The sequence below is a fragment of the Brachycentrus maculatus genome, unplaced genomic scaffold (genome assembly GCF_059751285.1).
Source record: "Brachycentrus maculatus isolate JH-2025_06_01 unplaced genomic scaffold, ASM5975128v1 h1tg000229l, whole genome shotgun sequence".
NCBI classification, from domain to species: Eukaryota; Metazoa; Arthropoda; class Insecta; order Trichoptera; family Brachycentridae; genus Brachycentrus; species Brachycentrus maculatus.
The window spans coordinates 282,617-396,000 of NW_028280980.1; the positions used below are offsets into that span (position 1 = coordinate 282,617).

Consider the following 113,384-nt stretch of genomic DNA (forward strand, 5'->3'; position numbering starts at 1 on the left):
ACACATTGATAAGGCTATAACCGAGTGTTAGAGCTACTAAAAGTCAAAACGCTATGTAAAAGCTAGTAATACAGTAGCCATGATACTAGTCGAATGAAGCATATTAAATCTGTTTACGTGTAGCAACAACATCAATCTTTAACGTATCAACATTGATGAACTTTGTTCTGGCAAACAATATTTTGAATTTTTATTAATATTAAATTAATATTTTTTTAATTTTTAATTTTTATTTTTTGGATTGCCTAACTCTTATCTTATTAATATGTTTTATTAACATTTTGGTTATATCTTCTTTAAAAAAAGTATATATCTCATGTTTCCTTTAAATAATACAAGAAATTTTGTTTTACGGCCCGGAAAGGAATCTGATTTCTAAAATCTGGCCTGGCTGCTGAAAATGTTGGCCACCCATGCTCTATACTATGGAGGTGGAATGACCCAATTCAAACACCTTTATCTATCCACATATTTTTTAAACTCTTCTATAACATTACATATTTTACATGTTTGAACATTTGGCTTTTAGATTTTAGATATATAGTTGGCTTAATATAAACTAAACAGTATATTGGTAGTCATTGCATTCGGTGCCTTTACATTCCCGAAGATGTTGCAATATATTCTGATACTTGAACTTGATAGCCGGCATCAGTCCATTGATGATGTTCGTAAGTTGGTATGGATCTTCAACGAGATCATATGCCTCTTCAAACTCCTAAAAAATGCAAAAATACATGCAAAAGTCATTCAGAAAATACACATTTTACCAAGCATTTTAATTAGAGTTCTTTGTCCACAGAAAACATATTTCTTTTTTTAAAACCCATACCTGTACCCAGATGGTGAATAGGACACTGGATTATATTGATGCAGTATTAACTTAATGGATAGTTAAAGACAAAGCAGTCATGCATTCTACATTTTAATTTTTTTTTAAATAATTTTCTTTTTTCGTAAAATACTACCTCAAAGCCATTTCACTGTGATATTATATTTGTATTATGTTGTTTATTTCTATTATAAGAAAAAGGAGCGGAATATGTTTGATACAGATGACGTAAGTGAACATATTAAACAATATTATCTACAAAATAATTAAAATAAATATTTTCAAATTATACATTATATTATTTTAAAAGGGTTTAATATTTTTATAAGTGACAATAAGTCATGTATAAATCAGAAACTAATCTAAAGAAAGAAAAATTGTTTTTATTATTGATAAAATTCTTAATGAATAATATTGACATCATATGAGCAAATATTAATAAATTACAAATATGTATTAATAAAACACATACAAACATATACATGTATGTACATTATAAACATAGACTTGGGCCTTTTTTAGATAGAGGCTGTTATTGAAAGAGATACATTAACATTGATAACTATAAATTTGTCAATACCGACTTGGCCCCTTTCATAAATAATTGATTCATATACGTGGATACAATAGTGGGCACTTTACAGCCACTTGACACATTTATGCAAAATAAACTTTAACAATGGCTTTCTTTGTCTCCAAAAGAATATCAACCTTGTCAACATTACCGCACACATTTGTGGGGCTGGTGTACGTAATTCCAAACAAAGCTATGATAGAAAATGGGTTGAAATAATCATTAAATATAATTTGGTAATAAAAATATATTAATAATAAAAAGAAAGAAAATTGCGGTTCAAATTGATGTATTCATGTAATTTAAAAAATATCTCACAAGTAGCTATAGAATGTGGCAAAAAAAAATCTGGTTACTAAGACAAAAAAAAACAAAAAATTACTTGCATGGAAAACCAAACCAAAGTGGCAAATTCCACTTTTAATTTTGTAAATTTGAATTTTTCAAATTGAAAATTATTGGAAACATTTTTTACGCATATCCAGAAGCACTACAATTTCAAAAATATTTAAATAAAATAGTGTTAAATGGTTTTGTTTTTCAATTTCCAGATTTTGATAAAAAATAACATTGATTAATGTGTGTTGAGATTGGTTTGGGCATGTGAATCGAATGAGTGAAGAAAGAATAGCAAAACAAATTTATTAGGCGAATGTGGTTGGTATTGGAAGCAAAGGAAGACCGAGGAAAACTTAGCATGATTAAGTATTCCAAATACTTGAATTAGTTTTAGAATAAAAAAAAGTCTTTTAGCCGTGTTTGGAAATAGGCCTCACATTTATTTCATTTTACAAGGCTATCTGAGTGCCGCCGGCCGGTATCAGGTTTTCTCTCTTTGCTTTGGTTTGTGTGAACTGAGGTGTGTAAGACTTACCTTTGTGTCGTTGAATGCGCAATAAACAAAATCTATTGAAGGATGAAGGTGGCGCACACAGCCGTATGTGTTATTTTTAGCGTCCTGGCACTTGCAAAAGAAATCTGGGAGGCAACCCTGCAAATGAAAAAATCATTATTTACAGAAAACCACAATAATTTTTCAAGGAATGCTCAAGAAAGAATAGTGTCAACATTCATTTTGATTGAAACTGAATAGAATATACAGCCTATGCGATTAAAATACAGTAAAACATGCCTTAACTAGATCCCCTATATATTGGAAATCTGGACAAATGGAAAATAATAATCTTCAGAACAGGATTATGTATTTCATTTGAACAATAATACTCAAAACTGGAAAAACACCCGTATTTGCTTCCATTAAAATGTGAAAATATAATCTTTTTCGTAGGGAAACGTTTGTCTTTGCGTAAAAAACGTAACTAAGATGGATTATTTCTGGATGAAGTTAATGGACGGGAACTTAAAATACGCAATTTTAGAGAAGCACACTGTTGTGGATGTTCTTCAGGAATTTGAAGCTCACAAGAATTTTTCAGAACTCCAGAGTGGTTAAAGGATACAAAGGAGATTAAACAACGTTCTCTTGTGAAGATGTGAAGATAATGCACTTTGAAATACATGTAGGGACAAAGAAACTAGGAGAGAAGACCAATTATTTTACTTTTGTTGAATTTTGTTGAAATACAGTAATTAAAAAAAAAAATATTATTTGTTTATTTCATAGATACATACATTTTTTTTTACTTTATGTATTACGGCTCTTTAAGCATGGCCTGTGTTGAGCCGAAATACTTGCATGTTAATACAATTTTTTTTTTTATTATTATTATTCTTTTTAATTATTAGATTATATACATTGAATACAATAGATACAATAAAAATTTACAGTATAAAGGTTTTACAATAAAATAATTACACCTGGACTTTAATTGAATCACTTTCTACCTTGTCCCTTCCAACGAGAAGCAACCATCGACGGACACTGTTCTTAAAGACATGATCACTCCTGGAAATCTTAATGGTTTCGGGCAGCAAATCAAATATCTTTGGCGCAAGGAATGAAAAGGTTTTTTGCGCAAAACTTGTTTTAACGGATGGGCCAACGTAGTTTATATTCAATGCTAAGTAATACAATAATTATAAACCTATTAATTTATTTACAGACTTTTATTTTAAATTATTCCTTCATTGTAATCCAAAACTATATTTTATTTTTTAATTTTGATATCTCAACATAGATGAACGAATATGAAAGTCTGGGTGTTCCCGTATATGGGGTTCATTCTATATTCTCCTTTGACTGTGTTGAGATGTCAAAATGTAAAAATAACTCCTGAGTGACAAAGTGATTTGTGACCGATGAAGGATTTGGACACACCCGAAAATTATGAAATCATTTTCTTTACATTATTTTACTAAAATACACTTCCCAAACCCGAAACTCGTAAAAACTGAACAAAGTACTGGAAAGATTATGTTTCATTCAAGGCAGGTTTTACTGTACAAGCTTTTCAGTTTTTATTTTGATACGCCTCATCTAAAGATGGATGACAAACCTTCATCTGGGACCTTGACATATCAGGGATATTTTAAACATATTAAAAATAGCTTTAGAATTCTTGATAGCACGAAACATTATCGTAATCAACATATAAAATTTACTCACAAACAAGTTGTGATCACTTCCCCACGGACAATCAACTGATTCGGATGAACCTTCCCCATTATATTCAATCAGCATCTGTCGATCATACGCATCATTCGAGGAGACATTGTTAGTTTCCATCATAATTGATAAGTTAGAATTCAGGAAGTCGGAGAATAAAGGAATGGGGGCCCCGTTCATATCTGGAGGAGGTTCTAATCCAGCCATCATGAGAATTGTGGGAGCCAAGTCGACGTTTATCACCGGATGAGGTAGGATGACTCCGGGAATGATATCCGGACCTCGTATTATCAATGGCACTCTTATGTCAGTCTCGTATGGCTGCCTTTTGTCAAAGGGTTGGGAAAATTGACCTGGAAAATTAAATAACGATTAAATATTAAGGTCCAATATACGATAATCATAACATTCTCTCAACCCAGGTAACATTTGACGTAATTGTTCTTTTTTTCTTAAAACACAGTTATTGTGTAAAACTATTTTTAAAAAATTATGTATTTTTTTCAATATATATTCTAAAAAAAGTCAAATTTCAATAAATGTATATTTAAAAAAAAATTGCGCAGAGAAACGTTTAGCACTCAGTGCGGCCGAACGCACTGAGGGCTTGACGTTTCTCTGCGCTCAGAGGATCAGATCCCTATCTTCACACGAAATAGATATAAATAAAGACTAAAAATATGCAAGTGAATGAAAAGATCGTATTATTTACCGATGTGGTATCCATTATCTGAGGTCACGATTATATAAGTGTCATCTAGAAGATTAGCAGCTTCCAATTTCTTGACAACTTCTTCAATCATTTCATCGACTGACAACAAGGTTTGCCAACGCGCCCGATATATCTCATCAAGTTTCACGAGCGTAGAGTTTGGCATCGGAGCAGGCTCCATTTGCATAATCCAATGTTTGTCCTTTAATTTATAAAACAGGATATTTAGGTCATAAATGTCCATAATTTATATAGGTAAGGATATGTCCTGTAATATATATAACCGCAGATTTATATAACATTTACATTTATATAAACTTTCTTTTTAAATGTCACTTGTTGATGTATTATCAAAAATTCATTTTAAATTTGAGATAAAAAATAATAAAGCGTCAATAATAATAATACGCCAAAGATCATGAGCACTTCTCACTGATATGAATTTCAAATTACACAGCAGCATCCATCAACAGAAAAAAACAGCATTCAGCGACTCATAAAAAACGGCATTTACTTTGTGGAATAACAATGATTTAAATATAAAAATAAAGACAACTTTTTTGAGTTTATTAATGTAAAAATGACTAGTTATGAGAATTACAGATGTTCTCATTGACAGGTGAAAATACAAATTGCTATAGAAGATCTGTTTATAGTACGCTACAGTTTTTACTCATGCAAAATTATCTAAAAGCACAAAATGTTAATTTGATTTGTTTCTTAAATTATCATTTATTTTGTAAAATTTCATAATCTTTTATAATATTATGTATTTGTTTTTATTTTTATTTTTTGTGACAGTTGTTCTGCCTTGCATTATCAAACTGTGTGAAAAAAAAAACATGTATTAAATAAAGTATATATAAAACAGATTTATAAAATTGGCAATAAAGCTAGATTCTTAGTTTCTTAGATTCTTAGTTATTACAATGTCATACTATGTAGTTTTTTTCTAAAAATTATTGTAATTTTTTAATACAGTATAATTATTTCATATTTGACATAAAAGTTGTAATAATTTTCTCTATGAAAAAATTTACTGACCACAAAAATCTAAATTTGAGTTTAAAAACATACTTTTCCAACTGGAATGTTGAAATTAGGCGTGTGCAGTGCGCCAATGTCACTGAAGGCATTTTCATGTCTCGGGGCCGGTCGGAAGGGGGCATGAGGAGCAGGCGGAGCCAGGAACATCATGAAGGGCTTGGCACTGTTCGCTTCATCTTCAATGAAATCCAAAGCCATATCTTTCTGAAAAAAGTAGTCACCTGAAGATCGCAAAATGCTGAATGTCAATCATTTCAATTGTTATAAATCTACAGTGAAATCCGGGTAAAAAAAATTGTACTGTCAATTACGTGTAATCCACCGATTGCTTTGAAATTTTGACACAACATTGGATTCAAATATACGAGTGTTTTCATTTAAATACATACTTGCAACTGGTATTTTTTACCTGTGACAGGCGAAAACATTTTTTTTTACCGCATAAACAGCACCATCTGATGAATGTAACAGCATCACATGCAATACTAAACATTGCTCATGGTGGACAGTTTGCTTCTAGACAGATGCTGTCACTTTTAATTTTTATTGTCAATTTTTAATGTTTCCCATTGCATTGTTGTTTCATTTTTTATATTCATATTACATTACGGCATTGTGAAATTATGAAGAGATAAGTTTCTTTTTAATTTAATTAGACTGAACCACAGTAACGCATGGTCGGGTACAACTAGTTATTGAATATAATGATAAAAAATATATATTATTATGATAAGTTCTTCTTCTCCGTCTCTTTCCTCATTACTAAGGGTTGCGACCCTCGTGGAAGCTAAATATGATAGGTTAAACACTTACAATTACATCGGTGAGATATTCTGTGTTATTGTATTCAAATGGTACACCATTATGGGACAAGGTGAAGTTATAGTACTTGGAATTTCCCACAAGTCCCCTCCACACATCCCAACCAATCGGTACATGCTCCGGTCCCCCAGCCACTGCTTTTCCATACTGAAAAGTTACCAACGTATTCATATATGTCAGTCGATAAAGCATAGCAGATCTACTGCAAGGCAAAAAGATTTAGGGCTAAAATTGCCAAGGGGTTAGTTTGATTCTGCCAAACCAAACAAATGAACTGTCCTAACCTAAAGAGAAGTGATTTATTATTAATTTTTATTTCCATTCATTGTGATTTGAGTCTACGAGATAAAATAAGGAACACCAGGATAAGAGAAATATGCGAGATCCAAGACGGAAGACAACGAAGATAATGGTATGCGCATGCGAAGAGAATCTAACCATCCAGACTCCCCCACATTGCACTGCACGGTCACCCCAAAGTAGAAGCCTCCCACCAAAGAGATGGATTGACAGCTGGGAATCAACATCGCAGGAGACTTATCCCTTTTAAAAACAGGCCATAAGGCTTACACCAAGTAGAAGAGATTTAGCATAAATAAGCTACTGCCTCTAAAGATTTCCACCTCTTCCTGGTAATTCCGGAAAATCTTTAGAGAATGCCTACATCCAGCAGTAGATAGACAGCTAAAGAGAAGATGAAGGGACTGTCAACTATCTAGTAGCCTCATTTAAATGTGTAATGTATTAAATAATGTGGAGATTATATCTCTTGAAGGAAGGTACATGATGCCTATTCTTGTGTGACTGCATGCAGGATATGTAAAAAATTGTCATATTCTTTTGTCTCAGGGTGTTATGGACTTCAAAGTATCATTAAAGGTCTTCGTAAACTGTATTTTTTAGATACCTATTGAATATTTCATTGACTTCTTACCTCATTCAAATATTTCCCCGCGTAGAATGTTCTATATCCATTATCTTGCAAAATGGCAGCAAAGGTTTTGGGCTCATGAAACATCTGCCATTTCAAGTTGCTGCAACCGCCGGCCAGGGTGTTATTGACGGTCTCGTGATTATGAGGATACAGACCGGTGAGTATGGATGACCGACTTGGGCAGCATATCGGTGTAGCGACAAACTATAAAAAAATTACCTTTCCTTTATACATCTGCCTAACCACACTGCTCACTCCTTTCAACGTCATAAATCAAAAAACTTGATTTTTCAGAAGATCGTTTTTAAAGTGTAAAAAGGTAATACAATGTATTAAAAATAAACATCAAGCCACTTATTGAACTTTTTACTGTGCAACAGATCTTTATAGGTAACACCTGAATGTTTTTTCTCCATTTGAAAAATATTAAGTATATTAAAAAAAATAATTAAACAATACCTTTTTTTCAAAATGCAAAAACAACACTTTCTGCCCTGTAGCGGGTAAATATTAAGTTAAAAATATGCCGCTTTTGCTGGGATATAGTGCATTTTCTGGGCATTCCGAAAACATGTACAACTGAAAATTGACAATTTTTGATTTATGACGTTCTTGAAAGGAGTGAGCGATATGTCTAATTAGGATTCTTTTGCTCTGCGCCGGTAGGACTGATTCAGATCATTTCGCTTGTTGCCGGCGGTTTTTCGAGGAAGATTATAAATCGTTAAGTTTTATTGATCTTATTACTTAAACATTCCCGGGCAGACCACCAAAAAGATGGGTCAATAGCTGGAAATCGACATTGCAGGAGGCTAATCCCTCTTAAAAACAAGCCACAAGGCCTACAACAAGATGAAGAAGGCTTAAACAGAACACAAGTGATACTGGCTTCGGTAGCTTTGAGCACTACACCGAAGCAGTGTTACCAACATTTGCCAGATAGTTTTTGCGGGTTGGCGTCACTGGACAGCACAGTGTTGTAAATAATAATACTGCCTAGCAAATTACGCGTAATATTTTTAAATGACATAACATCAGTACCACAACGTACCGAAGTAGGCTGGTTGGTACTAATATTACATGATTTAACCTAAAAATATTTTTCTTATTACAATTAACCTGTTTTATTTGATACATAAAAAAATACAATAAAATGAGTGTCAATATAACGGGCTACGCTTAAATACAATCTAAAAAATGACTTAAAAAATATCATCCATCCTTTGATACTTACAGAATTGATAAATGTTGCTCCATTTTTTCCGATCAAATCTTGCGTTCTCCTCATAGGAGTCTGTAAGGTACACAATAGTAATATGTATTTCTTTTTTGTGAGAACATAAATTTTTATTTTAAAAAAATACATAAAATTTGTCATTTATTATATCTACTGTTATATAAATAGTGTACTGCACTCATGTGCAAATTTTCCTCAGATAGATTTCATAGTTCGATTTATAATTTGAAGAATTAGTAATGGACCGGAAATATCTACATTTTATACATAAGATGTATAGTTGTGGTTTACTACGATACCATTAAAACACTCAAAATATTTCTTTTCTAAAATTTGGATATCAATGGTCACATTAAACAGTTTAAAGGTCAGAAATTGCTTACTATGCCGCCCAGTACAGAATCCTGATCGTCCGTCAATACCAAAATGATGTTGGGATTTTTCTTGTAGGAACTGTCCCCTTCAGAGAAGTGAACCAGAGAATAAAACAAAAAGAGGCACAAATACTTTGTAAACAACTTCATTTCCATTTTGTTATGTACATAAATAATATTTCTACATATAGATCTTAGCTAACAGTTCAGCGTTAATGCGGAATAAACTTTTCACTTTTGAATTATTGAGGAACATTGGGCATCAGTTCCAGGCCGGTACATTCACTGGCTATTGCGATTCCAAGAGCGAAAAATCCGAAGCTCTTTATTAGTGACCTGAAAAAAGAAACAAACAAAAATCAAGCGTCATTTATTTTAAATAATCTTTATTCAATTGAATGATAAAATAAAAGGTCAGAGGACAAAGTGAGATTGACAACTTATCAATTACCATTTGAAGGGGTCGTTATACATGTCCAAAACAAACGGAACTAAGCCACCCTGGGAAGAAGGCATTTTTATTGAGTTTTTTTTTGTCAATGTGGAACCCCGGGAAGGATCCGTCGCACAATAGCAACAAATGGAGAAAACAAGATCCGCTAAACAGCAAACCGAAAACCAGATCGAAAATTGAACATGGTCGAATTTTCATAGATGTCGTGAGTACATTTTTTTCTATGCACCGAAAACATGCGGTCGATTCGTTATATCATGAACAATCATTATATAATATATACAAATATAGCTCTTATAAAAAGAAGCATAAAGCCTAATTTAGCAATTTGAATAAAAATTTATTACTGACTTTTATATTTTTTTACTCGCAATATTTCTGTGTTCTGTGTTTTGAATGTCAAGTTAAAACGTCATTTTCATGTCGGTTATACAAAATAGTTAATCTTTGATATCGGTCAAAAGCTAAAATATGCGCACTTAAAAGTTATTAATCGAAATGAAGCACAATGAAATCATTTTCGAAGCTATATTAAATATTTAAATCCGATACAAATAACTAAAATACTTAACGATAAACACCTACTAAGGAATAAATTATGAGCTATGCGAATTATTTATACTATCTAAATGGAACAGGAATTATTATTGTTTATTGCAATATACAATCAATCGACGATAATTAAATCCACAAGCGGCATCAACACTATTGATATAATTTAACATTACTGATTATAAACATAAGAGTTCTCCATTGACTTTATTATAAAATGGATATACTATTTCCCGCCGATCAAACCTCGCCTGAAAGTCGTACATATCAAAAAGAAATATCACACATGATGCATGGCTTTGGTGACAGTCCAAACCCCTCTCCTCAAACAGTATCCCTCGTAGAGTCTATAGTTCTACAACAAATGCGAGGTATTTTACACGAAGCTCTAAAAAACGCCGAACGGAGAGGTCATAAATGCGTTTATCCAGAAGACATAATATTTCTCATGAGAAACAATAAAATAAAGCTACAACGGATGCTGCTCTTCATGAAATCAAAATATCTCACCAAAAACAAGTCCAAGCTTTTGGGAGATACTTTCATTCCGAACATTCTTTTGGAAGAAGACAGCGAATCGAATATAAAGAAGAAAAAGAAGACCTTCTGCGAAATAGTCGAATTCTTAGACGACACAGGTGAACTGTCGAAATGTTTGAATTATGACGTTATTAAACACCAACGCAACGTGCGAGCCAATAATTTATCTCAGGGACTGAGTATTGAAAAATATGAGGCATACCACAAAGCGCGTTGCACATCTTTTGGCTTTTCACAATGTAAATTATCTGCTCACAATAAATTAAAACTGTGGCTGTGTCCCATGAACGATATAAACATCGCTTTTCAGTCATTTGATCTATTGTCGTATTTAGCTTACGAAACTGTCGCCCAAATTGTAGATTTGGCTTTCATCGTAAGGCAAGATGGCAGAGGGCTGATGAATGATCCTTTTGCTCGTCTCGAGGGTGGTAATTTCTGCAATCCTGCGAGCTTGGGTAATTCTTTATTTGTCAAGTCAGGACAGGAAGGAGTGACTCCTATCACGGTTGCCGAAGTTCGGGAAGCAATGAGAAGATTTTCCACCCCGAGAATAGGAACCATTGGCCTGTTTTCCAGAAACATTAAAAACGAAATTCCTATGAAGTTTTTAGCCATGTAAAATATGATCTCTAATGGTGGAGACTGACCGGAGCATTTCGTCGTAACGTAACACGTTACGATGCGAGTATTCAGGCAGTCACTACACCGAGCCGAGCGCTCCATACATAGTTTCGGATGCTCGATGATGCTCACCGCGAGCGATGTTACGACGTTATGTTATGACGAAATGCTCCGGTCAGTCTCCACCTTAAAGGTGTTAATATATAGGTTTCTGTATATATTGTGTATTTTGACTAATTTAAGTATTATAAAAATTTTGTCAATTGTTTTTATTAAAAAAATCAAATAAAAAATTTCCATTCAATCTTGTGTCTAATTTTACTTTTTCCTCTGACCTTACTTAATTCACACCCCAATGGTGCATAGGGCAGTGCATCAAATCAACACAATTATAGTTGATTATTAATTATGCAAAGGGAATGTGATCATTCTTGTGCTTCAGGTACCAGTCCGGGGCAATATAAAATAAATATAGTGCTAAATCTCATTGTCGGCCTCTGTAGTATAATTGTCAGCACGCTCGGCTACGATACTGGAGTCCCAGGTTCGATTCCCAGGAGGGGGAGTCAAATAAATATAAGTGATTTTTCACTCTAATATTTATTTAATATTACCCTGGAATTGTACCTGAAACAGAGGGCTGATCACCTTTCCTTCATGTGTTAACTATCAAGATAGCACTGCGTTTATATGATGCAGTGCCCTATGCACCATCGGGTGTGGGTAAGGGTTTGAGGAAGAAGAAATCTCATATTTAAAGCATAACTCATGATTTTTTATTTTTGAAATAAATCATTTTTACCCTTCAAATATTTGTTTCATTATTTAATCCTTAATTTCAGCAAACCTTGTTACACTTCACAATATTAAAAAATAACTTTTTAGAGACTAGTTCTGCCGTCGAGTGACTTATTACTTTTTCTATTACGTATTATATATATATATATATTTTTAAAAATTTATTTATTTAATTTGCTTCATGGTTAAATAAGTTTTTATACATTTAAATTTAATTCATGCGTTATTGGGGTCTATCCTCCGCATATTTTTGGGAAAAGGTGGTATAATTTTTTTTAGTTACATTGAAATAATTAAATTAAATCAAAATACCTGCAGAGGAAGAAGGCCAAGTATATAGTATTTATAATCTTAAGTTTTTAATGAATCTACTTAGTTGCTACAAATTCATTATTTTCACAAATCCAAAAACAATTTATTTTGACAAAATAATTTCTCAATTCATTGCAATAATACATGAATATATAATTCTTAGCCACAGATACTGGGAATTATTATTTATCATATTTCACCACGATAAAGATTGTAAGTAGCTGATAACTGATAGATAATGCACAAAAATAGAGTTTTACTCATCATTATATTTTTTCTCATGCAATGTTTTTTGTTGCATAATAAACTGATATAGTTTTCAATTTAGTTCACAGTAAAAAAATATTTGGGTACTAAAGATTTTTTATTTACGTTTTACTTCATAAATAAATTTTTATTGTTTTTAGTAATTTTAAACAAGGAATGGGAGGACTAGGCTGCGATAAAACGGTGCTCGCTTCATAGATCTTTGAATTGTATGTGCATTTCACAACATACGTGAAATATTTTAGGAGATTTGCACATATTTCTCAATACTGATTTTAAAAATTGCACCACATTTAAACATGTTATGAAATATAATGTAAAAGCTTACCCTTTTCTCTCTGAATTGAATTAATCATGATTCTAAATTATACAACAGAGACATTATGTCGATGTAGAATACCTACATATAAAAATGGTGTCTAAGGACGTTAAAAGAATCTGTAGACAGATATTTAATTGAAAATTTGTACAAATTTAATGTTCAACTATATTAAGTAATATTCTGGCTCAACAGTATCTTCTTGCATATCGACCTCTTACATGTCCGTCAACGTGCTTTTAACAGGCCATTGTTTCTGGCATAAAGGTATAGATAGACATGCTACTAATAAAGTATGTTTATGATCTTGCTTTCTAAATGTATACATTTGAGATAAGCATACTCGTTTTAAATATTTTTTTTAAAGGGCGCTCAAAGCACATCCGTGCACGTGCGAAATCACTACTTGTCAATTTTTCTGCATACTTGAAATGAGCATGCTTATGTCTAGTAAATTACATACACACACTTTTTAATACTAATTGCTTAAAAATGGCATGCCTTTGTGTTAATAATGAGCATGTTTATCTGTACCTTAACCTGTATGTGCATGATTACTAGCTTTATTGTTTATTATAAATATATTTTTATGTATATAACAAAAAGCGATGAAATGGTATTCAATATATATATTTTTTTTCATAATTCATTAAAAGTGATTGCATGTGTTTCAAATAACGATAATCAAGTTAAAAATAATAATTATAAATTATTGAAAGGGAAAAATAATTAAAAGATTGCGAGTTCAGACACATTAGTTTAATATAATATATTTTCATTCACAATAAATAATAACACAAGTTTTGTTATTCATGCACGCATGTAAAAAAAGACATAAAACATATTCAACAAATCAGAGCATATCATAAAGTTTAAAAGTTCGTAACAAATGTGGTGTATTTGATACACAAAATAAATAAACTATATTATAACTGATGGGTCTTCTTGGAATCAATGAGAAATGGAGATGTATTTTACGAGCGTTTGAAAATATCAATAATTGTACCCCAAATTATTTTATTCTGCTGATTGAGGATCGATTTCTACTAATTTAACTTTATCATTTTCTACTTTTAAATTTTTCATCTTGTACAAGGTCTTTGTAAACTTCTTGGAAACTCTTTCGGGGGCTTCGGATAGTCCATTAACAACACAAAACTCGGTTAAAACTTTTTTCTGCAATTTTTTGAGAGTAATGTCTTTTTTCTTTGACTCTACTACTGATGTAATTTTATTTATCCAATCAAAGTCTTTAACGCCATCCTTATTTTTCTTGTTGGTTTCTCCAGTATCACTGACTCGGCTTTCTGGTGTTTCCTTGGAAATGCCATTAACTTCAGGAACGATGGCTCCTGCGGCTTTGTTTGGTTTAACTTTTTTCTTTCCACTAGGCTTTTCGTCCTCATCTTCACTCGTAATCATCTTATGTCCCGCTTCTCTGAATTCCGCTTCGTACTTTTCACGTTTTCTCTTTTCCTTTTTTTCTTTCTTACTCAGAGACTTTTCGTCTGGTTTGTTTTCATCCATTTCTTTCAGTACACTTCCGTTTTCTGTTGATTTACTCTTCTTTTCTTCTGGAATTAAATTATTTGATACTTCGTCTACTGTCATGGGTTCGCTTTCATCTTTTTTGTCATCATCATTCTCCACAGCTACCTTATTATCAGACCTGCTGAGATTTTTCAACAAATCAAGTTTAGCGGAGAGCAACTCCCACGCCCGTTCCGTGTCCTTGAGTGAAACTCTATGGTCCATGCTTTTAACGAAGTTCATAAATTTGGCCTGTTTTCTGGGGGTATTTGGTTGCTGCGCCACTCTTTCAAGGAGATTTCTTAATGATCCAGAGAGGTTAGTATTTTCATCTAAAACGGACTGTACAATTTCTATCCAGGCATTTTGTTTTTTCTCTCCCTTATTTTGGTTTGGTTTTGCAACAAATCCTTTTCCTCCGTACCTTTCTGCTTCAGTGATACACTTCGTATGAGCTTTGAATTCATCGCCTCTGCAACAAGAAAAATAAATTAATGTCAGAAAAATTAACACATTGTTCGTGGAAAATGCTTAAAAGCGTCTTTTAAAAACTGTTGGTAGAGAGCAGAAGACACTTATAATTGTCCTATTTGCTTACTTTTGGTAGAGGGCAAGAGATAACAAAAAACATTGTACAGATGGGAATTGGGTTTGCGGTTACTTGTGATAAGTATACTGAGGGTCGGGCGGCAGACTGAGAATAATTAGGGTCAGGGTTGAAGAAATAACCGCCCGACAACCATGTGTTAATAACATCATTACTTTTTAAACACACTGCCGATTACCTTACATGTGAGTTGATAGATAGATCTTAAAAAACACACACATATAAAATCATTAAAAATATACATTTGTTTTAAACATCCACTTTTAACTCTTACTTGCACCAAATGGTGCATAGGGCAGCATCAATTTGTAACAATAATATTAAATTTGAATAATTACCTGAAGTCTTTTAGACAATCCATGCAGCAGACATCAGGGAAGCGATTACGGCATTTAGTTTCGTAATGTTTCTCCACTTTTGGTTTTTGGACAGATTCACCGCAGTGGGCACAAGTAAAAACAACCATGATCTAGAATTGATAAGAGAAAACACATTTATTTGTAAATAATAATAAAAATCTTTACAAAAATGCATGGGAGCACATTTATTCAAGCGTCCTAAAATTAGAATTATTTTTAGGAGAAATCCAATTTAAATCTGGCAACACAATAAATTTGCGAATGCTTCATATGCACCAATTTAGTTTTCTTTTTTTTTATAACTAAATATTCATCATGATTCATTATTGCAATATAATATTAATTATGATGGAAAACGTTTAACATAAAAACACTTATTTTAAATAATAAATATAAATTAAAAAAATGGGCAGTAGAAACTTAATTGTTTTGTATTAAGTCTGTTCATAAATTCACTCACAGCGTGTTTTTTGGTTATTTTGGGTGAAAATCATATTTCAAATTTATAAAATTTGTTGAAATGTAAAAAAGAAATTCTTGATTTATTAGATTGTATGGAAAAATCATACTGCAGGTGAACAAAAGACTAACATTATTTTGTAAAGAATGTTTTGAAAATTTCATTGATTTGTAAGAATTAAAAGTGGACATGACATCTGCAGAAACATTCTTTCACTAGAAAAAAATATATATTTATATAAATTGTTTTAATTAATTCCAGAGATAAAATGCAAAGATTGTGCAACTTATAAATATTGCAACATGTGGTGCAATAGCTTGGTAAACATAAACATTTGATCTGTATATGAATAGGCTAATTAATATGTTTGCTTTAAATGAATTATGCCGGTACATTTATATTTTTTATTGTGTTTTAGAAAAATAATCAATTTAATTTATATTTACAACTATTTAAAATGACTAAAATAAACCGGCAAACGTAAAGCAGATAGTAAATATTACAACATGTGGTGCAATAGTTTTGTAAACTTGTTCTGTTTGAATCTGTTAAATGTGAATACGCTAATTTGCTTTTAGTTTGATGTTAAATATTGAAAGGTATTACATTTAAGGGTTAAGACACTTCGGTTATAAATTTAATTAAATGCAAGATGTGTTTTTGACTCGAGATCGTGTATTGAATTGGAAGGGTTTCAAACACTAACACATATAAAAAATGAAAAAGAGCCAACAATTCTGGTATACATCTGATTAAAATTTACTAATATAACTAAAATATATTTTGAAAAGTTTTGAACTAGATTCAAAAATCCAATTTATTCGAGCATGTTTAATTCTTAGGTTAAGATTGAAGTTACTGAAAAAATATGATTGATATATAAATAAAAATTATTACGAATCTTAAAATTCATACTCACTTATAATTATTCTTCAAGTATTTATGCTTTAAAAAATATGAACTGCTTACGAGGATTTTAGAACGAAAATTAACCCGACGTACGAAAATGGATGTATTTATACGTCAAACGCACACGAAAAAGACCATAGCACAGACTAACTATTTTATATAAAGACCGCCAACTACCTCGATTTTTTATGGCTGGAAGTGATATTCGCCAGCGGCCGGAAGTGACGTAAACGGCTAGAAGTACTAAGCTCCCGGCTGGGCGTGACTTCGCCGCGGCTGAATGTCAAATCCACCCGCCGAAATATTTATCATTCATTTTTCACGTTAAATGGTATTTATATTGAAATTTGTTGTTTAACATATTTTCAAAATTATAATATTAATATTACAAAGAAGATATTTCAATATCTAAATTTATTTATTTCAGTGTAAACAAAAATAGAAAGGTCACGGCTAAAACGCGACATTTATAAAAAGAGTTCAGGCGATCAATAATGGTTACTCAACTCAGCCTTACAATGGTAAATGGTAATGGTAACTTTTTTGAAATTATTATCTCAAACTATGTATAAATATAAGGCTTTTCAACAAAAACAAAAACGTTAGAATTTTCAAATTACTATATTATATTTAAAATTCTAGAAAATACAATATTTTAATAGATTTATATTATCCACTGACACTTCGTGATGGAATTGCATTATTAATTTATTATTAGATTAAAACCAATATTTTTAGCTTTTCCACTTTTTTATTTGACCAGCGACCGGGTTCCGTCGTTACCGACATCACCAGTCTGATGATGTCGGTAACGACGGAACCCGGTCGCTGGTCAAATAAAAAAGTGGAAAAGCTAAAAATATTGGTCTAAATCTAATAATAAATTACAATATTTTAAAAGGGCGGAAGGAGTGCCCACCACTTTCTGAAGTTATGTTTCTTAACGGGGGTGCCAGCGCCCCTTTGTGGGCGTTTTGGAAGTCTGGCTAGGCGTTTTTAAATTTTTTGCATTTGGAGGGTGCTGCAGAAGTTCAAGGGAGCGTTGTGTTAAGTAAGAAAAACTACACTTTCATTGGCAAAATTTAACTTTAACTTTGGCATAATACTCAATATTATGAAGTTCTTCATAGACGGATTTCTATTTTTCTATCGATAATTGTCTATAACCATAGTCTGTCTATATTTATTTGAAATATTTGAACAACTTGTTGGTATCTCGTATTTTTCATTCCCGTTTTGGTGTTTTTGTTAGTGATTAGTGTGTCTCGTCATTTTCTGGTCGTTTTTTGAACAATCTGACGTTTACGAGTCGACCCCCCCTGGACCATAGATAAGATAAAATAGAACGAATTCCGTTAATAAACGTTCGTCGAACGATCAGTGTTGCCCCAATAATGAAAAGTTAACGCAACTGACTAGTTGGTACCTAACGAAAATAATTTTGAACTAACATTTCCCAAATATCGCTAATATTTGGTATAAAATTGTTATTTTTTATACAACAACTTTTTTGATGCAACTCTTCGTCTTACACAAAAGGGTGGTGGGATGTGTCATGTTCAAAAACAGGAACAAATTTTGATCTCGGATCTGCGACAATTACTTTTCAACGGTGCTCAAATGCTCAATATGCCCAAACAGAAATATCTCACCCTGCTTTTATTGTGATAATTCAAGCCATCGTCAATTCAAAAACTTTTTTGATTATGTACCCTTTTTCTCATATTTTTTGTGGTTTTTGTATGAGTTAAAATTTAATTTCCTTTAGAGATCTCTACATTAACTTGTACGAGCTCGGGTATGCAACCTACATATGTTATTGCTTACGAGACAAATGGGAAAATAGTTTCCCATTTGTCTCGTATAGTACCTACAACATCACTTCCAATTTCGTCTTCTATATAACAAAAATGTCCTTCACCCTGCACTCCTTCACTGGCGTCATCTGTATAAATTATATTCCACTCTTAGGACAATCACCCTTCTTTTGTGTAATATCAAAGATCGGGAAACATTGCCATGTTATGATGCGATGCCCCATGTACCATTTGAGTTCGGATAAAGACTAAAACAACGAAACTAAAAAGTTTATGAATAGTACTTTGGCAGTATTGTATACTAAAATTTCGTTGAAAACTCGGACACCAAAGTTAATCCATTAAATAAATAATATTCTAATAAATATTTTGAATCACTAGAAATCAAACAGTGTTAAATATAAAATAAACAAAATTGATTTCTTGAATATATAAAATATTTATTTACATAAAAATATGGCTTTATACAAACTAAAATATGGACATATCTCTTCCTTGCCACATAATATTAAATGTTACAGTCTTTTCCAAACTTTTCTACATATTTAAATCAATTTCAGTTTTTTTTAAATAATAAGTACGAAATTTCTTGTAAAAATAATCAATTTAATTAGTAATTTGGCAATTTTTTAGCTTTGTATAATACATTATGTACATATTTGAGTGTGGCGTCGAGACATTAGTCGTCAAACTAATTTGACACCTTCCGATTGAATTCCTTTTTATATTCTTGAATATTTTTCGCTGAATCCTGAAAATAAAAAATAACGTATTTAAATTATTATTCAATGAAGAGGAAAGTTTTTCCTTAAAATTTAACCCTAATATTTTCTCGTAAATATCATTATTATTATAAAGATTTTTACGTTTTTCATTTAAATACAAAATATTTTATTGGAATCAGTTAGAATTAGTATTGCGTAGGTTAAAATATATATTACATTTACATATGAGTTTATGTGTGTGTGCGTGTGTGAATTCGATAGAGTTTGATAAATTTCTCGACTAAGATAACAAGTTGCTTTTTATCTCAATCGAAATTAATTAATTTCGATGTATATATTTACATAAAATTAATCCATATTGTTGTAATCATTTGCTCAATGTTTTAGGATCTACATAATATAGATGATAGATAATCTCTCATGTAGACGATAATAATGACATTTAAAAAACATCGTTTGTTAAGTTGCTACAACATGTAACTGGCCGATGAATGATTTAATTGTGTTGTATGATCAATAGATGGCGTTGCTAGTCCGAATCACTACATAATCTAGAAATATTCGAGAAATAATCACTACGCCCCGAACGCTAGGTTATTTAATGATTTGTTATCAAATGGGTGATTACAATTAATATACAATACATATTGAAATTGTAACTTTTCTCACCCTTAAAGCTTCCTTCATTTCTAGATTATACAGCCTTCTCAAGCCCTTGATGTTCCTCCCGAGGATTCGCATGAATTCTGCCCTGGATATCTTAGGAGGACCTTCTGTAGTAGTGGTCGAGTTATCTGTTATTGGCGCCTTGATTGTAGATGGCTGAAATAAATAAATTCGAGCATCTATATTGAAAAAAGTAAATTCGTATTCTGGACCATATCCGCACCCAAATGGTCTGCAGTGAAGCATCTATTGCATTCTGGGTGTTTACAGGGTTTATGACCTGTCGTAGGCTGTGATTAAGTGATCTCGAGGCTGTGATTAAAATTTATTTCTGTATTGTTTGTATGTAATGTAACATTCACCATTCTACCCATGATTGACATAGGTATACTATTCTAATTTTCGGAACTCATACATATGTTTATCTTAAATATTACTATATTACCATATTGTCATATCCTTTTTTATTTCATTTCTTTTAATTGTTACTACTCTTATTTTTACAACCAGATTTCTATTCTTAATATATGTATTTAACCAGCAACTTTATTTGTTTCTGTAAGTTTGTTGTGTTCTCATCTAATTGATGAAAAACATTCAAACAATTTGTATTGCACTCTATTTCATTTCTTGTAATGTGTTTTTCATTGTTTGTGAACCATAAATAAATAAAAAATCTTACGACGCTTCATGTGCGAGTTCGTGGTAGTATCTATGGTTGATTTGAGTCTTTATTTAGTAGAGACCCTTTTAAAGATATGCAAGATTCTTACCGAATTATTTTATTTATTGTGAGACGCCTGAAAACATGATTTTTATTTTTTATGACGCTTATAATTTTACCAGTTATTTTTACGTATGAATCATATGTGTCGCCTACTTTCAAAATCCGCCAGATCCAATTTTATAAGATTTTAAAATAAAAACTTTATCGGAATGCCAATTGTGGGTTTTATTGTTTAAAATATTTATACACTTGAAAACCCTGCTAAAAATTCTTAAAAACAGCGTTGTATTTCAAATTCCGCTATATTCATGGAACTTGCCTTCTGACCCATATCGGCCAATCAGAGAGCGGGGCTAGGTCAAAAATTAATATGACGTCATTATCGGTTTGTGTCTTGTATTTTTATATACTGAAAAAAATCGAAAAAATATTAAAATTCTCCATTTCATAATATTTTATCTAAAGATAGACAACTCTTTTAAACATAAATGTTACCCGGAGAATTTTTGATTTTTTGAAAAATCGACTTACATGGATCTGGCGGATTTCGAAAGTAGGCGACACATATTATATATGAGTTTCAAAAAATGAACAGTGTGGTTCGTGTGATATTCAAACATTTTAAAATATCCGCAAAATAGTTGTAAAAATAAGGTTTAAATATTTTTATTTTAAACGGTACCCCCGATTAATGAAAATACCCCATTGTGACTTTTTAGTTATTACCGTAACGAGTAAAAAGGTAGAATTTTTCAAACGTACTTACTCAATATTTTGTGAATATACCTATTTGCAGTCGATGCATTGAATGTACTCACATTTAAAATTGATTATGAAAATAAATTTATTGTGTGTTTAATGAATTTTGTTTTAATACTCGCCTGAGGACCATCGGCAAACTGACCGCTAAAGAGCTCGTTTAATTGAGAATATGCACTTTTAGTATCGTTGGCTTGCTGAAAATATAAACATGATATTTATTTTATTATGTATGAAACCTTTCTTAAATTTACATTATTTTACTTTTTAAAGAAAAATACTTATTTAAGTAAAACGTTATTTTTACTGGCTTTTTTTACCATACGCCATACGAAAAGTGATGTAAGTTCGGAACTTATGCGAATAATCTTGTTTAGTTTACATTCTTAGATGGCCTACGTCAAGATGAGGAAGAAGAACAACTTTACTTTCTGCGGGGTTAGCTTATTTTTTAGTTAATTGATCCCGTACTTGATACCAAACATTTAAAAAACATGAAGCTTTTAAGAAAATGTTACAAATAATCTTCAAAGCCTACCCATACACGCAAGTTTTCCGCCCGCATTTTCGGTTTACGATTTCCTCTATCGGAATTCCGAATGCATGAATCTCTAACAAAAAGTTCGAGTAAGTACCTTACCTGGTCATTTCTCAATGGTAAATATTTCGCGTTCGAAATATTTGTAAAAATTCGTAATTTGAAAGCAGGAAGCGAAATAAGAAGGCGATGGCGGACAAATTGCGTCTACTGGCTACATTAAATTTCATATTTAAATAATAACAAAACACTTACCTCGAATACAAGTTGGAATATTGTTCCGAAGAACCCTTTGGGTCTAGGGGTTGGTTTCGGACGACTGGACAATTGTCTCGATAATCTATCCTTCTCAATGACGTCATCAGCTAATTGTAACTGAAAAATATAATCATAGTATGTACCTACATCAAGTGGAGTTATACAGTAAACTTATGGGTTTGTCATAAACCTTTGAAAAAAATGTTTGGAAGACCATTATAATAGTCATTTTTAACAATAAAAGTGATAATTTACAAAGTATAATTTACATTTGAAGCACTAGCTTTGTGATTTTCCATTAAGTATTAATCAGTCTTGATAAAGAAGCGGTTAGCTTCGAAACCGGTAGACATTATAATTAAGTTATAATAAAATATGTATAGTGCTTTTAAAACAAAGTAACATTTTAATTATAAAATTTAAAAAGTGTTCAAAACGATAAAAAAGATTATTATAAATTATACTTTCTTTATATTGTCAGTCATAATTTAAAAAATACAACTATACTTGTAAAAGTTTATCCTACAGGATAAAATATACCGTATTTGAAGAAGTGATGGCTCTCTTTTGTGTCGTCTGCCCAGATACTATTACCGAAATTATCACCAGAAACAGGCACCATCGTATTCCTGCAGACATTTTCTGAAAAATAAAAATAATTTACCTTCATTCACCTAAGAATAATTATCAGTAGAAATAATTTATTTCTCTTTTTTTCAAACCTTGAGTTAAAGTATAAGGTTTATAACGTATATTTACATAATGTTATATAAAATAATGTAAAAAATGTATAAGAACGTAACATATAGTATATATATTTATATATATATATATATATATATATATATATATATATATATATATATATATATATATATATATATGTAATAAAATACCTAGGTACCTACCTATACATTTTATTAAGTACTTACAAAAAGTACCTACATAAAACAGTTCTACCACCAGATGCCGCATGCGTCGCTCAGGAGAAAACAAAAGACTTACGAAAATATTATTAACTGTCAGAATCAGATAGATAGATAGATAGATAGATATAAAAATTATTATAAAGATAAATTAAGAATAAACTTTAATTACAAAGCAACACATTGTTTATTTTATTATTATACACCCACTTTACATATTATTTACACTTAATTTTCAAAAGGAAAATATTACCACGTTATAAAACGACAATTTCGTTAATTGGAAATGGATTATGAAACATTAGATGTATTAAAACAATTACTACAATATGTTCGGAGTGAGAGAGAAAAATTAGAAGATGATCAAAGAAAACGATTAGAAGATAATCAAAGAAGACGTGGAAATTTAAGAACTAGTGATAAAATTAAAAATAAAAATCATGTGAAAAAAATTTCTACAAAATATAAAATAAAATATACTCCAGAAAAGAAGAATTTCGAAGCAGATTGTGTGAGCAGGAATCCAGTAATAGAATCGAAGGAAAATGCAAATGAACAATTAAAAGTTGTAAATTTGGTTAAATTAGAAGATATTTTAAAAGATCAGAATAAAAATGAAGACATACAAATAACACAGAAACAGTGCTTGAAAAATGAAAATAAAAATAAAGTAGAAAAAACTTCTACGAAAGATAAAATAAAATATACTCCAGGAAAGAAGAATTTAGAAGTAGATTGTCTAAGCAGGAATCCAGTATTAAAATCGAATGAAAATGCAGATGAACAATTAAAAGTTGTAAATTTGGTTAAATTAGAAGATATTTTAAAAGATCAGAATAAAAATGAAGACATACAAATAACACAGAAACAGTGCTTGAAAAATGAAAATAAAAATAAAGTAGAAAAAACTTCTACGAAAGATGAAATAAAATATACTCCAGGAAAGAAAAATTTAGAAGTAGATTGTCTAAGCCGGAACCCAGTTTTAGAATCGAATAAAAATGCAGATGAACAATTAAAAGTTGTTATATTAGAAGATACTTTAAGAGATCTGAATAAAAATGAAGGAATTCAAAAGAAAAAAACAAATGGATTGAGAAAAACTGTGTCTACTTTAAAAGGGTCAAGAAGAAAAAAAAAATACAAAAAAAAGAAAGAAAAAAAAGAACGGAAAAAAAAGAAAAAAAAAAGAAAGAAAGAAAAAAAAACAAGAAAGAAAAAAAGAAAGAAAAAAAAAGAAGGACAAAAGATAGGAGGAAAAAATAAAAAAAAACTTTATCATATCACTAAACTTATACCAGTCCCTTCACTACAAGAAGATGATCCGGAGGACGAGTGAAAATTTTACTATGAATTTTCATCCCCAAGGGGGGAGATGTAATAAAATACCTAGGTACCTACCTATACATTTTATTAAGTACTTACAAAAAGTACCTACATAAAACAGTTCTACCACCAGATGCCGCATGCGTCGCTCAGGAGAAAACAAAAGACTTACGAAAATATTATTAACTGTCAGAATCAGATAGATAGATAGATAGATAGATATAAAAATTATTATAAAGATAAATTAAGAATAAACTTTAATTACAAAGCAACACATTGTTTATTTTATTATTATACACCCACTTTACATATTATTTACACTTAATTTTCAAAAGGAAAATATTACCACGTTATATATATATATATATATATATATATATATATATATAAATATATATATATATATATATATATATATATATATATATATATATTTCTATATATAAATATATATATATATATATATATATATATATATATATATATATATATATATATATATATATATATATTTCTATATATAAATATATATATATATATATATATATATATATATATATATATATATATATATATATATATATATATATATATATATATATACAAATAAGAAACATCTCTTACCCCTCTTCATCCTTCAACATCCTAACACAACTACTCTAAATTTTTTTTTTGATACTGAATACTTCGAAACACGTGTTGTTGTTTTTTAGAATATAAGTATATGGAAAAAAATAAAAAATCTTTTCAATAACTCTTTTCTTTACAAAACCATATAATAATTTCTTATTATCACATATGTAAATTAAAACTTATTATTTAATCCAAAAACGGTGTCTTAAAAATAAAACAATTACGTTAAATGTTACCTGGGTTTAGAGAAAATTAAGTTTCGACTTAACGAGTAGTGGGCCTTAAGTATTTAAAATACTTGATTATGTCAAGTTCTGTTAATATAATAATAATTACGTGTTAATCGGTGCCTATAGATTTTGATTGGTATAAGCAAGGCTTTTTTTGTCACAATTAATGTAGCCACAATTAAAAACAAAAAAAATTAAAAACATTTGTCTCTAGGCATACTTTAATTTATTATATTTTATAATGAAAAATTTCAAAGCAGGGGATATTAATGTTAGCGATGTAATACAAATTTCCGTTATGTTAAAATTCCTTTTAGTTATATAATTCTCTAAGCGTCATAAAAATTATATAAACCATGGTGAATTTGTAGTTATGAATACATTCGTTTAAAAACGATGTTCAAACCAAATATTTACTCAACAATTATTTTGTTTGTGAAAAAATATTTTTTAACGATTTAAATTAATGTTAAATACAATAAAATGACAAAACAAAAATAATTCGTCTTTTTTTCTCTGAAGAACTAAATAACTCACAATATTTTTAAGTGTGTCTAAATAATTGTTCACAAATCGAGTTTTCTCCACTAAGGAGTTATTTTTTACAAAATATATGTAAAAAATAGCCCCTTATTGGAAATTAGGGGTTATTTTTAAATAATTTGTTCATGTTTTGACATCTCAACATAGTTGATGAAGACTATGGAAGTCTGGGTATTTACAGGGCTTACGACCTATCAAAGGCTGGTTAAGTGATCACTTTACACGTGTGTAGCTATGTTGAGATGTAAAAATGTAAAAAAGTGGACAAACTGAGATTTAGAATAACATGGATTTGGGCACACCAAAAAATACTACTATCATTCTCTGAACTGAAAATTTAACATACAGAAGTCACTCTTGTATATCTTGATAATGGTTTGTCAAGCGTTTATTTTAAACTAGATTTAGTTAGCCACGCGTTGCGGTGACTCAGTCTGGTTAAATGTAAAAGAAAGAAATATATAATGCAAGCCTTTCGAATGTGTTAAATATTGAAAAGCCCTGTAAATACCCAGGCTTTCATATTCTTCTACATGTATGTTGAGATATAAAAAAAGCAAAACAATCTTCTCTGTCCTTAGTTTTCAATGACGATATTTAATTAAATAATGAATTTTCTACGTCTTAAGTTCCCTTGAGCCGTCGTAATGTATTTCAACATCCACATTGACATTGTAAATGAAGCATGCAATATTCAACAAGCCGGTCACCTTCCATAGACTTCCATGTAATCACTTTCTTTCACCATAATTAATGAACCTTATAGCTCTATAAACATATTATAATTAATAGCGCACATAATTCTAGTATAGCTTTAAAGAGAGACAAGTATTTTTTATCCGACAAGACAAATTTGATTTAGATGAAAATTCTACGCAACAAATAACTACCATTCGGAGATAATCCGTCTTAGGCTTGGTTGAGTGACTAGCCGTAAGCCCTTTAAATGACCAGACTTCCATATTCTTCTTCATATATGTTTAGATGTCAAATTTTCAAAAATTAACTCCTTTGGAGATAATCCAGATTTGTGAACAAGTATTTGGGCACTCAAAATGTTGGAAATAAAATAACTGGTCGCGTAGAGAACCTGAACATATTGTAAATTAGGCAATCGCCATGGATCTTCCTTGAAAGCCATCTAGAGGAAGACCTAAAAAATCATGGAAGCTACAGAAAGATAATGTGATTCAAAGGCATGGCCCTTGAGATAAAAGGGCCTACAACCGAGGAGGAGTGCTCATCCTAAGAGTACAAATACGATAAGTTAGGATGGAGCAAGGAAGAAATAATTATAAGCAGTTTAAAATTTTAAATCATGTTTTCAGGCATTTCTCAGTGTGCGTGTAAAAATAAACCAGGGTTCAGAGCTTGCATATGATAGGACCTACAACCCGAGGACGAAGAGAGCTAATCCAAACAGTCTACAAAAACGATAACTCAAAAATGTGATTCTTTATAGTTTTTTAGTATTTTTTGAAAAATTTTTGACATACAAAATAACGTAAAAAAAATTACATAAAATTCCTTGTTACATAATTTTTCATGGGTCATAAAAATTATATAAACCATGGTGAATTTGTATTTATGAATACTTTCGTTGAAAAACGATGTTTTAGCCAAATATTCATTCAACTCAAACACAAACAAAATAAATTTTTTCCTATTTTTTTTTACATATTAATAAAGATGAATAAGAACACGGAATTCTGGGTATTTACAGGCCTGACGACCGTTATAGGCTTGGTTAAATGATTGGTCGTAATTCCATGAAGTGCTCAGTTTTCTTCATCTTTGTTGAGATGTCAGTACCTATATTAAAATAATCCGGGGTTCGGATTTTGCATACATCCAAAGAGGCTCTGCTAAATAAAAAGCTTTCTCTATCGAAATCAAAATTCGACAATTTTCAGTTGTGCATGTTTTCGGAATGTCTAGAAAATGTACTATATCCCAGCAAAAGTAGCATATTTTTTATATAATATTTACCCGCTACAGGGTAGAAAGTATTGTTTTTGCATCTTGAAGAAAATATATCGTTTATTTTTTTTTAAATAAACTTAATATTTTTCAAATGTAGAAAAAAACCTTCAGGTTTAACCTAAAAAGATCTGTTGTACAGTAAAATTTAATAAAAATTTTAATTTTTAAAACATTTGATTATATTCTTAAACTTTAAAAACGATCTCCCTTGAAATCAAGTTTTTTGATTTATGACGTTGTTGAAAGGAGTGAGCGATATCTGCATATAGGCGAGTCCCAAAAATTTGAGATGTCAAAAATGTGATTCTACGAGTATATAGTTTTTTAGTATTTTTAAAAAATCATATGTTTATTACGTCAGCATTCCCGCCTTTTTGTCAGCGCTCTCACTTTTAGCTCGCCGCTGCGCATAACGGTTGCGCATTGCGGTTGTGGTTGGTATTCCGACGGTCGTTAAGTGACGTAACGTTATGTCGTTATTCGTTAATCGTTACTTCATCGCCGTAAGGTAAGGCTGTGCGCGGAGTTACCTCAGAGCGGGCTGTCACAGAATTTACCCGGAAGATCAGCTTACCCAATCGATACTCATCGTTCAATACCCAATCATGCTCATGGGTGTATTGCATTCATCCGTTCGCAATGTTTATTTATTTATTTATTTTATATTTTTAATTATAATCACCTTATATTATAACCCTTTGTCCACTTGGACAAATACAATGCTTCAAATAATGTTTAAAACGACTAAAGCAACACCATACCGATTTTAACAAAGAAATTCATAATCATAATACATGAGGATATAACAAAATACACGTGGAGCCGATAAACACTACTAAATTTGGAGTAAGGTTCTTAAAATATATTGCCTATACCCAAATTTACCAGCTGCCTGTATATATAAAATAGAACCCATTCGGCTATGTATATATAAAATGGAACCCATTCGGGGATCCAAAATAAATGATTTGAAAAAATACTTTATTGAAAGATATAAGTAGTATTTAGTCATATTTTGTTATTTTGTTTTTACATTATCTTTTTTGTATTTTCTCATTTTTTATATTTTCTCATTTTTATATTTTCTCATTTGTTTATTTTAAATATGCTTCGTACCTTGTGTTTTTCTCATTTATTTATTTTAAATATGATTTTTATGGCCATTTATTATACCTGTTTATTGTTTTTATATTTTACCATGTATTAATTTTGGTTATTTTTAAAAATCTTTTTTCTAAACTTATTATTTGTGTTCTACTCTTGTTTACCTTAATCTCATGTCCCAAAATGAGAAATATAAATTACTCATCGGGAATATTATATATATATATATATATATATATATATATATATATATATATATATATATATATATATATATATATATATATATATATATATATATATATATATATATATATATATATATATATATATATATATATATATATATATATATATATATATATATATATATATATATATATATATATATATATATATATATATATATATATATATATATATATATATATATATATATATATATATGACTTATGTAATATATTTTGAAAAATAAATAAAAAAAAAAAAATTATCCTATTAAGCACTTGTTAAGGAAAGGGTTATTTCTTCTTCTTCTAATATGAGTAGACAGGAGTGCGAAACGTCGAAGAACTGTTTCGGCCTGCCCAAAATAGGATTAAATTCTCACAAGCGACAGTCAACTTCGGAGGACCCAATGCGTCACGTAAAGAAGAAGAAGGATGTAACAAATGCTTATTTAATAATTTTAACGATTTTTTTTCATTGGAATAAAAATTATTGTATTACTTTTTGACATCTCATCAAGAAGAATATGGAAGTCTGGGCATTTTCGGGGCTGACGACAGTTATAGGCTGATTTAAGTGATCACTTTTTACACAGTGTAACATTCACCAACTCTACCCATTATTGACAACCACACTACTCAAATTTTTGGAAGTTCTATATGTATGAACCAATTCAAAAACATTGTTATTGAATCACTAGAACTTACTAGAGACGTCTATTGGTGAGATGAAAAGAAGCTTTTTATTGAGCAGAAACTCTTATATCAGTGTGTGAGGTCCGAATCCTGGATTATAATCACATACAAGAGAAACGCCAGAAAACATCATTTTCATTTTTCTTATTTAAGCTTATAATTTGAAGAAGATAATTTATTTACAACATTTTGAGATTTTAAAATTGTCGATTTTTGATTTTTGATTTACAACATTTTGAGATTTTACAAATGTTGTAAATATTTTTATTTTGACTTCATTTTACAACAGGCATAATAAAATAATTTTTCTCACAATAAAACACAAATTATCACAAATTAGATGCTAACGTTTTTAAATACTCGGAAACTTTTATTATTTATTTACATTTGGCTTCTTTTTAGTGACACTTTGTTATTTAACTGTCGATTCTAGATTCCATATCACTGGATATAATACAACAACAAATATAAATTGATGGTTTGATCATATAAAATGTTGCCATTTAATATTACGTCATTTAGAAATAAAATGTTTTGAAACTAAGTGAAATATTGATAATAAGAGAACTCTGTTTCATAAGATGTTTGAAAAACAAAATTAGCATCTTTATTTTATATAAATAGGATTGGTTGACATATTGAAGTGTTTGTTAAAATTATATAAGTATATATATATATATATATATATATATATATATATATATATATATATATATATATATATATATATATATATATATATATACTTATATAATTTTAACAAACACTTCAATATGTCAACCAATCCTATTTATATAATATATATATATATATATATATATATATATATATATATATATATATATATATATATATATATATACAATATATATATATATATATATATATATATATATATATATATATATATATATTTATACATACATTTCATTAATTGATTCGGTAATATCGGTCACTTCGTGGTAATATCTGTTAATTTTTAAATGAAATTTTACTTCATAAATATCACTATTTCTGTATTGTTACGCGTGAAATGTATCGAAACAAGTGTTGCAAAAAAAAAACGTTTAAGAAAAAGTGGTATTTACAAAGTAAAATTTAAACTAAAAATGGATAAATATTACCACAAAGCCGAATCGATTGTAATAATAGACGTAAAATTAAATTATCCTATCGGAAATCAAACTTACTAAACATACTATTGTCGGGTTGTGGTCCCGTGGTTAGTATCGCGGACTCCTAAGTCAGAGTTTCTCGGTTCAAACCCACTCCGCCACAATTTGATACCTATTTCTAATAACGAGTCACTTGGGTTCACAAGTATGAAATTGAAATATTTTTGTGAATAATGCAAACACAAATATTTATATTTTTTTATAAAAAAAATACACTTCTTATATAATTATACATTAAACGAATATAAATTAAAATAAAAAAAATAGTAGGGTATTTAAAAATGAAATGCAAAATATATTACATTTGAAATAATATTCTTTCGGTAGTCTTTTGAAGTCGTATCAAAATATAAGCGTTGATGTTAAAAAGTTTCAAGTGGGTAGTATTTTCATGAAATTTCAAGTACTTCATTATTGTGATTTGATGCCGCCTTGACTCTATTGCAAGTATGAATAGATACATGACTACATATACATTATAACATACGCAATATGAGTAAATAAATACATTCCGAAGAGGCTGTTCACAGAAGCATGCGAAATGCGATATTTGAAGAACCCACTTATCCTGCAATAATTCTTGGTATGTTTTATGTAAGCGAGGCTACATTTAACATATATCCATTACTTTTAAAGATTAAAAATATCGAAAAGATGTTAAGTATATCCATAATCAAATTGGAATATTCTCTCATTCATTCCACTCATTTTGAAACTTTAATTTTACTTGATATATCAACTATGAAATACCGCATTGGAAAATGATATTGAGTTTATCAAAATATGTGTCACAATAGATTTGAATAATAAATTGTTTTGATCAAGTAAACGAAAAATTTAAAAAGCCTAAATCATCTTATATATTTTTTATTTAAGTTCTACTTGTTAAATACCACTTTTTTTTCAAAGAGAAATATTGGTGTTTTTATTATTTACACCAATAATTTAAATTTCATTCTATTTCTGTGAGCCTAAGCGGCTCATTATTAGAAATAGGTATCAAATTGTGGTAGAGTGGTTTCGAACCGAGAAACTCTGAATCAAGAGTCTGAGTGTTTGAAAATGCGGAATGCATTGATACGCGTGTCACAATATATTTTAAGAAATATTGGTTTTTACCAAGTAAAAAAAAATAAAAATGGATAGATATTACCATAAAGTAAATACCGAATAAATTAATGATTTTTTTTTAATTTTGTTATGTATTTAAATTCATGCGTTTTTTTAAATAAAAGTTTTGTTAATATCCGATGGTTATAATTTAAATTTTACTTAATAAAATATAAACTAAGCCATCTAATTATATTTTTATTATATTTCGTATTCGGCAAAGGAAAACACATTGAAAAAGAAGAACAACGTATTATTATATCCGGAAACTGAGAACAGATATTAACAAATAATTTAGTTTTGCTTCATGCTATATATTACTGAGCGTATTTTTTATAGCTGTACGTATGCGTGTAGGCATTTTATGTAAATCTTATAAACATACTTCTTACTTCCGGTAGTATTTGCAAATAAATTCTTCCGTGCTAAAATCGTTAATATTATACATTATATCATGATTCATAATATGTAGACTGACTTTGGAAACTTCCCCCTTAAGGTAACTTGAATTAACATAAACATCACTAATTTATTAACAGATCGATTTTACGACTAGAAATTTATATTTTATGGTGAATGAAATGTCGGAATACATATAAGAAAACTGGAATTAGCGAAAGTGAAAACAAGAAAAACTTGCCAAAGAAACGCATTATCCTGTACATTTAAACAGATTATATAAATTCATCATACTAATATGTTATTTCCTTAGGTACTTATTTAAAAATTTATATTAAGAAATCGGACAAAAAATGCGTGTATGAAAATTGTTTTTTCAGCAAATTCTAGATTGATTTGAAAAAATTCCAAACTATAGGACTTGTGTATATATCTTATAATTCACACATTCTTTCATTTGAGAGTTCTCGGTAGCATCTATGGTTGAGTTTAAAAATATATAATACTATTTATTTAGCTGAGACCATAATGAAACGTATTAAAGATTCGACTAGAATTATTTTACATACTAGGAGACTCTTTAAAACAAAATTAAATTTTTGTATGCAGCTTTAATTGACCTTGAATTACATATATCGTTAACTCCTTTCAAGAATGTCATAAATCAAAAAACTTCATTTTTCAGGAGAACGTTTTTAAAGTTTAAAAATATAATACAATGTATTAAAAATAAATATCAAACCATTTATTGAACTTTTAACTGTGCAGCAGATCTTTTTAGATAAAACCTGAAGGTTTTTTCTCCGTTTGAAAAATATTTAGTATATTTAAAAAAATAATTAAACAATACCTTTTCTTCAAAATGCAAAAACAACATTTTCTGCTCTATAGCGGGTAAATATTAAGTTAAAAATATGCCTCTTTTGCTGGGATATAGTACATTTTCTGGGCATTCCGAAAACATGCACAACTGAAAATCGTCGATTTTTTATTTATGACGTTGTTGAAAGGAGTGAGCAATATATGTAATTTTTATTCGTAAAATTTTGAGTGTGTCAAAATCCTTGTTAACGACTTTGGGCATCTTCACTTAAGAGTTATTAATGCGAAAAAAGATATGTCTATTAAAAAAAAAACTGTACAACACTTTAGGTGTGTCTAAACCCTTTTTCACAAATCTGGGTCTCTCAACCAATGATAAACTCATATATAGTTCCAAAAATTTGAGTACGGTGGTTGTCAATAATGGGTAGAATGTAGCTTAATCTAGCTCATGACAGGTCGTAAGTCCTGTAAATACCCAGACTTTTAAAATCTTCTTCATCAATGTTGAAATGTCAAAATGTAATACGCTTTTTTAATTTTTTTTAAATTAATGTTTTAATTAAAGATGGTAAGATTTTACTACAAAGTGACTGCCGAATCAATAAATGCAAATATTGAAGCCAGTACGGTTAAAAAAGGCAAAATATATAGGAAGTTGAAGACCAAATATAGAGTTGTGTGTTTACATATTTACTAATATTTACTTCAATCCGTCGTGTTTAGAAAAAGTGGTATTTACTAAGTAAAACTTTAATTTAAAATGGATAGATTTTACCGCAAAGCGACTGCCGAATCAATTAATGAAACATTTTTATTTTACCTACATAGGCTAACTATTATAACACTCATCATTCATCGTTCATCGTTCACTTAGTGTAATATCATTTTAAAAAACACTACTTAGTAACTACCGGTTTCAGAATAATCATTCCATCATCAGGTCAAATGTAGATTAAATTGAAATTGTTAAGGTCTGACATTTATACAAATATTAAATTTTGAAAGAGAGAAAGAAGACATATGATTCACAACGGGAATATTTTTAAAAGTGAACCTGTGGTTTAATTTAATTGGTTATTTACTATGGGTAAGTCTTTATTAATTGCCTTACTTAATAAACAAAATATAACTATTTTTTGTATATTTTTTTTTATGTATTAATTTATTTTGTATTCAAAGATTTAATTATTTTTGTAACAGCTGCGGGTCGCGCAAACATTTCGCAAAAAAAATAATTTGGGATGCTCCTATTTTACATACAAGATCACGCTTGAAGATCAATACTTACCAATAGATACTGTCAGTATTTCAGATACTCCAATCAAACCTATTCCTAGTTCATTTTCTTCGCATTCCACGTACAAACAGCAATGAATTAAACTCGTTTTCCACCATTGACATTGGCAGAGTCATATCGAAAGTTGATTGAACATTTTCTTTTCCACTTTTCACTAAACACTATGCGAACCAGTGAACTCGTTAAAAATTAACCCTATTACGACGAGCGACCAGCAAACTGGACGATAGCATACTGGAAACTATGCTTAACCGAAATATGTACGCATAGTGTCTTGTTCAAGGCAGAAAGTTGGGATGGTAAAATGATATTACGGTGGAGAAAGTGGTGATGTATTTATATTGAATTTATGTGATACAAATTTGTATGTTAATCCTTTTTGACGAGGTGTCGGTTCACTTTCTTTTTGCCGAAATGATATAACTTGCCAGAAGTTAACGAATAACAGGTGGTTATACTATTATGATTTCGTAATCATTCCCTACCAATTGCATTATATTCTTTTATAGTCTGTCCGTTACGCAAAAAAAATATTCTACATTTTTTATTTATTTCTCGAATGTTTATTTTTAGTGTAACCTGCCGCTTTTCTGCAGGGATAGAAAGAGAAAATAGAACGCCACACCTCCCTGTGTTTGCAAACATTTTACGCCTGTTCCATATTAATGTATCGATTATATCGCGATTGTTGCGTGGTATGATCGATAATCCTGAAATTATCCGGAGCATTGGTCTGTATGTTCCCGACAGTTACCTAAGACAGCGACGACATAGATTGTTTCACATTTCTATAAACAGGACCAACCTGCCGATGGTTATGCCTGTAGGAAGAGCTACCGCTATGTTAAACGATATCACACTGGATATTGATCTGTTCCATGTGTCTGAAGGAGTATTCCGAAGCGGGATTCTTCTACATATTTAACATGAGTCTTCTTGATATCTTTTTAATTTACGTTTTTGATGTATACGCCTTAAATATTTGTTTGGAATGAATGTATTAATTTTTTGAATAAATTGAAATTGAAATTGAAAATCTCTTCATACATACTCTCCAATTATTCCAACATCTGACCTGACTACTTTGGAATACTTGATCTTGTCAAGTTTTCCTCAGTTTTCATATGCTTCAATTCACAACAACATTTGCCTCATAAATTTGTTTTACTCTTCTTTTCTCAATCATTCACTCCGCATGTCCGAACCATCTCAACACACCCTTTTAACATTTATCAAGAATACTTTTCTCAGCTTTGCCTTTAGTTATTTCACCATTCGAACATTATGTATTCCTCGGCCTTTCTATGCTCCTATTTTATTTGAAAGACTGATAAACTATTATTGTAATATAATGAGGTCAGTGCAAACAAAATATTAAAAAAAAAAAACACATTGCTTTAAGTTTTATACTGACATTTCTTGGTGGAACTGCATTTTATATGATAAAAACAGTAAAGCTTTTTCAATTTTTATTTTATTTGACCATTAACTGAATCTCGCTCTTCATTACCGTCATCATCAAACCATAATGTTGGTATGGAAAAAAAAAACTAGTAACCGTTTACGTAAAATAAAAGTGGCAAAAGTTATATACTACATACATAGTAATTGTTTTATTGCACAAAAAAATATTGCGTTTTTTTAGGATTCTTGAAAAATTATCTGTTCTTGAGATAATCTAACCTCGGTTACCGATAACATTCCTCTATCTTTAAGTAACCATTCACAGCATACACAGCCTTCGTTTAAGTTTACTTAAGTTTATTGAATCAACGTTGATTTATGCAATACAGACAAGCAAAAAAGGAAATTCAGACTATCCAAGGTTTTTAGCAGAAAAATTGTAGTAAAAAATTGTCATTTTATTAATATTTAAATTAATCTATTACAAGACTATTTTATTATTTTGCAATACCGGTCATTAACTCCTGTATAAATAATTTGTCATATTTTATTTCTCAACTCCATATGTTATACAAGTAGAATTTCCTTATTTCTTTATGAATTATTATTATTCTAAGTGATTGAATTAAAATATCAATATGTTAGAATCTAAGGAAGTGAATTCTAAGGTTAACGATTTATTAACAACATTTTTTTTACTCTTTGATAATTATACATTTTTAAGATGAAATTTAATTTATCATTGTTATAAAAATAAAAATAAAACAACAAAAATTAAACGTATGAATTTTAAACTAGAATTTATGGATTGAATGAAACAAAAACCTCTCCAACATTTTACAGGAAAAAATGTGTAAGTTTTTTTGAGATGTTACTAAAATACTATGGAAACAATTGTTTTTAATAAAATCTTTACTTTTTATATGACACACCCACATTTTTTATTAGTTTTGAATCGAATGAGTGAAGAAGGAAAAAAACAAATTTATGAGGCGAATACTTTATATGCGAATAATAATGACATATGTATATTTAAGATTCTCATTACGAGGAGATGCATGAATAGGGAAGAGGCAAGATTGTTTTACAAAGACAGATTTGTGTGAAGTTCTATTTTCTCTGGGTGATGGTAAGTTGGCGTTTTTTTAGTATATAAACGAACATTCACTATGGCATTTTAATTTAATTAAAATAAATTCTAGTTGATCCTGTCAACTTGACAGCCAAGTGCCTATATCATGGTAATAACATATTTGTACTGTACATATAAGTACTGTACATAAGTATACGTGCAACTGAAAATAAACAATTGAAAATAAACTCCTGTAATTGGAGATAATCCAGATTTTATGAATAAGCATTTGGACACACTCAAAATGTTGTAAATAAATTGTCTGGTCAAATTATAAGCTAAAATAATAAAAATGAAAATGGTATTTTCTGACGTTTCTCATGTGTGTGATTATAATCCAGGATTCGGACCTATCATACTAATATAAGAGTTTCTGCTTAATAAAAAGCTTCTTTACATCTCACCAATAGATGTCTCTAGTGAATTTCTAGTGATTCAAGAACAAGGTTTCTAAATTGGTTCATATAAACAGAACTTTCAAGAATTTGAGTAGTGTGGTTGTTAATAATGGGTAGAATTGGTGGATGTTATACGTGTGTAAAGTGATCACTTAAACCAGCCTATGACGGTCGTCAGCCCCGTAAATGCCCAGACTTCCATATTCTTCTTCATCTTTGATGATATGTCAAAAAATAATATGAAAATAAACATTTAAAAAAATAGTTTTTCATTAAAAAAGTGGTTATAACAAAGTTATTTAATTTTATAAAGTTTATAAAATGTGCCAGAAAGTATGTGCGGAAAACATTCAAGAAATAATAATATTTATTTACGTTTTTGGTAAAGCGTTTTATTTTATGCTATATTTCTACTGATGATAGACTAACAAGGACGTATAACATATTGGAATCACGTAATATACTAACAAACCGTGAGCTTTTGACCTCATCCCTGCCCTGGCGTTGTATTATTACGGGACTACAATTTTATTTTTTTATTTATATTTTTATTTTATTTTTTATTTATTGGCAAACCAACAGAATATTTCGACAAAAATAGCATAATATGATAAAATTTAAAAAATAACAATTCCAATTATAGGTTTCCACCTAAGTAATCTAAAAATAAAACAATTTAAATAATTTAAATAAACTGCCATAAAAGTATAACTATATAGAACATTTCTTTATCAACTGGTCAAATAAACATGAACAATATTCCATTTAAACGTATTTAACGAAACATTATTCATGTCTATTTCACTAAGCATTTCATTGCACATATCGCAGGCTCGATTTAAAAATTAATTTTGGTAGGACTTGGTGTGCATTTTAGGGTTTTTGTTTGATTGCAAAATATTAAAACGTTTAAATAATGAGATATACAGATACACTAGGTTTATTTTTATTTTTCCGAGACCAATTCAAGATGGTTTAATATCAAGGACCGAAAATAATAGTTCATCGACTCCAAATTTCAATCCAAGTCTTCAGCGCCTAAACATATTTCGATATCGCGAAATTCACATACACATATTTTTTGTTTTTGTTGAGAAACGATGAAAAATATTTTAGTGTCTAACTTCGCGAAGTAAGTTCATTTAAGTATTTTAAAAGAAATCGTTTTTTTCCAATTACAGTTGTTTTTAATAATGAATATATTTTACGTAACACAGAAACACATCAAACAAAACCTAACACACCCCTTTTGGTCTATATACCTTTGATTATTTTGCAAAATTGCTGTACAACCTGGTTCCACTATCCATGGAGTCATTAAAAAGATAAGCAAGTATAAATGAGCTTTTTATAAATGGTCAATGGAGGTGTGTAAACCTGAAATAGATCGCATCATTCGGCCATGTCGTATTCGATAGCATGTCGTAAAAAAATTCTTACATATAGTTTTATAAATAAGTGTTGTAAAATGTGCCCTCCGCACGGGAAAACTCAATGACGGTACATCATTGAAATTTTTATTAAGTGTATGATGAAAGATAATAAAAAAAAATGTTTTTATGAAATTGAATCAGTTTCAAAAAAGAATTTCTGAAACGGTTTCAGGTTGCTCTCTTACTCGCTCGTTGGCGTCGGAAAATTCTCGGACCTTTATAACGTTAATTATTTCAAATATACGAATTTAATTCTTGCATTTTATAAATTAAAAAATCAATTTTAATTGACTTTTTCAATTTTTTGTTTAATGTTTTTAATCTTACCATTTTTCAACCAGATTTTTCGGCTTCTAAATCCAAATAATGAATATAAAACATATCATTTTTTTATCATTTTAACGATCTACAAGTTAAACTCACTATTATGCTATAAATTAAATTTAAAACAAGCAATTAAAATGTTTTATGGGTCTTTTTAATGTAAACTACTTACTTATATTTGTTTTTTATGTATATAAGACCACTGAGAACACTGTTCCTTCGAATAGATTTTTTTAAACACTGTTTCGAAATTGTCCGTTGATATTGATGTGTCCACTTATTCACTTTAAAAACAACAATGCTCGCAAATAACTTTCAATTTCTGTTCCATTTACGAACGTAATACTATTTCGATGGTGCTATCGTGCGCGCTCTTTTTGCACTGACACCTACTGTGGCGCATGCGCTGTGAAGCTAGGCACAAACAAGATGTCGGTCAAGGTCGTACATTAACATATATTTCTGTAGCAATTCCCTCTAATGGATGTTATTTTTTCTTAAGAAATGGCGGGTCAAGTTCTGTTTAAAATGACAACTATTTGCTTACAAAGCTTATACAGAGTGTATGCAACACATTGATTATAAATGTGTCATTTTCTTGTCATATATACCGACATGCTAATTAAGTTTTTATGTAATAAATGCGTTTTTATGAACATTTTGGCTGTCAAAGTACAAGGTAAACCGCGTTGATGAAGTATTGCAACATGTTTTATAGTTTTTACAAATATTAATAGTTTTGCATTTAACCAATCATTCACGCTTTTTTAAGTGGATTGAAATCTTTTTAAACAAATATTGGTATAAATCCTGGAAAGCTGTTGTCATGTATTTTATTTATTTAATTTTCATGTACAGAAAAGAAATGAGAACATTGGCGGGCTAATTGCTAAAAAGCAATATTTTCCAAACAACCAAACAGAAAAGTGATATTGGTCAAAACGTTTGATACCTAAGATAGCTGTTTGCAATCAGAAGGTACAAATTGATGATAATAAGGGAGGTAAAGGAGAAGTGAAGTTTAGGAAAGGAGTTAGAGGGAAAAAGAAAAGAATGAGATTTGATGGACAGATGATAGATAGTAATGTCTCCGACGTTTCTTAAATGTTATTAAAGACGGTGCATTTTTTACAAGGAGAGGTAATTCATTCCATAGTCTAGCCGCTTGGACAGAGAAGGAATTACTGAAGAATTATTAAAATATCACAAAAGAGATATAACTCATTGAAATGAGAACATTGAACATTAACATTATTAATTAAATCAGACACTCGATAATTCACCCTACGGATGAGATGTCAATATGAAAGTTCAATAGTTGCCAGAGTGGTGAACGTTACATAAGTTTAATGATCGCTTAAGCCAGCCAAATGCCAATCGTAAGGCCTGGGACGGTCAGACTTCCATCTTCTTTCGTATAAAAAAGAACGATAAATGTTTCACATCAAGAGAATATTGAAGTTTGCATTTGCAGCGCTAACGACCTGTCATTGGCTGGCTATATTTTAAAGTACAATGCAGTATTTGTGTACGAATATAAAGATTAAAACATTGGTCTGAAATAAGTAATAATATAAGACTCTCCTTAATATTTATCGTTTTATTTGTGTAATACCACTTGTATAAAACTTATTCCTGACTACCGGTTTTGGAATAGTCATTGCATTACCAGGTCATTAAATAAAATTATTACGGTTTGAGCTTTCGCTCACTCCTTTCAACAACATCATATATAAAAAAAAACTTGATTTTTCAGGAGATTGTTTTTAAAGTTTAAAATAATAATAAAATGTATTAAAAATAAATATCAAGCCACATATTGAATTTTTTACTGTGCAACAGATATTTTTAGGTAAAACCTGAAGGTTTTTTCTCCATTTGAAAAATATTTAGTATATTTAAAAAATACTTAAACAATACCTTTTCTTCAAAGTGCAAAAACAACACTTTCTGCCCTGTAGCGGGTAAATATTAAGTTAAAAATATGCCGTTTTTGCTAAGATATAGTACAATTTCTCGGAATGCCGAAAACATACACAACTGAAAATTGACGAAAAATTGTCTCGCTGCAGCGTTTAACACTAATTGGTAGACCTGTGTGCGTACTTTTATATTACTATAATCGACTCTTGATACAACAAACGCATTTATCAATTGACAGGCTTCATCAACTGGTAAGAACACGGTGTCGTGTTATCAATTATGGTAAATTCTGTCTACAATATTTTGAGTGTGACCAAATACTTGTTCACAAAATCTGGATTATCTCCAATTACAGGAGTTATTTTCACATTATTTTTGACATCTCATCAAAGATGAAGCAGAATATATAAGTCTGGGCATTTACGGGGCTGACGACCGTCATAGGCTGGTTTAAGTATCACTTTACAAACGTGTAACATTCACCAATACTACCCTTTATTGACAACCACACTACTCAAATTCTTGGAATATAGGTATATATTATTATTAGGGTCAGGAGTCGTAATAATCGTCGGGTATGTATGAGGAGATGCATGAATGTAGAAGAGGCAAAGAATGTTTGCAAAGACAGAGTGATGTGGCGTTCGATTCTCTCTGCCTACCCCTGCGGGGAAGCGGCGTGATGGTTAGTTAGTTAGTTAGTTTATTATTAGAGGTAAATTGCGCCATAAAATAGTCTGAGTAGTGTAATGACTCCGGGTAAAGTAAACAATTTTTTACCTGTTTAAAAAAGTATTTCAACGTTCAAAAATCAATGTCATTATGATAACAGATACGTGTACGTTTATTGTGTTTTTTAAGATAAAAAAGTGAATTTTTAAGTATTAAAATGATTTAATAATTTATTAAAGTTCATCGGCCGACGTACGGTTTATTGAAATGAGACCGTTCGTTACACAATCACATCCCACATGAAGCTATTATAAACGAGTTTACAGTTTCCGGATTTTTTATTATAAGTGATCTTACATATTTTACCAACACAGCGGTATATTGTATTTCAAAATATTTGTCAATACCAAATAATGGAGAAAATATAAACTGTTTTAAATTTAACACTTAATATCAGTTTTAAAAATACAGGATAAAAGTGAAATACAAAGCTTTTAATATAAGTCCCAAATATAGAATCCATTTATAAAAAAAAAAACAATTTCCCAAATACTAAAGGGTGACAACTATTTAAATTTAACAAAAAATTTATCATCGAGATTCTCAAACGATTTTGCTACTCCAAAATGCAGCACCAAGCAATTTCAGCAAAACTTCAAATATTTGGCAATCAAACATTTCAATAAACTCCCTAAAGAATTTAAAAAAAAAGATAATATAAAAACACTTAAGAAAACAATTAAAGCTCTATACATTTAAATCTTGAAAAAATATACAAAAAAATAACTATATAACATTAAACCACGAGTGTAAGTCCCTCTCCAAGCACAAGAGCACAGTCTCTTTTATGGAGAGGCACAGCGAATCGAAATATAAAAGTTCTCCATATGTATAAATAATTCAAATGTATTTTGTTATAAATAAAAATGTTAATATATTAAATGAATAAAAAAAAATATATCTATATATATATATATATATATATATATATATATATATATATATATATATATATATATATATATATATATATATATATATATATATATATATATATATATATATGTATATATATATATATATATATATATATATATATATAACAACGGATAATTCATATCTAATAATCAATATCTAATCATATTTAATAAATTTAAAAAATGTTTATATGAAATGTCTATTAAACAAATAAAATTATTTAAAATTAAAATATCAATTCAGGATTTCTCTCCTAAAAAATATATGTGAAGCAATTCTGAATTAATCTTATTTATGTTCAATTAAGAAAAAGGTATATTATTTACAAATTCTTTACTGCGGATAGCGACATCAGCCAAAACTCCACATCTATAAAAATTACAACTTGCATTAAAAAAATCCAAAGGAATGTATGTTTGTATGTGTATACTACATATAAACGTTTTTCAAAAATACTGTTTTTCAAAAATAATGTTACACAAATGAATAAAGTGATCACTTAAGCCAGCTAAAATTCAGACCATAAACTCTTGAGTGCTCAGAATTCCATTTATTTTCGTATAAAAAATCATAGATTCTTCGTCTCAAGTTGCGACACCTATAATTATATATTGAATTTAAAATCATTAAATTTAATAATTGTTTAAAGATTCATCCTTACCAATGTAATGACGTGCAAAAATTGTATTTTTGAGGTTTATTTAATGTATTTTGGGAAGGATTATTAAAAAAATCTGGGAAATTATAACTGGGAAGGATTTTTTAAAAGAAAATATGATATCGCTCACTCCTTTCAAGAACGTCATTAATCAAAAAACTTGATTTTTCAGGAGAACGTTTTTAAAGTTTAAAAATAGAATACATTAAAAATAAATATCAAGCCACTTATTATACCTTTTACTGTGCAACAGATCTTTTAAGGTAAAACCTGACGGTTTTTCTCCATTTGAAAAATATTTAGTATATTTAAAAAAATTATTAAACAATTCCTTTTCTTCAAAATACAAAAACAATACTTTTTGCCCTGTGGCGGGTAAATATTATGATAAAAATATGCCGCTTTTGTTGGGATATAGTACATTTTCTGGGCATTCCGAAAACATGCATAACTGAAACTTGACAAATTTTGATTTATGACGTTCTTGAAAGGAGTGAGCGATATTCGACATTGCAGCACTCGAACGAACGAAAAATAAAACATTTTGTTAACTGTCTGGAAACTGTGATGCAAGTTTGCTACGTTGCTGTATAATTTTTTTTAAATTCATTGAGTTTATTTATTTTTTTAATATTGACAGAATTGTGTATATTTGAAAAACAAACGTAATGAACCCCGTTTTAAAAATGATTTTGATCGTTTTTGATAATGTGGTATTTTTCAGTATTGATACCGTATTTTGAAATTTACGTATTTTTTGTTCAAAAAAGACACCTACAGAAAAAAATCATTTTTAAAGACTTTCACTCAATAGTTTTTTTTATGATATTGGATAAATTCAATGAAAGTAAAATAGCCTACAAAAATATAGCCTTCTGGAAAAAGTAAAGAGTTATTTCTACAGATGTCGCTAAAACATTTAATTCAATATGAATTTACATTTTTTACTGGAATACCATAATACTTGCGGGTTTTATTATCATTTGATAAAATATTTGTTTAAAGCTTGAAAAAGTGGAATTGTGGATATTAATTTGAGTTTTGTTGCTATAAACAAACATGGTGAAGTTTCTTACAATCGATGGAAAGAAAATGTGGGTGACAATTCGCTCACTCCTTTCAAGAACGTCATAAATCAAAAATCCTCAATTTTGAGTTGTGCATGTTTTCGGAATGCCCAGAAAATGTACTATATCCCAGAAAAAGCGGCATATTTTTAACTTAATATTTACCCACTCCAGGGCAGAAAGTGATGTTTTTGCATTTTGAAGAAAAGGTTCAACTTTTTTTTTTTAAATATACTAATTATTTTTTAAATGGAGAATAAACCCTCCGGTTTTTCCTAAAAAGATCTGTTTGACAGTAAAAAGTTCAATAAGTGGCTTAATATTTATTTTTAAAACATTGTTTTATATTTTTTAACTTTAAAAACGTTTTCCTGAAATATCAAGTTTTTTGATTTATGACGTTCTGAAAAGGAGTGAGCGAATTGTTTAAAAGCTTACAAATTAATTTTTAACATAAAAATATACTGTGACTAGATTTAAACTCACAAAATTCTCAACAGATGGAAGTTTTTATCTGTCTGTCCCAACTGAAAACGACAACATATGTAAAGATACTCTATATAAACAAGTTCCGAGACTGCAGGTAATAGTGATGTTGAATTATGGACAGAATTGTAAACATTACACAGTTCATGATGCCAGGTCGTAAGCCCTGTCATTACCCAGACTTATATACTCCATCAGAATGAAAACGTGCTTTGTCTTTGTTGAGATGTAATATACATACTTTTTTTTACTGATTTTTCGATTCTTAAAACCGTTATCATTTGTTTACCTGACATTTTGTAATATTTTTGATTCTAGTATATTTTATTAAAAATAAAATATTGCAATTTAAAAAAAATATTTTATTAGATTTTTACTTATGGTAAAAGTCTTCTTCTTCTCTTCTTCTTGATGTAGGCCTTGTGCCCTGTTTTCAAGAGGGATTAGCCTCCTGCGATGTCGATTCCCAGCTGTCTATCCATATCTTTGGTGGTTTGGTGGTCTACCTTGGGATTAGCCGCACAGTGCAATATGGGGGAGTCGGGATGGTTCCATTCTCCTAACATGCGCATACCATTGTCCATGGCAAAATTTGTATTTTTAATTGACACATCTTGTTTGCATTCTATTTTAATAATATTGTATATATTTTTTTAAAATATATGTAATAATAACAATAATAAATTTGGATAACTTATATAGCGCCATTTTCGTAAAAAAATACCTCAAGGGTACTACTGTGATTAAATATTATATAAATTAATGAAAAATTAAGCTTAAATAAAATAAAACCTCTTTGGCTACTTATACATCTTCTTCAAACCCTTATTTTTACCCAATGGTGCATAGAGCACTATCGTATCGACGAAGTATTATCCTGATAGTTAAAATTTCAGTGATCAGTTCCGTGCTTCTTATAACAGTCCAGGGTAATATAAAATAATTATGAGAATGAAAATCACTTGTATTTATTTTTAAATTCCAGGGTATCGAACCAGGGGTCTCCAGCACAGTATCCATTACCCCACGGAGACAGACTTAATTTTCAATTAAATTGAATTCATTGACGCTTTCGCCAATTATTCAACATCTTCAGATTGAAGATTTTTTTTACTAACCTTGGTACATAATAGGTACCTTCCCTAAATATTCAATAATTTTAAATGAAACATTTTGAGTATTTTGTATAAAAATTCTTTATTTTACAATCGTTCATATTATTTTACTTCATATTTAAAAATACATACACAGTTAAAATCCTTTGAAAAATGTTCGATTATAAACATGTATGCTTTTTTATGCTTATTGATGAAAAAAAACACCAATAGTTAAAAAATGTTATTATTGAAATATACATACAATATAAACTGTACAATGTTTTTTTCAAAGCAAATATCTTTGAAACTTCTCAACTCATTCATTTATTAGAGGAGATGAAAATAAATAAGCCTTAAAGCAACCTAGTACATAAGCACATATTATTAAGCTAAACACATTTATTACTTATAGCTAATTCCAATACTATATTATTAAATAGAAAAAACATGAAAAAAATAATAGTAGGTGTTCTTATATACAACTGTCATAAAACTAAACAAATATTTTCGTTAGTGTCAGTGTTAGAGCTATATTTATATGTTTATTTTATAGTGGAAGATTCTACTATAAAATAAACATATAAATATAGCTCTTATTTGTAGTGTTTCTTGCATAATACTCGTATGTACAAATAACTGTTTATGGTTTGTGGGGTGGGGTATTTTCAAATATTATTTGAGCAAATGACATGATGGAAAATACACCATAATGTAAAAAATAATATGGCGATATTTCAATCCTCAAAATATATTTTATGTGTGCGAAAACAATTTAATTTGAACCATTCATTAACAATATAAAAGTAAAACTATGTTTAAATTTCTGTAACATTTTTGATGCATTCAACATTGATATACTTATTATATTTTATTTATTTATTTATTTAATCTTCATGTACAGAACAGTAGATTGGCGGGCTGGCATTATACAATGAGTATGAACATGTCACAAAATATTTGGATTTACCGAGATAAACAAATAATAAGTATGTCTGGTCCATATGGATTTCCTCCAATGGAATATACGTAAAATTGGTGAAAATATATAATGTACTATTTAAAATTACTGATTTTAATTTCGATAAATAAGAAAATGTCAGCATTTATTTTTATCTTGACATGATAAAACTGAGAGAATGAAAAATAATTGCTTATAATAAACCAATGTAGCAAAAACCTGAAAATATACAATGTTTTATTTTAATACACATTCACGAAAAAATATCACCGTTTATTAATACCACATACCCACAAAAGACAAATTATACATCGATATAATTTAATATCATATAAATATTTTTATTGAAATGCAAAAGTATCGACGGTTATTCTTGAGAAAAGGTTTCCTACTTTTTTTTTGATATCGTAAAGTTTATAATAAATTTCATGAATTGATTCTGCAGTCATTTTTAAATGATAATATCAATTAATTTTAAATTAAAATTTCACATGGTAAATACCACTATTTCTTTAAATCTATTGTTGCATGTGTTTTGATGCACTCCGTATCATTTTATTCATAAAAGGCTTGAAAATGATGCAGAATACCACCGAAATACGCGTCATAATAGAAATATTGATATTTACCTGATGATTTTTACTTTTTATGTAATATATAATTATGTGATTTGATACGTCTCATATCTGATTGTTCTCAATACGGGACCTTCCAATGAGAAAACATTCTTATGAATTATGGGCGATTTTACATACATTTGTATTGAAGTAAGATAAAATAAAAATTGCTGACTTATTTGGAAATTAATTCAAATAGTGGATGGCACATTCCTATTTTTTAATATATAAAAAGTCATGGGTTGTCTTGATGTAAGAATAACCGTCTTTTGATAATTGTTTAAATATTAATGTTGTTTCATCATCTTCTGATCTCGTTTGACAAAAGAGTGGTAGAAGGGGAGGATGTTGTGGTGGTAGTAGGTGCTTTTGTAGTTGTGATGGGATCCAACCCCTTTATCTCAAACGCACCCTTGAACAACGGCCTGAAGAGGCGAAGGAAGGTCTGGTACCTCACCGCTGAATTCTGGAAAATAAAAAATAAAACACTTAAATGAATGTTTTTTTTTCAAACCCTCATCCGCACCAGGTGGGCACTGCATCATATAAATGCAGTGTTATATTGATCGTTAACACATGAAGTAAAGGTGATGAGCGGTCCGCTTAAGGTACCAGTCCAGGGCAATATTGAATGAATATTAGAGTGAAAAAGTCACTTTTATTTATTTGAGCTTCTCTGGGAATCGAACCCGGGGCCTCCAGTACAGTAGCGTGCTGACCATTACGGAAGCGGATTTTTTTTTTAATGCATAAAAATACTATGAGACTGGAACATTTTGGCATTTTTTTCTACCTTTACCCTAAGCTACTATCTTGTATATAACACTTCTACTCTTTTAACCTTGTGTAATTTAAAAAAAAACTAAATTTAACTAATATTTTCTAATCGAATTTATATGATGTGATAAATAAAAAATGGCGCTAATTACTTATCTTTGAGTTAAAATTTAAATACTATAAAAAAATGTAAAATACAAATTTATGACTCCCTGTCTAGACACGAAAACAATATTAATTATTTGTGTATTTACCTACACGCACACACGCAAAAAAACCATTGAAATCTAAAAAAGTACAAAATATTAAGAAGAGGTATGTAAAAAAATTATCACACACATTTGGACTAATTAGATACAAATGTTTCTTGTTTTCGTTTGATTAGGTGAGAAAATAATAGTTGAACGAAGAAAAACAGTACCTGAATAACGCTGCCGACGATCTTAGTACCTACTCTTAATTAGTGAAATACTGTGGGTGGGGCCAAACAGTACCTGAATAACGCTGCCGACGATCTTAGTACTCTTAATTAGTGAAATACTGTGGGTGGGGCAAACAGTACCTGAATAACGCTGCCGACGATCTTAGTACTCTTGATTAGTGTAATAGGGAGGGGCCAAACAGTAGGTACCTGAATAACGCTGCCGACGATCTTAGTACTCTTGATTAGCAGGGATACGGAGGGGCCAAACAGATTGCCCGGGAAGTCTAAGGACACCTTGTTGCGGTCGAACACGGGGATATCCTCTGTCGTTGTTGAAGGTTTCGGGCGCAAAGTCGGGCGCGGCTTCGGACTCTGGCTCTCCGAGGTCAAGGGTGACTTTTGTTTGCTCGACCCCTGAAAAAGAAATAAAACAAACGTTTAGTTATAAACATATTTGACATCTCAACATAGAATGAGAAGAAAATTTAACTCTTGGCATTTATAGGGCATACGGCTGTCATAGGCTTGGTTTTTCCCCCCCTTTTTTTGCACCCTGCTCGTAAATACAAGGTCATGTCACCGGTAAGGCATTCTTACACATTTACTGTAATGCTTTCAAATATACGTTTTGTGGATTGGTTAAGTGATCACTTTACACACGTGTTACATTAATTTTATCCATATGCTGAAATCACAATAATATCAAATAATCCATAGCGATTGCTGTTGAAAGACGGTTGAAAATGACAATTTTAAACATAATATATTGCCGGCTTAGGTCAGATGCACACGTGCGTTTAATCACTGCAAAACTAAATAATTTTTATCTCGGAATATGTAGAATAAATTCGGTCATTCAACGTACATTTGTACCAAATAGGGTACTGCATCTGCTATTTGACTGAATATGTGATGAGACACAAAAAATTATAATAATTAATATAGTATTTTTAAACGCGTGTGTCCATTAAGCATTAAGGGTAAATATGAGGATTCACGTAATTGGTTACCGTACATGAGTTCCGTGTTTAATTCTCTGGAAGGGTTAATATTGATATAAAATAATTGTGTCCCGAGACCTCCAGAACGGTAGATAAACGCTCTGACTACAATATGGAGTCGAACTAGTGCGAATTTGATTTATAGGGATATCAAAATAAATATTAGTGATTTTTTACTCTAATTATTATTTATTTATAAATTGCCCTGGATTAGCGCAGGGCTGATCACCTTTCCGTCATGTATTTAAGGATTAATATGACACTGTTTCTTTACGATGCAGTGCCTTTTGCACCATTGAGAACAGATATGGTTTAGAAGAATAAGAATTAAACACTTAGATATGTTATTTCATAAATTGATTCAGCAGTAACTTTGTGGCTATATCTATCAATTTTGAATTAAAATTTTATTTAGTAAATACCACTATTTCTTTAAATATATTATGATAAAAGTTTCGATGCATTCCGCATCAAACGGTGCTTGAAAATGATGCGAAATACATCGAAACACGTATTACAATAGATTTTGAGAAATGGTAGTATTTTTCAAGTAAAACTTAAAGTCTTTTATCTCGATTTTATCTCGAAACCTAATTGCGTTACCTTTGTGGTGCATTTTATTTTATAAATAGATCTGAGCATTGAGGGTTAAATCAGTAGACAATTAGACAAGAGAGAAAGTTTAAAAAATATATGTGTATTTGAAACGCGTGAATTACCACTGCGAAATCAAGCAAAGCACTTCTTTGTGTGTAACATGTTAAAATGTAATTATTAGCGTCATGTGTGAAATTGTATGAATGTAGGAAATGTTTATCAATCTAGTCGAGAGTAATGTAATGCAAGTGCAAAAATAATGCATTCATAATATGCTGTTAGTGGGAACTCTTTCATGTAATATAATTGAAAATATAACGCACTGAGTATATTATTATTATGTATATCAAAAACAATAAAAATATATTTATTCAACCATTAACGAATAATTTTTTAATTTTTAATTTTACTTAAGAAATAATTGCCATTTTGAAATTAGGGTTACACAACACGTTATTGACATTTTAAATTTATGTTTTGATTGGTGAATAACACGTAACCCATATTACTTTTACGCATGATACACATACTAATACACAAATTAAAACTGGATAGGGAAATAGAAGCAGAGGAAGACTGAAGAAAACTTGGCACAATCAGGTTTGTCAAATACTTGAAAGCGGCCGGGTGAGGAGTCGTAATAATCGTCAGGTATGTATGAGGAGATGCATGAATGTAGAAGAGGAAAAAAAATGTTTGCAAAGGCAGAGTGGTGTGGCGTTCGATTCTCTCTGCCTACCCCTGCGGGGAAGCAGCGTGATGGTTAGTTAGTTATTTAGTTAGATATTACCATAAAGTGAGTGCCGAATCAATAAATGAAGTTTTTGACAGTTTAATATGCTGTAAAAATCCGGGTTTAAACTGTTTTAATGAGGACGATGGTTATGTTTGTCATAAGAGCTACCGTTATTCGAAACAATAACGCTTTGGATATTGATCTGTTCCATGTCTTCAAAGGTGTTTTTCAAAGTCGGATGCATCTATTAATTTGACAATAATTTATCTCTATATATCTAAAATATATTTGGAATTGCAATAATATGTACGCTCTGAATTTAAATTAAATAAGAAATGTAAAAAATCATCAGATCAAGTTTTTTTAATAAAATAAATATACATAAAAAATAAAAATAATAACTTTTCTCTATTTTCATTTTACACCGTTAATAATTGGAAGACTGTTAATAATTAGTCATGAGACCCTACAATTTAAACATCGATTTTTCGTACTGCTGCAATTTTAGTAAAAGTATTGTATTACGTATTTATTTTTGCATAGACACGAATTCATACTTTATGTCTAAAACATAGATTAATGTTTTGTTACATGGTTCGAGCGGTGACCCGGAAAGCTGCATGAAGCTTTGTTTGAAATAATCACATTGCATAATTTATTATTAAAGACGATACTGGAGGCCCGATTCTTAACAACTCTGCATAATAATGACCAAAACCCAGAGCCGGAGTGAGAGATCCCATTTTTAATATATCCATGTTTTATTATAATACATTATAGAATAATTTTAATGAAAAAATGAGCTCAAACCTAAAAACTCAAAAACAGGTAATAATTTTACTCTTTCAATGATTATTTGCTTTTAGAAATTTTAAGAAGTAAAAATCGTAAAATGCAGGTTACATAAACTGTGAATTGATAATTTACAATATGGCATGGACTAAAGCCTTTCAACATGATCATATTCCCACTGATAAAAAATGTAAAAAAACCTAAATAAAAAAAATTAAACACATCCTACCCCCTTCATTCCATTTCATCCTTCAACGTCCCGAGGATACGACTCCAAAATGTACACTTAGCTTTACATACAGTATTGTAGATGATGCAGAATGCATCGAAACACGTGACACAAAAGATTTTTTTAAAAGTGGTATTCACCAAGTGAAATTTAAATTAAAAAATATTATTTTGACTTACGTAAATTCTTAATTCTAACTGTCTGTTAAATCTAACCTAAAACTGTAAAATGATTTTTAAGTTTTAAATTTTCTTATTTTTGGGCATCTGATTTTATCTATTTCAAAAACACTATGTTTGTCAATACGATACGATATATATGGGAAAGATTTAATTCCGAAAAAAAGTTTATTTAGATTTAAGCATTTTTTTAAAACATTGCCTGTAAATTGCGAAACATCTGTCTTCAAATTATGTTGTATAGGTAAGAAATTATGTCATATTATTAAATATACACGTAACTCCCTATTTACACGGTATTTACCGTATTTATATCACGTGAAAACATTAAAAAACGTGTAAAAAATATCCTAAATAAAAATGTGGTTTCCTTGCATCAAAATTAATTCAATGTGTCAAAAAGTAAAATAAACTTTTCTTCTTATTTTGCATTAATTTTACTTTAAAAACGCGTTTGAATGAAGTGTTAAATAAATTATTCATCTAGCCCGCTGTCGCATACCTCTGTATTGAAATACGAAGGATATAGACAATTCCAAAATATTGCTACGTATTGCTAAATAGAAGTTCGATTTTTTTTACACCATATTATTTCAACATCGTGTATAAAACAACATTTTGAGTTTGTCCAAATACTAAATGTAAGAGTTTCTGCTTAATAAAAAGCTTCTTTACATCTCACCAATAGATGTCTCTAGTGAAGTTTTAGTGATTCATGAACAAGGTTTCTAAATTGGTTCATATATATAGAACTTCCAAGAATTTGAGTAGTGTGGTTGTCAATAATGGGTAGAATTGGTGAATGTTACACGTGTGTAAAGTGATCACTCAAACCAGCCTATGACGGTCGTAAGCCCCGTAAATGCCCAGACTTCCATATTCTTCTTCATCTTTGATGAGATGTCAAAAAATAATAAAAAAAAAAATAAAAAATAAAAATAATAATAATAATGTGTATAAAACACATGATTTTACACAAAAAGAGACAACAATTATTACTTGTAAAAAATAATGTCCCAAATTTGTTTTAATACTATACTTTAAACAATTGCGCTTCCAATTCTGGTTCAGTGTACAATTGTTTTAACGCATCTATCTTCGTTTTCAAACAAAATAATTGAGGTCTTGTGCCTATTGTCGTTTGGAATAATTACTGACGCTGAATATTCAGCGAGTGTCAGTTGAATTCCTTGAAAACTTTTCTGTCATTATTTAAATTACACTATTAAGACTTTATGATACTGGTTATGTAACATTCTAGCAGATGGACATCTACCCGTAGTTGAATACCATTATTTGATATTACACGTACAATTACTTGCGTACATTTATAACAATGGAATTATGATTTCTGACCAAATACGAAACTATTGTACAAAACCACACAGTTTTCGATGAATGTTTGCACATTTCGCTCACTCCTTTCAAGAACGTCATAAATCAAAAAACTTGATTTTTCAGGAGAACGTTTTTTAAGTTTAAGAATATAATACAATTTATTAAAAATAAATATCAAGCCACAACTTATTGAACTTTTTACAGTGCAACAGATCTTTTTAGGTTAAACCTGAAGGTTTTTTCTCCATTTGAAAAATAACAAGTTTATTTAAAAAAATAATTAAACAGTAACTTTTCTTCAAAATGCAAAAAACAACACTTTCTGCCCTGTAGCGGGTAAATATTAATTAAAAATATCCCGCTTTTGCTGGGATATAGTACGTTTTCTGGGCATTCCGAAAACATGCACAGCTGAAAATTGACGATTTTTGATTTATGACGTTCTTGAAAGGAGTGAGCGATTTAGTATTTGGTAAGTACTAGAGTTTACAAAAATTATATTAATATAAAAAATAAAAATAAAACAATGCAAAAATATATATGATATTATTTTTTGACATCTCAACAAAGATAAGTAATCATGGATATCTGGGCATTCACGAGGCTTACGTCATAGGCTGATTTAAGTGATCACTTTACACACGTGTAACATTCACTAATTCTACCCATGATTGACAACCACACTACTCGAATTCTCGGAAGCTCTATTTATATATGATCCAATTTTGAAAGATTGTATAAGAATCACTAGAATTTTCAGTAGTGACATCTATTGGTGAGACGAAGAAGCTTTTTATTGAGCAGAAAATATTTAGACGGAGTTGGCAAAATAATGATGAAAGTCTCTTAGACGAATGTGTGGCAAAATGATGTGTGAATGATGAAATAATGTCCGAGTGGTGAAATAAGGACATAATGCAAGGCTAAGATATTTCTTATGCCATTCTAGTTGGTACAGGAAGGACTGATTACTCTGTCTTCATGCAATTAACATTTGGTATGATGCAGTGCCCCATGCACCATGGATCACTTCAACTAGATTATGATAGGTCAAAAACAGTGTTAAAGGATAGGCTTCTTTATTCCTTCTGCACATGGACTTCTTTACTATGTTAAGATACCAGTTCTAATAAAATAAATTAATAAAATAAGAAATCTCAATTCAGTTCAAATTATAGTGAAATATTGAATTTCATCCAAATGACTTTCTCTTAAATTATTAATTAAGTACCTACTTTAAATGAACATCAGTCTTTAAAAATAAAAAAAAAACACCGGCGTTCTAGAAATAGATTTATAGTGTATTGAGTAATGAATAAATCGAACATATCAATCAAGTCCCTAGATTTTGGTCAAGGCTCAATCAACAGTTACTTAATGGAAACCAAAGATATTTAATTGAGTTTCAGACACTAGTTAACCTTCAAGATCCGGTAAAATATTATAAAATGCATTTTGTGCCTATTTATACCGGTTTATTGACCGAAAACTGTCGTTTTAAATTATAATATATTAGCACAAGTACTATCATCTACTTACATATCTCTCAAGAAAAAAAATAACGAAGAATAAATTAATTTAACTTTTTTTCTGAAATTTATGTTTTTTTTTTTTTTACAAAAGTGAGTGTTTGTTTAATGTTTTGTTTCATTAGTGAAAGAGTGTATTTTATTTTTGTTATATTTTACTTATTTCTAGTTTTCTATTTTTTTATAGAATTTCACTTTTTTCTGAAAATTAAGTTTTTATTTTACAAAAATTATTTTTTGTTAAATGTTTTGTTTCATTAGTGAAAGAGTGTTTTTTGTTTTATTTTTATTTTGTGTTTTACTTTTTTCAATTTTTTTAAAGAATGTCATTTAATATAATCAGTATTTATTATAAACACCATAATTTCAAAAACACTTTTTTTTAAACTAACCAATCATCACGGCTTTTCCCCGCAGGAGTACGCAAAGATAATAGAATGCCACACCAATCGGTCTTTACACACAATCTTCGCCTCTCCCAGATTCATGCATCTTCTCATATATACACCCCGAGTATTCCGACCTCTGACCTGACCAGTTTCGAGTATTTGAAATATTTAACTATACCAAGTTCTCCTCTTAATTAAGCTAAATTAATTAATTTTGATAAACATGTACCTATATACAAAATTTTCCAAATTCAATTTCGATATTAAATTTACTACTTTATAACGGGGTAGATGTCTAACGATTCGTATTTGTATAGCTGAAATATTTGGCTATTGATATGTAAGTCAATAAATAAATAATTCCAATGAAAACTAAATAATAACCCTCTTCCAATCTACAAGACCACAAATAAGATACAAAGAACACTCTTCGGGTGTTTAAAAAAATAAGACAACACCATAAAAGCAAAGAATTAACAAAATCTAAAAGGCGTGCTAATTTCCAGGATCTACAAAGTATAAATTTTTCTAATGTAGAACAAATCATACTTACCATTAAAATAATAGTATACAGGAACCAATCATTTCCGTTTATTCTTACCTCCAGAGAATTCATAAATAAATAAGGGTATTTTTATACATTTTCACAAAGAAACAAATAATAATGAAAACAATATTTATATTTTATTCGACAGTTAAGGCCGGAAAAGGTTTTTCACGCATTCTGCGTATATATTTGTCCATTTTCCTGTTAAGAGTATTTCTAGAAACATAATTTTATTTTTGAATTAGGTTTGATTTTAGAAGGATAGCAAATGTATTATTTTTGGCAAATATCTCAGTAAACTTTTAACTAACGAATTAAATATTAAATTGTTTATTGATTTTCCATCAATTTTGAATAGCATAAACCTTCGGGATAGTATGACGATTTAAATAAAATGTTAAAACACTTAAGTATATTTTTATGCATTTATCGATGTAAACATGACTACATTTTTAAATTTTGTTTTGATAGTTCTTGCTAGAACTTCATTTTATAAATTAAAATAACAACTGTTTATTTTTCCACATATACCTACGTAGAAAAAAATATTAAAAATTTGTTATAAAATTGTATGAACACGACTAGTTTCGAGAACATTTGTAGTTATCGAAACTACTCATGTTTGTATTAATAAACTCAAAAAAATAGTTTTATATAATTGTTTCATTTTTACATTTGAATTATATATTATTCATAAATTTAGACCAAAAAAGATAAATGTAAATACATAACCGTGAATCAATCCATCAATTAAAGTTCTTGAATTGTTTAAGTATCAATAACTTTTAAATAAAAAAAATACACTTTGAAAAGTAGTATCCTAATTAAATCAATACCATCACATATCTCTATGTTTTTAATTTTTTAAATTGCTATGTAAATAATGCTCTTTATGATTTGTTTCTTTGCTGTTTTCCAAATAAAATAAATAAGCAGGTACTAAAACAACTAAAACGCGTTAAAAAAAATAATTTATTTCAGTCACTTGCAGAAAAATATAATACAAAACAACAAACGAGTACATTTTTAGAAGTCACCAGGAATAAAGAATATAGTACAAGAGATATAACATATACCAAAAGCTTATTTCATACTCAGCTTTGTAAAAATGAATATCCAAAAGTGAGCAATTTTTTGGGTACCTTGTACCACCAGTGCACGATATATAACAAAACTTACTTTTATAATTTGAGCATTAAAATAAATATTTACATGAGCCGGTGTTACAATATAACTTTTCAAAATACAGTATTCTACAAGGTGTATTGTATTGTAAAATATATAAATTTATATTGATCTAAGAACATAAAGTTGTATTGTTCATACATACAACAAAACAACTTCATGGACTTATTTTATACCATATATAAAATTATGTATTGTACAAAATAAATACCAAACAAAAGATGATAAGTGCATTTCAAATAAAAAATCTAAGTACTTACTTACTTGGAGGTGGCCATGTAAAATTTAAAGAAGAATTGTGTAAAAACATAAATAAATTTAATATTTACATTGTAATTCAAGAAAAAATATTTATTTTTAGATTAAAGTCAATATTGGGGACTAAAAATCAATAATAAATATTTTAGATCTTAATACAAACTGATTTATTTAAATGTATGGTATTAATTGACTTCAATCTATTAATAAAAATTTATAAAATGAATTATGGTAACTAATGGGGACTACGCATTTTATGCCAACATTTTATACAAAAAAAAACAATATTAAAAAACTACTTAAAAATTTGCTAAAAGTTACGTGAAGCAATAAAAAAATATATTTATTTACAAAATATGACAGAATTTAGAGAACGTCAGAAAGAGAATCACAAATATGTCCATTTTGTTTAAAGTGTGTTTAAATCATGGAATGGATTGATAATTAAAAATACATAAATTTCTTCATTTTTATTTATGGCACTAATAAATATTCACGACAATACTATGCTTCGTAAAAGAAGCATCTGATTGACTATATTAATATAACTATTTAAAACTACGTGATTTTAAAATAATTTAAATATATTGTATATTTTCAAAAATCTATATCTTAATTTTTTATTTGTAAATTGCTGCAAATTTTTATTTAATTATTTACTTAAAATGTTTTAAAAATCTGTTTTTTTTTAAACATTTATTATGTAAAATAGAAGAAATTATTGAGGAATGTAATTTCATTAAATGCAGAAAAATATATGAATTTATGAACACTTAACGCTATGCTTATGAAATTGTTAATGATTATAATTAAACGTACATGTCTTTAATTTTGTAACAGCAGTCGAAAATTCTTAATCTAATTCTCATCACAAATTTTAAAATGTAATGATAAGAATTACGTGAATGAGTGCATTGCGTATCACGATGTAATACTGACCTGCGGAGTATTTGTAATTCTCTTTGTGATGCTATAATCGAAAGGAACAAGGATTTTTACCTTGGATATTGAAACTGATGAAAAGAACAGCGTATTAGAATTACAATGTAGCATGTGAATTTCAATGTATAGGTCTGAGAGAATGGAGCGATTGTATTTGTACGATTTCAATTAATTTTATTACAAAATTACTATTCGACTAGTTGATTTAGAGCAAGATCTTACTCGTGTTACTATTAAAAAATGAACTCGATTGTAATCTGTTTTTCCTAGTGAAAACTAGTGCTAGAGAAAACTAAACTTTTTTAAAAGTAACTTTGTTATATGATAATAGAACATTCTCCATATCATTCATAGTTGTATAATACCACTTTACTTCATGACTATCGGTTTCTGAGTTACCATGAATCAAGATATCCATACCATACCAAGACCAAACGTGATATCAGCTCATAAGCAGCCTTATCAAGTACAGTGCCCACTATAAAATGTATAAATGTGACTGGAATAGAAAATAAAATATGGTGGCACATACTTAGAATGATATATTTTTGACATATTTTCGAAACGGGTTGGGTTTTCTTCTGTAGTGAGTATTACGCAAAACCCAAATTCAAGTGTGTAAAAAAAAATATTGTGAAATCTAGTTGTCACTTGATAATATGAGGTTTTTAATGAAATCTAGTTAAAATGGTGAAAATTAAAATTTCCATTCGTTAGAACAGATCAATACTATTAGTTACACGTGATAAAGGTATATTTTATCACGTGTACCTTAATCATATTTTTTTATTGATATAACCTACACAAATAATTCCGAATGCTACAATTTCATCAAATAATAAAACAAAGAAACGAAACAAATTCTGACAGAAGAAGAGAAACATTAGCATATTCAAAAAATGAATACTCAACAACTCGATCAGTTCCAATACCCAAGAACAACCAAAGAAAACTTAGTTGTCATCGTCTTTATCCTTGTCATCGTCATCATCATCATCGTCGTCATCATCGCCGAACGTGTCATTACTGTCCGAAATTGTAACACTACCACTTCCGCCGGCTGATCCGGAGCTGGATCCCGAGAGACTGGTGAAGATCCTCAGCAGGCTCCCGAGCCCACTGCCACCGGAACTGCCTGAAGAGCTATCTGATGATGAACTGGATCCGCCGCTGAACTTGCCCAGGGTGGACGTGAGGAAGTTCAGCTTGGGTCCGATCAGTTGGAGCTTAGGGCCGATGATAGAGGTGAAGGCGCTGCCCAGACCACCCACTCCTGACGATGGAGCCTCTATTCCGTACTGTTTGTTCTTTGCTATGTTTTGCTGATCCAGTTGGCTGATGAACCGAGTCTTGGTGTCGATCAGGGAGTTGATTTTCTACATTGCAAAAGATCCTGTGTTAAAGGGGTGGAAAGGATGCGTGCATACTGGATTCAAATCAATTCACTAAATACAATGTTGTCCGCCTCCATACTGTAATGGTCAGCACGCTCGGCTAACGTAATAGGTATCAATTTGTGGTACAGTAGGCTTGAACTGAGAAACTCTGTCTCTAGAGTCCACGAGACTAACCAAGGGACCACAACCCGGGTTCGATTCCCAAGAGGGGGGGGGGTCGAATAATTATAAGTGATTTTTCACTCTAATATTTACTCAATAACACCCCGGAGTGGTACTTGAAGCGGAGGGCTGATCACCTTTCTCCATGTGTTAACGATCAATATAACACAGCGTTTATATGATGCAATGCCCTATCCACCATCGGGTATGGATAAGGGTTTGAAAAAGAAATACAATATTACCCCACCCAAGTATCCACTATGTTTTCTGATCCTAATTCTACGATTGCGGTCAAAATCTCTTAAATGATAAAACTAAACGCATTTAATCTATGATTTTATTTCATTTTAACATTTTAACACAGATATAGAACAATATAGATGTCTGGGTGTTAAAAAGCTTATGACCTGTCATAAACCCTGTAAATACTCAGACTTTCATATTCTTCATCTATGTTGAGATGTCAAAATGTAAATATAACTCCAAAGTATTTGGACATATTCAAAATGTACAAAATATGTAAAAAAAATATTGTAAATAAAAACAAGACTTGACACTGGGAGAAAAATCCTTTCACTAAGTGATGCCAAATAAAATAAAATATAAAATATATATTTATTTATTTCCGATTTATTTCCCATGTTGGAAGGCAAAAAATAATGATAATAACTTGTACTGGTGTAGAATAAAAATGTATTTTTTACCTATTTAATATTTCAGATGAAAAACATATTTTGTTAATTAAAAACACGTTTTTATATAATTATGTCGAACCGAGAACTCTAGAAATCTATGTAGAATTCACATTTGACAATATCGTGACCACACTCAAATTAAAGAATGATAAAATTAGTAAAATCATTTTATTTATACAACTATTTACAACTATTTATTTATTTATTTTATTTTAGTTAAATGCGCTTTGATATTTCACATTCGAGTATATCAGAAATAAACTTAAATTTACAGTATAGTATGGCATACTTTGGTATTGATGAATTGTAGTTATCTTAGCTTTCTTTAAATGTAATAATTATTTTGCAAATGTTTAATATACATATCGTAAAAGTGACAACAAATAAAGGAGATATGCAAATAAATATTTTAAATAAAATAAAGATGAAAATGATAGTAAAATATGATAATGAAAGATGCAAGGAAACACTTTATATGTAATTAGTTTGTAATTAATTAATCTTGTACATTAACAATATATTGATGAAAACATTTCTCTTGTACAATATTCTAAATATGGTTTCCTCAAAAATGATTAACGTTATTTTATACGTTTTAAACATAGGTTTGATCATGATTAAATCGTATAACCGATCTCGTATAACGTCATTAATTTGTATTACTCGTATGACTAAATTTAAAGTAGGATATTTTAAAAATAAAAGAATTTTACTGATAAATATTTACCCCAAATACGAAGCCAAGGATTGCGTTTTTAACGCCCCATTTTCCTTGTGCTGCTCCTTCAAGTGCCCTTTTATCTCTATCTTCCTCATTCGCTTCAGGATTTTCCTGAAAAAAATAACAGTCATATTTAATCCTTGCTTTTTCAATAGACTTTTCCATTTGTTTTTGTTTTTTTTTTTTAACTAACATAAATTGTATACATTTATTTAAATCACAATTTTTAACATATTTAAAAAAATTATTTGGCACCCACCAAGCCACTTTGTGTGTTTTGTCGGTGAAGTTCTTTTTTAAAACATTTATTATTGTTTTTAACCATGTTAACCTAATATATATATACGCAAAAAAGAGAGAAAAATTAAGAATACTTATACACAATTTATAATGTTCATAAAATTAACTCTTGATCATGTACCCATTCCTTTATTTTATGTTAATAAATTTTTATATATTTTTTTTCTTTATTTTATGTAAGTATAAACTATACATATATATTTGTACTTGAACATAAATTATCATTTAAAATGTTGTTATATCTAAATCGTTTCACTAAAAATATGGCACTGCAAATTCGTTTAACTCTGTACTAATCTATAAAAATTGCTCAGGATTATTTTTAATTTCATTAATTGATTCGGCAGTCATTTTGTAGTAAAATCTATTGTGATACGTATTTTGATGCATTCTGCACCATTTCAAACACTTTATCTGCAGAATGCTTCGAATTACGTGTCACAATAGACTTTTAGAAACAGTGTTATTTACTAAGTAAGAATTTAATTTAAAATGTATAGATATTACTACAAAATGACTGCCGAATCTATTAATAAAAATATTAGTCAGAAATAATATTTTCTTGGATAAAAACACCAATTATTTACAATTATAACAAAAGAAAAAGTCAAATTGAAGTTTCTTGAACTTACTAAAATATAAAGATGTGCAGTTAAAGAAATTATTTTTATTTTAAATTTCTACTTATGCCTCGGTTAACTCATTATATGTAACGAAACAGTGCCACGTTTATTATTTTTTTAACACATCGCTCACTCCTTTCAAGAACGTCATAAATCAAAAATCGACAATTTTCAGTTAAGCATGTTTTCGGAATGCCCAGAAAATGTACTTTATCCTAGCAAAAGAGCATATTTTTAATTTAATATTTACCCGCTATAGGGCAGGAAGTGTTGTTTTTGCATTTTGAAGAAAAGGTTTTGTTTAATTATTTTTTTTAATGTACTTAATATTTTTCAAATGGAAAAAAAAACCTTCAGGTTTTACCTCAAAATATTTGTTGCACAGTAAAAAGTTTAGTAAGTAGCTTGATATTTATTTTTAATACATTGCATTATATTTTTAAACATTAAAAACGTCCTCCTGAAAAATCAAGTTTTTTGATTTATGACGTTCTTGAAAGGAGTGAGCGACGTGTATAACAGAGTGAAAGTAAGTTATTACATTTATGAATGAGGGTACATTTCAGGGGTTGATGATAGATAAAAACACATTTTTGACATTTAAATTGTTCATTACAAACTCACATATTACCATGATCTCTGAATATCGGCATAGGTAGGTAATGACTTATTTTCTTCACAATATTTTTGTGTGTGTCCAAATTCATATTCACATGGATACACCCAAAAATATTGAAAATAAAATAATCTGGTCCAGTTGTGCGCTGCATCAAAATGGAAAAAAATGTTTTCAGGCGTCTTCCAGTTTGTAAAATAATCCGGTTAGGATCTTGCATATAGAATGCGAATGTGTGGCAAAACGATGTTTGATAGATGTTCGAATGATGAAATAAGGAAAGAATGCAAGGCTGAGATAAGCATCATCGATAAAATTAAGAAAGTGTGTGTTGAGATGGTTTGGAAATGTGGAACGTGTGAGTGAGGAATGAAAGGTCAAACAAATTTATAAGGCGAATGTAGTTGGAAAGAGAAGCAGAGGAAGATCGAGGAAAACTTGGCACAATCAAAGATGTCGGATACTTGAAAGTGGCCGGGTCAGGAGTCGTAATAATCGTTGGGTATGTATGAGGAGATGCATGAATGTGGAAGAGGCGAAGAATGTTTGCAAAGACAGAGTGGTGTGGTGTTCGATTCTCTCTGCCTACTCCTGCAGAGAAGCGACGTGATGGTTAGTTAGTTAGTTAGTTAGGATCTTGCATATATCTATATAAGAATAAATGGGTCTTTGCTAAATAAAAGCTTTCTCAAACCAGCCATAAATGGCTCCCGTGAACTCAAACACAAAGTGTTATGAGATTCATGACATATACTAGTATATGTATGTATGAGTTCCAAAAATCACCCAGAATTCAATATTCTTCTTCATCTAGTTTGAGATGGTGGTAGTAGTAGTAGTAGTAGCATTTGATACGTAAAAAAATCAATGCGATTTTTGTGATACCTGTGAAAACCAGTTATACCGACAAAATTTTCCCTAATTAATGATATAAAGTAATACTTAAACTTTTCGCTCACTCCTTTCAATAACGTCATAAATCAAAAATCGTCAATTTTGGTTGTGCATGTTTTCGGAATGCCCAAAAAATGTACTTAATCCCAGTAAAAACGGTATATTTTAAACTTAATATTTACCCGCTACAGGGCAGAATGTGTTGTTTTTGCATTTTGAAGAAAATGTATTGTTTAAGTATTTTTTTAAATATCCTAAATATTTTTCAAATGGAGAAAAAACCTTCAGGTTTTACCTAAAAAGATCTGTTGCACAGTAATAAGTTCAATAAGTGGCTTGATATTTTTTTTTTAATACATTGTATAATATTTTCTCCTGAAAACTCAAGTTTTTTTATTTATGACGTTCTTGAAAGGAGTGGGCGTTTTGTTCGATGCATAAAGTTGTCAATAATATTTTTCTAGCAATGTAAGTAACACAAGGTTAACGTACGGTAAGTTATTTTGTAATCAGAATACTACAAAAAAATATATATATTTTTGAAATATCATATTGGAATTTCATTATCATTTACGAAACTTCAGATTGAATTTTGATTCAATTTTAATTATTTACACCTTAATATGAGTGAATTGAAAAAAAAATACAAAAGGTAATCGTAAACCATTAAAAACTTGGACAGTTAAAAATCCACTTGCTATTTTCTATCTTACAATCTTATTATTTTATCTACCTGTCCATACACATGCATGTATGTATGTATATGTGTGTGTATAAAATAAGTTGTGTATGTATGAAAATTGTTATTTAGGTACATAAAAGAAAAAATAAAATAAATGAGAAACGAGAAAATATTTTAACAACTAAATATTGATACCGTATTTGATCTTTTATATTGACATCTCAGCATATATGAAGAAGAATACGGAAGTCAAGGTATTTACATAGCTTATGACCTTTCATAGGCTGGTAACTTTGAGTGATAACTTTATACAACACGTGTATAAAGTTACACGTGCAAGTACATTTACCATTATAACCGTGATTGTTAACCATACTGCTCGAATTTTTGGAACTCTATTTCACAAATGTCCGCCTCCGTAGTGTTATGGTCAGCACGCTCCGCTACCGTTCTGGAGGTCCCGGGTTCGATTCCCAAGGGGGTAAAATAAATACAAGTGATTTTTTCACTGTAATATTTATTCAATATTACCATGGACTGGTACCTGAAGCGGAGGGCTGATCACCTTTCCTTCATGTGTAAACGATCAAGATAACACTGCGTTTGTATGACACAGTGCCCTATGCACCATTGGGTGCGGATAAGGGTTTTATTATTATTATTATTACTTCATAAATTTTATCCTCTTTGGGCCCTTTACCGTACATATCTAGATTTTCATATTCTTCATCCATGTTGAGATGTTGAAATGTAAAAATAACTCCTAAGTGGTGAAACCTAGATTTGTGAACAAGAATTTGGACACACACAAAATGTTATAGCCGTGTTAACATTAATTAACTTAAAAAGGTCGTTTCATAAATACAAGTGTTAGATTTTCATATTTGAATTATCATGTTATTTGTAAAACATAAAATTGATGCAAAATCCATTATTAATATAAATTTGAATAATTTACCAGATTCAATAAAATTTTATTAGCCGTATTTCTTTCTTGAATCTGAGAAAAAGATATTAACACATTTTGGACGATTGTTTTTTACACATGCGGACCACTGGTAACGGGATTTGATAATTGTTTACATATATTTAAGACCTTAACAAAGAGATTGGTACATAATATTCATATAAAAACATTAAATAATTCTTTCTTTTTTTACTTTGAAATTAGGCCGGCGCAGAAGGTCAAAATACACTTCGCGTCGCAAAGCATCAATCTACCGAACGGGTATAAATACCTTTCCCGTCCTTAATGTGTATTAATATTACATACTCACTTCGTACTATTACCAAATTTCGATGTATGCACATGTTATATTTTTAAATTGATGTAATTTCACACACGTTTGTACCATTTATCCGCAAGTTTACACTCCTGAACGATGTAATAGTATGTATTGGCCATTAAATATAACTTTCACCGAACGAGACTACTTTCATACAACACTTAAAGGTTACTGAACTGCTACGTATAACTAAGTGATATAATAACCATCGAATATTCACTAACACTCTTCTACTTACTTCTGGCAAACTAGCTATCCATCACGCCGCTTTCCGCAGGGGTAGGCAGAGAAAATAGAACGTCACACCTCCCTGTCTTAGCAATCTTTACCTCTTCCACATTAATGCATTTCCTCATATATACCCGCTAATTATTCCGACTCCTGACCTGACCAAAAAATCGGATTCATGTAGACTATTTAAAAAAACATAACTAAAAAATGCTAATTATTTAATTTTTGTAACTTTTCTACAATATCATTAAAGAAAACACTTGTTTGTTAGTTTCAGAAGCTAAGCTTTTATCTTCAGATCTTAAAACATAATAAATAATTAACTGTTTTATAAATAAGGCATAAATACTTAAATTCTAATGATAATTTCATAAATAATATATTGTTTCAAAATTCTTCACCTTTGCTTTCCATTTTTCCTTTATTTTCATACTCCACCCTCTTGACTAATCCCCCCTTCCCCTAACTTACCCCTCTCCTTATTAATAGAACAGTTAATTATTTATTATGTTTTAGTTTACATTTAGTCCTAATGATGGAAGCTTAGCTTCTGAAACAAGTCGTTATAAAATAAACTAAAGTGGTAAAAAAACAACTGTTTTCTTTAATAATCATGTTCTACCACAAAGTAAATCCTGAAACAATAAATAAAAATTCTACAATATTATAATATTCTAATATGAAAGAATTAAACGTGATATTCAATACGACTTCAAAACGGGAGAAAGACTCGACCGTTATATGGTAAAAAAAAAACAATTTGTTTGAGTGACTTTTCAAAAAATACAATGTATTACAATTAAGCATCTATTTTTTGCTACTTTTCTATAATATTATCCACTTATGGACGAATATTAACATGAAATCGGCAGTGTAAAGGCAAAGGGTTATATCGGTCTCAGACCAAATTTTACAGGAGAGCAAAAACAAACTCGTGAAATTAAAAAACTCATTTGTTTTATGTATTTTTATATGTACATATCTTAATAAAACTAAATAAGTATTGCAACTTCAGCTATATCCTTTTGCCAGATTATGGAATACACTTTTTAGACATTTTGTGGAACTTAGAAAATGAAAAATTTGACAGATATACCCCTTTGCCTTTACACTACCGAATGTAAAATCTATAATAAATACTACACAAAATAAGAGATCGTCTCAATGATATCGTAAAATCATAATATACTCGATGCAAGTACATAAGTACCTATTTAAAAATTGCGAAGTAAAATATTGGCATAATTTTTTTTACTTCTCCATTATATTATCCATATATGCACGACCGTTAACATTTAACGTGATATCTACTGCATTACGGGAGATGAAATCAACGAAAATATTGTGAAATACTCAATGCAAGTTTGCAATCAGTTCTTAAAACACTTTAATCAATAAATTCTCATCTTAAATATCGCGTTGATCACCATCACTTGCAAATATTTCCAATTATTTAGATTGACCTACTAACTGGACGTGCAGCACTTCGTTTTTGAACCCACGAACAATACCGATAGACGTCTTGATAAATGTTTACTTCACTGTCGTAATATCACATGACTATAAATAAAATGATTAAAGAATTTGATTTTTAAAATTTATTTAGATTCTTACTTTATAACCTGTATTCAGAAATTCCGTTAATATTTGACCTTGGAACGATTTTTTTATAAATAATAGTTTATACCAATCCTCACCTCCGTATCCTACTTTCATCTAGTTAAAACTATCATTCATCTTGTAAATTACCATCCCTCTGAAGCCCATATACTTGAAATAAAATTCAGGGCACACAGATTTTGTAAAACTTCAAAATTTCCAACCACAAATGGAAATTCGGGTACGGTTAACTCATACATTTTTTTAAACTTTCTCTTTATTTTCGTTCGTTTGAGAAATGTCAGCATGACGCCCCAATACATATAATTTTTTTAGATTTTTGACAAACATAAGATGAAAACAATTTTTTTTCTCGCTGAAATTGTCAAACAAACGCGATACCTATGCAAAAAATGGCAACAAAAGATGATAGAACGATGTTCAGTGACATAACGTGTTTGCATTTTTAACTGTTAATCATTACATTAAAAATATTATTTTGTAACATGAATATGTAAGTTTTGGTATAAAAATAAAATTCTTAAAAATACCACTTCTGAGTTTATTAAAATAAACATGACTATTTTCGACAATTACATAGAGATGTTCTCATCGACAGGCAGAAGTAAAAACTATTGAATGTTGTTTGTATTTTTAGCTGTTGGCGAGAACATCTGTAGTTCTGGAAACTAGTAGTTTTTACATAAATTTACTCAAAAAGGGTATGATACAAGTATCTTATTTTTGTACTTGAATCATCATGTTATTGAACAAAGTTAATACCAAATCAATAAATAAAAAAATGGGCTAGACCTATACGAGTATATGTCCATAGAAGGTAATCCAACTGTCAAAAACCAATAAACTAGAAATAGTTCTCTTTTCTCTCCTAATTATTATTTGACTTAGAAACAAGGTTTTAAAAAACAGTGATTGAAGTTATATATTTAGAATATTTTTTATGTAATATAAATAAAGTCTTATTAATTGATTTGGCAGTCACTTTGTAGTAAAATTTATCTATATTTAATTAAAGTTTTCCTTAGTAAATACCACTTTTTCTTAAAATCTATTGTCACACGTCTTCAACCTTCAACGTCCCAAGGACCCAACTCTAAAATTTAGAATTAGCTTCACATAGAGTGTTTGAAATGATGCAAAATGCATCGAAACACGTGTCATAATAAATTTTAAGAAATAGTGGTATTTACTAAGTTAAACTTAAATTAAAAATTAAGGTCGTTTTAGAGGTTATTCATTCAAATATTTTTTGTAGTATCCAGTATGTCAATTACGTAAAACATTAAATACAATTTGAGCATTATTTTCAGATCAGTGTTCTAAGCTTACATGTCACATTATTATCTTAACCTACTTACAAATCTTGTTCACCTTGTTATTAGGAAACTGTTAAGCGACTTTTATCTCAAATACACTCTTACAATCTCCATTTTATAGGCTAACCATCACTATAAAAATATTGAAATCAAATGATACGAGTGAATTAATTTGACAACCTACAAGCATTTGATAATGAGAGATTTTACTTAAAATATCAAAATTTGAAATGTTACCAAAATATGCCGAAGGCTGATTAAAACAAAACAGTCAACATATTTCATCAGTGATTTAAAACACTATATAAGCAAGTATTATTTAGCCAAAAAAGCGATAAGATGTTCAAATTTATTATACATACGAAGATGTCTTCACCTACTCCTAACAAATAGAATAATTGTCCATAGACGATCATGGAACCTTGGGTCTAATGTATAAGGCAACTAGCCGTAACTCAAGTTGCGGCTGTTTGGCATAACACGGCTCAAAGCATTATTACTGGCCTCTATCATATAAAATCATACATTTTGCTCTATCTCTTTACTTTACTGAGAAATTCATTATCCAAATAGCCGCAAAACTGTATTTGGTAGATGTTTTGGAAAAAAGCATCATTTTCAAATTCGTTTATCTCAATACTACTGTTTTTAAATTGCGGCTATTTCTCTTTGCACATTAGTGGTACCTAGTGCAAACGAAACTGGACAAATGAGACTACAGAATCACAGCAAGATGGATACAGTCTCCGATGTATGTATTGTAGATGAGATCATTAAGACTCCTTTAACTTGCATTCTTTGATTTTATCAATTTCTTTATCACATCTTATTAGTTCGAAATAGGTGTTTGTACAATTCATACGCAGAATCGAGCACATATAATCTGATGTAATATTTATTGCGTTTTCATTTATTTTAATTACCTACAGTAATACTTACCTAATACGATTGATAACAATGCGTAATATATGTAAATGTAGATATAATACGGTTAATTCTTATAAATTTTATGTAAATAATTACCTCACAATTAGAGCGTACATTGTTGTAATAAAGAATATTTTAAGCGTTTTTATTTATTGTGCTAAACAAATTCAAACAAACAAAACTTATAAACCATTACGGCGCTTCCCCGCAAGGTTAGGTAGAGAGAATAGAATGCCACACGTCTCTATCTTTGCGAATATTTTTCGTATCTTCTACATTCATGCATCTTCTCATACATACCCGCCGATTATTCCTGCCGACTCCTGGCCACTCGTAAGTATTTGGTAATCTTAATCATGCTATATGGTGTCTTATTTAAAAATATCACAAGACAAATAAATTAAGTATGTGACAAATCTTCATTATGTAAGAGTTTGAATATATCGTATTGTATATATCGCTCACTCCTTTCAAGAACGTCATAAATCAAAAAACTTGATTTTTCAGGAGAACGTTTTTAAAGTTTAAAAATATAATACAGTGTATTAAAAATAAATATCAAGCCACTTATTGAACTTTTTACTTTGCAACAGATCTTTTTAGGTAAAACCTGAATGTTTTTTCTCCATTTGAAAAATATTTTGTATATTTAAAAAAATAATTAAACAATACCTTTTATTCAAAATGTAAAAACAACACTTTCTGCCCTGTAGCGGGTAAATATTAAGTAAAAAATATGCCTCTTTTGCTGGGATATAGTGCATTTTCTGGGCATTCCGAAAACACGCACAACTGAAAATTGACGATTTTTTTATTTATGACGTTCTTAAAAGGAGTGAGCGATATTATTTTCTATTGTTTGTTTCTAGAGATTAACCTCATTCGTTTCTTATTTCACTTTATGCCTTCACTTTAATTTTTTTTTAAATATACAAATTGAATTTGCTTAAAACCCTTTGGGAAAATTTTCTCGGGCAACTAATATTTTTTATATATTAAATTTTTATTTGTGTATAAATTTTGTGGTACGATAAATATAAAACATTTTCATGTTATTCATATTAAATTAAGAGAGAGTGATCTGCTACGTATATATGAAAGGAATTATCTATTGACCTCGACTTTTTCACCTTGTTACTTAACCTTATTTTGTTGCCATAATATTACTTTCCATTAATCTTGGTTATTAAATCCCTACAGCATTAATTAAAAAAAAAACTTTTCTCGAATAGTTAATGTTTTTTTTATTTAAAATATGCATAATTTTTCCGTAGTTTTAACTTAAGTTTAAAAATAAATTGATAAATATTTACGCCCCAACCAGAAACACGAGAAACCGTTTTATATATTTTTTGTAATAACAGCCGGACAATGTCTTGATTCAATACTCCTATACACTGAATGCAAAACCTTGGCAATGATTTATATCGATATCTGAAATCACTTTTTTTATTTTTTAAACCCTTATCCGCACCCAATGGTGCATAGGGCACTGCGTCATATAAACGCAGTGTTATCTTGATCGTTTACACATGAAGGAAAGGTGATCAGCCCTCCGCTTTAGGTACCAGTCCAGGGTAATATTGTATAAATATTACAGTGAAAAAATCACTTATAATTATTTTACCCCCCTTGGGAATCGAACCCGGGACCTCCAGAACGGTAGCCGAGCGTGCTGACCATTACGCTACGGAGGTGGACAGAATATCACTTACTAACTGTAAAGCAGTAGTAATCACAATATTTCAGGCTAATGCATAATTCGTTGTTTTTTTTTAATGTTCATCCTTGTTTAGATACTTTTGGAACCAATACTATACTTTAAAAGAGAAAACATATTATTTTATCATAAAACATGCAAAATGTTATATATTTCATACAATTTGGCTACGGTCGTTAATAAACGAAAAATTAAAAAAAAACGATTAAAAATTCCCATATTATTTTTTGACATCTCATCAAAGATGAAGAAGAATATGGAAGTCTGGGCATTTACGGGGCTGACGACCGTCATAGGCTGGTTTAAGTGATCCCTTTACACACGTGTAACATTCACCAATTCTACCCATTATTGATAACCACACTACTCAAATTCTTGGAAGTTCTATATATATGAACCAATTTAGAAACCTTATTCTTGAATCACTAGAACTTCACTAGAGACATCACTAGAATTTGAGTAGTGTGGTTGTCAATAATGGGTAGAATTGGTGAATGTTACACGTGTGTAAAGTGATCACTTAAACCAGCCTATGACGGTCGTCAGCCGCGTAAATGCCCAGACTTCCATATTCTTCTTCATCTTTGATGAGATGTCAAAAAATAATATGAAAATAACTCCTATAATTGGAGATAATCCAGATTTTGTGAACAAGTATTTGGACACACTCAAAATGTTTTAAAAATTCCCATAAAAAGTCAACATTGTGGTTTGGTACGTTTTGATAGTCAAGAAGCTTTTGATTACGGTGTCTTTATTACAATATGTTCAAGATATATTTATGTCAATTAATGGGGATTGATTTGCCCAATGCTAACTGCTCACACGTTGAGTCAACTTTCACTAGATGAAACAAGATTTTCCATATTCAGAATGGTTTAACATTATTGTATGTGTCAGAGGACAACACTGTGTAACTGCCAATACGCGCTACATACAGTTATGTCACCGTAACGTAAGAACGTAGTATTTTAATCGGATACCTTCTTGCATTAAAAAATATGTAAATAATATAAAAATACTTGTATTGAAAACATGATTAAATGAAACATATAATTTTTTTTGACTTCTCATCAAAGATGAAGAAGAATATGGAAGTCTGGACGTTTACGGGGCTGACGACCGTCATAGGCTGGTTTAAGTGATCACTTTACACACGTGTAACATTCACCAATTCTACCCATTATTGACAACCACACTACTCAAATTCTTGGAAGTTCTATATAAGTTAAGCCCCGTAAATGCCCAGACTTCCATTTTCTTCTTCATCTTTGATGAGATGTCAAAAAATAATATGAAAATAACTCCCGTAATTGGAGATAATCCAGATTTTGTGAACAAGTATATGGACACACTCAAAATGCATTTTTATACAAAGCTTTTTTTTTTTGGCAGTTTCCCGATGAAAGAATATGCTGCCAATATTAATTCTTATTTCTATTTACAAATACAATAAAAAATGTAGTAAATGTAAAAAATTCAAAAATCATGTCTTAAATGCGTTTAGCATTATCATTTTAAAGATCATTACCGCAATTTTAAAATCAGAAAGACATATAATGTAAAGCATACATTTATTTTTCATATAAAATTAGTATTTTTATTTGAGTAAAATATATTGAAGATACATTTTTATTAAGTAATTAAAAGAATTCAATATAAATGTTAATACTTTATAGGTGACATCTATTGTTGAGAAATGTGAATTGTATCACTTAAAGCATGTATAGAATATTTCAAAATATTATTAATATCCTTGTCAATCATTCATGGAATAGTCAATATTACACAGCGTATAAGATTATCTCTTTTTTTCTAAGATTTCTATTTTTTCATCACAAAAAAACTATTTCATCTATCTTGGGATGTAAAAACATAAATTTTGATTTAAATAACTCCTGCGTAGAGCGAATCCTTCATTATGGATAAAGATTAAGACACACTCAAAATTTGGGTATGTAATGAAATAAAAAAAAATAGACATAGGTGATGTGGCGTATAATTCTCTCTGCCTACCCTCGTGATGAATCAGCGTTGCGCGTTGGTTAGTTAGTTGTTTTTTAATATAATTTCTATGAACATTTTTCCTCCCTAATATTTGCTTAAAATCGCACAATAACTATTATATTATATTATGAGTTATCAATATTGCATTATTATTATATAATAATAATTAATTTCAATAACGATCATTTAAAACTGCAAAATGCATAACGATGCATCGCATAAAATTGTTCAAAGTCAGCCGAAATGCGCATTGTGCAAGTTTTATTCAACAATTATCAACAATTACAAACCAAAGACGGTTCGCATGGTTAAGTCATTATTGTTGAATGTGTAGTAATTAAATTTTAGCTTATCATTAACCTTTAGAAAAATTATTGTTAGTTAAATCAAAGTGTCCAACTTCGGTTGGCTCTGATGCAATCGGCAAGGTCACTTGACAACTCGAAAGACGTGGTGTAACAGATCTTCAAATGACATACATACTTTGCATAATACTGTTATTTGCCTTGCACAAAATACCTGATTTGAAGTTGCATATTGTTTGTTTAACTCGATTTTATAATAAAAATATTCGTGAACTTATTTTAGCAACATTTTGAGTGTATTACAAGAATTTCTGCTCAATAAAAAAAGCTTTTTTGTCTCACCAATAGATGTCACTATTGAAAATTCTAGTGATTCTTGTACAATGTTTCAAAATTGGATTTTATAAATAGAACTTCCAAGAATTTGAGTTTTATGGTTGTCAATCATAGATAGATAATATAATACTTACGAGTATTTCAAAGTTAACATTCATTCATTAAAATCCTTATCCGCACCCCAATGGTGCATAGGAAACAGCGTCATATAAACGCAGTGTTATCTTGATCATTAACACATGAAGGAAAGGTGATCAGTCCACCGCTTCCAGTACCAGTCCAAGGTAATATTGAATAAATATAGAGTGAAAAAATCACTTATATTTATTTGACTCCCCTGGGAATCGAACCCAGGACCTCTAGTAGGGTAGCCGAGCGTGCTGATCATTACACTACGGAGGCGGACAAAGTTAACATTACTGAAAAACAACCTTAAATAAGATTTATTGATTATTCAATACATAATATAACGATCGATTTGTTATTTAAACTATTGACAGTTTAAATTGGTCGTTTTAAATAAAAGTCGAAAGTTTTTTTTTCTAGTACGAGTACTTAACGGCTTTGACATTTATGTGACTTTATGTCAGTAGTTTATATTACCTTGTTTAGTTGATATTTAGTACACGTATTAAGATAATGACGTCTACAGTAATTCAGAATTCGAATCAAGACTTAATACTACATTTATATTTATGTCACGCGTTTTATTATGAAAACTATGCATTGGATGTTTTATAAATTTGTTTGATTAAATGTCAATACCGTCTGGGATCATTTGCGTTATTTTAAAGGCCAATCGTGGTGCAGTCAATTTTGAAATGCATAATTTTGTAAAGTATAAAAAAGTGAACTAAGAATAAAAATGAATCTATTATTTCTAATTTTTTACGCTTATAATTCGAGAAAAATTAGGTTTAGTATTTTTATGATTTTCATAAACTGATAAATTATTTATTTTATCATTTTCAGAGGTCAGTGATCACTTCAAATACGTATAACATTCACCATTCTACCCATAATTGACAACCACACTAGGTACTCAATTTTTTAACTCATATATGTTTCATAAATCTCATGTCGTTTCATGTTTGAGTTTCCGGTAGCATCTATGATTGATTCATGAAAGTTTTTTTTTAGCCAACACCATTTTATTAAGACGTATGTAATATCCTAACCGTATTATTTAACATGAAGGAAGACGCCTGACAACATTATTTTTAATTTAGTTATACTTAGTAAACACCACTATTTGATAAAATCTATGTTGACAGATATTTTGGTGATTTTCGGATACTTTTTATACACCGTATATGATCGAAACACGTGTTAAAATAGATTTCAAGGAATAAATTTGGGGCATCAAGTTAGCTAAAACAGGATGAAAGTAGACTAAATTCAATCAAAATGTGTTCTCTCAGACAAATATGTGGCAAAACGTTGTGTAATTTATGTTGGAATATTAAGAAAGAATGCAAAGCTGAGATAAATATTATTGATAAAATTAATGCAAATGTATTGAGACGGTTTGGGCATCTGAATTGAATGAGTAAAAAAAAGAACAGTAAAACACATTTGCGAGGTAAATGTAGCTTATAATATAAGCAGAGGAAGTCCAAAGAGAACTTGACATGATCAAGTATTTCAAATATTTGAGCTTACAAAAAAATGATGTTGAATTTTTATGTAGCTTATAATTTGGCGGGATATTTTATTTATGTGAAACATACTTCAGATAGTAAAATAATTTTTTTCTTAAAAATGACATTTTTAGATTCGGTAACGTTGTAATCAAATAATGTGAATAATTTACAGTGAGGTGGTTCTATTGAAAATCAACACAAGTATGCAAATTCCGAGAAGCATCAGTAGATGGTTTCACTGAAGGCCATCACTGTTGAGGCATAAACATACCAAAATCCGTGACCAACGTTTAAATATACACACAACCGAAAATTTAAAATTCATTGACCACAGTGTTCTTATCACATTTTTTTGATCAATGGTTGTCAATCTTGAACTATCCCTATAAAATATAAAAACAAACTAACTAACATACTGAACGTCACATAGCTTCCCCGCAGGGTTGGGCAGAGAGAATAGAACGTAACACCAATCTGTCTTTACTTTAATCTTCACTTTTCCACATATATGCATCTCTGTTCTCTGTATACATACACGTTGATCATTTATTTATACTCCTGACCTGATCACTTTCAAGTATTTGAAATACTTAATCATGCCAAGTTTTCCTCGGTCTTCTTCTGTTTTGCCAACCACATTCGTCTCTAAAAATTTTACTGTTATTTTTACTCGTTCGATTAACATGCCCAAACCATCTCAACACACTTCTTAATTTCATAAATAATATTTTTCTCAGCCTTGAATTCTTTCCTTATATCATCATTCTTACATCTATTATATATCTTTTTCCAATAAATTCGTCTGAGAGATTGTATTCAGTCTACTTTCATACTTTTTTCGCCCACTCCATGCTTCACATGTATACAAATATTTACGCAGATATAAGACTGCGATTCCCGAGGTAAGCAATTGAAGTACATGTATACGAGTGTATTAGGGGGAGATTAAGAGTTGAATGTTCTTTAAAGAGATCAAATCAAAATTTCCTAGCCACCATTTTATCTTTGGTCGTTAGTCGTTGTCGTCACAACATTTTTTTTCTCATAATGGCAAGATTTGAAGGAGAATTTTGAAAAAGCAACTACAGAGAACAACGTGAAAGACATCATCTCCGCAAAAAGTTAGCAACTGATAATGCAACATACATATGAAGCACAAAAAGGTTGGAAACCTCTTGTATATGGTTTCGTATTTAAATCGGTTACCGACTTCTTGAATAATTCATTTGTACTTGTACGATACGTGCATCATAAATTTTGTGTACAAATGACATCGACGAGCGGGATGAAACAAACCCAATTTTTAAAGCACCAAATTATGTTAAGTCAGTGTCGTTAAAGCAAAATGTATTTAAGTATATAAAATAATTTTACTAGCAAGATATTTAAATATATCATTTTGTATATTACAGGTAGATTTTTTTTGTATATTTTGTTAAGCTACCTAAAATACATATATAACTGATACAATAAATTATATTCTTAATTTATTGTATACGGCATATGTGTCGGTTTGTGGTCCTGTGGTTAGTGTCGCAGACTCTTGAGTCAGAGTTGCTCAGTTTGAACCCACTCTACCACAATTTGAAACCTATTTTCAATAATGAGCTACTTAGGCTCACAGAAATAGTATGAAATAAAGTATTTTTGTAAATGTTAAATCACAAATACTTCTCTCTTTTCAATTTATTTAATGTTTTTATTCTCATTTTACCAAAGTGTACGTTTATCTTATAATACCGATATGTTATGTCATCTTTATATATTTTTATCGATTTAAGGTAATAAAAGGTTGATAAATAAAAAAATTACAGAAAATACGTTTGATTTTTTTTTATCAGGTTGATATATATTATCAAAAGTTTTGCGGTAATAATTATGAATTTAATTGCATTATATTTCAATATTTCTGTCAGGTCGCTTGCAATTGATATATAAATATTACTAACTCGATCATTGTTCATATACGTTTAGTGAAGAAACTGCGTTTGACAACATTGCGAAATAAAAAAATCTTTAAATTTCAATTGCATTACTTAACACGTTTACAAAATACCGAATCGACGAAAGTTAAAAATATTTTGAAGAAATTTTTTGGAAAAACATAACAATTTTTTTTAAGTACCAAGAAATAAAAGTCTGTTTACGTTTATCTCCTTTGATTTTCCTAAAGAATAAACCATTTCAAATTCTTAGTAAATATAATTAAAATGTAACTTTGTTTTAAAATCACTATAAATAGTGATTTTAAAACAAAGTTACATTTTAACTATAAAATGGGAAATCACAAAGTTAGTTAGTGCTTCAAATTTAAATTATATTGCAAATAAATAATATTTATATTCATTTATAGTTATAACACGAATCTTCAGATGGGTTTAAATAAACGTATGTAATTTTTTTTCTTTTTAGAGAAAAGATCTTATTTTAAAGACGACAAAACAATATGTGAATACTTTATTTGGGTATACATGACCAATGATAGAGTTTTTTAATACTATAGCTTTCTGATAGTACCTACCTCTGTAATAGTAGTCGAAATGTAAAAAACAAACGTTAACAACACATGACATAATGTCCCAGAAAAATGATGTTATCAAAACGATAGTAATTATATTATTCTTTCAAATTTTAATATTGGCTCTGGAAGTACATGTATATACTCCTGCATATGTTACATTCATTTTTTAGCGATACTGCTAAAGGTTATTAATTCAAAACTGAGACCCTTACGTTCATTCAATTTTTAATATTATTTTAGAATTTGATCTACTTACATTTGATTTTTATTAGGGTTTTATCAAAAATTATTATTTATTTAGAACGATTATTTTTTATTCGTAATTAAATATGAATTGTTATTTAGCTAAATTTAATTCAATTATTTTTTGTGAATATCTTTTAATCGTAATTTACACCCCCACTCTCTTCGAAAACCACTCATTTATAATATACTATCCCTTCTTCTTTGCTTTAGCATTATAAAAAAGAAGGGATAAATTTCTCATCCATCAAAACTATTCTGATAATTAAAACAAAGTAAATAAAAATGCCTGGTTAATGATAATGGGGCAATAAAATTTTCGAAATCCGCATTTTTTAACCACAATTTACATTAAAATTTTGTAACACACTCGATGTGATGAAACGTAAGACATATGCTTAAGTCCGTTAAACTTGCGCAATCTTGTATTTGTAGAATATTTATAGATGTATTAAAAGAAAAGGTTGGCCATCAGAGTGTCGATTAAGAAGAGACATCGTTTGATACAGTATGGGTACCTATCATTCAATTGGAAACAGATTCAGCTAAAAAACACAGTTGTATGGAATGCTAGTTGTCTTATTGTTGAAAGTAAAAGTGTGATTTGTAACTTACGGAGAGAGGTGAGAGGTTTTCGTTTTCTTGAAGTTCAGCTTGCCTCCTGGCACGGGGAAGGGCAGACGTACTGATAGCGAGGAGCGCTAACAGCGCTAACGATACATGGAACCACCTCATTTTAGGACCCGCTTTAATTTATTCTGAAATAAAATCAAACAATTAGTGAATTTCACTTTCATATCAAACTAGTATGTTAATTTGTTACATAAGAATGTCTTGAATGGCCGATTTATACCGCGATATAAAGAACTCGCAAATCAACTTAAATGAGAAATATCACTTCAAATGTACACCACATTTTAAAAACACATTTATGTTTAAAAAATCATCATGATTCTAAAGCAAAAGTGTGCACGTGGTAATTACATCTATATTATTTCTTAATTCATGGTAGTTTTCCGTATATTGTTACCAAATGCAAACAAATCGTAACGTACGTGACTGTCAAACAATAATTAACACTAAAGATGTGTCCGTTCCGGTGGTCGGTGAACGAATGAGCAGCCTAGGTTGGCGCGAGAAGAAGGAGGCATCCGGAGCGCATAAAAGCGAGGAGGTGGTTGAAGCGAAAATGATGCGAATAATGAAGCATGTACCTGACCAAAGTAAGGCGGGACGGTGAATGGCTGGGGCTAGCGAAGTACACTGATATTTCTACCCGGCGCCGTATGTGGGTCGCCCAGGCGGCTCGTAGCCTTGAATCTTGTACTCGGGTTGAAGATCGATCGGTAAATTAGCGGAATAAAATCCAGTAAACTGGAGACGCCCTGTAAAAAGGTCTGGCTTTTCAAAAACAAGAATTTCCCACTTTGAATAAACGTTTATACTTTTTTGCATATTTCCTGATTGAGGTATCTCAAGCTTTCGACAAGGCTTTTCCTCATACAGAATCGCTAACCGCTACAATGCTCGTATACCTCCTCGACTTTGCTGCGATCCTGATACTCCTAGGAGCACGATTTATCCTATTTCAACCAACAGAAAAGCTTTCAGGGCTATTTTTCAGATTACCGGTTTATCAGGATTGTAAGGACTCGAATGGCAGACACTGGGCGTAAACTCTTACAGCGAGAACTCGATACCCTATTTGCTTTGTGTACGGCTATATTGAGTATTGCTAATCGCTTTTCTGAATCTCCACTTTTTCGAGTATTTTAAACATAATATTTACGTAAATCTTGCAGTAAATTTTTTATTTCAACATTATTTTATGTAAATAAGTTTAATAACTAACATATAATATTTATATTTAAGTTCTCTATTTACAAAAAATAAACTTATTAAAAATTCTCGTATAAGATATTAATTTGTAAAAAAAATATATAAATACTGTTAAGTTAATAAACGTGTTTTTTTTTTAATATTCTCTATACAAACACCCGTACAATATTGAATAAAAAATCAAAATTTAATACAAAAATGGAAAAAATGTATCCCAAAAGTATTAGTTTCCCTCGTTCAAAATAGTGAGTGGCTTCCACAAGCTTAAACGATTACGGTGTGCAACTCCGAGTGTCCTCACTAATTCTTATTTTACTACCTTTTTTGACAACATTTCTTCTTTTCTCCCATACGAGTAATGTCTTTTACCCTTATCTCTTTCATTTACGTCATATGTATCTCATAAAATGAATTATTCTTCTAGGTCCAAAAATCTGGAGACTGATCACCTTGATCAACTAATATCCAAAACCATTTAAAGCATTATTTTTTTTTAAATGAAATATTTGTGTTTTTTTATTTACACAAATATTTCAATTTCATATTATTTCTGTGAGCATCAGCAGCTCATTATTAGAAATTGGTATCAAATTGTGGTATAATGGGTTCGAACCGAGAAACTCTGACTTAAGAGTCCGCGACACTAACCACGGGACCACAACCCAACACATTTTTTTTTTGGTTTTCTCCATCTCTCTCCTCTTATACTTGATCTTACTTCTTATGCCTTCTTTGTTTTCATAAATTTTCGATTTCATTATTTTAAAATGTGATTATTTGTTCATTCATACTGCAATCAAGTTCAATTTATGTTTTTTTTTTCAATTTATTAAAAACTTATGTACAAGCACTATCTGCCCTCTAATTTCAAACAATTATAAAGGGTTCCACCTGTGACAAAACTTTAACCAGTATTACTAGTCTGTTTTTGGTTAGTTAAAAATATTACTTCTTAAGCAATTAATCCACAAATATACAAACATAATGCAGAAGAAGTTAAATAAATTAATTTTTTGAGTTTTTTTTAAACATCATACATTAAAATTTAGAACCCCATAATTATTGCTAGTGCCTATAAAGTTACATTGTATTCTCCATATAACAAATCATATGGTTAGATATTGAGAAATTATATGCGAAATATGGCTTTTAAAAGTTATATCCGAACATGGTAAGATGACGGCAATTACAATGAAAGCCAATAAAAAAAAAAATATTTTCAATGTGGATTTTTTATAACTGCTTAAATAATAAATCTCTTTCGCCAATGGAATTACATAATTTCTTTTATTAATATTTTTAATGAAATCCAAAAAGCGCATAAAATATTAATTCACATTGTCAAAGATTTGCAACACTGATGCAATATAATTTATTGATATTCGATGAATGGGTTCCTCCTTTAATGAATAGCAATAATTCTTTAAGAATTTCTTTAAAAAATATATACTTTCAGCACCAAACACGCTTTTTTATATAATTTTTTGGTCAAACTTTTGTGAAATTTAAAAGTTCGCGTCACAAATATCACCTCAAAGTTAAAAATAGACAAATTGTTTACAATAAAATTTTAAGAAGAGAGTCGTTGGAAGTCACAGAATATTTTTTTAAATTTATTCTTCTTCCTAACCTTTTTTCTTATTAAATGGTGTATAGGGTACTGCCTTCCTTCGAATTCCATTCAAATAAATATAACCGTGAAAAAATACTTTTATTTATTTTGACCCCCCTAAGAATCTAACCCGGAACCTCCAGCATGGTCACCAAAAATGCTAACTGTAAGAAATATGGGTACGTTGGTGACACATTGATAACAACAACATAGTCGCAGTGGCGTAGATACTCGTAGAGGCATTCTATATCTTGAAGAATCTACGCGAGTGAAAAAAAAAGAATTAGTCTATTTTATCAAATAACTTGCAAATCAGTAAAAAAAAGTGACAAAAACAATCACCCTTAAAATTTACAATAAATACACCTTACGATATAATGTAAAAAAATTCTACTTAATTTCACAAATCGTGTTTTTTAATACACAGGAAAGAGCGTATTTAAATGCATCCCTCTTAAAAGGAATTGCGCCAATTATGGCGCACTTAGATTTGCGATTACGTCATATAAATTAACAGTATTTTATTGTGACCCGAAGATGGGATGTCTGAATTTTCATCGATACTCTAAGTATGCCAATGGTGAAAGAGACTCTCACATATACCTAATCATATTGATTGAAGTAATATATGAATAAGAACATATACATATATTTATCACAATATTATAACCCAGCTTGCTCAATACGATCCGTATTTCCACGTGCTTTTGTAAGGCAAGACTTTTTTTTTTACTTTAAAACTCTAGAACTCAGGTTCCTAAAATGAGCCCACTAACTCTCAGGGGGCCCTGACTCTGAGGGAGTAGGAAAGACCTGGAAAGCAAACAGAGAGGGCTAAAATTTATAATCTAATAGAATTTTAACAATATGTTATTATACGTACAAACGTATCTAATTAGTTAAATCAGCTTAAAAATAAATATCATCTGTGATTTTGTGGATGTTTCAAATCACGAATTCACATCAGGTTCATACATCAGGTTCGTCTTTCTCATTAGGATTATTTAATAAATTACGTATTCATTACTCAATAATTTAAACCTCCGCGTATCTTATTTACAACACTATATACTTAAAATTATAAAAAAATAAGTTGACTATATTTTTTTGTTTAATTTAATTTTCAAAAGATAAATTTCCAGGGGGGGGAGTCTTTGTGTAATTTTGTGTCTGAAAGGCCATGGGTCAAATGGGTTGGAGAACCTATGGTCTAGGGTGTAAGACTCATTTATGTTTTGATTTTTAATCTTTGATTTCTGTTTCTAAATTCAGTCACATACTCCACTACTTCAAGAGCTGCACAGGTTATTTTACATATCGCAAATGACTTCTGTCTACTTATGTATAAATAATATGTACTTGGTTTAATATGTATATGGCTTCGGAGTACCTAAAAATGTCGTGCATTTCAGACGATGGTCGTCTCACGTTTCGATCAACTATAACAACAGCCATGGGGAAAATAATCATACTTTTTAAATATTAACGGTAATTTTATAAATACAATAATTTTACATAATTTAAATATTTTGTCCATATTATATTTGCATTAATTTCTATGATAGAACCAAAAACCTTTCATAGGGAGAAACTAAATTAACTATTTATCAAACGCTTAACGTTGATGTTAATTATGAATCTTAAAAATTATAAAATTCAAAACATTTTTACAAAATCTTTGTAATTGATATCAGAATTTGACCCCATATCAGGTGCATTCACATAGCAACAAGCATTCAGCATGCGCCGTGAGTGCATTCTATTACCAATTTGTATTACGAATTGCATAAAAGTGCATTTGACACGCATTCAGTATCTTTTTAAATGTTCGTTTGATAGCACGAACGGTGAGTCGTTTGCCTTGTATGTGCGTGGGTATAAAATAATTAGATAATTAATTGAATTTAATATTTAAATTATTAAATTACCATAAATTTATGATATATCTTCATCATCTTTTTCGTTCCCACACGTTTTTTCAAGTTATTTAAAGTCTTAAAATATTTATGCTTGAAAGTATTTGATTTAATTATATTAATTTTATAACAGCCAAACAAAAATTAACATTTAATTATTTTATAAAGATATTCTTAGAGTTTAATCAAAAGAGATAATGTCTTTTTTTTCTTCTTCTTGGTGTAGGGCTTGTGGCCTGTTTTTAAGAGGGATTAGCCTCTTGGGATGGTGATGCAATTCCTCAAAATATTATCGCATTTGATCATCATTCATTAAACACATCGTTTTTAAAATACGTACTAATAAAATGTTATTTTAGCTTCAATATAACAATTAAAGTAATTTATATTGTGTTTTTTATTTTATTTTTCGAGCGACTTCGTTTGCGAGCAAGTGTGTCACAGTTACATATATAGAGAATATGGATTGGTGTTTCGTTATCCTCCATACAAAATCTGCAAACTGGGGAGTCATGAAGTCCAATTTTAACATGAGTTTCCTCAGTCTGTAATGTTCTGTCAAGGTCCTGGTTTGGATCCTTATTTGTTTCTTGTTAAGCTTTAGAGCTTCTGTAGTGAATTTCCGCGAGTACCCCATAATCAGTTTCTTCGCATGTTTCATCCCTGAGCTGTTGGACCAGATTTCTTGGCTCTTATCCATGGCTCGGTTTTTTAGGCTGAACTTGATAGTGCTGAGTATCAATCCTTATATTATATTTTACTTATGTGTTAGTTGTATGTACATGTAGTACAAAATTTCATAAAATTATATTTTTTGATAAAAACAGACCGTTTTTGTTAAGAAATATCAATGAAATTATTGCAGAGTGAGAGATGAATCTAAAACTTGTGATAAGGCCGTAGAAAAATTAATCTTATAATTTTTTTGATAATGATTGCTATTTAAAGTCAAAAGGTTAAATGTGCATGAGTCAATATGATTGCTAACGCAACAGGGTTATAATCTGGATAAAGCCTGTCATCAATACCTATATTTTATTTCAATTTATCATTTTATTAATGCTTTGGATTGTACTTCAAATAAATATACCAAGAAGAGGAAGTAAAAATAAAATCACGGAAATACGGCATAAGCTGGAATGTCGTATGCCTCAAATGGTATGAACATATATGATAAATAAACGATTATAACATTTTCTCCTATACCGTTCTCTTGTTAAGCTTTAATATATGCAAAAATACATAAACCAAATAAAACCGGTTTTTATTTTTGATCCGATTAAAAGTATTATGTAAAAGCCATGATATAATATTCAAATATCTAGAAATTATTTATGTAATAATATTTATAAATACACGAGCTCCATATTTGAGATTAAAATGCAAGGAATTGTAAAGTGGGGAAAGTGTTTTACATGAATGCTAGCTGTACCCGGCCAGCATTGCTGTGACCTAGTTTGGTTAAATGGAAAAGAAAGAAAATAGACTTCACTCATTTCTAATATACTCGTATATATGATTGTGAAGTACAGAAAATATTGAAGATCAATGCAATCGAAAATTTGTGTTGCTAACTACGTTCGACTTACTAACTATCAGGCTACTTCCCCGCAGAGGTAGGCAGAATAGAACGCCGCAACAATCTGTTTTTTGGAAACGATCTTCGCCACTTCCATATTCCTGCATCTAATCATACATACACGCTTCCTAGTATTCCAACTCCTATATATATATATATATATATATATATATATATATATATATATATATATATATATATATATATATATGAATTGTGTGAGGAAATATCAATTCACCATAGGAGATTTTTATTTTATTTATATTGCATAATAAAATCATCGCTTTCTATGATATGGCTTTCATAAGCCACGTGTTTTGGCAATGTTTACGCATTCAAAAATTATATTTAGTACTGAATTCAAACAAGTTTGTATGTATTATGTATAGATTCGATTAGCAATACCTTTATAATACACACATACCATATGTGTAATGTTATTCTATTATTTTTTGCCAGCTGTGTGTTTACATAATAGGAGAATATTATATTGTATATTTCGTAATGTCGGGTTTTGAGTTTTTGCATACGGGAGAGACTTTGCTCACATCTAGGAAATATTTTATTGAAGACCTGAGTTTCAACTTCAAGCAGTGGTTCTCAAGGATTATTTATGAATAATCAATAATTATTATTAGTATTGTCATCAATGCCCTATTATTGACTGATATTATTTTCGACCCGTTCTTTCATTCACTGTTCAATAAAACCTTCAGCAGAATTAAATTCTTAAACATTACTATTGACCACTTCTAGACTACGAGAAGGTGAAGTTCCTGCCTCCTAGATAGATCGTGAGCCACATGACTCATGTAGGTCTTAAGAGTGAATTATGACACAAAGGGAGGTCACAATAGACGTATTATGGTCGCAGTGACATAAGGGATGCAAGATCCCTTGACTTCATAAAAATCCTTAAACAAATTTTTCCTCGTGAGCAGTTTTATAACTATCTTTGTTTTTAAAAAAAAAACTAATGCTTAATGAAAGGTGCAGATGCTTATCGGAATATATTAAGGCTTTTCTGTAATTATTTATTTTTAACTTTCTAAAAATGCTTATTAACCCTTAATAACTAAACATTCATCTGACGACTACGCAATAAAAACGTGAAACTTATCAAAAGTATTTATTAAAAATAGGAACCGGTTACATGGCACTTAAGTAAGGTTTATTAAGAATGAATGTAAGAGACATATATAAGAGTTTCTGCTTAATAAAAAGCTTCTTTACATCTCACCAATAGATGTCTCAAGTGAAGTTCTAGTGATTCAAGAACAAGGTTTCTAAATTGGTTCACATATATAGAACTTCCAAGAATTTGAGTAGTGTGGTTGTCAATAATGGGTAGAATTGGTGAATGTTACACGTGTGTAAAGTGATCACTTAAACCAGCCTATGACGGTCGTCAGCCCCGTAAATGCCCAGACTTCCATATTCTTCTTCATTTTTGATGAGATGTTAAAAAATAATAAGAGACATTTCAATAAATCACTATTCCGCACAGCTACTATTTATGTCAATATTGTGCGATCCACAAATGGCATTGTATCTTCAAATACAGTTTAGTTATCTAAGGTTAAAGATGTATATTTTTATGCAATTTAGCACTTTCTTAGGTTGCTTTATATCGTATTTATGTTAATTATGTAATATTACACTTTAATAATATTATAACTTCATTTTATAATGTATGACAGATGTTTAAGTGGTATAACAGGGAAAGAATGCAAGACTGAGATAAACATGTAAACCCTTATCCGCACCCCAATGGTGCATAGGGCACTGTGTCATATTAACGCAGTGTTATCTTAATCGTTTACACATGAAGGAAAGGTGATCAGCCCTCCGCTTCAGGTACCAGTCCATGGTAATATTGAATAAATATTACAGTGAACAAATCACTTATATTTATTTTACCCCCCTTGGGAATCGAACCCGGGACCTCCAGAACGGTAGCCGAGCGTGCTGACCATTACACTACGGAGGCGGACAATAAGGCAGATAAACATTACCGATACAATTAAGAAAGGTGTGTTGAGATGGTTTGGACATGTGGGATGAATGATGAATGGATGAATGAGAAAACAATAAAACAATTTTTCAGGTAAATATTAATAGTTGGACATCGGAGCAGAGGATGACCGAGAAAAACTAAGCACGATATAGTATTTGAAATAGTTAGGAATGGTCAGATCAGGAGTAGGAATAATCATCGGGTATGTATGAGGATTTACATGAATGTGGAAGAAGCGAAAATTGTTTGTAAAGACAGAGTAAGAAATTAAAGATTTTGAAAACACGCTCTAAAAATATTGTCATGATGGGTTTATAATCAATGCAAACATTATTCTTTTTTTATGTACATATTTTCGAATATTGTAACTTACCTCTTAACGTTTTTTAGTCTCAATAAATAACCCAAAATAGGGTCAGATGTTTGAAATTAATCATCTCTTGATATAGTTCAAAGCAATATCTAACAAACACGCAATAATGTGGGTTGATTGGAAAGTTGTATTCTCGACACATGCAAGCTTGTGTATGCGTTGATTATTTTATGTTAAAGAAAATAATACTGTTTATTCCTAAACTAACCAAACAACCATCACGCCGCTTCCCCGCAGGGGTAAGCAGAGAGAAAAGAATGCCATACCACTCTGTCTTTGCAAACATTTTTCGCCTCTTCCACATTCATGCATCTCCTCAAACATACCCCCCGATTATTTCGACTCCTGACCCGGCCGCTCTCAAGTACTTAACATACCTGATTCTGCCAAGTTTTTTTCAGTTTTCCTCTGCTTCTTTTTCCAACTACTTTTTCTCTTATAATTTTTTTAACCGTCCATTCCTCACTCATACGTTCCACATCTCCAAACCATCTCAACACACCTTTCTTAATTTAGTGAGATAATATTTATCTCAGCCGTGCATTCTTCCCTTATTTCACCATTGGCACATCTATCATACATCGTTTTGCCGAAAATTCGTCTGAGGGATCGCCTTTCGGCTGCATTCACACTGCTTTCATCCTTCTTTTGCCAACTCCATGATTCGCTTTTATACGTTCATACAGGTTATTGTATGAAATAATAACACAAAATTGTTTTCATTACAAATCTGAAATCCCGTAAAAAATGTAATAACCACGATAACATATTATTTATTGATTCGGCATCAACTTTGTGGAATGACATGATTATTTTATTAAAATTAAACACTTGAATATACCACTTCAATGAGTTTTATTTTTATTTACGACTAGTTTCGAAAACGACAGATGTTTTCATCTTTTGGTACAAATTAAAACTAATTTTAATTTGTACCAGAATATGAAAACATCTGTCGTTTTCGAAACTAGTCGTAAATAAAAAAAAAACTCATTATAGTGGTATATTTAAGTGTTTAATTTTAATAAAACACCGATAACGTTTAAACGTTTAAACATTTAAATGATGTTTAAACATTTAAACGATTCTCATCATTTAAATGATGAGAATATTTTTGATCGGGCAAGATTTTAAAGAGGAGGGTAGAAGAAACCAAGGAAAAATGATATGATACACAGTTCAAGTTCCAATAATTGATAGCAGGGATTTTTTATCCGTGTAACGCGGTGGAACGGCGTTCCGGCATCTTTATCACGGATTTTTTTTTAAATTTTCAAAATAAATTATCCGAAACAATGTTTATGCTTACGTAATCTTAATATGTATTTATTTTATTATAAAATATGGTATTGTAATGTTTATTGAAATGATATTTGAATATTTTTTTTTTTAGTAAAAACCTTAACACGAAGTGATTTTAGGGACCTTTTTTGTCGAAAAAAGCCCCGATCGATATTAATGTTTCAGATATTTTTTGTAAGTCACAAGATATTGTGCATTTTTCACATGAAGAGGTAATTCATTCCACATTCTATTCATTTAGTCAGAAAAATAATTACTGGAGAATCATGTGCTATGGAGAGGAATGAAACGTGTTCTCTCCTGAGGACAACGAAATGATAGACTATGATCTGAAAGGAATGTAAATTTTTCGACAGGATATTTAGTATTTTACAAGGTAGTACAAGTGTTTATTTTTAAATGGTTGAACTTCAATGGGATATTAGCAGAAAAATGGATATTTAAAAATACAGCACAAATATAAGATTTTTTTTCAATTTGATAATTTCGTAGGATTCGAATACGCGCCTGCAAAATAAACTTCATAACCTCTATCTGCCAATTATTAGAATGTAATCCTTCAAATCAATTTGCTTCTAGTTCTTGGTACATCACTACTTATCATTAATCATCATATTCCATAACGTTATAACACGGATTACCACACACCGTATCCACGATATAAGTGATCAGTAAGAATGCCGTGCATTAGAGTGACCCAGATATGTCAAGTTTTTACCGTAATTTAGCTTCGAAAAGAGATAATAATATCCTTTTTTCAAATATGTTTAAACTTTTTTATGTTGCCGACTGTCGAGATGGTCACTCATCTTTCCTAATCTAATTATCGTACTCTGTAAAGTAATATTTCATCCAAAAAACATGTATAATAAAATAAAATCGTTCTACGTTTAATATGTATGTCTATTTTAATTATTCTTTACAGCGTCTATAATGTATAGATATATTCAGTGGAGTGCATTCCATGTAAGCACAAAAACAGTGCCTATCCTAACTTACCCGCGTGACATTAAATCGCATCCAGTACCCCTACCCTACCTTACTAAGTAGTACCAGCTTACCTTACTACCTATCTCTACTGCCTACCTTACTAAGTAGTACCAGCTTACCTTACCACCTACCTCTACTACCTACCCTAATTAATTCTCTGTGCACGCCACTGGATACATTATAGAAATTATGCAATTTTTGTTTATTGTGGACATTGTCCTAGGCAAGGATTCCATACGGAAATTACCGATTTAACAACGTAGTGTAGATACTTTTGGCCCTTTATATCTTATGATTTAAGCAAGTTGAAATCGTTTGTGAATCCGTTTTGTTAAGGGTGCATTCTCAAATATATAATTCAGTTCGCTTCCGGCTGTACAATAAGCCACACGTGTATTTTGTGCAGATTTTTTTTAAATACATTTGATTTTATTTTTAAATAATTTTCTTAAAAAACTTTTTTTTTTCAAAACCACGTATTTATTTCGAATAAAAACTTATTTTTCAATACAAAACGTTTAATGTGACCTGGGTTTAATGAAAATTTAGTTGTGGGCTATCGTATCTCCCACCTTAATAAACTATATCGACGTGTCCTACGTAAAGTGCTCTAACTACATTTTAGTCAATTTTGAGATATTTGGTGTATGTTATCAACTGACCGTCATCTACAAATATAAACAAGCAAAAAAATCATAATAAATTATGTCTGTTTTCAGGCGTATAAGACGCTATCTACATCGAATTTTCAAAATGAACTGAACTCCTTAAACGCTAACTACTTAATTTTGACAAGGCACGAAGTTTTAAAACGATTTAAAACATTATTTTAAATGTTTTTGAATGTATAAAACTAGTTTAGAATTTCGGATAAAACCGTTAATTAATAATAAAAAAATACGTTGAAAAAATCTTCTAAGCCCTCTCCTGTAAAGTAACAGATTTGCAGGCAGAGTACTTTACATAGGGGCCGTCGATATAAAAGTGGTTAAAATTGAAGTATTACATATCGCTCACTCCTTTCAAGAACGTAATAAATAAAAAATCTTGATTTTTCAGGAGAACGTTTTTAAAGTTTAAAAATATAACACAATTATTAAAAATAAATATCAAGCCACTTATTGAACTTTTTACCGTCCAACATATCTTTTTAGGTAAAACCTGAAGGTTTTTTCTCCATTTAAAAAATATTTAGTTTATTTAAAAGAATAATTGAATAGTACCTTTTCCTCAAAATGAAAAACAATACTTTCTGCCCTGTGGCGGGTAAATATTAAGTCTAAAATATTCCTCTTTTTCTGGGATATAGTACATTTTCTGGGGATTCCGAAAACATGCACAATTTAAAATTGACGATTTTTGATTTATGACGTTGTTGAAAAGAGTGAGCGATATGTGTTATACATTTAAAAATTGCAAATTTTAAAGAATGTAGGTAAGGAGTTTAAAAGTGACTGCTACGATTTTATGGGTATTAATATATGTTATCAAATCTACCGAATTGCTATAATTAATTAAATTTCCCGATTCGTGTTGTCAGTTTAAATCACGATGCATACCCATGGATGTATTTGAGTTACCATCATCTGCTTAGATGGTAGTCAGCGCTCCCATTCTCATAGCCATTTCAATTTTTTTCAAGCCGTAGGCATACGTAATTGAATTGGTAAGATATATAACAACAAAAAAGCGTTTTACGCAAGAATTTCTTCTGTGATGTTACATGAGTTTTTTTGTTTGTTTTAATCTTGTTATGAAAATTAAAATGCTTTAATTAACTAACTAGATATTTGTAATTTCATTTATTGATTCGGCAGTCACTTTGTGGTAAAATCTATCCATTTTTAATTTAGGTTTTAGATAGTAGATACCACCACTATTTCCTAAAATTTACTGTGAAACGTGTAGTAATCCTAATAATTAATACGAAAAGCCATAAACTGCAACATTTTGAAACAATAGAAATTCATGAAAGTATAAATGACAATAAACCCATAATTAACAATATGACAATGACTAAAGCCTCCCTCTATTATCTATGTTCCCACTGTTAAGAAATAAATAAAATAAAAAAATTAAATATTTTTTTTTTTAAACAGCTCCTACCCCTCTTCAACCTTCAACGTCCCAAGGACCCAACTCTAAAATTTAGAATAAGCTTCAAATACGGTGTTTGAAAATGATACGGAATGCATCGAAACACGTGTCACAGTAGATTTTAAGAAGTATTGGTACTTACTAAGTAAAACGAAATGAAATACCTTATTTAAATCACATTGACCCTCTCCAAAGTTCTTGATTGATTAGAAATAGACAAATTCCATATAATTCTTGAATGAATGTTTTTTTAAAGAAAACAATATGTTTTAAACAAAACAAGGCAGGGATTTAAACTACCATTTTTTATTTTTAAAAATATAAAATACATTAAAAATTAATTAATTAGAATAGTTCATAATAATAATGACACACAAAATATGGTCAGTGTTGGCTTCTACAAAATTTCATAGATGAAAATTATTTTTATAAATGAATACTTTAAGAACATATCCGGAACCGCGTAATACTGGTGTATATTTTAAAGTAATAATAGGGAAGTCTATTGCTAAGTAAAAGAATAAACATCTCTCCACTAAGTATGGTGTCCTAATAACTTAGTAATGCTTATACATGTAGCACCATGCTCGACATTCGACCTTGAAGAAAACGATCTGAACACTCATAGCTACAGCTTTAGGTAATGCATGGTGACCATAGATTTATGCCCGGAACTTTATACATACCTATATAAAGTAATTCATATTATTTTTTTGACATCTCAACATAGATGAAGAAGAATATGATATATAATTAAAATGTAACATTGGTTAAAAATCACTAAAAATATTTTATTATAACTTAATTATAATGTCTACCGTTTCGAAGCTTACCGTTTCTTTATCAAGAATATCTTTCTATATATATTATATATATATATATATATATATATATATATATATATATATATATATATATATATATATATATATAAATAAATATATATATATATATATATATATATATATATATATATATATATATATATATATATATATATATATATATATATATATATATATATATATATATATATATATATATATATATATATATATATATATATATATATATATATATATATAGATTTATATTATCCACTGACACTTCGTGATGGAATAGCATTTTTAATATATTATTAGATTAAAACCAATATTTTTAGCTTTTCCACTTTATTTTTATTTGATCAGTGACCGGGTTTCGTCGTTACCGACATCACCAGTCTGATGATGTCGGTAACGACGAAACCCGGTCAAATAAAAATAAAGTGGAAAAGCTAAAAATATTGGTTTTAATCTAATAATATATATTTTATATATATGTATATATATATATATATATATATATATATATATATATATATATATATATATACTATCCATTTTCTTCTTCATCTATGTTGAGATAAATAACTCCTATAATTGGAGATAATCTGACATATTAATGCGGTCTCTAGATCCAAGATACCGAAGGCAGGAAGTGTTATCTAATTCTTTCACTCAACACTTATGTAATCATATGGATGTCTGTAATCCCCTCAAATCATGGTCATCCGCACTTCCTATATTGTGAGATATTGGCTTCGGAAGGTCGGCAAGGCAGGCAGGTACCCCGCATCGACACCAAGTAAGTACAAGTAAGTACAAATAAGTACAAGTAAGTACAAACAAGTACAAGTTACGTAACTAGCGTGTCCAATCACCGCGCAATTTATTCATTTCAGACAAAAACGCATAAAATCTCGCCATTTGATACATTGCAACGGGTTGGAGGCTATTTTGTTAGATAAATTTCAATTTAATTATCAATCGTAGATTTTATTTTACTGTCTATTGATTTATATCGGGAGTTATATCATCAAACGTATAACTAGAAAGATTATTTTCTTCCATTCATGTTGATAGTTGATTTCTGCTCATCTTTGTTGTTATTTTAAATTACTGTAATGATTTACAGACACTGGTAAAAAAGAAATACAACGATATTATTATGGTCGATTACACACGCTTAAAAATAAATAAATCAAAACTCAGTACGCTTTCACTTGTTTATTTGACCAATAAAAACTCTTTTCTACTATTATCATCTAATATGGTACCAAGGGCTTTGTATTAACGCAGTGTTGTTAAAAAATGAAAATTGTATACAAAAGTTAACAATAATATATAAAATATTGTATTTATCGCTCACTCCTTTCAAGAGCATCATAAATAAAAATCGTAAATTTTCAGTTGTGCATGTTTTCGGAATGCTCAGAAAATGTACTATATCCCATCAAAAGAGGCATATTTTAAACTTAATATTTATCCGCTACAGGGCCGAATGTGTTGTTTTTGCATTTTGAAGAAAAGGTATTATTTAATTATTTTCTTTATATACACTAAATATTTTTCAAATGGAGAAAAAACCTTCAGGTTTTACCTAAAAAGATCTGTTGCATAGTAAAAAGTTCAACAAGTGGCTTGATATAAATTTTTAAAGTATTGTATTTTATTTAAAAACTTTAAACGATCTCCTGAAAAATCAAGTTTTTTTGATTTATGACGTTTTTGAAAGGATTGATTGCTATGATCCACCATGTTAATGCTTTCAATATTCAAAATAAAGAGTAATAATCAATGATGCATAGAACGGTTAAGATTACTTTTTGTTTAAAGTTATCACTTAAACCAGCCAATGTGAGCTCATAAGCTCTACAAACGCCCAGACTTAAATATCCTTCTTTATCCATGTTATGATATCAATAAAAATATTGTTGGTTAAGTGATCAGCCTATGACAGGCTTTGAGTATTGTAAATACCCAGACTTCCATATTCCTTGTTATACACATGTATGTCAATTGTAAAATAAGATTTGTGAACCAGTATTTGGACACACTTAAAATGTTGTACATAAAAATAACTGCTCAAATTATAAGCGACACTATAAAAGAAAATCATATTTTCAGGCGATTCCCAGTATGAAAAAATAATCAGGGGTTCAGATCTTGCATATAAATAAGGGCTTTTGCTAAATAAAAGCTTTCTTCAATCCAACATAGATGGCTGTTGTGAACTATGTCATGAGATTGATCAATATGCTTGAGAGTTCCAAAAATTTTAGAAGTGCAGTTGTCAATCAAAGATAGAATTATGAAGGTAACAGAGTGTATAAATTGATCATTTAAACCAGTCAATGACATAAACGCAGTGTTACCTTGATCGTTAACACATGAAGGAAAAGTGGTCAGTCCTCCGAGTCAGGTACCAGTCCAGAGTAATATTGAATAAATAATAGAGTGAAATATGTAAATCACTCATATTTATTCGAACCCCTCCCCCTGGGATTGAACCCGGGACCTTCAGAACGTTACTAAGAAACTGCCCAGACTTAAATAGATTTCCTCATCTTTGTTATGGTGTCAATGAAAATCATATTATTAATAACAGCTAATAAGTAGAGCAAATGCAGAATTTGTAAACAAAATTTTGGATGTACTCAAAATATTGCGAAATATTTAAAGCATTACGTGATATAGCATAACTAGACTCTCATTATGACATCTAAGGTAGCTCATTTGAATATAATCTCGATCGTTAATGGTGGAATTTTGTAAGACACGATGAAACAAGAAACCAACTTACAAAACTATCGAGATAATGTTACATATTGTTTTTATAGGATTTCACAACATTAATTCCCTTGACTGGAAGATTGACCTTTGGATTTTTTTTCTATCGCGCATTTGCAAAAATCGTTGTTTATTTTATTTCCTGAAAGTTTTTACAAAACGGATAACGTTCGCAAAGGTCGAATGAGGAAAAGATGTTAATCATCCGATTATACAACAACGTATCCGCTATTTTTGCGAGAAAAATTATCAAGTATTTCGAAATTGAAATTTACTGTAATTTTTATGACATTTATCACATCGGATATCTAAATTATCGGATATAATATTGTAATAGAAAAATCCGGATGTGTGTTTTGTTTTTAACGACATTTTCACTGACCATTTTGCATAATCTTGTTTCATTTTACATTTCATTATTTTTAACAACCGTATTTAAATTCAATAATAACGCTTTTTCAAATATTTTAAAAATTATTCAACAATTTAATTGACATTTAATTTAGACATAGTAACGTAATATTACATTTCTTTTTTTTGTGTAGTAGTTACCATGGTGAAGAAAAGTATGAATGTCTGGGTATTTACAGTGCATATGACCCATCATGGGCTGGTTTTAGCAATCACTTTATACAAGTGAGATATTCAACATTTTTCCCCATGATTAAAAACCACACTACTCATTTTTTTGGGTGAGTCTAAATCATGTTTCACGAATTTGATTTTTTTCTCTAATAATGAGATAAACTCAAATACATGAGATTCAAAAATTTGAGTGATACATTTGTCAATCGTGGGTAGAATGGTAAATATTCCATATTTATAAAGCAATTACTTAAACTAGCATATGACGGGCTGTAAGTGTAAATAACCAGACTTACATATTCTTCTTCGTATATATGAGATGTTGAAATTTAGATTTTTATTTAATAATAATAATAAAACCCTTATCCGCACCCCAATGGTGCATAGGGCACTGCGTCATATAAACGCAGTGTTATCTTGATCGTTTACACATGAATGAAAGGTGATCAGCCCTCCGCTTCAGGTACCAGTCCAGGGTTATATTGAATAAATATGACAGTGAAAAAAATCACATATATTTATTTTACCCCCCTTGGGAATCGAATCCGGGACCTCCAGAACGGTAGCCGAGCGTGCTGACCATTACACTACGGATTTTTATTTAAACTGAGGTAAAACTCTAGATACTTATGATATAAAGGAAAAATAAGGCTTGCATTGTACAAAAAGGCAAACAATGGAATGAATGATTATGGAATATTAAAAATGATAAAGAAAATGTAATTAACTAACTAAAAGTGCATGTGATAAATCTTTTGTCTACGTGTTAGTGTATGAATAGTGCATTTATTTATTGATTTGGCGTTTAATTAGAAGAACTCCATTTTAATTTATGTATTAATTTTTTTAAATCAAACAGATTTTTTGAGTCTACTAAGTTGTATTATGTTAGGTACTTGAGTAATAGTTTTAGCATGTACTTTAGTATTAGTTTTAACACATACCTAGAATTGTAAAGCTACATAAGGACCGTCAGTCTATTTAATCTTAACATACGTTTGAAAATGCCATACTTGGCGAAACAATTGTCACAGTATTAATTTTTATGTGTTTTTTTTAATAAAATACAACTTAGTAGACTTAAAAAATTGTTTGATATAAAAATGGATTCATAAATATGAATAGTGCTATGGTTGCAATGTACAATATTGTTTGCATACTGGTATAATAATTGTCTTGACAATAAGACGGACACATTATGTAGAATAAAGTCTTTTAAATCTCAGTAAATGGTAATATTCTATTGTCATTGAAAAGAACTCACAGATCAATCATTTTGTTTTTTTTTTCTCCTTACACCATCGCAGTTTAATTCCCATTTGAGTTGTAATCACTAATGATGTTGTATTCAACTTCCACCTTTCACCTAAAATAAGCTTCGTGTGATGCGATGTAACGGATTTAAATACATAATCATCCATTTTAATATCATTCCATGTGAAAAGAAACCACAGAAAGAGGAAATTGTGCTTGAACTAAACCCATAATATGCCTACCGAAACCGACCATTGCGCCATACCATTTCATTGAAAACGTATTTTTAATTGTGTTGAAATTTATGTGTGATGAAAATAAATAAAAAAATCCATATTTATATATATATATATATATATATATATATATATATATATATATATATATATATATATATATATATATATATATATATATATATATATATATATATATATATATATATATATATATATATATATATATATATATATATGTGTGTGTTCGCGTAGTGGGAATCATCAATGCACAATGGTACAATTTCGAGAACTAATAAGGAATTGTACTGATAAGTCCAATTAATAATAAAAATTAATTAATATACTCCTACTAATTCTAAATCCTACCCTGTATAATAATACAAAAATTCAAAATCGAGACAAAATATACCCACATGCAATTAATATTAACCTCTATAAAATTAAATACATTATTAATGGTCTATTTTGTATATTAAAAGCATTGTTAACTTTGTGGTGTGGTAATATCACATTCTCCTATCAACATTCATCATTCAACGATGAATGATAAGGAGAGTGTTATTTACATTCTATTTGCTTAACACTATTCTGCAAAAAATGTTCACTTATATATATATATATATATATATATATATATATATATATATATATATATATATATATATATATATATATATATATATATATATATATATATATATATATATATATATATATATATATATATATATATACACCGCAGGACAAAAAAATTTACGAGTTTACCTGCTACCGCACGCCTTGACTTTACTCAACTCTTTTTCTAAGAAATCCTTTTTCGATACCTCTTTCTTTTGTTCGATAAATTAAGGACACTTTGTGTCACCTTTCTACAATATTTATATTTAAAAATGTCTCAAACAGTCTTGTTTTACCCGCGTTTGAGTGAACATAACACAACAATCATGAAAAGTGCAAAGAAAATGTCGATTGCGATAAAATCTAAAATAATCACATTGTCGCAACAAAACATATCTAATTGTGAAATATCTCGTCGAGTTGGGTATTCAGAAGGTGCAGTGAGGTTTTTATTAAAAAAATTCCAAGAAACTGGATCCATAGAACGGAAAAAAGGAAGCGGGCGGGGGCGCGTGACATCTGCCCGAGATGATCGCTTAATAAAAAAAATTGTTATGCGCGATCGATTTTTAACGGCATCTGAAATACACGCAGAGGTGCAGTCTACCAGCACATCAACATTTTCAGTAAAAACAGTGTCCAGGCGGCTGTTGGAGCATGGTTTCCAAGCACGAAGACCCGCAAAGAAACCATTACTGACGAACAAAATGACGAAGGCTAGACTGGATTGGGCGAAGGAGCACCAGAATTGGACCTTGGAGGATTGGCAAAATGTTATTTTCTCCGATGAATCAAAATTCAACCTTTTTGGTCCAGACGGCATAAAGATAGTTCGACGAAAACCTGGGGAAAGATACCATCCGTCGTGCGTCACTCGAACCGTTAAACATTCACCCTACGTCATGATTTGGGGGTGCATGACAGCGTACGGTTTGGGACCTCTAAATTTTGTACAAGGTACGACGAATGCCATCCAGTACAAAAAGTGTTGAAAAACCATCTTATTCCAACAATCGAGGACATTACGCAGTATACCGCGGACCCGATTTTTCAGGACGATTCTGCGCCGTGCCATAGAGCCCGCACTGTGAGTACAAATATTTATTTTTTTAATGCATTTTGTGACCACTTGATAAATAATTTATTGTTTGTTTTACAGATCAATGAATTCAAGGATAAAATTGGCTTAAAATCGATGACGTGGCCCGGGAATAGTCCTGATTTGAACCCGATAGAAAATTTATGGGCTATTATGAAGAAAAAAGTCGGAAAAAAATCAAAAAACATTGAGGAATTAAAAAGAAACTTGATTCAAGTTTGGGAAGAAGAAATAACTTCAGAAATTTTAGATTCGCTTTACGCTTCGTTAAATAATAGAATTTTACATGTTATAAAAAATAAAGGTGAATTCACTAAGTATTAAATATTTTTAAATGTTATAAATATGTTTTAATGTAAAATACTTTAATTTAAAATAAAGCGATTAGAACCTACTTCTTAAATATGTCTTTTATTATTTCATCACAAACACTCGACCATAAATGAACCGTTATGGGTCTCTAAGGTTCGGGTAATCTGATACCTGGTATATAATGGCAATTTCCAAGTACAATTCATGAGTAGGATCTTTTATTTTAACCTTGAAGTAACGAGTAGTCATCACATATGTCAAACAATACAAAAAAAACTTATTAAATATCAAGAATAATTCATTATGTGTCAATTTTCGTTTTTTTGAGGACTCGTAAATTTTTTTGTCCAGGGGTGTATATATATATATATATATATATATATATATATACATATATATATATATATATATATATATATATATATATATATATATATATATATATATATATATATATATATATATATATATATATAAATATTTATATATATATATATATTGATGTAACGTTAAAAACAGTTTAAAAACTGTTTATTTTTATATTATGATCATCTATTTATTACAACATATTTATCCCTATTTTTATATTATGATCATCCATTTATTACTATTTTTGGATTCTTGACCAATAGATAGAAACATATTACGCCACGAAAGTGACATAACGAGGTTTGACACTGACATTTGACATTTGGTGAGTATATTTACTAGAGTCGCTAGTTTTTCTTTACTTAAATATCAATCGTTATCCATAAGACAAATACAAGTAATTCTAGTTGCAATACAGAATAAATGCATCTGTGTAAATAAACCAAGTCAAATATCAAGGATTTTGGTAAATTTTCAACATCAATTTAGCATACTTAGTAATGAAAGATTTGCAGTTATTATGACAGCAAAATACTGTTGAAAAAATATGTGAAAATACATAAAATTCATCAATTTATATAGCAACATTTTTGTGTAAAAAAACGCCTCAAGGGCGCATTAGAATGTATCCCTTCTTAATTATATTCTGCACTATATCCTGATTTCTTATTATAGGTAACTAACTTACCAACACGTCACTTCTCCATAGGGGTAGGTGGATAGAATAGAACGCTACACCACTCTGTCTTAGCAAAAATTATTCTCCTCGTCAAGTATGTAATTTTGCTTAGCCTCCCACCAGTCTGATGATTTCGGTAAGAACAAAATTCAGTCACTTGTCAAATAAAATGAAAGTGAAAAAACTATAAGATTGTTTTATTATAAAAAATGCGGTGTCAAGAAATTTCAGTACAAACATAAATCTAATAAAAAAGTATTTAAGTTAGAGACTTTTGCTTTTTTAAACCTAAAGCAGCCCAAACAATTTATAAGGAAGGTATATTTATTTTTTCTCTCAAATTCAAATATTTTTTGGATTAACCCGCAAAGCCTCTATTAGAGATTTGTCTGCAGGTAGGATAGAAGACATATGGAAGGTAAATGTGAAAAATATATAACGAACACCCAGACCAATGGAAAATAAATCTTTCTTGGATTTATTTTGCACTTGACGGGAATCGAAAACACGACGCCAGTTTTGAGGTCAATCGTCAACGCCACGGCGCCTGTACGATTACTAATGTACGTTTTTTTGCCTTTTGGACAATTTCACATAGAAAAAACATCATTACTTCCCATTAAGTTTTTATAAAGAATGTTTGATTCATCCACACTCGTGTTTCTTCTGATGCGTGCTTTTCTATTATCCATACATCCATACATATGACAAGGCCGTTCACAAGGTTTCCGTTTACCCGATCTGCGATGTTTGACTATTAAAAATTAATTATATTGCGTAAGAATGAGGAAAAAATTGTCATGACCACGATCAATCTGGGACTTGTTCTACATATGTGTAGTTAGTCGTGACTTAATCCATATTTTGCAAGCGAAAGAAACATGGCGATTGTATCTGTATGCATGTATTTTTTTCGGGTTGGTCATTGAGTTTTATTTTTATTTTATTAATTCGGGACACGGACAGTGTTTGATTGCTGTGATGAGCAAAATCATGGCCATTCGTCGACTCCGTGCAGTTAGATTTAATCATTTTATTCTAAAATGGACTACACTCAAACGTCATCATAACATGTATAACATTTTGAGCGAATCCAACACATAGTACTTGAAATAAGGATGAAAAAAGGATTAAAGAAAGAAATGAGGATATAATTAGCCATTCAAAAAAAAACAGAGTCGCTAAATGGTATAATGTATAAGGCTTTTTAAAATGTATGATGAGTCGCCTGAACTTATGAAGAATGAAATTGTCTGAAAGAATTTAAAAATCAATGTTCTGTATACCGTAAGAAGATGTAAATATATGTATGATGAAAATTAAGTGTAAAAAAATAAAATTAAGTCAATGTAACATAAGCTAACTAACATTTTTTTTAAATATTTGTTCAAAAACCTGGATTATCTTCACATCGAAGTTTTTTTTTTTATATTTTTGGCATCTCAGCATAGATGAAAAAGACTATGTAAGTATTTAAAGGGATTATGACCTTGTCTTAGGCTATAACGAGCTTGATCAATATAACTAAGAGTTCTAAAAAAATGAGTAGTGTGGTCAATCGTAGGTAGAATTGGAGAATGTTTGACATGTGCAGGGGCGTGCCTTCCATATAGGCACTAAAGAAGAGCCTATCCTAACTTACCAGCGTGACATTTAAAACGCAAGCAGTACCTACCCTACCTTACTAAGAGTTCCAGCTTACCTTACTACCTACTTCTACTGCCTACCCTAGTAAGTAGTACCAACCTTTACTGCCTACCCCAATTAATTCTCTGTGAACGCCACTGCATGTGAGTATAGTGATTTAAATAGACGAAGCCAAATAAATTAACAAATAAAAAAAAATATTGACATGTATATATATATACATATATATTTATATATATATTTATATATATATATATATATATATATATATATATATATATATATATATATATATATTTTTATATATATATAAATATTTATATATATATATATATATATATATATATATATATATATATATATATATATATATATATATATATATATATATATATATATATATATATATATAAGATTTTAAGTGTGTCCAAATACTTGTTCACAAAATCTGGATTATCTCCAATTACAGAAGTTATTTTCATATTATTTTTGACATCTCATCACAGATGAAGAAGAATATGGAAGTCGCAGCATTTACGGGGAAATTTTCGTTTTTCATAATTTTTTTCCCCGTAAAGGCCCAGACTTCCATATTCTTCTTCATTTAAAAATTCCATCTTAAAAGTTTGGTTTCCATTGTCGACTTGAGAACGCTGGAAGTAAGTAGATATTACACCTCTTTTGAAAGTGAAATGCAGCGACCACTTTCAATTTCGTTGGATCAAGTATTTAAGTACCTACTTACCTTGAAGTAAAAGTAAAAGCAAGAGAGCACTTACATTATTATCAACTCGTATTGTCTCCCTCTCTCCTGGTCACTCACCATAAAGATTATCGATTTATTTTATATATTTATTTAATTTGTATTTAAACTTTGCTAATGTTTGTTTCTGTAAACACAAACAATTATGTTTAAATGTGATACACCATATAATAGTTTTATGAATGAAAATATGCAATTCTATGATATTTGTACAATACCATACAATGTTTAATTGATTGGAACACTGTCAATATTATAATGTAGAATCATAATTTGAACATTTTTTTTTAATTAAATTAATTTTTATTGTTTCTTATAATAACAATAAAAATAATACGAATCATTATCTTGACAAGTATTCAAATTTGTAAAATAATCAAAGTACAAATGTATGTTCACAATATTTTTCTTACGTGTTTTTTTTTCTCCGATTATAATCTTTCTCCGATATAACTTCTTCGATTTTAATCTCAATTAATATTGTGAAATATACCTATGGAATGATACTCTCTAAAATGTATTAAAAAAATATATGATTATACAACCGTTAGTGTATCTAAGACCATGTAAACATAAAGGAAGTCTTTTTTTTAAATACGTAAATCTATATGATCAGTTAAATTTAGGTAGGTACTGATTTAGTGGTTAGATAACGTCGTGTTCATACAACATAATGTTTGCGTCCACAGAAAAAATATTGCATAAATATAATTACCGAACAGTTCCACTCTTCAAAATACAGCCGAACCGGATTTCGCGCGAAACTGGCCGGCCAATCGGGGGGCGTCTCGCGGTCGTCGCGGGAAGCGAAAACGAACGCAGCCACGCGGCGGGAAACTGCACCAAAATGGCGGCGGCGCGACAGATTTTCGCGGTTAATGTCAAATTCGTTCAAATGTGACAATGGTATAAATGCGATATTTACGCGGGACTGTGGTCGGGCGGGTCTATAATGGCGTGTAGACGGAGCGATAAGCAATGGCGCTGCCTGCAAGTCCCCGCCGTGGGATATTTTCACTTTTTTCCTCGATCCCCCCTACTCTATTGACATGCCACATCCGCCATTGAACCGACATGCAAGCGCGCGTCTTTTGACCGCGATGCGATTGCATAATGGAGATGTTTGTTTTTCTACATTCCCTTCGTATAACCGTACGAAAAAGTAAAACGATATTGAAAGTAAGTACGTTCGTCGGCCTTGCCAGTCTCAATACCGCTCAAAGATCTCGCGGTTAATAGCCTTATTAACTCGATTTGTGATGAATATTCATCGAAATCATTTATCTTTTACGAATCGAGGTAAAATTTCTCAGTAAATGATCAAATTGGTTGGTACTTGTCACCTGTACTTGTTGCCTATTAAAAAACAAGACGTGGTTAAAATATCATATGAGCAGATACTGAATTTTTATGACTTGATATTTCAAGTATCAGAAAATAATTTAACTAGATCTTTAAGTTAGAAAATACTTTGATTTAAAAGCTGGAACCAAAAGATCTCAAAAGTCTTTTTTTTTTGAAGTGCCTTGCCTATACCCAAGAAATAAATAATACATATGTATTTGACATGTAACATATGACTCTAAATACTCACTTTGCTCTTTAAAACATAGATCATCATATAATTCTTACGAAGTTTTATGCACGAGTTCTCGGTGGCATCTATGGTTTATTTCAGTAAGTAAAATGTGTGAGTGTGTGTGTATACATATTTTAGTTTATATTTAATATATATTTGTCCGACTCCGAAATTTAGTAACGAAAGCACGTAACTTCCAAATACGAGATCGTATCAAATATTAAAAAGGTTGGTATCTCTTTAACTTTAATATTCATTAAATATTACCTTGTTTTGATACCTGAAGCGCAAATTTGATTCATTGTCCTTATGGGAGTAATGGACAAATTCGTCGGAGTTCCTCATGCACAATAGGTTGTTTGCGATAAATATTTTTTCTTCGTTTCCTGAATTTTATAATCAAAGTATCAGGAGACTAGGAGAGTAGTAAGATCAGAGGGAAAGCGTAAGAAAAGGAAATCAGTAATTACACGGTGAGTAATTTATTTATGTAGAGGATGAGATTTTTCTACTGTTGTTGAAGTGTCTGTGATGAGATTACGAAGTAACGGAAATGCACGAGATAAAACCATTAATCACAATGTGAACTTTGAACGGAAATGTGAAATATCGGAAGTGCTGATGAACAGACGATATTACGAAAAGACCGGAAGAAAATGTACAAGAATGGCTGTGGCATGTTACTTGTTATGTGTGTGTGTGTGTGTGTGTGTGTGTGTGTGTTTTATGGTCAGGTAGTGGAAGATTATTAGTAAAAGCTTGCTAGTTCTTCTACTTACTACTACTAACATCACGCCGTTTCCCCGCAGGGGTTGGCAGAGAGGATGGAACGCCACGCTTTTCTGTTCAAACATACACTTCTCGCCTCCTTCACATCCATACATCTAGTCATACATGCCCTCCGATTACGCTGACTTTTGACACCACCAGATTTTAAATAAGTTCTTTATCTTATTTGTTTGTTTATTTTATATTTAAGTTACTAGGTAACTCTATGCGAGTCGACTGCTTTTAACTGTGGGTATCCCTATGTACAGCTCAATATTCGCCAAAAAATAAAATAAAATAAATAATATAAAATGAAATAAATATGGCTAATAATAAAACAGGAGATATGGAAATATGGAAATAATAAAACACAGTTCTTAAACCAATATTTTATTCTACAAACGTCTACGGCACTCTCAAATATGAAAATATATTAATTATTTCAGAAAAATATTACATTCTCCTTATTTTATAATTTACAACGTTATTCCAGTAGGGGTTCCTTTTTCGTTGTAGGCTCGATCATATTAATAAGGAAAGAATTCATAGTGTCAAGTCGTGTTTTCTTTTTATCGTGAATTATATTTTTAAAAATATATAATGGCATTTTACAGACAAAACGCCAATTGAATAGCAAATTCCCCTTATATTGTACAGATTCTTTTTTCGAAGTATTAGTTTTTTTAAAAAAAAAAACATTTCTTTCTTCTTAATTCATTTAGAAAAATTCCGAAACCAATAAATTAATAAGTCACTGTCTTTATTTGGTGGACATCAAACAAAATAATGAAAATATTTTAATATATTAGGAGCTTTGTAATCCAGCAAATGTCAGAAGTTTCGTTATATGCAGCTCGTTGAAATGTCAAAGCTATTTTCTTATTTTATAATTGTTTCTCAATAGTCTTGTATTTAAAGAACAGCAAAAATCCAAAACAAACGCCTTTATAAAATGGTACCATATTTGCTTTTATTAGCTAATGATTAAATAATACACTAACTTATCTTGAAATTTATCATCACATAATTTGTAAACCTTACGTTGCTATACGGTGTTTTAAAATGATACGGAATGCATCAAAGCACGTATCACAAACATTTAATTTTTAGAAATAAAGATATTTTACAAGTAAAACTTAAATTAAATGGATTGATATTACCACAAACTGACTACCGAATCAATTAATTAATGAATAAATATGTTTTTTTTTATTGAATTATTTGTAGCATATATAAATTAATTATGTATTTTTTTCCTTTACGCCAATAAGTTTTTAAATCGGCAAGTTTGAACAGACAAGTCTTTTGTATTTCAAAAACTTTTTAAAATTTTATTTATTAAATTTTTTAAATCAAACACCAAAACATTACTGTATTATTATAAATATTATGAATTATCAAGTGTTAGTTTAATAATAGATGAAATCTGTGCTTTAATTAATTACGATTATTTTATTAGTACAAGAATTTATCTAAATAAAGTATTAAATGAATTTTTAAGAGCTTATTAAAAATACAGTAAATGTTTAGTATGAGTAAAAGTACAGTGAAGGATTAAGGAAATTGTAATTAAACTATGTAGAGAAATTTAAAATCCCTTTTTTAAATGTTTTAAATATTGCATTCATAAACGAGGTAACTTTTTTTTTGCTTAAATAATAACATTTTTGGTGTCTCTAATTATTTTATTACATCAGTATTAGAATTATAAATAAAATACAATGATTACCTAAGAATGATATTAATATCTACTTTTTCTCTATCCAGAACTTGCTCCAAGAAGGGATGAGATGAGAGAAATGAAGAATGTTCCAGAATCTGAGCCTCCTCCTCCTTCTTCAGAGCTGTCTCCTGTGCCAGCCTAGAAAATAAATAAATAAATAAAAATTAAATCATAACAATTAATAAAATTTCATCACAACATTCAGGGAAACCTATACGTTAATTAATTAATACAGAATATACGTACATTGGGAATATTATTACCATGAAGCAATATCTTCCATCCCTCCAAGAACAGACTTACAGTATCACAACTGAGATAAAGCGAAAAATGTTTCACATATATATATATATATATATATATATATATATATATATATATATATATATATATATATATATATATATATATATATATATATATATATATATATATATATATATATATATATATATATATATATATATATATATATATATATATATATATATATATATATATATATATATATATATATATATATATATATATATATATATATATATATATATATATATATATATATATATATATATATATATATATATATATATATACTTTATCCAAAATTAATGCAATATGGATGTTTTAAAGATAACACAAGTGTGAAGTGATCTCTTAAGCCAGGTCAATGCCAGGTCGTAAGCTCTGAAATACTCCGATCTTCATCTTTTAGGTGTTTATAAAAAATAAAAACAAAATATTTCTCATCTCAGTTTAGACATTCATAAAATGTATATAATATACTAGTATATTTACATATCATGCGTAAGGTTAAAAATACAGTGTATGATAGAATAAATAATTATATATTATTTTTATAGTTTATATCAAAATGTCTGTTACTACCCATGAGTAATAAATAGTAAAAAAAATGTTTAGAATTTTTTATTTAATAGTGTCATTCAAATAAATTATTCAGTATTCATTTTATGGTCTTAGATAGGTATGTTTTGAATATTGAAAGCATTAACTTTGTGGATCATATTGATATATTATTTCGAGAAATAAAAATACTTTGTGTTCTGATCCACTCACATTTTTATTAACCAACTAGTTTCTTTTTATATATATATTTAGTAATAAATGTAACCCTGAAGAGGGCAACATGTTGTTGCCGAAACTAGTTGGTTAATAAAAATGTGACTGGATCAGAACACAAAGTATTTTTATTTCTCGAAATAATATTAGATAGGTATATTTTCATGACGTATTTCATGATTCATATTTATAATATGTCACTAAAAATCAAAGTATCTACAAAAAGTAGACAGAGATTAACGAACTTCACTTACGTAAATATATATTTTTTAAAAGCAATACATATTTATATTTAATTTACAATAAAAATAGCGGAAATACTATTCTTCATTTTTTTGTCATTTACAACGGTACAATGTCAAGATTTTTATATTCATAAAAATAATGTATCAAAGTTCTTAAACAAAATTAAACGTATAAAAAATAACATGTACAAAAAGCCGAGAGCAATGTTTTGTCTATCTAAATAACTAACCATCACGTCGCTTCCCGGAAGGGCTAGGCAGAGATAATAGAACGCCATACCAATCTGTCTTTGCAAACAATCTTCGTCTCTACTATGTACATTCACGCATCTCCTGATACATACCAGCCGAATATTGTGATCACTTTCGAGTATTTGAAATACTTAATCGTGCCAAGTTTTCCTCGGTTTTTCTTCGCTTTCTAACTACATTCACAGCAAAAGTTGGTTTTACTGCTCTTTCTTCACTCATTTGATTTATGTACATCCCCAAACCTTCTCAACACACCTTTCTTTATATTATCGATAATGCTACTGGTGAAAACTAGTCTGATTATGTCGGCAGTGAAACCAGATCACTACTCAAATAAAATAAACATTTTGAGTGTGTCCAAATACTTGTTCACAAATCTGGATTATCTCCAATTATAAGAGTATTTTTTATACTATTATTTGACATTTCATCAAAGATGAAGAAGAATATGGAAGTCTGGGCATTTTCACCTCACCAATAGATGTCTCTAGTAAAGTTCTAGTGATTCAAGAACAATGTTTCTAATTTGGTTCATATATATAGAACTTCCAAGAATTTGAGTAGTGTGGTTGTCAATAAAGGGTAGAATTGGTGAATGTTACACGTGTGTAAAGCGATCACTTAAACCAGCCTCTGACGGTCGTCAGCCCCGTAAATGCCCAGACTTCCATATTCTTCTTCATCTTTGATGAGATGTCAAAAAATAATTAATAAAATAAAAGTGAAAATAACTTTATAGTTTATTATTATTATTAATTAAACACTTGTATAACACCATCAATTAAGTTTTATTTAATTACACACGACTGGTTTCGAAAACTACACATGTTTTTATCTACAGGTGAAAAGTTAAACTTTTCACCAATTGATGAAAACATCTATAGTTTTCGAAACTAGTCGTGTGTAATGAAATAACTCATTTAATGGTATTATAAGAAGTGTTTTTTTTTAATCATCAACATGTCATTCCAAAAAGTAAATGCGAATCAATAAATAAAAGGAATACAGTTTCACCAAAAAACGTCAGTACAAAACTTAAATCGAATGATTGAATATCCGCCCTGATTTAGCATTGCTCAACAATATGTACAAGAAAGGTCTCATTCGCGCTTTTTGTATACCACCTACATAAAACGATGTCTTGCGTTCAATCTCTACTGAGTTTTATTTGGTGAAATTCATTATAAAATATGTTATTGCACTTTAATTGTTGCATTAACGCCCTCAATAATGTGGACCACCTTGCTAGTGTGCCAATAAATGTGATAATTGGACCGCGATGAATAAATCTGGATGAATGTACCCATATATGGTATGTAGATATATCATATAATTTATATTTGTCCGTTATGAAATATGTTTCCAATCACTCAACATCCCTGATCCCTTTTAACTGTGACTGCCAATCAACACAAAAAAATAAAGCCACTTGAGATCTACCTTAGTCTTTTTCCCTAACCGTCAAAATATTTTGAATATTATTTAGTAGATAGTGTTTTAGTATTAATCATAATTGATAAAGATGCGGTTAGCTTCGAAACCGGTAGACATTATAATTAAGTTAAAATAAAATATTTATAGTAATTTATAACAAAGTTACATTTTAATTTTATAATGTAGATATAAAGTTCATTATTTCAGTACTTAATAGTAATTTTGAATAGTTAGTATATTATTCAAAATAATAAGAAAGAGTTGTGTTGAAATGGTTTGGATATGCGGAATGAATGCGTGAGGAAATAAAAGTAAATCAAATTTATAATGTGAATGTAGTTTTAAATAGGAGCAGAGTAGGTAAACTTAAAATATATCGATCAATTAATATACATACTCGTAATACACCTGCGTAAGAACGCACTCTAGTGACTTCAGGTTAATACAAGATTGAGGTCATAATTGACGTATTAAATAATGAACGATTTCAAACGTAACAGGATACATAATTTTTTTTGCTTACATTTCCTTTTTTCAATTTATATTATATAATATGCAAAAATATATAAATATGTAAAAAAAAATATATACATATATATATATATATATATATATATATATATATATATATATATATATATATATATATATATATATATATATATATATATATATATATATATATATATATATATATATATATATATATATATATATATATATATATATATATATATATATATATATATATATATATATATATATATATATATATATATATATATATATATATATATATATATATATATATATATATATATATATATATATATATATATATATATATATATATATATATATATATATATATATATATATATATATATATATATATATATATATATATATATCGTAGTCGTACAGGAGAAAGTGACCAACTAACAAGACGTAAAATGTTCAGGAGGGCCATTTGAGTCGCTTTCGCTTGGCAAGAAAATAAACATCAATGCAGTTTGTCATTTTTAACAAGTCAATATATTATACTTCCAAGTTTAAAATCTTTGGGATTTTTTTCAGGGTAATCTTGAGCTAGTAAGATATCAAATAGTCAATGATCACGTTTTTGTAAAAAATGTACTTGGTCACTTTCTCCTGTATGACTACGATATATATAAATATGTATATACATATTAAACGATATTAAAAAACTTGGATAAACGAGTAATCAGGAAAGCAGAAAGTAATGCAGAATATTAAGAAGACGAAGTAAAATAATAAGAAATACCATAAATAAATGTTAAATCGCTAGTAAGAAAATAAAACTTGAAATATTAAATCCACCAATCGACATGAATTTCTTCGTTTAATTCATTTGTACACCGGACTACTTATCGGATTAATATCAAAAGCCTCCTCCTGCAAACCGTAAAGCGGAAAATCGATACGATAATTTCATAATAAATCAATCATCATATCAAACCACCAACCCACAATAAATCACTGTCATTCATCCGATGTACAAGAAACACAAATAATATTAGATACAATATTCCTATAATACATAATATTTTGTATTAAGGCCCAGTATTTGTAAAATCGCAACTTAATTTTCTGTAAACCCAGGATACATTTGACGTTATTGAATTTTTTCTTAAAACACTGTTTTTGTATTCAAAATAAAAGTTTTTCTTCAAATTAATATATGGTTTTGAAAATAAAAAAGTTTTTGAAAGGTAAGGAGTTTTAAAAAATCTCATTTTTTTAAATATGTATTTTTAAAAACAAACAAAAATTAAGCGTGAAGACACGTGCAGCCCTGAGCTTAGCCGAGCGCATTCTAAGTTGAACGGTTGAGATCTAAGACTTAAAATACCAAATTATAAATATGCAGGCTCTCTACCTACGTACGTTAATGACGTTTTTCGAGTAATTAACTGTTTTTTATACATCCGTATTATTAGCTTACTGCTGCAAAATCAATATTAGTCGTAGCACACATTTTGTTAGCACATTTGAATGAAAAATAATACAAGACAGGAGATTTGTTAGATAATAAAAAAAAAACAAATAGTTAGTAACACATTTTATTTTATTATTTTTTAAAGTTACCGCACTAAGTCCACCGAGAACCGTTGCCACCAAGTTTCCAATGAATTCACCATTATTCATCTGAAAATAGCATGTTCAAAATTAATATTTATACAAACACTTACTTGTATTTAATATAACAATTATATAACATAAAAAAGCGACTATTTTAACGACTTCTTCTTTGTCGGTTTATAATTTTTTTG

The 113,384-nt window shown here is 29.6% G+C and overlaps 5 protein-coding genes across 12 annotated transcripts; 1 reads left to right on the forward strand and 4 right to left on the reverse strand.

Moving 5' to 3' along the window:
- Positions 1 to 210: 210 nt before the first annotated feature.
- Positions 211 to 9,733, reverse strand: LOC148306708 (N-acetylglucosamine-6-sulfatase-like). Its single transcript, XM_088264511.1, has 10 exons — positions 9,550 to 9,733; positions 9,108 to 9,434; positions 8,722 to 8,781; positions 7,488 to 7,691; positions 6,545 to 6,700; positions 5,762 to 5,935; positions 4,685 to 4,886; positions 3,973 to 4,325; positions 2,281 to 2,397; positions 211 to 718 (listed from the first exon to the last, which is right to left on the reverse strand). Exons 2-10 carry the CDS (start codon positions 9,252 to 9,254, stop codon positions 560 to 562), a joined length of 1,572 nt encoding a protein of 523 aa, XP_088120637.1. The 5' UTR covers positions 9,255 to 9,434; positions 9,550 to 9,733; the 3' UTR covers positions 211 to 559.
- Positions 9,734 to 9,753: 20 nt separating this feature from the next.
- On the forward strand, positions 9,754 to 11,415 carry Spt3 (Transcription initiation protein Spt3). The gene has a single exon (XM_088264512.1). It carries the CDS (start codon positions 10,322 to 10,324, stop codon positions 11,264 to 11,266), a length of 945 nt encoding a protein of 314 aa, XP_088120638.1. The 5' UTR covers positions 9,754 to 10,321; the 3' UTR covers positions 11,267 to 11,415.
- Positions 11,416 to 13,708: 2,293 nt separating this feature from the next.
- Positions 13,709 to 16,962, reverse strand: LOC148306710 (uncharacterized). Its single transcript, XM_088264507.1, has 3 exons — positions 16,840 to 16,962; positions 15,440 to 15,570; positions 13,709 to 14,966 (listed from the first exon to the last, which is right to left on the reverse strand). The coding sequence occupies exons 2-3, from the start codon at positions 15,565 to 15,567 to the stop codon at positions 13,982 to 13,984; spliced, it is 1,113 nt and encodes a 370-aa protein (XP_088120633.1). The 5' UTR covers positions 15,568 to 15,570; positions 16,840 to 16,962; the 3' UTR covers positions 13,709 to 13,981.
- Positions 16,963 to 19,061: 2,099 nt separating this feature from the next.
- On the reverse strand, positions 19,062 to 40,065 carry LOC148306711 (uncharacterized). Of its 2 annotated transcripts, none has more exons than XM_088264520.1 (6): positions 39,657 to 40,065; positions 22,860 to 22,961; positions 22,317 to 22,436; positions 21,646 to 21,720; positions 20,041 to 20,193; positions 19,062 to 19,397 (listed from the first exon to the last, which is right to left on the reverse strand). In XM_088264520.1, exons 2-6 carry the CDS (start codon positions 22,956 to 22,958, stop codon positions 19,338 to 19,340), a joined length of 507 nt encoding a protein of 168 aa, XP_088120646.1. In that variant the 5' UTR covers positions 22,959 to 22,961; positions 39,657 to 40,065; the 3' UTR covers positions 19,062 to 19,337. The 2 variants fall into 2 exon arrangements, with proteins under 2 accessions (XP_088120646.1, XP_088120647.1); XM_088264521.1 differs by lacking the exon at positions 39,657 to 40,065 and adding an exon at positions 34,785 to 34,916.
- A 6,473-nt stretch (positions 40,066 to 46,538) lies between these two features.
- On the reverse strand, positions 46,539 to 105,128 carry LOC148306712 (uncharacterized). Of its 7 annotated transcripts, none has more exons than XM_088264535.1 (6): positions 104,725 to 105,128; positions 104,026 to 104,136; positions 79,724 to 79,866; positions 61,845 to 61,949; positions 49,349 to 49,555; positions 46,539 to 48,406 (listed from the first exon to the last, which is right to left on the reverse strand). In XM_088264535.1, the coding sequence occupies exons 3-6, from the start codon at positions 79,841 to 79,843 to the stop codon at positions 48,242 to 48,244; spliced, it is 597 nt and encodes a 198-aa protein (XP_088120661.1). In that variant the 5' UTR covers positions 79,844 to 79,866; positions 104,026 to 104,136; positions 104,725 to 105,128; the 3' UTR covers positions 46,539 to 48,241. The 7 variants fall into 7 exon arrangements, with proteins under 7 accessions (XP_088120661.1, XP_088120662.1, XP_088120660.1 ...); XM_088264531.1 differs by lacking the exon at positions 104,026 to 104,136 and adding an exon at positions 59,912 to 60,239 and having other exon boundaries at positions 48,297 to 48,406; positions 104,725 to 105,115; XM_088264530.1 differs by lacking the exon at positions 104,725 to 105,128 and adding an exon at positions 59,912 to 60,239 and having other exon boundaries at positions 48,297 to 48,406; positions 104,026 to 104,264.
- Positions 105,129 to 113,384: the final 8,256 nt, after the last annotated feature.

Bases quoted from the DNA above. Each gene is read 5' to 3' on its own strand.
- Spt3 (XM_088264512.1), top strand. From the start codon at position 10,322: ATGGATATACTATTTCCCGCCGATCAAACCTCGCCTGAAAGTCGTACA.
- LOC148306712 (XM_088264531.1), bottom strand. From the start codon at position 79,843: ATGAGGTGGTTCCATGTATCGTTAGCGCTGTTAGCGCTCCTCGCTATC. The intron at 60,240-61,844 runs GTAAATATTTAT...TTTGCAATGTAG, and splicing joins TCCTTGGCTTCGTATTTGGG to AAAATCAACTCCCTGATCGA. The intron at 49,556-59,911 runs GTAGTGTTACAA...TTTCTTTTTCAG, and splicing joins CGGATCAGCCGGCGGAAGTG to GGGTCGAGCAAACAAAAGTC.
- LOC148306708 (XM_088264511.1), bottom strand. From the start codon at position 9,254: ATGGAAATGAAGTTGTTTACAAAGTATTTGTGCCTCTTTTTGTTTTAT. The intron at 6,701-7,487 runs GTAAGAAGTCAA...GTAACTTTTCAG, and splicing joins CGGGGAAATATTTGAATGAG to TATGGAAAAGCAGTGGCTGG. The intron at 4,887-5,761 runs GTATGTTTTTAA...TATAAATTAAAG, and splicing joins TCAACATTCCAGTTGGAAAA to GACAAACATTGGATTATGCA.
- LOC148306711 (XM_088264520.1), bottom strand. From the start codon at position 22,958: ATGTCTGCAGGAATACGATGGTGCCTGTTTCTGGTGATAATTTCGGTA. The intron at 21,721-22,316 runs GTAAGTGTTTTG...TTATATTTTCAG, and splicing joins TATTCCAACTTGTATTCGAG to CAAGCCAACGATACTAAAAG. The intron at 20,194-21,645 runs GCGAGTATTAAA...TATTTATTTCAG, and splicing joins AGTTTGCCGATGGTCCTCAG to CCATCTACAATCAAGGCGCC.
- LOC148306710 (XM_088264507.1), bottom strand. From the start codon at position 15,567: ATGGTTGTTTTTACTTGTGCCCACTGCGGTGAATCTGTCCAAAAACCA. The intron at 14,967-15,439 runs GTAATTATTCAA...TTCTTGTTGCAG, and splicing joins GATTGTCTAAAAGACTTCAG to AGGCGATGAATTCAAAGCTC.